Source organism: Amblyomma americanum, chromosome 5 (assembly GCF_052857255.1).
Source record: "Amblyomma americanum isolate KBUSLIRL-KWMA chromosome 5, ASM5285725v1, whole genome shotgun sequence".
NCBI lineage: Eukaryota > Metazoa > Arthropoda > Arachnida > Ixodida > Ixodidae > Amblyomma > Amblyomma americanum.
Window position 1 is genome coordinate 163022448 of NC_135501.1, and position 126579 is coordinate 163149026.

The window sequence follows — 126579 nt, forward strand, 5'->3', positions numbered from 1 at the left end:
AATGCACGAAATATAATGCCCCTGTCGCACGGGCATTTCGAAGGCCCACGAACCGATAGACTAAAGACTTAAGGGCCATTAAGCGCTGCCACACGTGCAGTTTCAATGGTGATCGAGTCAACTGTGCATCGCATAACTCTATTGAGATTTCAAGGGCCTTCGAGCCTTGCCCAAGTTTGCTAGTGCTGCTTCGCGCGGCGCCAACGGGCAATTTCATGCGCTATGCGTTCAAGGTACAAGACATGGACAAACATTATTCGTCTAAAGTTTCATGCAAGCAGTAAAGTATTAGTCTGTGCAATAATTTAAATATTTTATTGGTCTGGTTTAAAGCGAATTAATTCAATACTTCCACAGCAGAAGACTGAAACGCCAGCGATATCAGTGTTGCCAGAGCTTTACAAAACTGCGAGAGCAAATCGTACAAAAGGCAGTGTCCTTCAAAACGACGCAACTGGCCATTAATCATAACAAAAAACCTCCTAACTCCGAAACAGTGTATTTCAACATTTAGTTTATAGTAATAAAAATATTTTTCTTATTTGCGCAAAATCAAGACTAGCGATTGTGGCGCCGCGGCGCCGCACAAGTTTGGCGTAAAACACGGGAACCACTTCAATGGCCATTGGGATTTGCCGTGTATCAGCGACGCAACTCCTTCGAGTTCGATGGCGACTGAGCATCTCGCCGCAAGTTCTGGAATCGATGGCCATTGAAACTGGCCGTGTGACAGGGGTATAAGTCGTTGGTTTCGAGTGAAACAATGGAACCTGGATCGCTGCTTGCTGGATGAGGATGGGCGCTGGACAATTTGTGCCGACGAGGAGGACTTCATGTGGAATATTTATGAATTACATATACAGATGCATACAGAAATATAGCACGCTAACGTTCGTACGCGTAGCGCCTTGTCGACCGTCCAAAGATCTCGTAGCGTGACTCCGTATCCCGAGCCACGGAGCCTGGCTCCATGTCGTACCGCAGGTCTTACCACACACCACGAACCAAGGTAGGTACTGCAACGGGTATGATCAAGAAACAATACCTATCGGAGGGTCCCTGAGTCTGTCTACGGCATTCTTGAACTCGAGCGTCTTCTCGCCATTCCTGGTCTGCAGCACATCATAAGCCTGCTGACGAGGAGTGGTACTGCAGGACACAGAAGGAAGGAAGGAAGGAAGGAAGGAAGGAAGGAAGGAAGGAAGGAAGGAAGGAAGGAAGGAAGGAAGGAAGGAAGGAAGGAAGGAAGGAAGGAAGGAAGGAAGGAAGGAAGGAAGGAAGGAAGGAAGGAAGGAAGGAAGGAAGGAAGGAAGGAAGGAAGGAAGGAAGGAAGGAAGGAAGGAAGGAAGGAAGGAAGGAAGGAAGGAAGGAAGGAAGGAAGGAAGGAAGGAAGACCTCAGACGTTTCTGGCACATACCCACTACGGGGGAGTGGCCAAGACACAGGCGGCTAATTACTGGATACAGGAAAGTTTTGACGGGAAAAGGAGTGGTAATAGTATGTAGTCTGAGAGATTGGAAGAGGGAAGGAAAGGGGTCCAGTTATCTTGGAGATCAAAGACGGGACAATTGCTTAATGTGCATAATAGTACACAATGCCTGTAATGTTGCAATGTCGTACTGATTGAGGGCGGGAAAAAGAAATTAGAATGGGAGGACACAGAACTATGTGTCAATAAAGCGCTTTACCTCTGTATCTTTTTCTTTCTCTCGCAGGGGGTTCAGCAGAGACGATGTGAATGGAACAAGCCCCACATAATGAACCCCACTGTATATTCAACTTCGCTTCTGCTTCCTGCCTTCGTCAATTTTTCCGCACTTGTGTGTGCATAGGTAGTGTAGACGAACAGCATTAAAAAGTTTGAACGTTTCAGATTGTACTTGCTTTCTGTACCAGGCACAATGCCTTAATAAGTTAAATTTGATAAATACGAACTGTGTCCTCACAGAACATCGCACAAACACGACCCTGGTCCTGCACTAATAACGTTCATCTGCCAAGAAAACTGTTTAATTGAAGTCGGCCGCCTAAATTCTCCACTGTAGGTGAAGGCGTCTCAAACGCCGCACGCCTTCGCGCTGACCTTGCAATTTACAGAACACGGTGACGTAATTGACACCTGCGTCTTGGCCCCATAAATGTTCAAAATGCCTGCTACGAACCCAAAATAGAGCCCGGAGATATTTAGCGTATCATCAAAGATGCCATCATTTTCTGAAAAAAAAAAAATGAAGCACGAGGCTTCGGAAAGGTTGCATTTTTGGTGGTTACCCCATATCGCCATATAAAGTGCAGGCAGCTTTATGTAATAGATTAACCTGCAAAATCTCAAAATATTAGTACAAGCGATGGGCACCGACTACGCTGCTTGCAAGTGCTGAATAGTAAGCCCAAGGACCCATATTGCACTTTTAAAAAGAGAAAACATAAGTGCGCCGTTGCAATTTCTTCGTTTGTTGATTTTGCCAGATGCTTTATTTTTTGGTTGGCAGGTTGTTCGGTCGGTCGGTTGGCGACTGCCGCGGCAGGGATAGAACACGCGCCTTTCGGATCAGCAGTCGAGCACCGTAACCACCGAGCCACTGCGGCAGATAGATTATTTTATTGCCAGTCAGGAATATGTTCTCAAAGATGAGCTGTGGCGTTTCTAGCGCTTGGTAAGAGCACACGGTATAGTGATTCGATGGGCTAGCGCTACATGCGCACAGGGCCGTGAACCGTATTGGTCGCCTGGCTCGTGCAGCCCAGAGCGTGAAGAGATCACTGCATTCCAATCCCAATGTATTCTTTTCTAGAGGTGCGCAGTTTCAGAAATCTGTGCATCGCCACTTTTGAGGGGTACGGAGATCTGCACGTCTTTAACAGGGTTATGCTGTACCTTGCATTTCACCGTCGGAAAAACAATCTACAGGTTTATTTTATTTATGACATACTGCAGGCCGTGAGGCCCAAGGAGGAGTGAATTACAGAAAAAGATCACAAATTGAGCAAAAATACCAAAATGCAAACAGAACACGAGCAGCGGGAAATGGCATGAAAAGTCAAAAACCAAGCTAACACAACAAGCAAAAAAAAACTAACAATATTCACTTATCAGGTCAAGAGACCGTTCACACGAAGCTGGTAAGCTGTTCCAATCACTGATGGTTTGAGGGAAGAGTGCTGAAATAAGTTAGTCTTTGCAAAGTACGGGTTTTTTTTACGCTGTAATGTTCAGTTTTGCGACCAATTTTGTATGATTAGTCAGCAGCGTTGGAACTTTCATTTTACTGCCAGTTGTGAGTAACTTATTCCCTACTTTTCATGTATTACTGTCCGCGATGGCTAACGTATCCACCATGCTAAGATATCTCCCAGCCGCTGTGCGGAAGGAATACTTCATACCACCGCAAGGTGCCACTACCCGGGCTCGGCGGCAGCGTTTGCGTTTCCTGTCCCCCGTGGCACGCCTCGCTCTCTCTTCGGCGTTCGCGGGGCATGGAGATGAGTTGTCCTGCACTGTCAGGAGCCGGACACCTCGAGGAAGATGGCTCTTGTTTTCACCGGGGGTGATTGTAAAGAGGAATATTAATATCCAGTTCAGCGGCGTTTATATTACCGCGTTTGTATGTGCTCGACCTGTCTGACATCGGACTGTTTTCAAACGCTGCTCCCATCTTCCCGGCTCCTTTAAATCACACTCGTCTTAAAGTCCCAAAATATCCCACCGGGAGATCTCGGATCTCCCCAAGAAGTTCTATATTTCTCGCATACATGCCAGAAATGTCCCCACAACGCGATACGTCGAAAACGTTTTCTTGCGTTATTTTTTCTTGTGTGACATGAGGTAATCGTGTCGATTGTGTGTGCAATATTTCATATTGCACAAACAGCCGCACCGTTACCTCTTTGCTGTTAAGGCGGCGGTACCGCCCTGGCGGACACAAGTCGCCATTTCGGCATTGTTTAGGCAATCGTTGTGGCCCTCCTGCTTCCACTAAAAAAAATGAATTACCTTAGTGTAGGGGTTCACCCGCCGCGGTGGCTCAGTGGTTACGGCGCTCGGTTACTGATCCGGAGTACCCGGGTTCGAACCCGACCGCGGCGGCTGCGTTTTTATGGAGGAAAAACGCTTAGGCGCCCGTGTGCTGTGCGATGTCAGTGCACGTTAAAGATCCCCAGGTGGTCGAAATTATTCCGGAGCCCTCCACTACGGCACCTCTTTCTTCCTTTCTTCTTTCACTCCCTCCTTTATCCCTTCCCTTACGGCGCAGTTCAGGTGTCCAAAGATATATGAGACAGATACGGCGCCATTTCCTTTCCCCGAAAACCAATTATTATTATTATTATTATTATTATTATTATTATTATTATTATTATTATTATTATTATTATTATTGTTATTATTATTATTATTATTATTATTAGTGTAGGGAGCAATGCATTTATGTTTTTATGTTATGCGTTTCTAATACCCACGTAAAAATAAAACGGGCTCTACTTAATAATAATTGGTTTTTTGGGAAAGGAAATGGCGCAGTATCTGTCTCATATATCGTTGGACACTTGATCCGCGCTGTAAGGGAAGGGATAAAGGAGGGAGTGACAGAAGAAAGGAAGAAAGAGGTGCCGTAGTGGAGGGGCTCCGGAATAATTTCGACCACCTGGGGATCTTTAACGTGCACTGACATCGCACAGCACACGGGCGCCTTAGCGTTTTTCCTCCATAAAAACGCAGCCGCCGCGTCGGGTTCGAACCCGGGAACTCCGGATCAGTGAATGATTTTACATTTTCTTGTTTACAGAGAACTTTGAAAAAACGAAAGCTAAAGAGCCCTAAAATTGGAGCTCAGACAAAATTTGCGCACTCAACAAATAGTGCACAGCTTACAAATGTGCGAAATACGCGTTTTTTTTTTCATTTGAACCAGAAGCTAGGAGCTCTAAATGCATCATTTTTGTTCTTTTTTGAAGCGTCGGTTCTCAATAAGTAAGCATTGGAGCCAAAAACCGCTCCGAATATCACGAGATAAGGACCTCCTTAAGTCTGGATAAAGTAGCTCTGTTTTTGGCATGGCAGGTTTTTTTTTTAACTGCGCACGGGCAACCTGGTTCATGTAAAATGCTGTTTTATGCAATTTTTACTTTTCCCACTCCACTCGTACCGATCTTGATTCAATTCAATTTATTCAATTCATCGACCAGGTATTTCTGGATGGTATCCTGGATGAAAGCTGCTAACGTAAATGGACTAGATCTAAGAAACCAAAGCGAAAGCATAACGTGCAGAATACCATTTAGAAACCATCAGTGACTGCAAAGCATATGAAACGTAAGAAATGGTTAAATACAAGGCATAGAAACATAGTGAACGAAAAAATGCAAATGTCGGGAAATCCCTAACTACACAGATAAAGTAAACAGGAAAGCAAAAATGCATTGCATTGAAACAACGAGAAGAACACAGTTAATAACGACGCCGAGGTAAACAACAAAGCAAATAGCAGTAATAAGAATGCCATTAACACTTCATAAGTATTCGTATTTATGCAAAAGAACTCCGTACATCTTTATTTCGTGTGTGCAGCAAAGCCTAGCGTGACAGAGTTGATAGGTGACGAAATTCATATAGGTTACCTTTGCGGATGATGAAATATGTTTGGGAAAGCGGTCACTATTGGACTCCATCTTCCAATATTTGCTACATAACGAACAATTCTTTTTTGTATTATGAACAATTTATTCATTCTGATCCTTGTAGTTTTATTTGATACCTGAAAGGCCCCTGGTATGGGGCATTACATTAGTTACATGTAGCCCACATTAAACCAGAAGAGTTTAAATGTGATTGGAACAATGCATAATAAATTTCGATTTTACATTTTAGTGGAAAAGTGTCATGGCATCTTGACAGAGAACCTGCAACTGAAGAAAGTTTTCTGCAGAGGTAGTCATTGCGGACATCCCAAGTCATGTTAGACGAAAAATATACTCCTAATGTTTCATGCTCACTAACAATATTAATGATTTCTCCATCAAAGCTTAGCACATATTTCTGGTGTACAGCTTTATTCTTAGCACGAAATCTTTTTCTGCATTTAACTGAAGTCGGTTTGAGAGTCACCAGGCTGATAATTTTTCTGGGGAGATCTAACGCTTCGCTATGAGATACTATGAGGGCCAGCGACACGCAGAGTAATGTCATCGGCCTATATAGTAAACTGGATCGTTCTTACTATGTTAATAATATTATTAACGAATACATTAAACAGTACGGAGCCCAGTACACTTGTTTGCGGTAGGCCAAGAAAGATTGGCAGTAAGTCAGAAGTTTCATCATGGATAGATAACGACTGAGTTCTGCTACAAAGTTAGCTTTCAATTCGTATTCAAACTACGCATACTGTCGGAAAGTAGATACATTGATGTTTAAAATGAAATAAAACTTGTTTTTCTAGCGCAGGTTGGAGGACCACAGCGAGAGGACAAATTCATTGTCAGCGACGACCAGCGGCCACCTCCGGGGCGGGCCCTGCACCCTATACTGAATGTTGTGCACGGGGGTGCTGACAGACAGCAAATGCATGCGTGTGTGCCATTTATTGCTCAGTACAGCGCTGGGCCTTGTAATGTAACCAAAAGTATGTCTGCAGTGTGATTCAGTGATCAAGTGCCCAGTGTGATCGTTCCGGACTCTGTCTTTTCTTGTCCCCCAACATCAATCTGTAGCATCCTCATTATTTAAACTTGCATTTTTTACATGCTGACCTTGTAGGTAAATGGCGTAGGTTTCATACGGCTTTACTGGACTCACTATGGTTCTATGAGATTCGTCCGTCAGCTCAAAGAGGATCTAATGTCACAATTGCAGGACACATTTTTCTCTCAACCTGTACATATCATGAACTTCGTCTTGTAATGAGCGTCAGCACACAGTGAAGCTTTTTTGCTCGTCTCCTGTCGCTCACCACGCCGAACGTCACAAGAGCGTACAGGGAATGCAAGCAGAGACATTTCAACTTATTATTTCACAATCCTATCATTTAAGTCAGTAGCGCATGATATTTCAAGTAGAGCCCACAAATAGATACCCATTTCAAGCGCATATGATCGAGCCTGTACACCGGGCCAATTCTTTAAGTGTATCGCGCGACCATCGACCCTTCGGCTTGTCAGCGCCTCGCCACGACGCGGATTGATGAAAGAAGCGAGAATAAGCGCACCTAGCTGTTGCCATGTGTTGTGCATGTGGCCCACATGTGTTAGGCACGTGTTACACATGCGCTTGTACTCGCTTTTTTTCTCAGCTCCGCGTTGTGATAAAGCGCTGACAAGCTGACGGGTCTCTGGTCGTGCGATACAGTTAAAGAAATGCTAGAGTTTAAACAAGCAGTCGACACCAGTGATCATCATTTCTATACGGTGGATTCTGGGAAGTTTCACAGAGCATGCAAGCGCATGTCGAGAACACTGACGCTGCTACCGGGTTCGAACCCGACCGCGGCGGCTGCGTTTCGAAGGAGGCGAATCGCAAAGGCGCCCGTGTGCTGTGTGATGTCAGGGCACGTTAAATATCCCCAGGTGGTCGAAATTATTCCGGATCCCTCCAGTTGTGGCACCTCTTTCTGCCTTTCTTCTTTCACTCCCTCCTTTATCCCTTCCCTTACGGCGCGGTTCAGGTGTCGGCCGAGATGTGAGACAGATACTGCTAATTTTCCTTTCCCCAAAAGCCAATTTGCAGTTTCATTTGCACGCCTCTGTTCAAGAAGCCGCGGACAAAAGTCACTGCCTTCAAGAGCCCACTCTTACACATCGCCAGCGTAGCAGTAAAAACCACCAACTGAGATCCACCACACTGCCTCGGCTCACTCGAGCCCTCATCTCCGTAGGCCCAGACAGCCGTCAACAGCACAGCCACCTCTGCCGTACAGCTTCCAGGCATAATTTCCAAAATCCTGAGTTCGCTTAGGGATACTGAGGACCTTTTCCGCCCACCTCGAACAGGCCGTCTTTCCCCACCAACCCGCATGCCCATACCCACCCCGAAAACGTAAACCACACGCTGTTCCCTCACCCAGACTACCCATACTCACCTGCAGTCCCTTCATCTGGGGTAGACAACATATAAATCCCCACTACACATCGCCCAGTGGAACTGCCGCAGTCCACGCGCAAGCGCCACTGTTTACAATGTATCCAAATGTTTTCCACCTGATGTCCTGCTCGTCTCCGTACAAGACACACAGAGCTCAGCCAACCCAGCATTCTACACACGAATAAGCACTCGCTACCGTACATGCCACCCTTGTTGTCACCTGCATAGTAAAAAAAAAAAAACTACATGCGCTTTCGAGAGCCTTGCAGGCAAAGCAACTCCTCCGGTGCACGCAACTCATCGGGATAGCCACAATTTGCTGGGCCACAGCGCCGAGAGTAACTGAGTCATCGTTATTATAAAAACTTGATATCGATATTACATTCGCAGGCCTACACCCCTCTCAATAAATAAGGAAACTCGCAGTAATAATTAAAGAGTTAACTACCCAATATAAGTTAACCAGCTTACTAGTTCGCACATCTTAACTGTGTTCTGATGTGCCACACCGCTGACTATGCTATGCCGAAAAAAAAAACGACCTTCTAACTGAAAAAGCATATATTTTTAAAAACTCCAGAACATCTCTAGCGAAACACCCAGTATTGTTTCATACCTAATAATTGTGAACAAAAGCAATTTTGCGCGGGAAACCAATTATGAACAATTTTTTTTTCATATAATGTAAAATTTCGCTATAGCAATCAATATATCCGCAGATCACCCTTCGGCAGTCTCGTATTTTTTTCTAATAAACGTTTTTTGCAACTGTCAAGAGCGTTCCCCATTGGTGTTCTATGGCAGTCTTAACTGCCCTATACGATCGATGGAAACACTTTAAAAGAAAGATTTTGTTGCATATCAGAATTATGGACCATTACCTTCAATATTTCGATAACAGTGTCCTACAATTTTCCAATTCTGAAAATTCTTGTCGGACCCGCCGCGGTGACTCAGTGGTTAGGGCGCTCGACTACTGATCCGGAGTTCCCGGGTTCGAACCCGACCGCGGCGGCTGCGTTTTTATGGAGGAAAAACGCTAAGGCGCCCGTGTGCTGTGCGATGTCTGTGCACGTTAAAGATCCCCAGGTGGTCGAAATTATTCCGGAGCCCTCCACTATGGCACCACTCTCTTCCTTTCTTCTTTCACTCCCTCCTTTATCCCTTCCCTTACGGCGCGGTTCAGGTGTCCAACGATATATGAGACAGATACTGCGCCATTTCCTTTCCCCAAAAACCAATTATTAAAATTCTTGTCCGATAAAGTTGTACATGCTAGAATGGACGCGCAGTACATGTCCGATCCGGGCGGCCGTGGTGCGATTATGGTGACGAGTTTCACGAAGTTGACGCCACAGTGCGGCAGCGCCTCGAACTATTCGATGGGTGATCAGTGCGTAGAGTCGCATCGCTTGCTTCGTTTTAACTGTGGTTGTTAGGCACATTAATATGCTGCCCTCACAGTTTCGTGTTAACGGCATTTTTTTTGTACTCAGTTCATATCACGTTGGACAGCTTCTAAAGTATCCCTGCTGCTGCTGAGACCAATTAAGTTGCAAGTATCATCACAACTACCTCCACAAGCATGGTTTCGTTGACTGCCGATCAAAAGCCTCTCCCATAAATTTCCAGTTATCTCTGTTCTCCTCAAGGCGGAGCCACCGTATCCCAACGGCGTCTCTTCCCTACCCCCGCCACTTTATCTCCCCACACTGCCTTCTTCGACACCCGGGTATTAGGGTGAAAACACTACTCCGAAGGATCAGCCCCGAGCAAGATCTTGCGAGCCAAGTGAAATAAATAAAAATGAATGAAACAAAAATCCGCGACTGGGATTCAAACCCGCGGCAGCGCGTGTTCGAGTAGGAAGTGGTCGGCTCTTCTGCTCATGGCTATAAATCCGAATAACACGATCTGAAGATGACTCGTAGTGATAATTGCTGATCTGAATGTGCAGTGTGTTGTAACGCAAAGTAAAAAGTTCACTCCTCCTTGGAGAAATCGCGCAGCTTTTTCCCTTTGCGTCTCACTTCTTCGTCCAAACAGACTTTAAACGATTCGAAATCCTTTAACTTAGATGCATTGCTCAGAACTTCTGTTTTCAGGTTAAAATTAAAAAATGTAACTATTATTGGCTGATGGCTATCAGGACAGCGCTGGTCTAAGCGGTGCACTCTTTCAATGTCGCCAGCTCGAATACCAAGATGAGTGCTTAAAAATTTCTTAACAATGCGCTCAGATTCATGGTCAATTTCAGGAAGTCTGTTATCTTAGACAACATAAATTATTTCAATGTTTGTTCTGCGGATGTTCACCTTACATTCGTGCACAGTTGCGGTCGCGGCGTCAAAGCCGTTGTTGAGCCCCAATTCTCTCTCTAGGCTTTCTTCAGTGGCGCGCATACGGAATCCATGCCATTGATTTGCTTATTCATTTCCTTCAAGCCCTATAAAGGGCACATACTTTTCGGAAATAGTACAAAAATTGTCATTTGGTACCCGTGCTGCCATCTGTCGGCAAGAATTTCAAAACATTGTGTGGACGAGCTCCACTCGCATTAAACTGGAGACAGAGTGATAGTGCACACAACAACCTGGACTCGTCATGAGCCAGAAATGACAGCGAGCTAATGACGAGCCTGCCTCGTCCAAGTCCTCTAGGCGGTTAAAGACGTTGTTTCAGCGGTGCAGTTTTAGCAGCGTCAGCACGTCGTCGATCTTACGGCCAGGATTTGCTTTCAAGTCGCCCACGCAAAGTAAGAGGATATTTAAGCAAACGGACAGCAAAAGTAAGGAAGGTCTACGACATATATCCCGTTGAAGGCCAGATTCTCTGAAATGGTCCTCAGGGGAGCAGTGAAATATTTAGCATGCCAATAAAAAAATCACGGAGGAAACCTAAGATTACGTATATGGTTTCAAGGCGAAATCATTAGGCTTTAAATTTATTTTTGTTTTCTTTCTTTTTACTGACACACCTACTTATTAGCACACGGTCATAAGGCAATGCATGCACTAGGTTCACCTTCATTCGCTAAGAAGCAACACGGTCCTGTGGCCTATGTGCTCGCCTCGCCTTCTGGATATCCTTGGTTAAACTCCTCGCACCTTCGGAAGAAATTTTCTTCGTTCCTAATGACGTCATTGGGAGTTTTCTGGGCCACTTTTCTTGGCCACCGACGCCGAGTTTCGTTGCTAATGGGCCATACAAGGCCTTAAAAGAACCGATGCGTGCACGGTACGTGCACACGTCAATATCCATCTCAACAACGGTACAATAGTCAATTACGGCATAGTTGTGAGAGTCGTGTCACTACTTAATAGGTGAGAAATAATTTTTGTCGACTGCATTACGCACAGTAACCACAGACGACCGGTCGCCAGCTGCGCGCGCACATTCCTAAATACCGGAGTATCGTCTCACTATATAAGCGGCTGGAAACCCGCCCTTTTGCGGGGTGATCCTGTGGTAGAAGTTGCCATGCGCCTCCTCGTTGTCATTATCGGTGCACAATCGCTGGTAGCCTTGCCACTTGCTGGTACGTACATCGCCTTGTATTTCTGCTTCAGCGAACAGCTTTCACCTTAGGAAACACAATAATGGCACGCGCTGAAATTGTACGGGATAAACGCCAAGAAGTGACACTTGTTTCGAGGCTAGTTGGTGCATAGTTCTATGTACAATTGTTAGCGCAAAAATAAGAGGCAATCACAAGAAAGGTGGACAAGACAAGCGCGTTGTCTTGTCCGCCTTTCTTGTGATTGTCTCTTATTTTTGCGCTCACATTTGTCAAGAAGTACTTTGGTTTGGACTAGTTGGCTCACAGCTGTAGTTGATGTCAGGACGGCGCGAAAGGGACAAGGACAAGATAGGCACAAGAACACAGCAGGAAAGATGCCTACTTACAATTCAGGTTTATCCGCCCACACCCTTACATTTTATGAGGCAACCCGAGCCGTATCACAGTATAGCCTAGCAGAAAAAGAAACAATGCGAAGAATAAGAAATTGTCAACAACAGTCATAATTCAGAACGTAGGCGCTACTTCTAAGAGACAGGCAGAAACAATTCAGCACTGCACATCTATAATAGCAGACTTGGTGAACTTAGTCGCAAGATCATCTGAGCGCAAAGCCAAATAGGAAGGAATTCATCCTCAAAACAGAGACGCACACTTGGCCAAGGCGAAAAAGGGCGCAATCTCAAAATTTCTGCGTTAACAATCCGGTGAAAGCAGGAATGTTGAGATTGCGCCTCGCATCTGTCTCGCATCTGTCTCGCTTCTTGATGGACACCTGAACCGCGCCGCAAGGGAAGGAAATTTCGAAATATGGTCGAAATTGTTCGCGAGCCCTTAACTACGGCCCCTCTGTCTTCCTTTCGTTTCTTGGTCGCTCCTTTATGTCTTCCCTTACGGCGCGGTTAGATCTCCGCCGACATGTGAGACAGATACTGCGCCATTTCCTTTCCCCAACGACCAATTTTCATTTTCAAGCAGCATTCCTAGTTGACGATCAAACGCTTCATCTGTCATACCGCGAGAAGTCGCCGACCTCAGGCGCATTGCATGGTGTATAGACGCAGAGACGCCAGATTCGATACGCTCGACGCCAAACGCCGGTAGACTATTAAGAACGCTCATAAGTGTTTCGGCCTGGATATGCTACCGTGAACCACGAGGACGAACAAACATTTAGTATTTGTCATATGACAAAGAGGGTAGGGGTTAGGGATGAGGCTTAGACAGGTGCGTGGGCCCTTGCGACGGCGCTAGGTGGCTTGAAGACCATGTTTCTTGGCGACCTCCAGGGCCTAACCCACTATCCGGAGTTGTACCTCCGGGTGAGGGCTGAGCAACGTAGTCTCCCACTGACTTTGGTTTGAGACCTGGAAGCTCGGAGGTGGTGGGCCTTCTGGGCACTCGAATAGAAAGTGATTGAGATTTGTTTTAGAATGAGTGCAGAGTGTGCAGCGGGAGTTGTATCCCGTTAGACACATCAAGGAGTATATAAGTATTTAGGAATGCCCCCGTCTGAATCTGCAGCCAGGAAACCTGCTCTGCTTTGGTGAGATATTTGTGCGGGGATGGGCATCTGAGTCGATTGTTTCGATAGTGGACGGTTATTTCATGGGAGGTTACCAGGCGCTGCCTCCTGAACCAGGGGCACTTGTCGCTCTGTGCTCGGTTGACGAATCCTCAGGCACATTCATGAGCTGCCGTGTTCCTTGGGTGGGAGGTATGTGCTAGAACCCATATGAGCTGGAGCCGTTCGGTTGATAATCCGCCTTTTTCATTTTCCTGTGCTGCCACCTCGCGTACAGCGCTGGAAGCACATTGGAAGGGTACGGTGCGCCCAACCCGGCCGGATTGAGTGCCGCTGCAGAGCACGTTTTGTAGGAATCTGTCAACGATTGCGTGTCCTGGGCAGCACCTGATGCCTGGAGGACTTCTAGGATTGACTGGTGGCTGTGTGCGAAGTCCGAGGCAAGCTGCTAAGCCTACCGAAGAGCAAATTCTTCAGTATCTCCGATCATGCGGCATGCGATGCGATCGCCAGCTGAGCAAGGGCTGCCGCTTCCGAGATGAAGGCTACATTCGGAACATAATGTTCAATGAAATATCCCCGATCAGTGAGAATGGCATTTTCCGCTGTATATGTCTGCCATCCATGAAAGTTGGCTACTACATCGTGCACGCCGTAGCACAGAAAACGACTGGGGACAACAGTTTTCACAATCCCGCCGCGGTGGCTGAGTGGTTATGGCGCTCGGCTGCTGACCCGAAAGACGCGGGTTCGATCCCGGCCGCGCCGGCAGAATTTCGATGGAGGCAAAATTCTAGAGGCCCGTGTACTGTGCGATGTCAGTGCACGTTGAAGAACCCCAGGTGGTCGAAATTTCCGGAGCCCTTTACTACGGCGTCCCTCATAGTCTGAGTCGCTTTGGGACGTTAAACCCCACTAAACCAAACCAAGTTTTCACAAGCAATCGTTGTGCTCAAGCGCTTCCGAATAGCTACACAAAGATAAAACCACAAGCGTACTCGCAACATGGCAGCTCTGCTAGCATTTTACTTTATTTTCCCACAGCACACCGCTGCATAGGTTAAACAAGCATGCGCGTCCATAAAGACGTGCGCGAGAAGCGCACATTGAGCCATTCCGACGAAACCACGCAAAACTTTTCATCGTGGATATGATTCGAACACACGCATAACGCACCTTCTTCTTCTTCTGCCTCTTAATACATGGGCACATACCCACATGGAGGTATTGGCCAAGACGTAGTGGCATAAACAAGGAAATTTCCTTAGGAGATTACGACAAAATTGTAGCACTATGCGTGAATGCTCTTGTAGCTTCTTTTTCGTTGCCCGCTCCACTGCGCGTTGAAAGCGGCTCACAGCACTTGCCCATTTGGCCTTCTTGCTTGAGAATGCAAAAAGCATCGGAATGAAGTCTGGGTGCCGCGGTGACATTCGAGGCCTTCCTGCCCATCAATAAAACATTTCGTGATGGACTGCACACGCATTTAACCACAGTACCTCGTCCGCACCTGTCACAAAGTGATTCTCGCACAGTCTTGACGGTGCCCAATGGCGGCCACGATCGTCGAGCCGGCGAACGGCTTTTATCCACGCTTCGCGTTGAAGGCGGTCCCGGGAAGCGTTCGGAAAGCGAAAAAAATACGAGTGTGCTTCCCTTTACATATTGGGCAATGCAGCCGTATGCAACACATGTCGTAGGCATTGCCAAATGCGTCGCACTGAACGCTCGACGGCTGCAGCAACGCACCCCGCGTTGGAAGCCGGTTTGTTTACACTTCCACGGCCGGTCTCGAGTGGCGCACGACCCTTCCAATATGTTTCGCGACACCGCCGCCAGGGGATGGGCGCATGCGCAGTCGCGTCGTGAAAAAGGCAGATTTGGCTCTTGCCAGGATGGAGAGAGCTGGGGTATGAAGCCTTCTCTTAAGTTCCTGATTCCTGACTTCTAATCACTGAGGATGTATCCGGCCTTGGTGCCGGCTATGGCACGCGCTATGACCGCCTCCTCAGCCTATGTCGATAGTCGGGCGTTGAGGGAGATGGCCGTCACTACGGATTGTACGTGGTTGCCTACGACCGCGAGTGCAAATGCTTCCTTGTCGGGGTATTCGGCTGCGTCCACGTGAACCGTTTCCGGCAAGTGGGAGTAGGTTGTGTGCAGCGCATTGGCTCTTGCGGCGCGTCGGCCTTGCTCATGCACTGGGTGCATGTTTTTGGGAAGGGGAGGAATGAACATACGGCTGATAATTTCGTCAGGAAGCGAAAGTTCGGGGCTAGCCGTGGTGGTGTACCCAATTTTAAGTTTTCTAACAATAGCCCATTCCTATGGTCGTGTGGTAGAGGCGTTCGTAGAGAGCTGCAAGATGCGCCTCAGCCAGTTCATCGACCGTGTTACATGTACCCCTAGCTAGAGCAGTTTTTCGGTGAGGGTATTTGATAGGTGGAGAGCTGTTTTATATGCCCCGCGAATTATTCTCTCTGAAGACTTTCTCAGCTCGGGAGAGATCAACGCAAGGGTAGTACAGGTTACACGGCTGAGGACGAAGACCTTCAACAGTCGCCGTGCGTCCGCACCTCCCTCATTCCTCTGTGTTAGTAATTCTGCGGATGAGGAGAGACTTACTGTTGGCACTTGCTTTGAGTTGGCCAATTAGCGCATAGACTGCTGTTTTGCGCACTAAACGCGGCCAGATCTCAGTTCAAATACTGCCGCCAGAGCCCACGTCATTGTTTCTGCCCTGTCACATTCGCAACATCTTTGAACGCGGCTACGTTCACGAGTGCCACGATTTAGAGCGCTGTGGTCGCTGCGTGCGAGCGGAGTCTCTCGTGGCATTTTTTCATATGCTTACGGTCTTCCTTCTAAACGCGGGAAAAACTAATGTAAAGTACATATTCCCACACTGATCACATTCTGCGAGCTTATAGAAGGCTTGAACGAACCTCCGATAACAGGCGAAAAGCCCCAGAAAACGCCGCAAGCTTCGTTTATCTGTTGGCTGAGGAAATACAGCAACGGCGGCCGTCCTTACTGGGTCGGGGCTAACGCCCTGAGCGCTCAAAATATGGCCAAAAAACTTGAGCTCCCTAAATGCGAAGCGGCACTTTTCAGGCTTGAGAGACAGACCCGCGGAACGAATTGCCTCGAAAACAGCACGCAAACATTTCAGGTGCTCATTATGAAAAAACCTGGCGCTAACAAACGACGACACAGAGGGGACACAGCGCTACTCGCAACTACAAGAAATTTTATTCAGAGGCTTCTATATATACAACAAAAACCAAAACAACCCAAAGTAATCGCACGGCACTTGCCAACCGATGTACAGGAAGAGATTAACACACGGATTTCAATCGCTCTTTCAAATAACTTATCTCTCCTTCAGACAATCCAACTGAAGGGTCACTGACACATGTATGCCCCGTTTCCGCGATATGATAGGCTTCAACAATCTCCCGCGTTACACGATCTCGGTGACGAAAAAGAACACACGTTTTGGAAAAAATGGGAGAACATTTCTTCTTGCGCTTGCTGCAGTCACGACAATGGATAACCATACTATTTGAAGTGTCACCTCTTTCCAAAGCTCCAGCATGCTCCATCAGCCGCACATTCAAACATCGACCACTCTGGCCTATATACACCTTTCCGCACGACAAAGGGACTTTGTACACTGTGCCCACTTTGCAAGCGACGTATGGTGATAAATGTTTGACAGCACATCCTCCTTTTCTTTTCTTTGCACTCTGCTCCATCCTAGCTGCAATCGCAGGGCATAACGTTGAAAGTTTTTTGGGAGCCTAAAACATGACAGGGATTCCATACCTGCTGGCAACTTTGTTAATCCCGTGTGAAAGGCGATGAACGTACGGTACTACAACGGGTTTGCTGTGCTCTTCTTTTGTGTCGTTCTTTCCCTGGCCTTTCACCCAGCGAATAACTTTCTCGCTGGCTCTGCCGATCACGTGACCTGGATAACCACTATCACTCAGTCTTTCCACCTGATACTCGATGCTTTCCTTGATGCGATGGTGACAAGACTTTGATGCAGCCGACTTTAAACACGAGACCGTGATCCCATCCATTTCAGGTGCTCCTCGAACGTGTCGGAGAAAATCACGACGTCGTCGAGATACACAAGGCAGTACTCCCACTTCAGGTCAGCTAGTACGGTGTCCATCATACGTTGGAACGTTGCAGGGGCTGAACACAAGCCGAAAGGAAGCGCCTTAAATTCGTAAAATCCGTCAGCAGTAAGGAAGGCGGTTTTTTCTCGGTCACGTTCGTCGACCTCGATTTGCCAATAACCGCTACGCAAGTCGAGTGACGAAAAGTAGGTAGCATGGCGTAGGCGGTCTAATGAGTCATCAATGCGCGGCAGTGGATATACATCATTTTGGTAACGTTGTTGAGACGTCTATAATCTACGCTGGACAGTAGGCTACCGTCTTTCGTTGCGACGAGAACAACAGGTGATGCCCAGGGGCTCGTCGATGGTTGTATGACGTCGTCGCGAAGCATTTCGGCAACTTGGCGCGAATGGCCTCACGTTCCTTCGACGAAACACGATCAGGACGCTGACATAGCGGTCTCTGGTCACTATCGACGATAATTCGATGCTTAGTTATTGGCGTCTGACGAACCTTGGAGGTTGACGCAAAACAGTCGCGGAAAGAGTCAATAAGGCTTTCCACGCGGCGTTTACGATTGGTCAGAAGGTCAGGGTTCACGTAGGGCTTAGTGGCTGTTGCCATGTCCTGTTCCGCTGTTCCTGGCTCCGTTGTGGATAAGGCATATTGGCCGGCATGCTCGCCAAGTTCTTCAAAATGGGCAATCACTGCAGTGTTTTTCGTCAAATGTTGGGGTTCGCAACTAAAGTTGGTCACTAAGAGCTCGGTACGCGCATGAACAAGGTCGACAAGGGCGCGAGCAATGCAAACTTGCCGAGACAATAGCAGCGACATGTTCGCTTCGGCAATGCCCCGAGTAACGAAGCTGGTATCACACTGGACTGTGACAAACTTGCTTGCTCTTGGCGGTATCGTTGTGTGGCCGTCAGATATGCGAAGTGCAATCCTTTGCGGCTCGGGGTCGGTATCAACGGCTCGCTGTGTCGAAAATGATACCAACTGCTCATGCAGGTTGATTACCACCCCACACTCTTTAAGGAAGTCCATGTCGAGAATCAGTTCTCTGTAACACTCTCGTAGCACGGCGAAGGAGCCAATGAAAGTTGCACCGCGGATCTTTATACGGCAGGTGCAGACGCCAACCGGCGTTACCACATGGAAACCAGCTGTGCGTATCTGCGGCTCATGCCAAGGTGTTAGAACCTTTCTCATGGTCGTGGCTAGGTGGCTGCTCATGACAGAAAAGTCAGCTCCGGTATCCACGAGTGCTGACACGTCATAGCCATCGGCGACAACAAGAATTTCCGCGGCGGAAACAATTCTTTGACAACTCGTCGGTGAGGTCTTTGGTGCCGTCGTCGATGGGATCGTCGCTGAGGTCGTCGGCGTGTCGTCGACGCGGTCGTCGATGGGATTGTCTTTGAGGTCGGCGGTGAGATCGTCTTTGAGGTCGGCGGGTGGGGTCGTCGGCGTTCGGGTCGTCGCATAAAGTCGTCGGATGGAGGCTGTTCACTCTCTGCGGCAGCGGCGGTCCTACCCACGGAGGACGCCGTCTTCAATTTCCCGGGCGGGGGGACATGCCTCTGAATTGGCCAGAGGATGATGCGTGACTGGGTGAAGGAGCCCGTCTTGGAGACGGCGGCCTAGACTGACGTCGTGGAGGCGTTGAGGGCAGCACATGATCGGCCAGGTCTGTTCAATGTCCTGTACAAGGTACTCTATAATTCGGGTCAGGAACATAGCAATGCAGAATGTCTCTTCCGAGCTCCTCTTCCGTGCCCACCAGATGAGTCCGACGACGATTCTGCTTTCCTCGGCGCTGTCATCACGTCCGACCTTGCCCGCCACCAGAGGGCCGACTGCGAACTGCTGCCTCTAATCGAGTACCTCGAAGGAACTGCTCCGTCTCCGCCCAGACTCTTCTCGCGCGGACTTTCGTCGTTTTGCTTAATAGATGGAGTCCTCTACAGCAAAAAATACGGCCCGACTGAAACTGCGCATCTCCTCGTTGTGCCAACCGCGCTTCGTCAGGAGGTTCTCGCTGCATGCCACGACGACCTTTCTTCTGGCCACCTCGGTTTTTCCAGAACATTGGGACGCCTCCGCCATAAGTACTACTGGTCTCGGCTTGCTGCGGTCGTCCAACGCTACGTTAGAAGCTGTCGTGAGTGTCAACGACGGAAGATACCGCCGACAACACCGGCCGGCCTTCAGAAGCCAACTGATCCACCGCGAATCCCATTTCAGCAGGTCGGCATGGACTTACTGGGCCCATTCCCAGTGTCCTCCATGGGTAACCGGTATATTGTTATTGCCACGGACTACTTAAGCCGCTACTGTGAAACCAAGGCTCTTCCCCGTGGCATCACGGCTGAAATTGCACAGTTCTTTCTTCACCACATTGCGCTTCGCCACGGCGCCACCGCGGTTGTAATAACTGACCTGGTAACCGCGTTTACGTCGGCTCTTACACATGATGTCCTGCGCCTCAGTGCCACCAGTCATAGAAAAACGACTGCTTACCATCCTCAAACGAGTGGCCTGACTGAGAGGCTGAACAAGACCATTGCAGATATGATGTCTATGTATGTCGACGCTGACAATCGCAACTGGGACGAAATGCTCCCTTACATAACGTTTGCGTATAACACCGCCCACCAAGAAACTAAGCGCTTCACTCCCTTCCGTTTGGTGTATGGCAAGGACGCCCTGACCATACTGGACGCCATGCTGCTCCCGGGATTGTACCCCCTCGTCTGTCACAGGCGCTGACCAACTCGTTCGTGATGCAGAAGCCGCTCGCCGCCTTGCTAGACAACGGATTCGCTACCAGCAGACAACTGACGCATGGTGTTGCAACCTCCGCCGCAGGGAGGTGATTTACAAACCCGGCGAGCACGTTTGGGTATGGAGCTTTATACGTTTGCATGGGCGCTCTGAAAAGCATCTGCGCCGCTACTTCGGCCCCTACGAGGTGCTACGTCAACTCAGCGATGTGAACTATGAAGTGTACCCGCAAGGAGTTGTCCGCTCTTCTCGACCGCCCAAGTCTGAATTCGCCCACGTGTCCCGCATGAAACCGTATTACGCCCGTTAGCCATTTCCGGGGTTCACACTCAGTGCCGACGCCACACGCGCCTTCGCACTTTCGGTGCCTCCATACTGTTTTTCCCCCTTGCCGGAGGCATACAGGCGATGCCTCTTGAAAGGAGGGGGGCAATTCTGCGAGCGCCGCCATGCGGCCGAGCGGCATGGGCATGACTAGGCTCGTGTGGGAGCGAGGAAGAAGACATTTCCGCTCGGACTCGCGCTGCTGGTCGTCTTGGTCATCCGATTAAAAGCCCCTTTTGTGTCGCCCTACGTTTGTCGGTGACAATATATAAAGAAATTCATGAATTAGACGCTTCTCTTGGGACGCTCGATTACTTGGCACTGAAATTTTTGCCCGAAACACAATAGCTAAAGAACTATTGTGTTTCATTTAAGTACTCAGTTGAATAAAATACAAAATTACTCTAAATATATTAAATGGTCGACGGTTAATTGGTTTGCTCATACAAGGTAGTGGCCAAGTACTACACCAGGGTGGCCAAATCCTGGACATCAAGGAATTAAAAAAAGACCAATCAGCTTACTGTCCGTTTCCTGTAAGTTATTTACGAAGGTGATCGCTAATAGACTCAGGGCAACGTTAAAATTGAATCAACCAAACAATCAGGCAGACTTTCGTAAAGGGTACTCGACAATATACCGTATTCACACTCTCACTCAGGCAACAGAGAAATGTGAAGAGTATAATTAACCTCTAAATATATATCATTTATAGATTACGAGAACTCATTTGACTCAATCGAAATTTCGGCAATTTATTTATTTTTGATTTGTACATACTGCAGCCCCTAGATGGGCTATATCGCAGGAGTGGGCATATTCATTCAAAAACTAAACACATTCTAGCAAAAATTAAAACATCAAAGTTGAATTCCTTTATCTCTTCCCCTACGTCGCGGTTCAGGTATCTGCCGATATGTGAGGCATATTGTGCTATTTCATTCCCGAAAAACCAATTTTCATTTAATTTCATTTCAAAGTTGAATGTATAGGGAACATTACACAAATTGGGAGCATGGGTGCAGTAAATAGATTACGAATCAGTTACGGACTGTATAAAATAGTCTATAGGGAAAGAACACACTGACGCGGGCCATGTATTCCAGTGTTCGATGGTGTGCGGAAAGAAACTATTTAAACAAATTAGTGCGAGCAAAGTATGGTGAAAAATTAGGATTATGATAACTTCTTGTTGACGATGGTATGGCACTCGTGATGTACCTGTCGCTTGAGAGTAGAAAGTGCGAATTAACGACACAGTGCAGAAACTTTCACGATTCTAGTTGCCGGCGAGTGGTGAGGGTAGTTATTTGTAACGATTTCATGGCAGAAGTGGGTGAAAAATCACTGCGACGTTTATTACATATGAAGCGAACTGATTTCCTTTGGATGGCTTCAATTTTCTTAATCTCTGTTACCTTGTAAGGATTCCACACGAAACAAGCATAGTCAAGAACTGGACGGTTTAGGGATTTATACAATAGTAACCTGGTTTCTTTCGGAGCCTGAGCTAATGTTCGTCTAAGATACCTTAATTTTTAGGGCTCTATTACAAATTAAGTCAATATGTCGGACTTATAATAAGTGGGAAGTAAAAATGATTCGTACATGCTTGTACTCAGACAACCTTTGAAGGGGTACATTATGAAAAGAGTAATCAAAAACCGATGGAGAGGAACTATTACTGAATGTCATGACAACCGTTTTATGAAAGTTAATATTCATCTGCCAACTTTCACACTGCCTACAGAAGCTAAAAAATTATTCATTAATGCGGGAATGATCATCTGAAAAGTGAATGATGTCATATGAAACGCAGTCCTCAGCGTACATGCGGATGTTCGAGGTGATGTTACAAGGCAGGTCATTTATATACAGTATAAACAATAAAGGTGCTAAGACAGAACCTTGTGGTACACCATATAATACGGGGGCGACGAAATACTGGGCTGAGCTGTAGTTTACAAACTGTAAGCGCTCATAGAGGAAATTAGAGATCCAGGTCACTGAAGCTGAATTCTTCAATATAAGATTTAATTTGAACATTAACTTAGAATGAATTACAATGTCAAAAGCTTTACGTAAAGATACTGGAAAATATCTATAGCGAGTGTACGACTACCATAGTCTTACATACAGTCAGCAATAAAATTCCAAAAAGAAAGGTGTCAGGCAGGGAGACACGATCTAGCCAAGGCAGTTCACCACCTGTTCACATGAGGTATTCTGAGGCTTGGGTTGGCAACAGTTCGGGACCAGAGTCAATGAAGAATACCTTAGTAATTTGCGATTCGCTGATGACATTGCCTTGTTAAATCGCTAAGGCGATGAGCTGGAAAGCATGATAAATGAGTTAAACAGGCAGAGCAGAACGGTGGGCCCAACAATTAACACGCAAAACACCAAAGTAATGTTCAACAGTTTCGCAAGAGAACAGCAGTTCACAGTTGGTAGCGAGGTGCTAGAAGTGGTAAAGGAATACGTCTACTTATAGACAGGCAGTGACCGCTGATCCGGATCATGAGGGGGAAATAACTAGAAGAATAAGAATGGGGTGGAGCGCATATGGCAGGTTCTCTCAGATCATGAATAGCAGGTTACCAACATCCCTCAAGAGAAAAGTGTACAACAGCTGTATCTTACCGGTACTCACCTACGGGGCAGAAACGTGGAGGCTAACGAAGATAGTTCAGCTTAAGTTAAGGACAACGCAGCGAGCTATGGAAAGAGAAATGATAGGTGTAACGTTAAGAGATCGGAGAGGGAAGTATCGGTGAGAGAAAAAACACGGGTTAATGACACCCTAGTCGAAATCAAGAGCAAGAAATGGGCTTGGGCAGATCATGTAATGCGAAGGCAAGATAGCCGCTGGTCCTTAAGGGTAACGGAGTGGATTTCAAGAGAAGGCAAGCGTAGCAGAAGGCGGCAGAAGGTTCGGTGGGCGGATGAGATTAAGAATTTTGCAGGCAAAGGGTGGATGCAGCTGGCAAAGGACAGGATTAATTGGAAAGACAAGGGATAGGCATTTGCCCTGCAGTGGGCGTAGTCAGGCTGATAATGATGATGCTATAAAATGGTGAATAACATTGTTGAAGTTGCGTCCATCCACCTGTTGTGCCCCGGTATATTTTTAAACCTTGGCCGAGTTAGCTGAGACACTTGGTAGAACAGCAGAAATACGAGATAACCAGACACCTGATGCGACATCTCTGCGAAAGCAGTTGGAATTACCCTCGGTTAATACATTAATACTTTTATACTTTTCCACCAAGCAGAGGCTTCAAACATGCGGTAAATTTATTCAAAAGGGGCGAAAGTGAGAGCAGGTGGGTGGTGGTTGTGGAGTTGAGAGGAGTGTGGAAGGTGGCGGTGGGTGACGGAGCAGCCCCCAAACAAAGGCGCATGGGGAAGTGGCCGGTGGGCGCTGCTTCTGGAGGGCAGCTGGTTTCCCCACTGCGTCTTTCAATGCGATTTAGACATCGCTTTCGCTCCCCTCCTGTGTGGGCTTCAACTGGGTGGAGTCCGTGTGAAGAGTCAAGACAGGTGGCTTGGCGGTGGGCTGTGATTCTGAAGGCTACATTTGGACGAGCGGTTTACGGATGGCGCCTCGAGGGTGACATGGGTGAAAGTGTGGTGTGGAGGTGGGTTGAGGGTGCCGGTTCAGCCTCCCAGCCAATCGAGTGCGGTAGGGATGTGGCTGGTAGTTTGTACTTCTCGAAGGTGGGGCCGGGGCTTCACTGCATGTGCGAGGCTACAGACACGCACATGCCACCATTTTCGCACTATGACACTAGTACTGCTTTCGCAATACAACACAGGGTGGTTGGCGATGAGCTTGGGGAAGCGCAATAGCCACGAATCTTTAAACATTTTTACTCTTTGGTGAGTGCTCTAATTTTGAGCACAGCCTATATACGAAACGAGATTCAATTGCAGTCTTCCGCAATCTTTTTTTTACCAGTGTTACCAGGTGACAATGGTGATGGAGAAAACTGTACGTGCGCAACACCAGCACTGGCCGAATACGATGACTACGATATCAGCTTTCTGTACTTTTACGACAATGAGTCGAAAATATGCAGACCAGACTTTGTAAAAAGAGAAAGCAAAAACACATTCCCTACCTTCTACGACTGCGTGACTACATGCAACACAGGTATGTACAGCAAATAAAAACGCTTCTTAAACGATCTACCTACGCACGAATAGATCATGCTAAGTAAATTTTTGCATCCGTCTAAATGCAGTGCCAACAGGTGACAATCTCTCACGTCGTGTAGAGTATAGTTTTGTTTGGTTTGTGCAGTTTACTGTCCGAAATCGACTCGGGCTATTAGGGACGCCGTAACGGAGAGCCCTGGATAATTTCGGCAGCCTGAGGTTCCTTGTACTGCACCGCACAGTACACGGGCCTCAAGCATTTCGCCTCCATCAAAATGCAACCGCCGCGGCTGTGATCGAAGCCCCGTCAGCTGCCGAACACATTATTCAGTGAGCCACTGCGGCGACCTAGAGTAGACGTAAGCATGAAATGCGTCGCAATAAAGGCGCAGTACATTCCAGGGTGTGTCATATATAATGGTCGCTACACTAGAAAATTGTATTTTCAGGAAATGAAAGGCGGAGGGCGCTGTCGTATACGAGCATGTCAATTGCGCCCTGAGGGAAAGAAAAAAGAAGGGAGTGAAGCAAGAAAGAGAGAAAGGGGTGCTGTAGTGGAGGGCTGCGGGATAATTTCGACCATGATGTCAAGTATAGCGCAAAGGAAACACGAGAGATGGACAGGATGACGCAGCCAAGCGCTTTCAACCACCTCAGGATCTCCTGGGAGGCATAACTTTTTCAGCATTGTTAGCGATTTTTTTAGCTGAGAAATTCCGAAAGCCAATAAACGTTCTTTGCATCCACGTTCCTAAACTTTGTTTCGTTCTGCGAAGATCCCAACGCGATCTTGAGAAGCAGCAAAGTAATAATTGCCACTTCTTATGATATATGATTTTGCCAAAAAAAAACTAGACCGTTTCTTCAAAAAATATTTTCAATTCTTTAGTATCGACACATTGTCCGATCATAAGGTGTTAGTAGATTTGGGTAATTAGGCCAAATGCGGATATGTGCGCTAGCTTGATTTGTTTCGGTGCTGCGCTGTTCTGCTAGGTTAAGCTGGTTGTTGGTGTGTGCTCTCTTTTATGCAAAATTGGAAGGTGGACATGTTAACACCTGCCATAGCACCTGTCTTGGGCTACTACTAACCTGCCCACTGGCAACACCTTGGCAAGTAAGCCACCCGGTGGGCATGGTGGGCTGTGGCGCAGTGGCACAAGGCAGCTGCTAAGTAAGGTGCTGCCATCAGTGGGACTTCGGTTGTTTGGATTGGGTTGCGACCCAGGTTGCTCTCCTCGAGCAGCCTCTCACGAGTCACGACTAAATGGGCTGCTGCCTGACACGGTGGGCAAGTAGCCCACCACCCGGTGGGCAGGTGAGCAGCCCGCAGGCCACAAAACTGGCTTCAGAGAAACACACAACGCCCAAATGCGGGGAATGGCCACTATAAGTGCTAGCGCACTACAAATGTCATTGACAAGAAAAAAGCCACAGGACTTCAATTACCATCCTCATGTGAACACACCCCCTCCCTTACTGTGTCTGTTTTTCTTCTTGCATGCTTACCTTTCGGTGGCTCGTTCAGGTCAAAGTGCTGTACGCTGCGCTGGATCCTTCAACTACTCCTGCGAGTGCCCAGACAGATGTTCTGACGCTTATTACTACAACATGACATCACAGCAATGCGTGAAGTCCACTGCACTCTATGAAATAACCTTTTCCTACGAGGAGAACGCCTTCTTGACACGATCGGCCTGCGAGTTCGAGTGCATGTGAGTGTCCTCACTACACAATCACAGGCACTTATGAAAGTCGACTCTCATGAATTCAGCTTGTTTGGCACCTGAAGAATGAGTTTGAATTATGTGAAGCTTGCATAAAGTTAAAATGAGGTATTTACATGTAATTCAGATGTTTCTTCTTAAATGCATCTAATAATAGCGGCCTTTTGCGCCTGCTCGGAAGGTATGGGTTTTGGAAAGAAATTTGCAATGCTTACATGAACTGTAAAGCATCACTGGCGTTGCCTTTGTGCGTGGAGAGTTTTGCCTTTAAAATGGGAGATTTTGCATTGTACGTGGTTTTGGTCACGGCTCTGCAACAGCTCGTAAGCATCGTCACCGCGGCTGTTTTCACTAAAACCTTGAAGCCTTTAGGAGAGAGGGAGAGAGCAAGGGGCGCTATTTGAAAAAAGAAAGTAGCAGGAAGGTTGCCTTGATCTTTTCCTGGTCTGCTACTGTGCTCTGGACGAGGGTGAGTGGAGATTAGGAGCAGCGTGACTGTTGTAGATGTGGGTTGAAGACAAGGGCGAGTTTGCGCGATGTTCAAAACTAGACTTTCAGAGTTCTTTAAGTCGCACCATGAGCAGTGCACCAAAAGTGTTCTCGCAGGCAGGCGGCTGCGTTTCGATGGAGGCGAAACGCTAAGGCGCCCGTGTGCTGTGCGATGTCAGCGCACGTTAAAGATCCCCAGGTGGCCGAAATTATTCCGGAGCCCTCCACTACGGCACCTCTTTCTTCTTTCCCTCCCTCCTTTATCTCGTCCCTCACGGCGTGGTTCAGGTGTCCACCGATATGCGACACAGGTACTGCGCCATTTCCTTTCCCAAAAAACCAATTTACCACGCAGACTCTGCTCCCAGACGGGCACACATTGGGCGAATAATTGTTGCCGCCCGTCTCATTGATAACTAAAATCGATAATCGAACTGTTTACTCACCGCAGTTAGCTTTGATTTTTATACTGAAATACTAAAGGTGGCCGTATACCTAGACTATCCCATTAGGTCAAATTCTACCAGCCCATCCGTGTGCCGAAATATTCGCTTCAAAATTTGCAGCTTAATTCACGGAAATACGCATCCAACGCATCGAAAATCAGTGCAGGACTCCTGCCGGTCTCGCGTCGCTTTTGTATGCGACGTTTCGTCAAGTATTATCGAAGATTTACTACAACATTATCCTCGGAACCTTTGTCCGCCTGGTCACATAACTTGCGTGGAAACTTGCTTTCACGTCCTATTCATCGAATCGTTTGAAAAAAAAATGATTTTAATTTTTAGCATTGCGTAAACAAGCACCTCATTACTGCGCTCAATCACAAGCACTAGTATAAACTCACTCTACGTAAAGAGCCAAGGATGTCCGAACCGCGTTGAGATCTTTCCAAGCCTATATGTGGAACACCAACCACGACGTGCACTATACAGCCAGGAAAGTGAAGCCCAGTCAACCGCGCCGCAAACACAGCCCACTGGTTATCCCGGCAACGATCGTCCATTCTGGCACTGCATACACACATAATTGGTTTTGGGGGAAAGGAAATGACGCAGTATCTGTCTCTCATATATCGTTGGACACCTGAACCGCGCCGTAAGGGAAGGGATAAAGGAGGGAGTGAGAGAAGAGGTGCCGCAGTGGAGGGCTCCGGAATAATTTCGACCACCTGGGGATCTTTAACGTGCACTGACATCGCACAGCACATGGGCGCTTAAGCGTTTTGCCTCCATAAAATTCGGTTTTCCATAATAATAATTGGTTTTTTGGGGAAAGTAATTGGCGCAGTATCTGTCTCATATATCGTTGGACACCTGAATAATAACTGGTTTTTGGTGGAATGGAAATGGCGCAGTATATGTCTCATATATCGTTGGACACCTGAGCCGCGCCGCAAGGGAAGGGATAAAGGAGGGAGTGAAAGAAGATAGGAACGAATAGGTCCGTAGTGGAGGGCTCCGGAATAATTTCGACCACCTGGGGATCTTTAACGTGCACTGACATCGCACAGCACACGGGCGCCTTAGCGTTTTTCCTCCATAAAAACGCAGCCGCCGCGGTCGGGTTCGAACCCGGGAACTCCGGATCAGTAGTCGAGCGCCCTGATCCGGAGTTCCCGGGTTCGAACCCGACCGCGGCGGCTGCGTTTTTATGGAGGAAAAACGCTAAGGCGCCCGTGTGCTGTGCGATGTCAGTGCACGTTAAAGATCCCCAGGTGGTCGAAATTATTCCGGAGCCCTCCACTACGGCACCTAATTCTTCCTTTCTTCTTTCATTCCCTCTCTTATCTCTTCCCTTACGGCGCGGTTCAGGTGTCCAACGATATATGAGACAGATACTGCGCCAATTCATTTCCCCAAAAAACCAATTATTATTATGGAAAACCGAATTTTATGGAGGCAAAACGTTTAAGCGCCCATGTGCTGTGCGATGTCAGTGCACGTTAAAGATCCCCAGGTGGTCGATCGAATTCGGTTTTCTAGTAAGGACACGTCTCTCTCTCTCTCTCTCTCTCTCTCTCTCTCTCTCTCTCTCTCTCTGGCCAAGCGCCCAGTACTGTCTCCTTTCGAAACAGGCCAAGGAAGCCGTCATCTTTTGTGCGTCTATTGCGTGTATACAAGGAGAAATCTGTGTCTGTTACTGCCAGGAAGAAGGAAAGGAAAGTGCACAGGCCTGCTCACTGGCTCAAGCCAAGCCACAATCCCTACCACGTGCAGATAGAAGGAGAGTTGAAAGATGGGATAGAAAGACAGGATAGTAAAGACGCGCTAAAGACAATTAAGGCCGATCCCGGAGGTAGAGCAATACCGGGCCAACCGGTGGCGGGAGTGAAGCATCCTTCAAACTCTCCGCCACATTTCCAAAAAAAGTCCAACTTGGACCCGTAACAGATACTCTACGGGTCCGGACCTCTCTCCACTCTCGTACAAGGAGAAAATCGTGGTTACGCAGTTATATATTAGTCTCAGGAACGTGAAAAGAACCCGTGCCTCACGAGGTCGCATGTCCGAGTAGTCAAGCCCCTTTCCTCCACGTGAAAGCCATGTTTAGCTTCGTGCAAGCTAGACACTGCGCCAATGAAGCAGGCAAGGGCCGAACTCAAAAAATTTGTGATGTAATCGTTGCTTTAAGTAGTATTCCCTTCCAGACAGTACACATATCGATCAAATATGTTGGTTGACAATACTATAGGTGCACTCTGCGAGAGTAATGAAATGCAACCCAGCCAAGCACTATGCACACGCGGGCAAGCAAAGACAGGTGCGTACTTCAAACCAGGCAGGCGCAATGTGTAGCTATATAGCCCAACGCATGCGCACTCATACCCAACATACAAAGCAGGACCCCGTCGTGGTCACTAAGAAACAAAGGATATTATGAAGGATAACGAACTGTCAAGTTGCAGATGAATAATTTCATTATACAGTTCAGGTACAACTAACAATAATAATAATTGGTTTTTTGGGAAAGGAAATGGCGCAGTATCTCTCTCATATATCGTTGGACATCTGAACCGCGCCGTAAGGGAAGGGATAAAGGAGGGAGTGAAAGAAGAAAGGGGCTGTAGTGGAGGGCTCCGGAATAATTTCGACCACCTGGGGATCATTAACGTGCACTGACATCGCACAGCACACGGGCGCCTTAGCGTTTTGCCTCCATAAAAATGCAGCCGCCGCGGTCGGGTTCGAACCCGGGAACTCTGGATCAGTAGCCGAGCGCCCTAACCACTGAGCCACCGCGGCGGGGCCAAGTACAACTACGTCCTGTAATCATTTAGCGCTAATAGTTTCAGGCACCAGAAACGTGTAAAAAAATGCTTGTAGTGACGCGGCAAAGCTTCCTTATTCTGTGTTTACAAAGCGTGCATTATGCGCCGCTGACGCATTTCGCCACAAGTGAAAGCGTTGCCAGTATTTTCTCTCTCTCCTTATTTCGAGCTTTATGATTGCAGGGGGTTTACTGCTGAAGATGTGAATGGAAAGAACACGACAAGCAGCATAACTGAAGTAGCAGCAGAAGAAGAAGAATGCCTTCGATAAAGCAACTATGGTGGCAAAATGTAGGAAGGTAAGATTGTGCGAATAGGACAGGAGAGTAGAAACATGAATCCCAGTGTTACCAGTCGACGACAAAGTGACTATCGATGCTCTTGACGACGACGACGACAACTGTGGAGAGGGGATGCATGAGTGTTGAAGCTTCAAGCCTCAGGACGTTCAGTTCCTCCCAGCGCCATAGTTATTTGTAGAAGCATCTGCGTAACAATTCTTTCGGCTTTGTTTCAGCTTTGAGCCTTTACGGACATTTCCGGATTTTGGTCTTCACATATGTAGAGTGCATAAGAATAAGAGTATGTCGTTTTTTCTGTGCCTGGTGCTGCGTGTTAGTGGCAGCGATGCGTGAAAAGTCGGCACCAAACAGTTTCAGGTCATCTCCCGAAGAACCGCCCAAACCGGAGGTCGGCCAGGGAGCGCATGGTCACGTATCACGACATAACTATGCACTACCGTAATAATAGACTTAAATACCCACCCCCGATAAGTCTTTGATCAAACCCCAGCAGGTGCCCTGGATGCAACACCAGACAAACACTTTCCCCAATCGTTATAAAAACTCCATTATGTATCCGGGAGTACTCTCGCCCCAGTGTAAGCTATGTGGTCAAGATAGGGCCGACTTGGCTCATATACTGCATGAATGTCCACGGGACACGCCGCCGATAGACCTGCAGCTCTCGAGCCGCGAAGACTGGGAGGTTGCGGTGCTCAGCTCCGACCCGAAGACCCAATTCCGGGCCGTGAGCCGAGCTTTGGAAGTCGCCGAGCGCCAAGGGCTCCTGGCCACATCACGCGACCAGCAGTGAAGCAGGGAAAGAAGAGCGCAATGGAGACCCCCTCGATCTACGAAAGAGCACCTTTGAATGAATCTTGACGAAAATAAAGTTTTTACCACTACCACTTTGAGAAGTGTGGTCCAAATTTGGCGCCAAGATGGTCCCCCTTCAAGACAACTATTGCGGATTTCAATTACCTAGACGGGCACCTCACTTCGTCGTTCTTAATCGTTCTTAATTGTGTTTTGAAATCACAATATTCGTTTTGAGTCGATATTACAGCCGCTGCCTGAAGTTAAGCAACACAGATATGGACTGTTAAGAAAATATGGCGAATTCAGATAATTAAAGCCTTATTATTAAATAAAATGCGTAACAGGGAGGGGGGGGGGCTAGCAGAAAATAAAAATATATATAAGGAGAGTATTTTGCTCTCACTTTATTCTGTACCCATCTAATCTTTCATCGCATGCATACAATGAAGTCCAGTACTGTGTGGCTCTACTTGCTCATGTGCATTTCACTGGTCTGGTTGGCTGTCTACATCGCGGCTGAGCTGCTCTGTTTTCTTTTCTAGTTTCGCAAGCTATAACTGATTCAGCAGGCATTCCAAATCTCGTTCTTGTTTCTATGTGGGCGCACTGCAGCGGTGACAGAAAAAACTGCAAAGCTTGCAGCAAGAATGAGGTTACGTATAGTATTCTACGTTATTTACTGCTTTATCATTACCAGATAGCGGTGTCATGCATTTGTCATTCACCTCGGCTGCCCCGCATTTCAAAGCTATTGTTTCCAAGTCATGCTTCCCAAGAAGAGAAATAGTTGGTTGAGCAAGAAAAAGATTAGGGCTAGAAATCTTGGAAGCATTTCTGATTTCAGCTACAGGTGCAGGAATGTTGGTCAGTAATCCATTGTTACATTCACAAAAAGGGGAGATTCGCATGATACTGGTTTCGCGGCGAGGAAAACAATCATGAATAAAAAAACGATGCTAAACAATGCAAAACACGTGTCTAAGCCTAACCTAGCTTTAAACCACGCCATAACCAAACACAATAATAGCTTTCGCTCGCATAACCATGTGCACGCTTAGCTGAGCGAAACTGCAACCATTTTTGAAGTTTATAATTAGTTCGTCAAGGAGATGCAACAAACAGTTATGAGTGCGCGCTTGAGCTTTCTGTCGTCTTTTATTTTTATTTTATTTTTAGCGATGGATTCTGGCGACAGCTATCAGAGCACTGGGTATGTTCCTATGGTCAGTAGTAAAAAGAATGGGACAGAAAAATAACACAATAGCAGCATGACGTGAGTCGCTTACAGTACGAAGTCTGGGAATCTAACAAATTTCAAAGACTTGACAGGATGCGCAAGCTGCGTGACATCACTGCTGAGTCGGTCCGACGAGCTTCGGTCTTGCCACAAGGATACATCCAGCTGCCGTGGTACAGCTATGGCCTCTTATAGTTCTTGAACATGTGAAAATTACCAGTACTCCCGTTGTTTTCTCATAGCCATCAAAGATCGCAGTTAGGCCAGCGTAAGAATTATTTCGCATTCTGCTCCAGGAATTTTCGCTATAGCCATCGCTCATCTCAGGTGGTAGACGACCAAGGGTGATGGCGTTTAGTACGAGATCTAACCGGCTCACCGAGTTTGTCTGACGTTAGACATTGATGGCGACCTTGGCCAAACCATAAATAAATAAAATAGTGCTGCGAGTGGGATTTCGAACCCGCGGCGGCGCGAACAGACCAGCTTCGTTGGCCTCAGGACGAGAGCACTATATATGCTATCGCCGCAGGCGTGATGGTAAACTGCGGCACACTCTCGCGATGTGCCTTGAACATCGTCGTCTTCACCAACTAACACTACTATCGAACTAATATACACACACTCGCGCTGGGCACTGCACATCGTCCTCTTCAACAACTAATATTGCTATCGGACTAACATCGCCGCCAGAGGTGCCGACTACCCAGCAAAGCAAAACCATGAACCAGCCAGGTAAACGCATGCTTTCGCACTACTACGCAGTCGAACTACGTTAAACCCCTACCGCTTTTTGCTTGCACTCCAGAAGACTAGTTGAAAGTAACGAATAAGCAAGGATAAGGAGACTACATGATTTGAATGAGCAGCCACCTCCGTGTATAATACGAAAATAAATTACTTCAAATTCTCTTTTATCTCTTCCGTTAGGGCACAACTCGGGTGCCGACCGAGATGTGAGACATCTACTGCGCCATTTCCTTTCCTCAAAAACCAATTTTCAATGCCGTGGAGAACTCGACTGCTTCGCACCAGTATGCAGCATCACGTGCTGCACTGTGTGCGGCTTAGGTTTCTGTCGTCAGCTACGCAGCGAACTCAACCTTCTTGGAAACAATCAATGGCTTTAAAGCTATTCATCATGCAGTTGCTGCTACGTACACTCTTATATATAATAAACTCACATGTCGGTCCATGCCGGTCTTGCTTCACCCGTTTTATAGTCATCACTCACGTTCCCCTCTTTTTTACACATTCCTGTCTCCCTGCGGCTGCAAGGGGTTCCGACTTACATTAACTAGATGTTCATCTGACATTACCAAGAATTTTTCATTTGTCGAACACGTGTGCCGAGCATGCCTGTTACATATGTCTCCTGTCGTAGACGAGATTACCGATTGCTCCAAGCGGCATTATTTCGCCAAAACGCGTTCCTTATAACAAAATGCCTTCATTTGCCCTCACATTTTAAATATTTGCCACGAAATGCTCTCGTGGCAGGCTTGTTACATGTCATTTCATTCCTTGATAGCCCTTATGTAGGCCTAGAGACTGGAACTGAGAGCTTTACACGCACACTAAGCCTAAATCATGCCTAACAGATGCCCAGATGGGCATTCCCTCTCATTTTCTCGCGGGAAGACTTTATGCCGTCAAAACGGAGAATATAATTTTTGCCCGTACAGGGAGGTTTTTTCCGGGTGGAATGGTAATACTTATTTCCTTCGAGGAATTGGTGCGGGGTAATAATAATTGGTTTTGGGGGAAAGAAATGGCGCCGTATCTGTCTCATATATCGTTGGACACCTGAACCGCGCTGTAAGAGAAGGGATAGAGGAGGGAGTGAAAGAAGGAAGAGAGGTGCCGTAGTGGAGGGCTCCGGAATAATTTCGACCACCTGGGAATCTTTAACGTGCACTGACATCGCACAGCACACGGGTGCCTTAGCGTTTTGCCTCCATAAAAACGCAGCCGCCGCGGTCGGGTTCGAACCCGGGAACTCCGGATCAGTAGCCGAGCGCCCTAATCAGGAGTTCCCGTGTTCGAACCCGACCGAGGGAATCCTCTGCGCGCACTCGGGAAGGTTTTAAAGTAGCCTTTGGGTATTAATTTTACTGCTTCTTAGGTAGTAATGAGGAAATTAGGGGATTTTATTTTTACTTAGGAAGGTATATTTTGGATCTGCTCTCTGAGCTTTTCTTGAACCTGCTGCTCTCTGGAAGCCTTTGAGCAAGAGCCAAGATGTAAAAATTTTCTTACAGTGCACATGATGCATTGTACAACGACTACAGCACGCAATACAGTAACAAAGTACAGTAACGCGCTCACGGAGATGGGGATTAAAAAAAACCCTATGCTCTATTGCGGTCACTGCTAGCATAGACGCTGCCGTTCCGTTGGGGGCTCCTTCGTAGTCAAGCTCTCCAAGTCGGCAAACGATCTTGTATGGGCCGAAGTAGCGGTGCAAAGGCTTTTCACTCAATCGGCGGCGGTGGAACAGCTTGCTAACAGCTGCGTGCGTGCGCACTTGGCATAGTACTAAATTATAGCAGAAATTGGCAGGGCCCATATTGCTAGAATCAATCAAAATACTGCGGCTGCCTGTTCATCATTTCGACAAATAATAAAAACTTCAACCCTGAGATCATGGTACACTTGGAACGATCTTGTCACATATCCACAGAATCGAGCATTGTGCTACCGACGCGAACAGGGATTTATAACTATAATTTGACAGAAAATTGCACGAAATAAGCTGAGCAACGCAAAAGCTGTGGCGAAAGTTCGCTGCTGCCATTGTTTCTACACCATGTGACCACAAATGGGTAACAGTACTCGAAGTTCTAGAGGCCCGTGTACCGTGCGATGTCAGTGCACGTTAAAAAATCCCGGGCGGTCGAAATTTCCGACCTTCACTACAGCGCCCCTCATAGGCTGAGTCGCTTTGGGATGCTAAACCCCCATAAACCAAACCAAACCTGTACTTGGTGAACCAATGGATGCGGATGCTATTGCTATCGATCAACAGGGCATTGAGACATTATTACACCGTCTCGATAAGTCCAAAGCCACTGCAGCCATGGCCCCGACGGTTTGCAGACTGACTTGCTTTCTCTTTGCGCTGATTCTTTTATTGCAATAGCTCTACTCTTATCATGACCCCTCCGGCAGGAGTCAGCGTATGACCTCTGGTTATAATAATAATTGGGTTTGGGAGAAAGGAAATGGCGCAGTATCTGTCTCATACATCGGCGGACACCTGAACCGCGCAGTAAAGGAAGGAATAAAGGAGGGCGTGATAGAAGGAAGAGATGCCGTAGTGGAGGGCTCCGGACTAATTTCGACCACCTGGGGATCTTTAACGTGCTCTGACATCCGCCGCGGTGGCTCAGTGGTTAGGGCGCTCGACTACTGATCCGGAGTTCCCGGGTTCGAACCCGACCGCGGCGGCTGCGTTTTTATGGAGGAAAAACGCTAAGGCGCCCGTGTGCTGTGCGATGTCAGTGCACGTTAAAGATCCCCAGGTGGTCGAAATTATTCCGGAGCCCTCCACTACGGCACCTAATTCTTCCTTTCTTCTTTCACTCCCTCCTTTATCCCTTCCCTTACGGCGCGGTTCAGGTGTCCAACGATATATGAGACAGATACTGCGCCATTTCCTTTCCCCAAAAAAACAATTATTATTTCTGAAAAAAGGCAATGGCGCAGTAGCTCATATCTCGATGGACACCCGAACCTCGCCGTAAGGGAAAGGTGGGAGGGAAAGAAGTGCCGTAGTTGAGGGCTCTGGGATAATTTCGACCACCTGGGGATCTTTAACATGCACTGACATCGCACAGCACACGGGCGCCTTTTGTTTCGCCTCCATCGGAAAGCGGCCGCAGCGGTCGGGTTCGAACCCAGGTATTGCATTGAACACCAGTGCACTTTGATGCATTCAACGGAACGCTGGTTATGTTCGATGCAACGCCAGCCGCGGAGAGCTCCAGCAGATGTGCTCTCTGTCGCCGTCGCTGCATTGCGGAGAGGAGGCATCCCAGGTACACTGCGTACTCCCTCCGTGACGTCACACACCTTGACCGAACAGTAACGAACTGTCCGCCTGGCGGCTGAAACCACAAATAACCAATGTATCTTCGCCAGCCTTTAATCGCGGATGTTCCAACCCCGTCCCCTTGGTGTGTGTGCCAGGGGCGGGGAGTAGGGGTCCTCCTACATCGGTGGAAATAAAATTTTAATCACCAGAGTGGAACAGGTAAGCGTGTGGCGCAGGGCATGAAAGTGGGTTCTGCAAAGAACGCTGGAGCGCTTTGATGCGTTAAACGGAACAGAATGGGAACGCTGTTTGTTTAATGCAACGCCTGGTCGGCCACAGTCAAAGCTGCTGCCCAGGCCAGGTAATAATAAAACTGAAACCAGCGTTGGGTCACCCCTCTTTTTTTTTCCAAATACTTGCACATTATTGGTTGTAAATCACTGCAAGAGAGCGATTTGCCTCTAGATTAGAAAGTTGCCAATGTTGCACCAGTACATAAATCAGGACCTCGCAATATTGTTAGCAATTATACTCACCAGTCTCTTTGACAAGTGTCGCTTGTAAAGTTCTCGAGCACGTGTTTTACACTAACATCATGCAACAGTTGAATACTCGTTACTCAATCCTCAACAATTCAGTTATTGTAGCGGTTTTCTTGTATTACCAACTGACAGAATTAACCCACAATATAGCAGGCGTTTGGGATCAAGGGATTGCTGTTGACCGTGCGTTCTTGGACTTGAAAAAACCTTTTGATGTTGTCTCCCATTCGCTGTTGATCGAAAAGCTGTCATGGTAAAACATAAATGCATCAGCTGTTAAATGGATAAAAGAGTATTTTAATTTAAGAAGCCAACAGGTGATTATAAATGAACAGTTGAATGGTGTAGGTGTGACTTCAGCTGCACCGCAAGGGCTCATTCTTTGCCCACTATTGTTTATTTATATTCGTGACGGTATTTTCTCTTGTATACGACTATTTGCGGATGACTGTGCGTTGTACAGGCCAACTAGTAACTTGAATGAGTGCATGCAATTACAGGAAAACACCAACAGGGTTGCCGCATGGTGCGATACATGGGGCATGCGAATTAACATAAACAAAACAGTACACATATGCTTCACTACAAAGAAGACATCTCGTGAATATGGCCATAATATTAATGGAATGAACTTGAAATCCTTGAGCCCGAATATCTCGGCGTTTACATGAGCGCCAATCTCACATGGAATCGACGTAATGATTTTACTGCAGCTAAAGCCTGCAGAGCTTTAGGGTTCACTCGTAGAAAAACGAGATGGTTTCATACTGAAAGAAAAGCGTTATGATACAAGACTTCTTTGAGTTCTGTACATGAATATGGGTGCACAGTGTGGGATCACTGGGCAATGAGTAATATTCGTAAATTAGAAAGGGTACAGAATATGGCAACTTTTGTTATTATAGCCACACAAAGAATTTTCAGTGTGCCAACTGCAGAAGACAGTCTTGGCTTGGATACGCTTGAACAAGGAGGAAAATCGTTCGTTCTGAAATTTTTCCACAATATCTTCATTCCAAAACGGTATAAAAACCGGTTGGTACATGCAGAGTCCCAATTACATTCTGTCACTTAAGGATCATGTAAAACAAAGTGAAAGAAATATATAGTAGAACAGATCTTTTTGTAGATCTTTTTGCCACTGTAATGCCGTATTAGCGCTGTGGGTCTTCCACACTGTTTAATGGACAGTACTTTATTCTGTGTTCGAAATATTTCATTTTTTATTAAATGCGTCTCTCAGTGTAAAAAGGAATAGGCTTGAAAGTGGCGGTCTGTTAGAATCAAGTCAGTGCTTCCAACCAGCATTCAAGTCCAAATTTTTCATTGGAAGATCACATAGTCACACCTTATTTTAATAAAGATAACTTCTAGAAATTCAACGTGCAAATAACACCCCCCCCCCCTTCCTTAAACACATCATAGCCTGTAATTTCCATTCTTGCATTCTCATTGCGTCCCTTTCCTGAATGTGACCGTTCCTGATTTTGTGTGCTGTTGTGCACTGTCCCCTTGTACTTTTTTGCAGTTTCCCGTTCTGTGTGTTCATTTCGTGTCCGAGTTGCTGCGTGTTTGCACTGTACTCTCCGCATTATCTTGACTGGTCCCTTCTTATACCGCACTCTCCATTGTTTCTAGTTTTGTATTTCTGCTAGCTCATTGTTCTCAATAGCATACTGCCATCTGTTTCTCTTCCAGTCTAGTTCAGTGTCTATGGACAATTCAACATTGCCAGTTACAGCACCCCACCGCAACCTTCGGTGCCAGCAACTGCACTGAGTGGCCATGTTTCCTGCCCACAGGTGCTCAACCATTCTTTGGGCTAAGTAGAATACTCTCAATAAAGCTGTATTCTATTGTACTGTTAAAGCCACTAGCACTCATCAAACGAGAATTCTCGATTGAACGTAGTTCTACACGTGTTTATACCTAACCAGACTACAAGATATTGCTGAGGCGATGACAGATCGAATTGTTTAGGAACTCTTCTGTTAGTGCAGGCCTTCATAAAAGCTGTCGCACATACTCCTTGCCATGACTGAAAACGAAGGTTCATAGTACCTAATTACGTCCTCTTTACATGCCTTTCAGTCTGTTCAGTTTCAGCACCTCTCAGCATGTCAATGCAACAAGAAAGCGTAAAGCACACAATGTCTCCTATCCAAAACTAACACAGACAGGCGCTGAATAGCAGCTCTTATCACACCATATCGATGTCCGCATGGACCACAGTTGGTCCAATATTTTGCAGGCACGGCTGATCAGAATGTGAAGTCTATTCCAGGTTTCTTGTTCACCTTGACAGTACTATCACGAGCACCGAGCAATCTGCGTCTCATACTGATCTTCTTTGTTGCTGCATCCTGGTTCCAACAGTGGGGGCACAGAGCATCCAATTATTCTAACAGACGTTAACCACAACTAAAAATTGTAATTATTGTACTTTATTATCTGGAAATATATCAGTTCAATTAGAATTATTAGAAAAAAATGTGAGTGGCACATTTTTGGATGCCAGGTTAACCACCAGGCACACCTGTCCTGCAATCATTAAAATGGCTTGCTCTCTCTTAGGCATGAAATGCTTTTAGTTTTCATTCTCGACAAACTTGGGAGAACATTTCTCGGGAACCGCGTCGAAACAGAGGAAGAGCATGATGCGAATTAGATGAGCACACCTAAGAATCCAAATCGAAACTATCGAAATCTTGTGCCCGATTCGTATGTTTGAGACTGGGACATGGTGGTGAGGATTTCCATGTACAAAGGCACAATCTAGTGCACCACTTCAACAGTACTGCTGTTCTGTTTTGCTTGCCATTTCATGTTCAAAGCAAAGAAAGTCAATAGTACATTTCTGAGATACTAAGGTACAGCTTACTCTAAATCTTAAAGCAGTGTTAGTTGCATTTCAGGAACTCTTACAAAACTGCCACTGCATCTGACAGAGTATACAAAAAGTCAGATGACCAGTTACGGTGATTGACACACGACTAGTCCTCATTGCTCAAATGTCTGCTGTCCTGAAACCATGTAGAAAAAGCAGGATCCTAACAATTCTTCTAATCATGCAACGAATATTGATTTTAGTTTAATAAATTTATGAATAATCAGAGTCAGTACAACACACTATTACATTTCCACATTTTCCAAGTCAGAAGGGCCACAAAGAAACTTTATTCGAATGCCAATTATCTAACAAAGTGAGAAACAGCAGTGTGCACATAGGGCACAGCTTAAAACAGCTGCTTTTTGCCACAGAACTTTCAGGAACTTTTTGACATATTATGAGAACAATAATCTGTCTGTTCAAGGTTGGGTAACCACAACCACCTTAAAAAGTGTTTAAAAATGAGTGCAGGTACATGAATTTATAGAAAAGGTACATTTTCATATTCACATACAAGTGCACATCAACATTTACATTTATAAATTCACATTTACCGTGGAAAACAAATGCATTCTTCTATGCTATATTAAAGTGGTCAATCTTTTCAAGCAACAAATGCTCCACAGTAAAATTTCAAATAAATATCAAATCATGAGCCCTTGAATGACATATATAAATACAACCTAAGACATAAAAAATGAAGGATTATAAACGTAAGAAGTGATGGCCATCTTGACACCACATTCAGTTTTTGTGCCACTTCGTCTTTCATTGTACTGTTGACATATGTATGATTTTGGTCAGGTGCACAACTGATGAAAAATACATCAACATCAACTCATCGGCCAATGTTCTCTTGAAGTCCACAGCATTCAATGCCATCAAAAAGGAAAAAGTTTTTCAAAGGTGGGTCTTTGCATGAGGCCACCTAAAAAAGGCAAAAAAAAAGGTGTTCAAGCTTGTAAACAGCTCAGCTTCACAGCATGGCATATGCATTAACACAATAAGAATCAAGGAATATCTTGGAAAAGCGAGAATTTTTGTTCCAATATATTCGCATAAAATTTATGCTAAGTCCAACAAATACTAACTCTGAAAAATAATAGTGACACAATTTGTGAAATTTTTCCAGGCACCTTGATCAACTCGCTACCAGCTGACACAACTGGACGTGTATTGCAAAGGCCAAGGTGATCAAGAAAGGCAATACGCAGCTCTCAAGTGGACATGCATCAACATGCAAGCATACAATTATGATCATCAGACAAGTAGTCTTTTTCCCCTAGTACAGTATTTACTCGAATGTAACGCGACCACGAATGTAACGCGAGGAGTGACTTTACATGCTGCCCAGCGGGAAAAAATAAAACCACGAATGTAACGCGAAGCTTCAGGACGCAAAACAAAGTACCTTTAATAGACATCGTGGCCAACATGTTTATTCATCTTCCTCGCGTTAGGAGGCCGAGTTCTTGGAAACGGAGTCGTTTTAACTATCGAAGTCTCCCGGTAACTTCTGCCGCATCGATGTTGTTTGCTGCAGAGAGAATCCATTTCTCTTCACGAAAGTTTGGGCCCACCCACGAGATGCTCTGAACTTCCTATCTCCTGAGCAATGTCTAACTTTCCAATGGATCAGCTCGACACTGACCCTCATGAGACGATTGTGCTGCTCGATAATTAAGTCCGCCACTTTTTTCTGCAGCTCCACATGATGGCCGTGGCGAGGCCCTCGAAATCCTTTGTGGTCGGGCGCACAATTAAAAAGCCCCTCCCGCTGCAGCCGCCATCCGCGGATGGTTGACTCGTTGAGGTCAAGTCTTCGAGCTGCCGTAAGCACTGTACTATCCCGGCAGCTCTTGAAGCAGTTTGCAGCAGGGCTATCTAAATTTCTGTAGAATAATCGAACATGGAAGCACACTTTGAACACCCCCCCAAAAAAATACAAGCACTGTACTGCAGCTCTTTCACTCAATGCGATCAGCTTAATTTTGAAGCAGATAGACACCATACTTAAAATGCCTAATGAATGCAAATTTTTCAAATAGGCACTGCAAGTTTTTTCACAGTGGTAACAGTCATAAAAAGTATATAGGCTGCAACAATGGATCTGAAATTTCCAAATGTTTTGAAATTTGGAATCGAACTCGGCACACCGACACTCATGACGGGCGAAAATGCTCCCAAACGTGCAGTCCGAACGATGCGGTAACATAATCTGATTCACCGCATACCCAGACAGCCGCAATCGACCACGGGGTTGTAAACGTAAAACTGTTCCAATCTATCTTTATTCTAAATCTGCCATGGCCTCAGAATCAACATGGCTCAGCGCCCTATTAGCACAGAGTTTGCTCGCAGTGCCCTCAGCCTCCCTTTCAATGGTTTGTGCGTGAAACACCGCGAACTTGGCCGCACTGCTCGGCCCAATCAACCCCATTCAGTTCCTTGGAGTCAGCAGCAGCGACAACCAAGTGGCCGCGCGTGCACCACCACTTGCTGGAATGCCTAAAAGAGCGTGGAAATTATTAGAAACTGAGCGGGAGGCGCCCACCGCGCAGAATATGAACGGCTGCATTTTCTTTTCGAAAAATAAATGATCGCACTGTTTGCGACCGCTGCCGGAGCACAGATGTTGAAGTCGTTCTGGCCGTTCCGGCGCAAAGTGCCACAATTCTCTCTTCTCTGTGGTTGACACAGTTTGGCGCAAGAAGTTGCATTTGTATCAAAATGGCGCAACTGTAGCAGGAGTTCCACCCATGAGATGGTCCTTCAGCACCTTGAATGCGTTCATCTATGCAGCACCAAAACATAGCCTTCAAATCTTGCACACATGAAAAGCACCGCCTGTGCATAGCTGCATGTGCCCAGCACATCTGCTCCCGTAACTCCTTCCCATTCACCATGTTTCAGCACAGCACAGAGCCTTAGCCATAACGATCACCAGGAGTAGTCCCCCACCCATTGCCAATTTGCACAAAGAGCCTCAAGTGTTGCGCAGTTGTAATTATAAAAATAGAACAATGAACCAGCATTTCATCTCAAGATGTGCAAACTGCTTCATTCAAATTCATCATTCACTTTGCCAGTCACTTTGCCATGAGCTGGCTATGAGCCTGCACTTCTCTGCACCTTGGTGCAAATGGTGCAGAGATCCCAACACTGCAGCCTGCTGAGTAACCACAAAACCAACCTTGATGATGTCTTGAGCCAGGACACCACCAACAACAGCACAGGTGGCACACATTTCCTTGGCAACAGTGCTGAAATGCAAAACAAGACAGAAGACATATAGCTACTCGTAAGCACAGAAGGATCACTACCTAGCTGCTCCTTGCTTCTATCATAAAGTACCTTACTGACGTTCACAAAGGCTTACAAGCACTATAAACAATTTGCACAGCTGCCCAAACTACTATCCCCTTCTACCTCAAATGACCTGAATCTGAAGCTTGAAGCGTTCTCGAATGTTACAAGCATCCAGTAATATTTCATGACAAAAAGAGTGCACATTTCACACGGTCGTAAATCAATCATCAAAGACCAATGAGTGAAAAAAGGTAAATTGTAAATTGTGGGGTTTAACGCTCCAAAAAGATACACGGCTATGAGGGACGCCACACTGGAGGGCTCTGGATACTGGGGGTTAACACACGCTGACATCACACAGCATATGGGCGCATTTTGCCTCTGTCGAGACACATCGACTGCAACCAGGATAGAACCTGGGTACTCTGGGGCTCAGTAGCCAAGCACCCTAACCATTGAGCCACAGCAGCGGATAGGGAAGGAGGGCTATACAAGACTGGTGGCAGGTGGTGCTATGGTAATTAGCTTGGGCCCCAAAATCTGGATGCTTCCTGCTTAGAGGAAAGAGAACTTGCAAGAATGTAGTACATGACTCGAATGCTCCACTCACAAGTTTCACCTTGTGAAAGGCTTTTGTTCATTAAAATCGTGCAAGAATATATAGAGTAAAACCTCTTTAATTCAACCACCGTTAACTTGAAAATTCAGACAATTTGGGCCTTTCCCAGAGTCGTGCCAAACGCCCTAGGGCTGACATTAGCCATTTCGGATGAGCTCCCGAAGTGGCGCCGTGTCAAGGTATGACCTACTCCACAAGTCATCATCCCAATGGCCGCTCTCAGGCGTGAACTCCCCATTACAATGTTTCCCTCACCCCTCTGATGTTCGTGCAATGGCAAGAAGATTGAGGATCAGCAGGCTTCCATCCATAAATCAACAGAGTCTGGCCATTTAGTTTCGTTTGCGGAGCTTCACGGCCAGACAGAGGCGACAGCGGATATCCACCATGCATATCGGCAAATTTTTTTTGTGTGCTAGCACTAGATGTCTCTCTACCAAAGAAAGCTGTCCTGTCTGGGGATGAAACACCCCCTTGCCGGCTGCCACCTGCAGTTGGCAGGAAAATTTTGCCAGAAAAAAATAGCAGATGGCTTAGCGTGACTTAGCATAGCTAAGCAGTAGCACTAGTTACGGTGGACACTTAAGCACCTTACGTGCTAAAGGCATTTGGCCTAAAGGCCCTGAAGACATTTACCTTGAAGGCCTTTACCCATGCCTTCACCCCAGGTGAAAGCCCACCAGGGCATACACACCTGGCAGGTTGCCCACAACCGAGTGGATAGTTAGACCGCCTGCCACAAAGCAGGGTTCAGGGACGTACGTCCACCGTCAAAAGTAAATGGAAGGCGATTATTTCGAAAAAATTTAATTTCTCTGAATCCAAAACATAGCGGTCAAGATTTATTGGTGCACTGTGTAATTCACACAATCACAATTTGGCTGAATATATTTATTCATTCATGCATAAAATAAGGCCGACGAAATTAAATTTTTTGGCTAAGATTGCCTTCCAGTTACTCTTGATGGCTTTAGAAGAGAAGACTGATGCACCAAACTTTATAATCATTTCAGTGCGCATGCTTCATGACAGCTAGATAAGTTTTCCGAGCTACAAATTTAGGAAAATCTGCTTCATGTACAGAAGCACTGTGTGGTGAGAAACCCTCTTCCATCACACCAGCACAATTACTATTTACCCTCAAGCATCTTATTTCCACCAAGTGTCTGTACAATGAAAACATGATACAATAAAACACCGTTTAGATGACGCAGCAGAGAGCTCGCTGCCCTGGGACAAACCTGCGGTATGGAATGCAAGCTTCCTGCAGTTGGCAGTTTACAAAAACAAACAACGAAATAACCTCTCATCAAACCAAAAAATGTTGGCTGCCACCAACAGGCAGCTCAAACTTTAAAAATAAAGAAGCCTCGAACACTGCTGCACTGGTTCACTGTAATGAACAATCTGATGGGCAATTCATGGTATTGCCTCTCACTCAGTGCAGAACTTATGTGGTCAGGAGAGTTGTGAACAAGGAGAGAACTTACTTGAAGAAATGGTCAGGCAAGCGTTCCTCGTCGACAGCCAGGTCTGATGTGACCTGGTCTCTCAGCTTCAGCAGCTCCTCACGGTCGGACTCACAAGCGTCAACATGGTGCTTATCAAAAAAGCGCAGCAACACTGTGGGAAAGGGTAGAATCAGGAGACACAGCATGCGAGAGACAATGATAACTGCAGAGTGATCACATGAAAACGAAGCAAGAAAGCCTATGTTTACTAAATTTTAGCTCCATATGCATGAAGAATGCATGTCTCCAAAAGGAGCAAAAATGTATGGTGAAGCATAGGTGTTGCTAAACTTTGCATGGTGTGTTTCGTGCATTCAAAGAAGGCTCACCGTGAACCATAAAAAAGAGGGGCGATGTCTTCTTGTCTAGGCCAGTGCCTGCTTTTCCAGCCTTTACTTGGAGTGCTCTCACGAGTGGTACACCAGTCATCATCTGTAACAAAGGCGAAAAGTTGCAGCAGATGTATTGCGCTTCACTGATCAGGCACTTCTGAACCTCTCAGGTCAGTTACCAGGACCCAATCACTGAGAGGACCTAAACAACGTATATACTCGTGTAAGGGCCGCACCCCCCAACATTGGAGCCGAAATTTTGAAGAAAAAAAATGTATAAATATTTTCTTAGCCAAGCATAAAAATTTGTGCACCAGCAACAATTAAATTTCATAAGTCGCTACTAGATGGCACTAGCTGCTTTCAACCCCCTATCATCATCAGTGCTTTGAGATCACGTGGGGACGCGATCTTGTTTTTGCAACCGTTTCGCCCCGGAAGCCATTTTTTCTTTGTGTGGTGCTGTGGTCATGGGCAGTGTGTTGGTGCGTTGTGATTACTGTGCGCAGTGTTGTTCAGTGGATTGCGGCCTATGGTTACCTCTTGGTGACGATGGGCAGAGATTTGAATTCGTACACTGCGGCCTTCCAAGCTGAAAGTCGTCGCTTACACCAACGAGCACGGAAAGCGGGCGGCTGGACGCAACTTCGACATCAATGAGAAGCGTGTGCGTCGGCAGAGCAACCAGAAAGATCAGCTCGCTGGTAAGAACTGAAACGGGAAAGCATTCCGTGGGAAGACGTGCAAGTTTTCGGAGCTTGAAAAGGAACCTGTGGAGTACGTCACGACAACAAGAAAAAACAGCTATGCAGTGTCGACGGAAATGATCCGTGTGAAAGCCGTTGCCATCGCTCGCCACATGGGCATTCCGCTTCCGAATTTTAAAGCAAGTAGCAATGGCTTCAACGCTTGATGAACCGGAACGCGCTCGCCATTCGGCGCAGACTGGAATTTAAACCAAGGTGACTGGAATAGTGCACCAAATTGACTGGAATATCAAACCAGATGGACGGCACCGAAGACTACTACCTCTGGAAAACCGTCCATGGAAGGAGCTCTTCAAGTAGCTGCCAGAGCGAAAGTGACGAGGCATTTCCTTGAATAAAGTATGCGTGGTAATTTAGCAGTGTTTACATTATATTTTAGAACAGTCACAGAAACAATGCGACGTTTCTGCAGGTAGATATAGGCCTGACTCGTGTAAGAGCCACACCCTGTCGGAATCTCGGGAAAAAGCTGCGGCCCTTACGCGAGTATGTACGGTATGAGACGCAAAAAAGAGTGTTGCAGAATACAGTTATGAACATGTCATGGGGACCTTTCAGTGACCCCTGGTACAGGAAAATGGATGCACACATACACCACTGCAAGATTAAGAAACCTTTTATGAGCTCTGGTTTGAGTAACATGAAGAATGTAAACAGTAGCTTACTTTTTGGACCACAGCACTTGTATGGTCTTCCATCTTAGGTCTCTTGGCAACGCTGGGCCCTGCTTTGCCACCTCTGGCACCAGGAAGGGTTGGCAGCTCTCTGACACACACCAGGAAAAAAGCAAGCATATATGAGTGCAAGCAAGTGCAAACTGAGTGTAAGAACTGAAAGTCATGTACATTCTTGCATGTAGCACATCCGGCCATTTTTGCTGCCGAGTTGCGGCATAGAGTGGCTGCCTGACTGAAACACCGAAACGGGCAGTTCAGTTATATCACGGCACAGAAGAATTCTGCTGCACACAAAGCGTTCCACAAAAAAAAAAGCGGACAGTGACGCATTTAACAATGTGCTAAGATGTTACGGATCACTAACAGTAACGCCAGGTCCGTCATAGCGTACTTGGCACTACACAAGCTGGTGTGAAACGACCAGCACCACTGCACGCTAGCCGCGACGATGCTCACACCGTCTGGTAGCGTGGCCTCAGTGAATACCTCTTTTAATATACAATGCAGACCTCAAAACAATCCCTCTGTGAAACTGGAGGGATCAAGCAAAAGCAGCAAAACATGAACAAATATCAGAAGGTGCTGAAATGAAAATATGCAACACCTTCTATAATAAACCTGTAGTGAGAGTTGGTACTCTACCTTAAGTTAACATTAGGTCCGTTCGATTCGCCTGCACTCCCTGCACCGCAGCGGTGCCGCGAGCGTGCAGCGCCAGTTCCAGCAGTTCAAGTGCTGCTTACTTCCAAAACAAATGGTCGAGTAGCCTTGGCGTCGCCACCAAATTGCAGCCAGCAGCGTGGGGCCCAAATCAACGGCCGCCAACATCCCGAACCGCGTGAAGAATTTTCAAACAGCACATCGCAGCGAAGTGTTGCCATGAATCAGTCTCGATGCAACCTTGCGGCAGCTAAGCGAAACGCACGTGTGTTCTTTTACTGAACACGACTGAGGTGCGCGCGCGCCGACTTGCATGCTAAGCGGTTGTTGCAACAACGTGCATCATGCGCTGCATACACGTGTTTACTTTTAAGTTAACATAACCGGCTTCGAGTACTAATATAACTTTATTAGTAGAAAGGATTGATAGACGCCGGTTACGGGTCCGTCGAGAGCACAATGGTCGAGAGAAGCAAGGTGCCAGCGAGGGCCGCCGTCCCCACCTCCGTCATCGCCTTGTCGGGTGGCCACTCACGTTCCATGAGAGTCGGCAGGCCCGTGTGAGGCACTGTTGTCATCGACAAGTGGAATAATTTGAGTATCTCCGCCGTTTATCGCAAAGCGCAAGCCATCGTCGCGAAAGCCGTCGTCTGCTTCCATGGCGGCTACAGCTGCACCATTTAGGCATCGACCATTGAGGAGGTGCACAGTTTTCCTGCACTTTCCTGAACTAGACGTGCACAACGTTTGCACTTTTTTGAAACGAATGGCGTCGTGCAGATGGCGCCATCCTGTACCGCTGAAACGAATGGCGAAGTGCAGCACTGCGAGAACCAGTTCACGAAGTGCAGGCGAATCGAACGACCTATTGCTGCTTTCATATCAGACAAGAAACATGCTGTGGCATGGCTAAGCCTTGAAAACATTTAGTGTGGTCTCGTGTAAAATATTCAAATGTTTCCTAGATTACCTGAAATTTTCTGGTCAGTTATTCACTAAAAAAAACTACAATTTTTCTCCTGCAGAGCCCAATGTGTCAAGCCAAAGTTTCTCTTTAGAATCCCGCAATGTTGTACAAGAGTCAATTGCTCAAAACAATGAATACATTGATACCTGAAAACAGTAAGCCACAAATAGCAAACACACTCTTTTAAATAAGCCCAGCGCGTATTAATGGGTGCCAAAAAGCACAACTCACTGTGTGTAGGCATGTTGAATGAGATCGCTGAAGAAATAGCCGAAAAGACCCCACACATGGCCGCAGTAGAACTTGACGCCAAGGCTTCGGCACTGGTTGTTGACCTTGGTGAGGGCTTCTGTGGAAAGGCTGGCAGTGCAGCACACTATGTCAAACTTGCGGAAGTACTCGTCGTCTTTGTTCAGCAGCTCGCCATCTTCAGACTCCACTTCCACCATCGGGTTCAAGTTCTTCGTGTACGCCTTTGAGCTGTGCGCCCTCTGTAACAGTGCAAGCATGTACAGCAAAGCCAGGTGACAAGACTACCACGCTGTCATTCAGGTTTGCCTTGGTCCACAAGCCACAACAATCAGCTCAGGTCTAAAATAAAAAACAGTCAAGTGTCAGAAAATGCATTTCAATGCACCTAACAGTCTTCAGACGCGCTACTGCCGCCTCTCGAACAGCGACCGCACGCAAAGCGTCCAAAGTTCAGGAAACGCGCGTAATTTAGGCTCATGCAGAACACATAGACACAAAGAGGCCTGCAGTAGCACTTACGTTTTTGCCAACGTCGCTTCTCGCAATCATAAATTGAGATGAGAAGTCGTCATCCGAGACCTGGAAAACACGGTGCGTGCTCTTTTATTTACGAGGCAGATCTTCGCTGACACGAAAGCAGCGGCAAACTCACGTACATTTCTGTGGTCCAGCAGCGTTATAGACTTGATGCCCGCCAAGACAAGGTTTTTCGCCACCTCGGCTCCCAGACCGTTCAAGCCGGCCAAGAGGACCCTCACAGCTCGCAACCTGCCATTGAAAACGCACTTAATACACCACAGTACTCGAACTTTCCTAAACAATACACACGCCCCAAACCACCGAGCATCTATGAAAGCCCGCAGCCGGCGGCGCGAACAGGGCACGAGTTCAAGTAGTTATTTACCGCTTCTGTGACTCCAGTCCCCACAGACGTATTTGTCGGTCGTAGAGGTTAGCTTCCTCTTCTGACAACTCAGGAGCAGCAACCCTTACTTCACCCATAACTTATGTGTCTTGCTAAGATAGCTAGCGTACTAGCGTCAAATGCACGCGCTTGCGACAAACACCGGAATGTTTGGCGCCTTCGGCTTGCCTTTGGTGTTTGGTGGCTGCGGTCGACGCAAGACACACGGGACAACACAAAATTACAACCAATTACAGTTCCCGAGATTACAACATCTGACTTAGATTTTAAATTTTAATAAAACAAGTAATAAAAATGTTTCACTTTAAAAATGATGTCTTAAATTTATTGTAATGATCGTAAATATATATACTGCTGTCTGATCACTTGACAAGCCATGACAATCCGCTTTCTTTTTCGGTTCATGCGTGGACCCGTGCGTGTCTGGCACTTGTAGCGGCATGGTTTTACTCGAAAATGAATCGGTAAATGCCCTTTTTGCAATCTGGAAAGTGAGAAACTGTGAAAGCACGCGTTCGCGTTAACGTAAACCTAAAAAATGTATTGCCAAAGTGTCAAACGGACTGCACAAAGTATGGGCATTCGCACCAACTTGGTGCGTCTTGTTTTTCAGTGTCGCTCCGTTACTGATTTGCCGCTGTTTTATGTCTGCAGTTCCTTAGCGAACTCACCAAGTTGTTCCAAAAGTATCGGACCTCTGGATCTGTCTACATCACCATGAAACGATGTAAGTTGGTCCACGGCCAATCGGCTTTTTCACGCGGCCTTATGCTGGAAACAGTAGTACAGCATTTCTTCAGCGTTTTTTTTTTTCTTTTAATTGTAAACGAGTGTCATTGAACTGTTGGGACTTCGCAGTAAAGAACTAGCATCCTGGCGTTGTCTTTGCTGCAGTTTCTCTTATTTTTTTAATTTTTATCGGAGACGAGACGAGCCATGCACTTAGTTTCCGAGCTCATCCAGTGTAATAACGATGTATATATGTTCGTTCTGCACGTTAGAGGATTCATAGGTGATTTGACCGTATTAACGACGGAGCCTGCGTGTCAAAACGCTATGGCGTAACCTGTTGCTAGTTCATCTGCGCTTGATATGTACGACAACGTTCACCGATTTTTTTTATTAATCTTTTTTTTGTGTATTCGCTACAGTCAATTGGAGGATATCAGGTGCATTCAGTCAACGTTTTGTGGTAGCAGTGCTTCAATTGATCATACTGCTTTGTTTATTTTTTATATTGTGACAGCAGATGTCTTGTGACCAAGTTAACCTGCACAGCCTCAAAACATAGCTACATAGCGATGTGTTCGCAATTATTCCACCTGTGCGAGTGACTGTCTCGCTGTTACTCAGATGACGGCAAGACCAAGCCAAAGCCAAGGCCGGAGAAGCTTGCGGCGAACCCCATCCAGCCGCCGGCCGAGTACAAGTGTCTACTCAGAGCACATGCTGGAAATAACAAGATTAGCACTGTGGTGAGGTCCCGAGCTGGCAGCAACAGAGGCACTAGCTGCACAGCACTCGATATTTTTTTACAAGGCTTTTTCTTTCTCTTTCAGATCAATGCCAAGGACGTCAACAGGTTCCAACTGGTAAGCTCTCGAATACTTGCCAGTAGTCATTAACGTGCTACATACTGCCATGCTGCTGTATGCTGCGTAGTGTAGAAAAACTCAACATCTGTTTGCAATACGATTTTGGTCACTCGTTAGATGCATCGGTGTTCATAGCTACAGTCAGATACAACTCTGGAACGAAGCGGCAAACGTCCCTCAAAGGAAGTCCTCCAGCCAAGGGGCACTCACCTGCTGTCATGGCTTCGCAGTCAACGAACTTGAACCTGCTAGCCTGACATGGCAGGCGACATCAAGGGGGAGACAGCCATGACGTAATAGGTTTACGCTTTTGGCTGGAAGGCCTTGTTAGAGAGGTACTTGCCAGTTCATTGTTGAGTTGCATCATACCCTAGTGGCTGTTATTACTACATTTTCCACGAGTTTGTCTTCTTTACCCTTTTAGATCAACCTTCATCTGTTAACCCTTCGCATGCCACACCTGAGCACGTTACGCACGAGTTTACTCGGGTTCGAAAAAAAAGTGACTAGTCCCTCCATCTACTGAGCATTTGTTAAAACTCAAAGTTGACATGTAATTTCATAGAGGTGCTGCTGTTGTATTTGCTGCAGTGGTTCACAGCATGCAGCCTTTGCTGTTTTTGCTAATAACGAAAACGATGACGCAACCTAGCACTCGGGGAGCAGGTCCTTCTAGAATACCTGGCACTCAAAGGCTTAAGTAAACATTATTCATCGCCACAGTAGTTGAAAAGAACCCGTATATTCTGCACTGTTTATTTTAAGCACGCCACATCCTGACAGTAGTTGGCATACTAGAGGAGGGGGAAAAAAAAAGTGTCCACAGCGGGCTTCCCATATATGCTTGGGGCATTCTCGTGCAGGCATATGCCAACCTCCTCAAAGGAAACATTGATGGACTCAAGAAAAAGGACAAGAAGAAGAGCACTGCGAAAGCCACTCAATAAAGCTATTTATTTTTGGTACAGCCACCACAGAGGGAGAATGCCGGTTTGTTCATTTTCCTTGTTCTATTGGCAAGCATATTTCTCGAAACGTGCAGCATCTCGGCTGTGGCCTACCCGATTACCCTTAAGGCACGCACACACACACACAAACCACGTAAGCATGTCAACTCATTTTGGAATTTATTCACATCTCGCTTATATCTTACAATGTATATGGCATATAGGACAGCAAGGATCAACTAAGCTATGCCTGGTATGCTCAGTGGCGGAGATGGGGGGGCGGGGTGGGGTTAAATTTTCAATCTGGCTGGTTGCCAGTACATTCGTATTCAAAACTTCAAGTATTATCATATAGCAGCTGTTCCGCTCGTTGCATTTCACGCAATATTTTACAAACTCCACAGGCCTAACCCAATGGATCAGCAGAGTAAGCTAAATTCATAATGTGAAAGAAAAAAGAATTGCAAAGTTTTCACCGAGAAACCGTCTATAGTCTGATACAAATCAATAAAAAAACAGCTTTTTCCTGTCAGAAGACCCCTCTCCACCAATGTCGTCGGCAGATTCTGAACCTGCTAGTGTGGTGATGCAGGGAGTGGCAGATGAGGGCTAGTCCTCTCCCTGCATTGTCGGGATAGTCGCTGGCCTACTTTTTCACACCACTCCCTGCATAGTCGCACTTGAGTTCATGAGATCGGCTGACGCCACTGGCTGGAAGGGGGTCCTTCGAAGGGGAAAGCCAGACTAATATCAGACTATGGGTCTTGCACAGCAGACATCTGCACCACTATGGCGAGTATTGTGTCCCTATTCAAAAACCCAGACTAAGAGCAACTCCGAAAACATATCTTGTCTGCATTGCATCAAAAAAACTTATTGGGCCGCAGTTCACAGCATGACAGGAATGAGAAAAAAAAGGGCCATGCATACACCATAAACACATTCTAAACTGGTGCAGCATTTTTTCTTTCTGGTGACATTGCTGCAACAATTTATTTGAGGCTTATCACAGAAAACTTTATGAGCAGCAGCAACTGCAGCCCGGAAGGCTGGGCTCTACTTGCCTTCCAAGATTACAATCTCCAGTGCTGCAATTACTGCTGTGACAAACAGCCAACTTGCCCAAGCTTGCAGGAGCCATAAGTAAACTGATGGTGCAAAGTTAACTTCTCTGAAACGTGGCACAATAGGAATGTGGAGGTGCCGTACATACACAGCCTTCCACAGAAATGCACAAAAAGTGCACAGTTCCCGAATTCCACAATGCCAAACACAGAACTTTGATCTTAAAACTGTGCTGCGCTGATGTCCGATGCCATATAAGGGTCGCATTTTTCAGCAGCCACCAATAGCCTGCACCTGATTATCGATATTGGGCCTACGAAATGATGCACTGTGCCACTTTCTCGACCACTGGGCATACAAAATGTTTGCACTGGTATGACAGCTGAGCTAGAATGTAAACCTTGTTAGCACAAATTATCTTGCCAAATGCAAGGCATTAGACGGACTTGGTATGCAAGCCATGACAACAGCGATGCCATAGACATGGGACACATCCAGTCCCAATTCACGCATCTAGAGTGACGTGAATGTTCAAACTTTAGACATTCACATTTTGCTCAGTCATGGGCAAAAAACCAGGTACAGGGAATGCAGTACGCACTTTTTTCAAATGTATACCTCTGCTTCAATGTAACATGCCAAGGTTGGCGTCCCTTTGCATTAAGCTCATGCTTTTTTTCATTCTCACGAATGCTCAAAGCAAGGCGCTGCAACAACTGCTGCAGTTCTGGGCACACTTCCACGGGTATCAGTCCACTTCACATGTGCAGTTTCGCCTGTTATATCAAAGCACAGTGCTTCCAGGTGTTCACGTGGACCAAAAATGCGCCGCAACATGCGCCAACAATACACGCTGTACTCTGAACCCTGTCTAAGTTGGAACGCCAGTTGTAAACTTTAATGAGCTGCAAGTGAAAATATGTGGGAAGTCGTGTGTAAACCTGCAGCAGCAATTGGTGCAAAAAAGCATGTCCACATACTCGTTAATGCAAAGTTGGACACCGTGGAAGAGGGGAAGAAGTTAATCCTCAGCCACGGTTCTCGACGCGCCACTCGATTGCTGTCAACCAAAAGAGCTCAGACATCAGTATCTGTGTTCTTTTAGATGTCATGTATGAACAGCAGAGTGTTGCGCATGCATAAAATAAGCAGACTTGGTGGGGGGGAGAAAGGTGCAAGAAGCGCACAAGTTCAAGCTCAAGCTACAGACACCTAAAAATATCCTTATAACCCTTAGCAATAAGGACACAGCTTGCAGTCTCGTGCACAAAATGACGTTTGCCGGCCACGACAAAAACGCTGCCACTATGTTGCCGACAATTCTGAGCATGGCAGGCAGTAAGGCGGTGGTCGTCAGCAGCTACTTATGCAGCACTAGATAATGCTTGCTTTTTACACAATGAGTATGTCATGGCTCATTCCTATGCCTGCTGACTCTGCTTTTTTTAGATTTGTTGTGCGACCTGCACACAGCATTTTATCCAAGCCCATTACTAATGCAATCGTGTTCCAATCAATCAGCAATGGAGGGCATAACAGTCTCTTGAAGCCATAAACACAGACAGTGCTTCTACCAAGTCTGCTCATTTCATCTGCGTGCTTGGACACCTTTTATTTCATGTGGCGTGAGACGAGTTTCTTGTCCACTCTCAGCATGTCAAGAACCAAAAAGGCACCTATTATCCTGATTGAAGAGTTTCTGAGCCAAGGATATCTTGAATGCCTTCTCCACACACCTTTTAAGCTTGTCGACACGGGAGGGGGGAAAGCGCTCCGCTCTGCCCGAGTCGCTTCTCTTAGCCGGGGACCAGCGAAGTGTGGAAAGAAAAGCAATAATAATAAAGCGGCTGAAAAAGTTCAGTAGAACACTTTAGTTTGCACTGCCCGAGGTTATGCTTTGCATAAGGGCTCGGCAATGGCTACCGTCTTTAGAAGGGGGTAAAGTAGCACGGCGGGGTGTGCTCATCGGGTGTAGTAGACCCGGTAGTAGAGGGTCTTTGAGCGCCACAGGGAGTAGGAGTTGTCGAACTTGAGGAGGTAGACGCCCTGGCCGGGGTACAGGTGGCTGCCGGCGTACACCTCCTCGTGGCAGTCCCGACGAAAGACCGGGATCACCATGCTCATCGAAGACTGGTTTCCCGAGCCACGCGGTTCGCCGTGCGAGCCTTTCTCCACGTCTCCGCTCTCGGCCGACCGGTCCTCTGTGCATAGCAGAGAGATGGAGAAATTGCGGTTGGTACTGGGCACTTGATCGTGCGGATGAGCACTTGAACTTCGATTAGTTGTAGTGCACATTACAGACTTGCTGAGTAGCTGTGCACAAAGATATAACCGAAAGCAATATGCGAGTAGGAATGGATAAGCCACAACTGCATCATCCGTCTGCCACAAGTACGGTGGCTGGCCACAATGGCACAGAGGTTTGCGCAAACTGTGAGGAGGGGCCACACTGGTCAGCATTGCTGGGCAAGTGAGGTGCACCATTTACTTTCTCAATCTGCTTGTAGTAGTGTACTGAAAATCATAAACACGGAGCTACTTTTGTTAGCAAATGCTGATTTCTATTTATTCTCCTTTTTATGACCTCAGCAGTACATAACCATCGTTAATGTGCGCAACAATCGCCTGAAAAAAAAAAAAAAAAGGTGCCACAGGGGCGGTAAAAAATAGCTGCTGCCGTCTCTTCAAGGACTCTATGCCCTATGTCCACCAGCCATGCAGCCAAGGCTCTTTCTGCCAGCCATGCCCTCACCTTCCTCATCGTCGTCGTCCTCTTCACTCTCGCTAACGTGCACAGACATCTGGTTGCCTGGCTCTGTGGTCCACTCGAAATACATGCCGAAGCCCAGATCGTAGTTGTCAGTCGCAAACTCCCAGAAGAGGCAGTTGCCATTGGGATGTGTCGGCACTCGCACAGTAACCACCTCACCATGCCCAACCTGCATGAAGACATTCGGTATGAGTGACATTTCATGTCTAAGCTAGATCATGGTGGCAGAAAGCGTGTTTTAGCTTCTCTTCATCTGCTCGATGAGCATGCAAGTCACAATTTAGTCAAAGGTTGCACATTTGAACCTCCCGGGAAAACAAAAGAAATGTCCAACCATGAGAGGGTGTAATTCTCAAAATACCAGTATACCTGCCAGCCACACTCGTTTTACTGAACATTTATTTAGGGTAGAGGCACTGGATTTTAGTTTGCTTTTTTTGCATGTAATAACACTTCGAAATGTCCTTGCATGAGCCTTACCTGCTGCACAAACTGACTTAATCTCGAGTGTGTTGAAGAAGACACCCAAAATTTTCCTACTTTTCAAGGTCAGAGGACTGACAGTGACACTCATCAATAAGCGTGGCACCTCTGCACGATGACGCGCAAACAAGGAGCACAATGTTCCGCTATCACTTCAAAGCTTCCACAAACTGGCACTTCTGATGGTCCCATTGATGGCAGCAAGCATGCAAGAATACTGGTCCCTTTTACATGCCACAAAAACAATGAACAATGAGGTATGCTATAGTGGAGAGCTGCTCCGGATTAATTTTCACCGCCCGGCATTCTTCAAAGTGCACGGGAAATCACAGTACACGGCCATTTTTGCATTCCACCTCCACTGAATGCAGCTGCTGCTGCTGCAAAATACTGTTCCAGCCTTCTGATCTCTTCTTAACCCAGGCTACCCTTGCTGATGCTGCGTTGCGCCCGATACCAGCTCTAGCACGACCCAGTACTGCCTTGCATACCGATGCCAGCTTTAGCACACCCCAGTATTGTTCTGCACACTGACACTAGACCAAGCAGACCACAGTGCTGCCTTGCACGTTGACACTCCAATAAGCAGAACAAAGAGACCAGTGTGACATGACTGCTCTGAGTGAAGTATCAGTCCCCAGAGTGAAATTACATTCTTCCATTGAACCAGAACAAGAGGAACAGCATTACCAAGTTTCGTTTCATGCCTCTGCCCGGAGACAGCGCAGATGCCAAGTTCACAAAAATATTGCGGAAAAAAAATTTCAGCAGACACACTTAAGACTGCTTACATGCGGGAATGCGAAAACTTTACTGTCCTTGGGTCCAACGACAACCACCCGCACACACATACACACACTCACATATGACACCAGCCGGATCACTGTATGACAAACGGTCGCGTCACAGTTTTGTTATGAATATTGTCGGGAAAACTGGCCCCACATTGAGGTTGGCCAGAGGGGAGTATTTATAGACGAACGACATGTCTGACTGTCTGAATTGGTGATGCTCGGCTTGCTGTGTGCGTCATGCATACGGCCACTAGATGACGTCGCGCTATTTTTCTTGCCATAGCTGGGTTTTTCTGCACCATCTGTGAATACACATTCTAAAACATGCCACCAGCCTTTCTCGTAATGGAACCAGTAATGATTTTGCATTAAAGGCACAGATTCTACCTGGAAGGCGAGACCGAGGGAGTAAATCAGCACTGTGGGCACAGATTGCCACATGAAACAAGTGTGGCAATGACAAGTGTTTGTCTCCTCTGTGAAAATCGCACCAAATGACATACTGCACAAATGTGCCCAAGTTACCGACTTAATCGATACCCCTCTTTACTGCTGCGCACTATCAGTAAAAATAAACGAACTGCCAAACAGAGCTCTCCTCAAACCAATGCTCTCGCACATTCTGGTGAAAGTGAAAGCACAGATTTGTGCTGTGTAATTTACCAAAATAATAAATTGAAACTTTTAATTGATAAAAACGCTCAGTACTGCTTCAGTGGAATGACAGCCAGTACCTTAGTACAAGCAGTGCACACTGTAAGCACTGGAGAGATGAGGCTACTTGCCTTCAGGATCCCATTGCTGCCTTCCTTGCGGATTCCCTCCTTGAACTCCTTGATGTCTTTGCGAGTCCACATGGATGCTGTGGCCATGGCCGGCAATGCTGCAACAGCAGGAATACTGCTCAATCAACAATGGGTTCAACTTTCATTCAACAAATTTTTACATGGCAAAAACAGCATGCAACAGTGCAATGTGGTCAACTTGGTCACTGTCATGATGTAATGCTAATACAACAGAGCCTCGTCAATACATTTTTCAAGAGACAACAGGGAGAGGAGAAATCCAAATATAGTACTAAACGTTACTATCAAGTTGCTGTAAATTTAAGCATGAAAATATATCAGCACCTAGAACTGATCAAAAATTCAGAATAGGTCAAGAATTGTCTTCAAAACTTTTCCGAGGAACAGAATCAACTTCCTCTCTTTTTTTTTTTTTGCTTGTATGACCTGATAATGCATATCACAGTCATTCGAACTGTACGCCATGATCACCCTGGTCGTAAGCTGCACAGTAAGCTCTGCTAAGAAAGAGCACTATAGCTTCTGCAGCACCAAGCCACAGCTGAACCGGCTGACAGCCACTTCAGATAACGCCCGAAATAATGCACCTGTCCATGCTGTCTCAAGTCTGTGCTTATCAGAAGTGTCGTGCAGAGTTTGCGGGAGACAGGACGCCAGTCAGCAACAGTGCAGAATCTCGAGTAGGTTAGCTTAGGGCTATGGAAACGCAGTGAATTCAGTTCTGCACTCTTAGAATATGTTCTTTTTTTCTAAAGCCACTTTGTACAGTTACATTCTTGCACATGTTCAACCAGTGAAATTCAAAGGTCAGTTCCAACATTACCACGACATCAAACTTTTGTGCAGTTCAAGAACACAGGGCATCAAGAAACACTGCCAACTTAACCACTACAGTGGGTTCGTCGACCACCACCTAAACAACATGTTCGACCTCACCCCAATCTCACCCATCAATCTTAGCTGAGCTGAAGCACTATTGAGAGCTCAACAGCAAATGGCACTGCCGTGTAACACTACTCAACTAACATTCAGGTCAGTTGCCGTTGAAAATGCTCATGTAATCTGTCACACAAGCAGTTTGAAAGCCCACTGAGTCAACAGTCATCGAACTAAACTGGGATCAGCTGGTGACATATGGCGACATTCACTGACAACTGAACTCAACGGAGATCGACTGAATAGAGGTTAGCGAATAGCTATCGGAATTTCGAGTGCCCTTGAGAACAGCCCCGCACTCATCATACATTGCAAAAGCAAGATATAAACTTGAAATAGACAAAGAAAACTGCTTTAACTATGAAATTAAAAACTATGTTAACTGTTAACCAAATAATTTTTAGTCAGTAGCCAAAACTATAGCTCCGCTGACTTTCCGATGTGAACAAGCAGATACTGCTTACGTTGCATGCCATGTCCTTGCGTTTTGCCTGTTTTTGCCTTTTAGTGCTTTGCGACAACACAGAACAAGTGCCCCACAAGTGTTGCAATGACAGCTATGAACGTGACCAAAACGGTCACTGATCTATGGCAGCCTTGCCGGCGAAAAGTGAATGCTTCTAAAACAGAAGTGCGCATCATTGCCCACCATTAGCCAATCATCGCTGTCTACGATTTGTGCCGAACTATGAATTTAATAGCTTTTTTTGAACAAACTTTCAATTAAAAATAGCACGCACTTCAATATAAGGCTCGTTTTATTGCTGCTTCACTTCCGTGTTTTCACTCAGTGGTGTTATCCCTAGCGCCATCTGTCAGACTACAAGCTCACTACTCAATGATCATCGAGGTTGGCCATGTGGCGGCAGTGTAGCTGGATGGGCATAAAATTTAAATGGCCATTAAAAGAGTATAGATACCTAACTTCTGGGTGCATGTTTTCTTCTCTTCAATGACGAGATATAATTGCTGCTTCCCCATTTTAATTCACTACAATGCTAAAGCCAGCCTGCCTCAAGAGCCGAAATGACAATGAATATAAAAGCAGCGATTGTATTGCAGTTTTTTCATGCCTCACGTGACCTATAACCACACTTTGACGTCGCAGTCATCGTTTGGCTGTAGAAACCGAAATCAAAACATCACGACAGAAAATCTGATTATAAATTATTTAGCGGTCACAGGCAAATACCATGTGGTGATTCAAGCATAGTAGTGTCCTCCGTGCCGTTGCAGAGAAGAAAACATGCCACCAAAACTAGGTGTCTATACTCCTTTAACTCAATGAACACTGAGATTGCCCGTGTGACAGAAATATACATAGGTGTCACTCCATCAATAGACACGCCCACTGCACACACCCTGTCCGCACTCTTCCGTGGACTCGTCGTCGCCCGAGCTCTCCTCCTTGCTGCCCTTGTCGGCCATATCTCCATCTCCGTTGGCCGTTGGCTGTTCGGGCTCTGGCAGCGTCCCCTCGGCCGCGTCACCACCATCGGCCATGCCCTGAGCCTTCTGTTGTTGCTGCTGCTGTTGTTGGCTGAGCACCTGTTGCATGTACTGGTGGTAGTGCTGTTCCTGAAGCTGCCGGATCAGCACACCTTGCTGCAAACATGGGCAGCGCAGTGGGCGTTACTGGCCTCTGAATCACCACACACCAAATCTTAAGTGGTACGAGCAGTAGGGCATCAAAGGTCATAGCACCATCGCTCATACCACTTAGCTTTCCTGAATTACGCTAAAAGGCTGTGCGTTGTTTTTTCGCTCAGATAATCAATGCCATCTGTCTGATCAGGGCAAAGTGCAAAGTAAGCGCCAAAAGGACGGGCAAAATGTTTTGAAGGAATATGGTGTCAGAGCAGTTCAGCTGAAATGCGGTGCTCCCGAGGCCGTCGGAAGCATTCTAGAATTATGCGGCTGCCGCATGCGTATAAGCGCTCGCTGTAGCGACTGCGAAGAGCGAAAGTTTCAATCGTGTCAGAGAAGTGCACCTGAAATTCAGCGCTCCCGAGTCCGTCGGAAGCGTTCTAGAATTATGCAACGCCTGCTGGATACGTATGCGCACTAGCTATAGCGACCACGAAGAGCAAAAGTTTCAGTCGTGTCAGAGCAGTGCAGCTGAAATGCAGTGCCCCCGAAGCCGTCGGAAGCGTGCTAGAATTATCCAACACCTGCCGGATACGTATCCGCGCCGGCTATAGTGACCGCGAAGAGCGAAAGTTTCAATCGTGTCAGAGCAATGCAGCTGAAATTCGGCGCTCCCGAGGCAAGTCATTATAAAAATATGAAGCGTCAGTACCAAGCTAACCTCATTTTTATGATTTATATTTCGAAGAAGCCGATAAGTACTACTTTTTTCTTGTTGACATTTAAGCATTTACGTGACATTTGAGCATACTGCAAGCAGCTCAGACGGAACAAGCATTAATGAATGCAAATGTGTTTCAAGAGGGCTGAAAGGGATTGCTCATTTTAAAAATGTAGCCACAGACTACAGTTTAATTTTTCAGTATGGCCAACTGCTGCAGTTCATGCCAAGATGTAATGTGAGGTACTCCATATGGCGTGGTTGGTGCATTAACTGACGTAAGAGCAATTAGTGCAGAGACAGGACACAGGAAAGACAAAAAAATCATTGGTACAAAACAAATGTTTTCTTGTTATCACATATTTGCTTAATTACGTGCACAATAAACATTCTTTTTTACTATGGGCTCCTTTCTTTTTTTTTTTGCTTCAAACTAGGGCATATGTAGTTATACCTTGACAAAGTAGGCAGCCAACTTCAGGATGCCGAGGCAACAAAAATAATAACGTGTGGAGCTCTTGATAAGCATACTAAATTTGGCACTAATGCTGCAAAGGTGCACAAAAAACCCACTGGAACTGACAAGGCGTTTGCTCTTTTGGACTCGGCTTTGGTCAGAAATGCGTCAACATCATCATAATAATAAGCCTGACTATACCCACTGCAGGGCAAAGGCCTCTCCCATGTCTCTCCAATTAACCCTGTCCTTTGCCAGTTGCACCCACTGTATGCCCGCAAACTTCTAAATCTCATCAGCCAACTTAATTTTCTGCCACCCCCTGCTACGCTTGCCTTCTCTAATAATCCACTGCGTTACCCTTAAGGACCAGTGGTTATCTTGCCTTCGCATTACATGCCCTGCCCAAGCCCATTTCTTCCTCTTGATTTCTACTAGGATGTCATTAACCCGTGTTTGTTCCCTCACCCACTCTGCCCGATTGCGGTCTCTTAACGTTACAGCTATCATTTTCCTTTCCATAGCTTGCTGTGCTGTCCTTAACTTAAGCTGAGCCCTTTTCGTTAGCCTCCATGTTTCTGCCCCGTAGGTCGAGTAACGGTAATATACAGCTGTTGTACACTTTTCTCTTGAGGGATATTGGTAACCTGCTATTCGTGATCTGAGAGAACTTGCCATATGCGCTCCACCATATATTCTTATCCATCTAGTTACTTCCCTCTCATGATCCGGATCAGCTGTCACTACCTGCCCTAAGTAGACGCATTTCTTTACCACTTCCAGCACCTAGCTGCCGATTGTGAACTGCTGTTCCCTTGCTAGACTGTTGAACATTACTTTGGTTTTTTGCATGTTAATTTTTAGACCCACCATTCTGCTCTGTCTGTCCAACTCATTGATCATGATTTGCAGTTCACTTCCTCAGCAAGGCAATGTCATCACGCACACTTGTGTATTTGCCACTATGCAGGTATATTCCAACAGTGACAGATAAGCAATTTAACAGTGAGATCACCACAAGTCATTGCAAGTAGCTCAACTAGGCAGCTTAGCTGAAATACGAAGCACACACCACTGACCTGCTCAGTGTTACCGGGAAACTGTTGTTCAGCATAAGCCTTGAACTGGTGGTAGGTCTGCCGGTTGAGGGCCTCCTGTATTAGCCGCCTTCGAAGAGACAACAACAACCAAGCTTAATACAGAGGAACACAAGCTCTGAGGGCTTTTGGGCAAAACATGCAGTCGAACTTTGAACCGATGATATCTGAACCTCCAATGATAAGGTAGGCCATGACTACAAAGTTCAATTGCACATCACAGCCATCGTTCAGTTGATGAAACCACAACAGCAAGACAGAAGGAATTGAATTATAAATTATTTAGCGAGAGAAGGCGAATACAACGCGGTGATCCATGTATTCTAATGTGAAACACATCACTTTAAGGAAGAAAACATGCAAGAAAAACAGGTGTCCTTTAATGAACAGTGCTTTGCCAACAAATTCTTAATTCAAATAAACAGTTAGTATATGTTGGTCCCCAGCAAAACAGCTATTGAATTTAGAAACCAGACAACAGTTCAACCTATATCAGCAGCAGAAATAGTGGTATTTGTGAAAACGCCGAAATAAGCTCCTAACGCGCGAATAAAAGGCACGCAGCACATATTGAAAAATTACTTCAAAGACGCCTGCGCGGTCTTCTTCCCCACTTTAACAAACTTGACTCTGCAAAATGGGACCAACAAATTGCGCTCCCGCGCTGCCTTAAGCGAAAGATCGGCGGCGCGTTGACAACAGCACCGTCCAGAGAGGCCACTCGCCAAGCGCGGATATATGTCAAGTGAGCATGCATGCAGTGGACAAAAAAAAAAAAGCGTGCCACAACATAAAAGCCTCGTGGAAGTCAATAACGCGCGCCGGCGGACGCAAGACATTCCAGCCGGATCGATACGGCCGAGCACTGTACCACGCCGTACCTGACTTCTCCAGCCTAGGAACACCTACGGAGACATAAGACGCTGGGCCGCGCGCGTAAAAACAAACTGAGCATATCCTTCGCACTACCCTGCTCAGCTCACACTAAACCTAACCGTATCCACTACCAGCACGATCTGCTAAAGCGCGGCGCTTTCCCGTGGCTGGTAACGCGGCAGACGCGGTCAGCAAAGGCAAAAAAAAAAACATACAACCTCGCTTCGCAGCTCGTGAACGGTGCGTTTCACCGCACACACCAACGTATGGTGGCAAAGCCTACCCTCTGCGCGCATCGCTTGGTACTTGCAAAAAGGTCTCGCTAACTAGTCGTACCGTGGATGCCCGACAGGTTGCGACCAATCGATGCGGCCCAGACAAGTTAAGCAGCCGATAACCTCCCCCGGGGAGGTTGCTATGCCTACTGCAGGTGATGAGAAACGCACCTGTAGGAGGGACAACAAACCCCAACGTTGGCAGCCTCCGTGCGCTCGGCGCAGAACCGGCGAGACTAGAAGCAAGGCGACCACAACCCTAAGGTGACGGGAGTTTGGCTTGCTAAGGTTTCCCGATCGGGTTTCGACGTTTCGCGGTAAACTCAGCCGAAACACACGCCGCGGCGCACAGGCTAGAGGAAGCCCATGGACGGACGAGACTGCGCGCGAGCGACAAAGCAGGCGGCGGCGGCTCTACAGCTAGTCGCGACACCCCGGTAGGCGCAACGGCTAAAAATCCAGGAAGAAGGTTGGTCCCCAATTTGGGACTTAACAGAATGTCGTGCCACTTGTGGCGGCCAAATGAACTACTCAGCGTTGCCTTCAACACGGAGGAAGAACTGCAGGGAGTCGTTTTTAAGTTACCATGAAAATTCATAGGTGGCGCCTCCGTCTGCTGACCTCCGTGAAGGTGGCCACGGTACTCGCACAGATTAAACCGGGTTCCCGCAACAAATGCGTTTGTTGAGCTTTGTCCGAAATCTACGCGGCGCACGAAGCGTCGAGCGCCTGCGCGCAAACTGGGAACGGTCATCTAAGTTTTCATTCTCAAGAGCAGCCAAGTACGGTAATAACTCCTCGCGCGCGGGGAAAAAAAAAAAATCCCTGAAGTGAAACTAATGTTGTAAAGCATTGCTCTGGGCACTACATAAGGTGTGGATCTCAAAAATTAGACAAACATTTTCTGTTGCTATTGTTGCTTTTGCTATACTAAAACATACAAAACCGAATGAGGTGTATTTTTTTACTAACTACATAAGCAAAGGTGTACATCGCTAAGTTAATGAGCAAAATTCCTCTAAAAAAGTTTCAATTGAAGTTAGTGCTTACTGCACCAGATATTTGTGATTTAATTAGTCTTTCATTCCAAAATAACATGTGGTCAATAGTGCTCCTCCATTTCTCTTTTAAGACAAGGGTTCGATCCCAGCAGCTGCGGTCACATTTAGATGGAGGCAAAATGCTAGAGGCCCATGTGCTGTGCGATGTCAGTGCACGTTAACCTCAGGTGGTCGAAATCATCTGGAGCCCTCCACTATGGCGTCCCTCATAGTCTGAGTCACTTGGGGACATTACATAAAACCCCATAAACCATTTCTCTTCATATGGGTCGAAATTAATTCACAAAGCTAACCAGCAATGTTGTTAGCTTTATTCTCTAACTCACCCTCTTAACTTACAGTAGAAGCACAGCACAACAGCACGCAAGCTCTGATGTCACACAGTAACCAACATGGAGTGCTCTCAAGTGAACAGCTCCACAACCTCGCCTCTTGTGCCACAGCATGGCACAACCAAAGATAGAACGATACGTATCAATATGCAGCAAAATTTTTACAGGATGCAGCTGTGCGGAAAAATTATTTTGGCACTGTTAAGCTAGCCAATCACCTAATATTCCTGCAAGTACGAATGGACTTGCATGCACCATCAGCTGGTGTAAATGCCAGGCAACTGGGCTGCAAAGTGGCACTGCTATAAGCCTATTTTTTGAAGCACGCTTCCCATAAACTTTTACTGCTGACTGCACATAGCGTTTAACATCCTAAAGTTGCACGCGGTCTACGATAGACGCCATAATGAAGGGTTTCCAGATTCATTTATCCAGCAAAGGTCCTTTAACATGCATCAAAATCCCACAGCATGGAGGCACACCCTAAGTGCACACTTAGCCATAGTGGCGAAGCAGCATCCAGCCCCATACAAAATGCTCATGCCACACGCTGACTCCTCTGGACACACACTCACTTTTGCTCGAGCTGTTTGAGCCGCTCTTGTTCCTGCCGACAAACTTCTTCCTGTAGCCTTTGCCTTTCCCTTTCTTCTTCCTCCTCTCTTCTCCTTTCTTCCTCCTCTAACCTCCTGAAATAGCAATATTCAAAATTAGGTGCAAGGCCATTAATCAGGAAATAGCAATGCACACATTCAACAAGGCTCCATTTTTTAAAAACCACATAGAGCACATACAATTGCCAAGACAATATTGCTTCATTTGCCTCATCAATTTCATGGTTTCTTAAAATACTTTCCTCAACACATTCCCGGATAACCTTTGTAATATTGTTAAGTGTTTTCCTTCTGGGCAGCAACAGCACGTGACGGAAATTGCAAACAATGTTCAGTTAAGGCAACCAAGTTTGCAGGCAAAGTTTATTTTGTTATGTTTTGCAAGACAATACACATGCAGTGAAACGCTAAAACTCAAAGATGTCACTTTGATATTTATGTTACGGCCGTTGTTTACTGAAATGCCAACAGCACAGCTGTATATCTGATGACAGGTTCACCTTTTCCGTTCCTTCTCCTCCATATCAGCCTTGTGTGCCTCAACGAATGGTCGAAAAAGCGGGCATTTGAGGTTGAGCAACTCTATGAATTTCTTCATGGCCGCCTCGCGATCGGTGTCTCCTAATGAAATCCACGCTTGCCTGCGAGGGAACAAACAGTGACGTGTCAGCTACAGCTCACAAGCTTTCCACCATGCAAAGACGAACCTCCTATCCCTTCCGACGACGTCGAGGTAGCCAACGGGTCGGGATTTTTCTGCGTTGTACTTTCCATGCGTAACTTGCATTGTGTAGGCGACGAGGTTCACCTTGTCTTCGTAGGAGATGTGAAAGGCTTTTCCTTCGTGTTCTGCGGGTGTTCGCGCGTGAAAGAAATAATGACCACTGGTAATTAGGTATTGTAGTGTATCTGTAACACTGGTGTCAAACATCTTAGCGAACACGTCGGCGCAAACACGCTGGACCTAGTGGCGTGCGTCATTCTCAAAGTCCCGTCCCAATTCGCACGTCAACAGTAAACAAACGAAGCATCACCGATGAAATTTAAGGGGAGATATCGAGAAGATATCCAGGGCTGTCATGACAGCGCGCTGTCTTCATATCCGCCGGTGCAGTGACGTGTTTCGAACAATGTGCAGCGCTGCATGCTCATTTAACACGTAGTATATGTAATGGTCATACCTATCATGTTTCCTTTCGGTAGTCATTCCAATAACCACAAAGTATCACGCCTACTAACAAGGGTCAGAACGTTCTCACATACGACTTTAATTTCGTCGCTTACACCACATTTTTTTTCTTTTTCTTCGTTTACATGCGAAGTGCACTTGCAGTCGCAACTCGCGAGTTCGAACTTGTCAACACACTGTCAACTCAGAGAGGGCTTAACTCTAGGGCGGACACTGCAGAAGAGTGTTGCTAAAAGTGAAATTTATTCACACATTACATAAAATGTTAGCAGCGCTTGCCGGCGAGCAAAACATGAGAAGGATGTGTCGAGCTAGGTTTCGGAAGGGTCTCAGTGGTAGACTTCTATGAGGTGGCTCGGTTCAATGAGGGCACGCTTACCTTTGAAAAACGCCGTAGCCATTTTGTACAGCTGATCCAGCGTGAATCCCCATGTGACTGCACACGAATCCTGCTCAGTGGTAACTTCTGATTGTGGAAGACGGTTGATTTTGGTCTCCGTATCTTCACTGCCCGGTCCCTGGACCGGCCCATTGGCGGTGCTCGCCATTGCTGCAACGCTGGCAGCGGGTACCGCAGCGCCATAAGCGGAAACGCTAAGAAGCCGGCAAACGGAGAAAAAGAAACCTGGCGTGGAAACCGAAAGCGAAACTACCATGTTGGAAATTGATGAAATCCTGAGTAAACAGTCGTGCAACAAGTTCGACATGTTACAATGAGCCCACATTTTCAAATTCTGCGGGTACAGTCAAATCAAACAGCCGCGCTCGATATGACAATTAGAAGTGAAGTACGCTTGCTGCCAGACAAAGCCAGAAAAATACAATACAGCAGAGTTCGTAGTTCGCCGTTTTAATAATCTTAAAAATGGTGCACATAAAAATCAGGCTCTGGAATGATCTTCCCGACAACGTAATCTCCTGTACTGATCCTATAGAGTTTAAAACGACCCTATGTACGCATTTATCTCTTTAGTATTGTTTCAAATGCTTTTTCTAGTTTCAGTCGCTTTTATATTGTTCACTGATGTACCACTGTTTTTGTTTGCACCCCACTACTACCTCTTCGCATATTCGCGTTTCGCAGTTTTTTCGTATTTTCTATTGTTTTGTTCATAAGTTATTTTTGCTCCGTTTTAAATAATCTGTGTTCGTTTTTTTTTTTTGTCTTGCACCGCGTCCATTGTACCGTTATTGTTGTTTATTATTTCTGTATATTCCTTTTCCTTGATGCCACCCTCACTCAATGCTCTTCGGGGCCTGTGAGGCATCAATAAATAATATCTTGAATGATTCACGACCAGTATTCACCACATTTGCAAAGCTCTTGATGGCTTTGGCTATCACGAAATTTAATGAACAATTGAAATTCTCTTGCCGTTTTTTCCAGCTGGTTTCCAAGGTGCCTTACAAGGTTTTTCCCAAGGTGCCTTGAAATTGACAGTTGCATCCTTCCTACCTTTGCTCAACCACATCAAAAACTTGTATGCTGCCAATTAGTTTATAGCATTACCTCCAGCATTACACATTAGGCTTTTGTTCAATAATCCTATTGCACTTCACCAAACAGTTCCCCACCTTTACTTTTGCCTTTTTAACTTTAATACGAAAATGCATGTTTCTAACCTGTTCCATTTCCACTCCTCACATTCTTGTGACCGAGTACCCCAACTATGCAAAAATAAGACAGCTGACAAAAGTGTACCTGGAGTACAAAATGATTGCTACTTTTTTACAGTAATTGAATAGCTGTGCTCAAAGAAAACAAAACATGAAAAAGGCCTGAGAGGTCCAAATGCATTAACAGCACAGGAAACGAAAACAGACTAAGAGACATAATGCTGATGAAGGTGAAAGGCAAGCAATGGGAAACGATACAAGAACAGAAAGTCTATGCACCGTAAAGGCTGAACGAGACTGGCACTGGCATGTGCAGTAATCATAATTTATTGTCTCAACCATATTCGTCGTCATCCACATAATTACAACACTCATCCTTTGCCAATGGTTTCGGAAATGGCAAGTACCTACTCCACGTGCCTGGCCATACATTCAATGTGAATACAACAAACCCAGCAAGGGCGTAGTCAAAGAGGTTCAATGTCGTACACTGTTATATTATGCTGTGCCGTCGACCGATTGCATATTAGAAAAAATCGCTCATTCCATGATTATAACTAAATGCAAGATAAGTACCAAGAACACTACATAGCGAGATAAGCAATGCATGCTACACGCATGCCACCATAGACTGCTTTCAGATAAACTGCTTGCGCTTCTCCCTAGCAAAGAGACTTCAAACTGCATAAAGACCCGTAATAACAAAACTGAAAATATCTTAAAACATCCTTATTTTAAACTTCCATTATAAACAGCTAAACATCGCTGAACACAACAAGGTACATAAATGATATAACGTGTAGCAGATGCGTATGCAAGAGTAAAAGACTTGACCTCCCAACTCAAACTGCTTATGTGCCGTAAAAGGCAAAGCTGCTGCATTTATACATCACTTGGCAAGTTGGCAAGCTGTTGGGGAAGCGAACCAGCAGAAACATCAGTTTGTGCGGACATGCAGTTAGAGATGGAGAAACGACCTTTCACTTTCGTTAAAGAGTACACATATTAACCACTTTCAGCATTCCATAAGCTAGGTTGCAGCTGGCACATAAAAACAGCAAAAAAACTAATGCTGTGCTAACACTTTTGCTTTAGTAAAAAAAACATAATTTAAATGCACCTTTTTTTAACAAAAAAGGGCATCAATGACAGAAGAATAAATGAGATTCTACAACCCTTACCTTAACTAATTTACACAGTCCTACCACTAGTTTAAGCTGTTTCTCCGAGGAATCTCCAATATGCTTATAAATGCTTCACATCCACAAAAATGCACTCCGTGCTGCGGAAGCATTAGTTTGCACATCACTGCTTCACCGAGTCAACACACAAGGTGGTCAGAGTGACTCCAAATAGAGCCGATTGAGCAAACAAGCAACAATAACAAGTAAAACCCAAATAAAAACAGACAACATAAATAACAATCTCATAAAAGCTAACCATGTAAATAACATTAGTGCACAGAAGTGCCCTGTGAAGTTCAATGAATGCCGATGAGTGCAGCAAGCAGCATGCTATGTGAACAGCGTTGCTAGAAACTAAAGTTTCAAAAATAAAAAAAGCACCTCCGCACTTCACAAAGTCTTAACGATTTGATTAGGAATACGTGCACAACATCCACTTCTAGTGAAAGACAAGCAACTACGAAAGTTAATAGCAGCTTTTGACATATCCTCTTGCTTATAGGTTTCATAAAAGCAGATCTACACAGTGAAACACAAATGGAAAAATATGTCACGAGTGTCAGCGGCAAGAAACGAAAACGACGTACAGGAAAAAAGTCGCTCTTCTTTTCTCACCACCGTCCCTTGTGATAAAATTATAACACAGCTAATCCAGATATCTCCACTCAAAGCAAGCACAGTACGCTATGTTGTCTCTAAAATAAAGAAAGCAAAGCAATGCACAAAAAAAAATGCAAAAGAGCATGCTGCTACTTTCGAACTTGAAATAAAACCTCAGCAAGACCCACCAGCCGTCAATGTTCCAAGAGGTAGCGGGAAATGGGAGATCCCACAGTATGTGCAAAACTAAAACACCGCTTCCCTGAAGTGCACACCAAGCTACCAATGAAAGTGTTGTCCCACGTATTCAACTACGCTCGTCACGGTATGCAAACTCAAGGAATGACCGGGTACGGGCGTGTCCCCAGCAATGAGCTGTTTCTAGAGGCACTGTTCTCAGAGTAGCTTGACCAGCAGGACAGTGAGGAAGCCTCCGATGGTGAGGCCCGTCATGATTGCAGAGCACATGAGAAATCCTGCCCTTTCCTGGAGGTAGCTCTCCACTTTCCTGAAAAAGTGAAACACAAACATGAGTTAGTTCCAATAAATAAAGGTGTTCTGTCACCAAATCCTTTTAGAATAGGCAACTCCCTTTAAATCTATGTCCCAACAAGAAAATAAATATTCCAACTGTGATTTGATGAGTATATAAAACACAGCAAAAAAAAAAAAGAATAGCATGTGGCAGAGGCAGATTTATGAGTCATTCGGTGAGGACAGTCCCATCTGAACCCTGCAATGCCTGGACTTTATATTTTTTGTTGGAAAAATAGAGTTCAGTGTGGTTTTCCTACTGAAAATTTCCCGCCTAGGGGCAGGGGTTGACTTCACCTCTTTAAAAGGGCTCTAATAAAGTTGCGGTAGGCTTAAGATGTTAAAGCATGCCGCTTTACAAATATTGCCCAGGAAGAATTTTTTTAATGCGCTTTGTCGAAGCTGAGTTATCTGTAGTCAAAATTTGAATTTCAGCATCTTCACGCCTTTCCCTCTCCTCTCGTCACTTTTTTCACACTGGAAGGTCGGCACACGCTCCGCCGGCTCCACTGCCAAGGGCAGAGCTTTCTGACCCGCCGGAGGTGCGCAGCTTATTGGCCGTGGTCATGGTAGCTGCGTGACGTCTGAAAGAATCTAACCAATAGCCATCTCTCAATTTGTATACGCAGGAGCGAGCAACAGAGGAGGGTGCGAGCATGAAAATGTCGCCGGGAAGGGGTCACCAACTTTCGCGCGTGATTGTGGGTTCTCTGCTGCGTGTAGAAGTGTATTATTTGGCTCAGGTGTTCATGACAGCACATTAAAATGATTGAGCGAGTGGATGTGCTCTCCTCGTAAGGTGTTCCAGAACCCCTTTAAATCTGCCTCTGGGCTATACCGAAAAAAATGCAGGTAGTTGAGAACTGTGGGGACTAAAACTGCAAGAAATATTGCGACACATGAACCAGTGTCCTTCAGTGACGAAAGATATACAGCCAGTTAGTATGATGGAAGGCGCATGAACAGTTTGCAAAGATAAAAGCATGTCTTTTACGTCAAACGTTCCAAACAACTACTGAACGGTGCTGTTGTCCCTGAAGCAAGAAATAGTCATACGACAGCTCTGATAACTTTTCCTTTTCAATTTTTTTGGACACGGCATTATGCTGAGCGTACTCCCCCATTCTTGGACCCATGTCTGAGTGCATTTCGACACACAGGCGCTCATTACAATGTGCTTCGTAATTTGCCTGCTTTCCTCAAAGCTGTGGATTTTGGAACTACTAGTTGCCACCTCAAGCGACAAGGGTGCATTGTCCAATTTCAGATGACACGAACATTTTTCCGTGAGCCCATTACGTTTATATCATTAAGATTCAACTGTAATCCACTATAGCACCAGTTTCCAGTACACTTTTTATGGCTGCATCATCAGCATGTCAAACATGCAACACCCATTACAAATGACACTATGCATGCAACTTCTAAGTTTGCAGCCAGAACTGCATGCATATCAGCAGCATAATTCAATTGTCACTAGGAAAAGGAGTAACAGCAAGAAAAAGGCAGACATTACTCTTCACACCGACTCACCTGGAGACCTGCAGCATGGATGCGCAGAGCAGGTATCCATTGGAGAAGGAAAATGTGGCCATCAGCAGCACAAAAGCAACGTCAGAGTCAAAAATGACAGGCAGGTAGTGTCGAGGATGCGCATTGCAGAGCATGAACAGGGGGATGAAAACGGTGCGTGCCAGCGAGAGGAACAAAACCACCTTCTCGTGCCTTTCATCCTGAAATGCAAAACAATGCGCCCATTTTCAAATTCCTGACAGTCTACAGCCCAATGACGGCCTGACAGTTCAGGAGTAATGAGGCAAGATGAAAACACATCTGCACCGGACTAGGCACAGGGCTGGGCGTACAGCCAGCAACCCACTTCCGAAGACTAAGTCACACGACTGCTTGAAACACCGCATAAAATTCATCACTCCCAATGGCCACATACAAGCTGTAACTGAAGGGGAGATCGAATTCCACCCTAGCCACGGGGACCTTCTTTGAAGGATTAGTTGTCATTTTTTTTATTGAGTCAAGTTTGAAAAAGAAAAAAGATGTCCTTACTAGTGGTAAATAGGAGCAAGCGATCCTCCCACATAGATCGCCAGTGTTGAACAGCAAGTAGCAGCAAACAGGCAGAAAAAACCTCCCTGAAAGAGTCAAGAGCAGTGTTACAACAAAGAGCTCATTTATTCACTTTGGTCTGCTCGTAAATACCACAGACAAAAGCCTGGCTGTTAAGCCTAAGTTTCATTCCATGAGCGCAATATGGACGCACAGACGCCAAGTTTCCTGGCAGTGGCAATGGCAAAGACACTTATGTTGGCAGACTAGGTGAATAGAATTCATAGATTTTTTTTTATCTCACACAATTCCTTCTTTTCTTTATCGTCTAGATAACAGCAACATCCCCTCCACTGGGCATACAAGGATGGTCCTGCAAATTGTTTAGGAACACGAATGCAGAATAACAAAGAGAAAAGAAAAAGAAAAGGGATCAACAGCACATTTTCAAAAAGTCAAGCAACAATATTTGCCAAAATGAAAGTTAATCGTTTTCCTGCACTCAGAGCACCCAAGGCAGCTCGACTCCTAATCAGACTAACAGCCTTAACGTGCACGTCCTGGTCAGGTATTTTCTGCTGTAGGCAGCCATGAGACAGCCAACAACAGAACCTGCAGGGAGCTCGAGAAAGCTAGAAAATATAAATGTCGCAAGAGCTGACCAAATCAGTGCAGACTGGTCAGACTAAGCAAGTACATCAAAAAAGCCTGAATGCACTCCTTTCTTGAGAACATCTGTGTCGTAGGCTCTGCAGTGTGTTCCTGGGCTCGAAGAACCTACGCATCATTCTGAACACTAGTTATCTGACGCATATCCAAAACAGTGTTCCCCAAAATCATGGAAGACTAGTTTCCCCGTGGAGCTCAGTACTTGGGCTCAGATGAAGAGAGGAGAAAAAGGCGGGAAAAGGAAGATTTGTGAAAAGTAGAGGAGATGGCTCAACAGCACAGGGGCATGCAGAGGAAACGCTGCAACAAGGCTTGCAATGCATAAAGCACCGCAGCAATATGCACGTTGCTCCAGGTGGCCCCATCACCCGCCAAACTGAAAGCTGCCAGCCCAACCTACCAGTCCACAAGGAGCCAGACCCGACGTTTGATGAAACAATGAGTACTGTGATGGCTGGGAAGACTGCCTGGGTGACGCACAAGGCGTACAGAGCAGATAGAGCCTGGGGCCAAACCTGCATGCGCAAACAGCACTGCTTGTAACGAGAACACTATATATGAAGATATGGTAGAATGAACACACAGAAAATAAATACGCAAAGCAAGACTACAATTTCAAACAATTCTATGACAGCCGCTCCAGATGCCATGCCACTTCACATTGCCACGTGCTATCTCTGTAAAAATATGCCGCCTCAAATGGCACGCACAGCAGAGTAAACCTTTTTCCTGCATTTTTACAACAATTTTTACAACACATATCTAAGTAAACTACTCAAGAGGGACAGGTGTAAAATCGAAAAAAAAAAATATGTTTCTGAAAATGCAAGTATCCACTCATAGGACTCTTTTTCTTTGCAGTCTCAAAGTTTCACTGTTAACAATAACTGTTTCATTAACTGCGATGGTGCTTCAAAAAGCCGAAAAATAGGCATTCTTTGAGCCCAGGTGCTTTAGTGACACCATGACAGCGCAGTGTTGTCTGTGGCTAGGAAGATAGCTTGTTTCTTCATCTTCAAAACTGGCACCTCAGCTCGATTCAACGCGCAGAAGCAAACACACAAAAAGCAAAGGCTTCAACGTCTCCGCACATGACCGCCCACATCAGCATCGGTCTTCTCAGTGGATACCCCTAGCAATCCATAGAGTTTTGAATGGTACAGCATCTGCTCTCGCACTCACAGCTAGCTATGCTTGCTCGTCTCGTGTTACACTGCTTGCAGTTTGGACTTCAGCAACATTCTGGACTTCAGCGACCGACACCCCCATTAAAAAAGAGGTACTGAATGGCACAGTGTTATGACAGCCGCAGGCGAAAGCCACCAACAACCAAGAATGGTAAGGAGACCTCTCTGCGGGCTTCTGCGAGTGCATTTATTGTGGAGGGCATCGTAGACATGTATCCAAGCACTTCAAGCTCCGCTGAAAGCAAGTCTGATGAAAGTGCCTCGATCAGCGATGAAAACTGCGTCGTAGATATGATGGAAGCGCAGCTCAGCTTTTTGGGTGCCACTGTTTGGACGTGCAATTATTTATCACAAGCCACTGAAAACGATGCCACGTGGAGAACAGAATCGTCAAAACCATTTCAGGCAAAAAGCCAGATAGCTAAGCAATGCGGCATTCAAAATGGCACCAAGGGCTACAACCCTGGCGCCCTCTAGAAAAGTAAACATGGTGCTCATCTCTGAATGCCCTGTTCTCACAACTGCCCCCCTAGGCTATTGCTCACCTTGTGGAGCTGGGAGCAGATTTTTTTTCATGACTGTGTGCTTTATTTTGACTACATTTGTTTTGTTGCACTCCCTGAATCACACCAAATGAATGACAATATTATTTTTTGAGGCTGATGAATAGTGAATTCTTGGTATGATACTTTGCTCACAGTCTACACATGACTGCGTAACTACATCATAAAAATGACAACAAAAAATTTCGTGTTACGTCACGACGCGTAGCATACATTCAGAAACCCAGCGAAGATTAAAGCAGTTGCATAGCACATTTTTGTCCGACCTGCACGCTTTCCACAAGGTGCAGAAAAAAAAAAAGTTTTTCAGATATAATGCTGAAATTTTTGCACATAGGTTTGGAAGCAATACCAACATGAAAAAAAATCTTTTACCAAAATCCATTATAAAATAAGAAAGGCTGTGTTGAAAGCTGCATCCCACCTTGAGCCAAGAATGTGCAAATAGGGTCAGGCACTGTTAATACAACCCCTATTAATATGGACAACTCTAATTATGGACTATTTTTTCCGGGGACCAAACTTCTTAAATGTATTAATGACTTTTTAGTATGAAAACTCGCTGTCGAGACAATGCTCAAGGTGAAAATACCCAATGCACATTGGGGCCTATGTATTTCTGCCAGGTTGATACGGCCAGCAATGAGAACAAAATCTCAACTGCTCCAACCCTATTTTTCCTTTCTAGTATTTCGAGCGTAGGATCGCACCAGTGAAGACCGCGGGAAAGTGCAAATGCTTGAGTGATGCCCCTCCCACCACACTTTTCGTGGTTTCATGCTTTAAGTGCCAAGGTACTTGACCAGGACAAATTATATTTCCTGCACTGAATGAATGGCTACATAGAAAACTTTCTAAAGCTTGCGCTATGTCGAAAACCATATTCAGCTGCTGTTAGCTGATGAAGTATAGATATCTACAAGCAGTTTGTGAAATGGGCGCAGTCATAGTAGGAGATATGTTATCGCACTGTGAAATGCCATCACGTGCCTCAGGGATCACTAGGTGCTTCAAACTGCACAACATTACTTTAAAGATAATGGCAGCCAGTATAATGCACTTGAATAACTATAAGGTGCATTTTTTACAGTTTTCTCCTTCACGATTTGTTATTAGAAATGTCTGGTTTTATGGACAGCTTTGCTCATGAAACAATGTATCCACATTAATGAGGCATGACACTAATGCAGTTCGTCTGAAAAAACATGTCGCGCTTTCATACACAATAAGTTAAAATTAATTTTTTTCCTCAAATATAAAAAAATTTGAAGTGCATGGAAACGGTGATGTCTACTGATGCCTTCAAACTCAAGCTGCTAAACTTTGGGCCAACTTAGAACTGAAAGGTGACATATACAGCACTCAAATAGAAGCCGACTAATTAACAGCTTGCACTGAGTACACTTAGTCACCTAGCTGCAACATTGTTGGAGTCTAATAAGCAAAGAAAAGAAGACACTTGCCTTTCTTAATACCAAGAGAGGCGAGACTGTAATCTCAAGGTCACTTAATGAAACCAAGTTCTGAATGCTCGCTGAAAAGAAAAAAAAGAAGAAAAGGTAGTTAAGCAGCGAACACCATGAAATTGTGATCCACAAAACGGAAGTGAAAAAATTCACAGGGGCACTTAATTACATTGTATGTTGGTGACAACATTAGGAGCTGTTGATGCCTTTCCCGGAAGTGACGCCACGTTTGGTCTGACGTTACTTGCCTTCAGCCAATCAGAGAATTTGATGACCGACAGACATTTTTTTTTTTCCCCAATGGGGCCTCCAATGCGATCACATTAAAAGCTTGTGTTGTACACAGCTCCCACAGACTTCAAAGGCAGGGGTGCCTCATAGTGATTATTCTCAGTTAAAGGGGGGAGGTGAACAACGTTGAACACATTGTTCACGCTCTCAGTACACTTTTTAACCACAGTAGGCTAAAACACAAATGAGTAAGGGAATGAAAACACAACAGCAAACAGGATGGCACTAAGCTTAGCAGCATGTGCTATATATGTCAAGACTGCTTTGCAAAGAACCACCACATATACCGTATAATCTTGTGGAAAGGCCGCTCTCATGTATGGGCTGCATTGCCTGTTTTAACTAGATAATTAAAATATACAATTGAATGTTCTTTTAATTCATGCATGAACTGCACCTTCAAAATTCACACCCGAATTAAAAAAACAAAGTGCGTCCCATACACGAGTTTATACGGCATGTTATATGGTTTATACGGTTACGGTATGTAGCCTGTGTGCATGCACACAGTATGTGCACAGCTTTAAAACATATCAACACACCATTTTAGAGCAGTAAGGCTACACATCATCATGTATTGGCTCCCAAAAGCCAGCAGAATGTTAAAACGAGTCACCTATTGATAAGTTCAGTGACAAGTAAGAGACCCAACAGTGAACACTGTGCAGAAGGCAGTGTTCACAGTAGTTTTAGTAATTTGCCATGAAATAATGTACCATAACCCACAACCCTTTACACGCACGCACGCACACACACACACACACACATGCATGCATGCATGCACACACAAAAGCAACACAATGAATGTGAACGCAAAGTATACAGCACAGCACTAGTACACAGTTTTCTAGCTTTGCTTTTATGTTTTGGTTTCCATAAAGAAAGCATTTTTATTCTCCATTTCATGGGAGCGATATCCATTATATTACATTATACCACAGCGGAAAAAACAGTGCCTTGACATGCTAGCTATGTGGAGGTATCAGATATGGACTGCACTCCAATGTTATCACTTTCTCCACAGGTGGGCCAAACAAATGCTGTCACCAGATGCCTGTAGCATCAGACAAAGAGGGCTACAAGTCAGTAAAGCACCTGATCCATTTCGACTCACCTTCAGGATGCTTCATGAAGTGAATGAAGAAGTCCTGCAGATGTAAAGAGAAAAAGACGGGGAACAAGTGGGTTCTTGATCAAGTAACGCAGTTCAACAGCAGGGACCATCTGAGCACACTTAAGGGTGTACCTTTCACTTTACACATACCTTAGCAGAATTAGGTTACACACCCACTCATCCTCACCCATCTATTTTCCCTTTTCCTTCCTTCCAACTAAGCACTCGCTTGCTCTCACACCGAAATTTCGCATGCTCAGCAGTGTTCATTTATATATTCACACTTCCACATATTCTGAACCCCACTCACAGGCACTCAATCACATTGACGCTCACATCTGCACATACACACTGTCCCTAACACCAACACCAATTAATTAGCATGAGTGTGGGATCATAAGAGAAGAGGTGCAAACAACACTCACCGTTGAGAGCATGGCTACGAAGCAGGCCAGCGTCACTACGAAGACAAAGATTGCGCATATAAAATAGGCCAGGCCTGCTGCTGTGGGGTCCGTGTGACCCGTAAGGCAGATGATTTGCAAGATGGATGCGAACAGGCCCCCAACAGCCTGGAATCCAAGGAAAGGGAAGTCAAAAGTGAACAGTTATCATTTACTACTTCCTATGCAGTTCTGAGAGTCACACTGTTCACAGACACATATTTTGGCTTTAAAAAAAACAGGCTCCAGGTAATACAGCTAGCGCCGATTTGTGAAGAAACATGCATAAACTCAATGAGCACTTGGCCAGTATCCACGTACCATTCCAATGACTAGATTGTGCATGTAATCCGAAGGCAAGAGTGCGGCTAGGCCCATGACTCCTCCTTGAAGCCATGACACAAATGCTAAAGAGAAAAGAAATTAATGAAATTCTTCCATCAGAAAACAACACATGTTTTGGTAAAAACAAACTGACGGCAGGCTTGCATGACCAAAGAAACAAGAAAGCCAGGATGGAATATCCTTCTCTCAAAATGAAACTGGGGATTGGCCCACAGTTTTACGCACTTCGCCTGCAGTTAAGAGCAAGCCCCAAATCAGAGAACACGTTAAGACTATAACAATAGGTGCATGTAACGAGAATAGGACAACTGCAACAGCAAAAGAGCACTAGGAACTTCGTATTTGTTAAATGGACACTGAGGGCGATGCTACCCAATTATCGTTCTCAGTAAAAATTGAGTCCTTCACTCTTTCTGGGTATGCTGGTATCTGAGAAGTAGCAAAAGACGCATTTACGGCTGAGATAATTGAATTTTAAATTTTTCTGCTACTCCACTCAAGCTCGTGACATATACACCACAATGGCCTTGTTGTCACCATTTGTTTTTATTATTCTTGTGGCATAAATTATTATTTAAATCTATAGATACATGCCGAATTCCCAAAGGAAGTCAATCAAGATCCAGTGGACCAGTCCAAATATCGAGACATCTCTGAAGTACTATCTGCCAATGTAACATAGCCTCCGAGATCCGTGCAAAAAATTAGGTGTCAATACATGCATTTTACTTACAAAATCAACCAGTGATGTCAACACCCATGTTTCATTTTTTCGATCTTTTCTTGGTTATAAATATTATAGGTTTGTTTTCGGTGCAAGTGGTCTCTTTGTGATTAGAATGCAGTACCCTATAGATAAGGCCTGGACGAATATTCAATATCTGATACGGCCTGAATGCTTAGTATTCAAAATCTTGAACTATCCACTTCAAGTGAAGAGCATTTCTAAAATGCACACTTCTGGTTTAGATTCAGTGCACCCCCTCCGCGACTGCACCACGGCGTACACTCAGCCAAAGCCTCGACTTCATGGACACGTCCTAGGCGTAAATGCCGCATGCTGGCATGCCCATGCAAGTGCCAAAGCTGGTCTGTACATGCGCGCATGTGCATCACAACCTCTATCATTCGTTCAGAAGTACTTTTTGACATCCAAAACGAAACAGGGAGGTTTAGACGCTGACGGAAACAGAACATTAACATAAGGCCTAGACATTCTTTTTTCTTAGAGGCAAGAAATAGCCAATATAAACATCTTAAAATGCCTTTCAGATATATCTTTACAATGAAAACAACACAATGTTCCGAGAACTACACATTCCGTAGCAGGCAAACAAGTAAACAATAGTATCACCTTGTACATAAGAAAACATGAATCATAAAATCAGTGCAATGACCTTTCGCCCATTTAAATGCTCCAATACCGAACACTTCTTGAAAGCCAGAGTCTATGTGTCCCCAAATTTGGGCAGTGTCACTGACCACATAAGATATAATCTGACTCAGTCTGCCCAGCCCACACAGGAGATAGCAGTTATCTCGCGCACTTGCAACACACCACTTGCAACACACGCAACAGCAACATGTGTTAAAACACCCGCAGCCAACCATCAACCAACAATGGTGATAACAGAAGTACATTTTTTTTCTTTCAATTTGAAAGAACACAGATACGCTTCACTGTTTGCACATGCAGTGTGACTTTTGCATGCAATTTTCGTTTTTTCAAACAACACATTTCCCAAACATGTGCACGAAGTTGCTCCATTTGCAATTCAGGTAAAAGGAAACTGAGGACAACTCAATCCAATTACTGCTTTTAGTAAAAACTAATTCTCCGGCCCTTACTGGGTATGTGAGCATTCGTACAGCAGAAAAAAGAATGAACTTGATTTTTAAATTTTCCCGCCGCCCAATTGAAAACACATAGTGTAGCATGGCCTCTGGGATCCGCACCATAAATGCGGAGTAGGCGCCCATAGTTTGCTTCCAAAATCTGCCGGTGGTGGCGCCACCTGTATTTCGTTTTTTGGACTTTCCTGGCTAATGAAAACTCCGTTTTTGACGGGAGTGGTCTGTTTGTGGTTAGAACGGTAAACAGTATCGATACAGGCCAACTACAATTTGTTCCCAGTGTCTTTTCAAGGCATGGGCAGAAAGTAAGAGCACACTCACCATTAAGTAGGGCTACGAGGACTACTGCAACAATGAAGAACTCAACCTGCCCTGGGAGCAAGAGAACAAGATGCACTACATAAGCATTACTTATGCGTACACAGAGCACGGGCATTAATTGAAACAATGTAGAAACTCAGGGGGAATTCTTTTTTAACAAAATGCAAGCAAGACGAAAGAAACCTGATAGAGAATTCAAGACCTGCGCTAGCTATACAATAAAATTCAGACCATCGTAAATCACTGATAGCGCGACTGTTGAAAAGCACAGATGGGATTATTCGGAGAAAAATAAGAAGACGGCGGATGTTGCTATGAATGGAATAAGACTTCGTAAAGATTGCTACGCTTAGTTCCACAGGTCTTAAGGATAGTGAAAGATGAAATGCTTTACGTATTATTATCACAATTATTACCACCAGCCCAGCGAGGCCATCCATCTTTTGTTGCTGCCTTGGCTCTCAGTTTGTGTGGGTATAATGTGACATTTTAGACTTCATTCTTGTCTTTTTCTTTTTGCAAATGTTGGCAGATAATGAAAGCAAATTTAGCAAATTACCACACACTTTTCGTCTCAGTTGAGCATATTTTGAAGAAATTATGCCAACGTGATTAAAAAAAGGCCATTATAATGATTACCAAAAATCAAACTGCATTTTAATTTTTTATTTATGTACACAATACCTACAGCAACCCACTGGAGCATTATTGTAGGGGGGAATATCGCGGAAAAAAAGCACACATAAAACACTTCAGATGATGCAATGTCACAAGCACTAAAGAAACCCAAGCACTAAGCAAACAAAAGGACAAGCAGAAAAACACTTGCACAAAACAATTGCAGAATAAGACACCAGCCAAAGAAGAATCCTGAAGGCACCGGATGGCGCAAGCGTACAGTCTATGAATGCATGTAGCACAAACCCACAAGATCAAAATGAAAGGAGGACCAATGTGTAGTCTTTCGGCTCTTCCACTGTCCCTGTAGCTTTGTACTGTGCTCCTTTCAGAACAAGACAGCATGAAACCCAGGCTTTCACCCAGGTTAATCTCACAACAACAAAATATCCACGAGATGTCGAAGTTCTTACAATTGTCAGTGTTGACTTTCACAAAGGCTGTGAGTATTGCGAAGAAGGCTATGCACAGGCTGAATCCCAGAATGTTTCGAGTCTCCTGCCTGATCCTAAAAGAAAGGAAAAACAAGAAGACAACATGAGGTAAGTGATGCAAAAGGTAAGTCCAAGTAGGACTTGGCAGGCACCTTCCTTGACTCGCACATGGTCCACCAAAAATAAGACTTGTCAATAAGACCTGTCACGTGTCCCAATAGCCACACTGGTTACGCAGATTATACTCTCTCTGAAAGTTATAGTGGACTACGCTACAAGATCTAGCATACCTATCCATGCTGTCTACATTTCCAGCCAAGGAACAGTTTGCTATCAGTGCAAAGCAGAGAATTCAAAAGTAACTGGATCTGAGGGAACAATAACTTATTTTCTGTCCAACCTGTCATGGAAAGTATAAGTTGTGATACTAAGCATATTCTGCGATATGAGACACCAGGAGTTTCATTTTTCATGTCACCATGTTTTCACCCTATCTCTTATTGAAGCCTTGAGAAGTAGGAGCGATTTGCATGCTTTCATATGTGCACTAGTTTGCGCACCTTCCATTTCATCCACGGATCTTGTGACAGTAATCTATTTCACTCTTCACATACAACGCTATGGACGGCTTCAGCAGAAGCTAGAAGGTGCATAAGACAAGTAGTAGTAGCAAGGTACTGGAAGCAGGCAGTGATATGTGAATGGAGAAGAATCACTGGGCATAATCCTCTGGTGAAAGAAACATCAACACTGCAATCTGTCACAAAAGCCCTAGCTACACAATACGAAAAGCATGGTACTTTGCAATGACCCTGCCAAATCTATCCTGCATGCAGGGTTTCACAAAGCAACTGAACGGTTTATATACTGCAATCTATAAGCAAAACTAAATAAGCCAGCCCCGATACACAACCCAACAAGTAATGCCTCCTACTATTTCTTAAGGAAACTGAACTGGACTTCACATGATGACAGTGGCAGTTCGGCTCTTGTGGATGTTTGTGCGCTTGAATAGGTCACAGTGCTGTGCCACAAACTCTTATCCAATTATTTTTTAAAGTGTCGCAATGGAGGAGCAATTTCCAGCAGATTTAATGGAAGGCTAATCCCACCTGCAGCCAACAACCTCAAATGCTTGACAAATTGACAGCAACAAGTACACCCAAGCAAAAGCAATTTAGGAACCTACTTGTGGTTGAAGAGTGTCCCCAGGTAGACAGCTATAAGTGATGGAAACGTGCTGGCCACAGAGAAGGCGCCAAATACGTGGGCCTGGAGTGGCGTCTTGTGTGTGTAGCTGTAGTCGTACGGCACAGAGACATTTCTGAACTTGTACATCCAGAACTGTTCAGAGCGAAAGAAGAACAAGACCCGCAATTACACCACTGGGACCAGCCTACACTTTGAAATGAAGAAGCGTTCATGTCTTTTACAAGTTTACTGAAGATGGTCTTAAGCCAGAGCATTTCATCTTCTTAAAAAAAAAAATGAGAGAGAGAATTCTCGCAATTACCTCCTTTCTGGTACGCCATGGAGAGCTGTCTCCCCAAGCAAGGAATTTGCACCTTAATGAATTAATTTCTACTTAGCACAACAGTTTTCGAAGCCAGGATAACAAGCTTGATGTCATGAATCTGCATGTCATGGCTGGACCAGATGAGCATGACAATGCAACTGTGAACTTCTGTTGAGTTGCTTTTATGCCCCTTGTACAACTAATTTACTGCCGAGCACATCGCTCCAGAAGCAGAAGTTGTCAGCCACAAAGTATGTTCATATCACCATGCTCTGGGAGTTTTAATTTCTAGCAAACAATTTTAAAAACATAGCCAATGAACCTGGCTTGCTGCAATATCATCGCTACGGAGTTTTGAAAAGAGTTTGGTGAACTTCCACCCTTACTTGACATTTTCTCCATTTCCTTTCTAGAGAAAGGTCTGTTTTCGTCGAAATGGCATTTCCGGTCCAAACTTACTTGGTATCCTGTTTTATCATTCCTTTAAACACATACTATGTTACTGCTATAACATGAGCCGCCACCAACTTCACTGCTTGGATGTCGCCAAGCTACACACTTAACAGCGATTTTCTGGCATCCCTCTGTTGTCTCAGGAATAACCCACGTGAAAGAATAAAGCAATAATGGGAACAAAAACTTACATCACTAGCATTTGTAATGAAGTTCCAAGGGAGAATGACAACCACTCCAAGCAGCAGGAACACATTCCTCACAAAGTAATACCTAGAAAAAGAGAAAATAATGGAAATAATAGTTGCCAAGGTATGAAGTTCATGGCAAAAAGTTAGCAAGCTAGAACTATAAAAGCAGCGTAAAAAAACCTTTACGAATGCATATTACAAACATAATACATAGCGGTGCCATCTAGTGACACAAGCGAAAAGCACATGGCCGACAATGCAAAGGAAGCATTGGTTTTCATCGAAGGGCACATTGAAGACAGCATAAACAATAATAAAATATGACAAACACCCCTGAAAAAAAAAAAACGTGTACTTAAAGCAATAATGGCAACTTTCATTGCAAGGTGGCTTTATATGCTACTTTCAATGCCAAATTAAAGATATAAATCCTTGTTTCTTCGGTACTGCAGTGTTAAATTCTTACAAAATGAGGCAGGATCTTTTCATTTCTGCCATATTCTCATGAAACATTTTGTTCAGTGGTCAGTCCCTTTGAGAAAAATAAACCAGTGCATTTTGATCACAGGCTTTCAGCAACAACAAGAAAACTAGTCAAGGCCCAAAGCTTTGCACAAAAGACAGAGCACAAAAAGCTAGTAATCTGAGCACTTAAACCAAAACCAATCACAACTCCCTGACTGTTAAACAAGGGACCGCACAACATAAACATGGACGCGAAGAGCACAAGGACAGGACAGGTCATTGTGCTTTTCAGATCCACATTTGTGCTGCGCAGTCACCTGCCTAACAACGTATGACCGACCTGCCCAACAGCGTGCACTCCTGTACTCACTGATGCATGAATAAACAGACCGCAGCAGAAATGTGCGATCTATTATGCAGCTCTCAGTCTATGGTAGTTATTGTAAAAGATCTACTATTCTCAGTATTCCTGTGCCCAAAACGTACACGCCCAAGTGTTATGTGCGTGACCAAGTGCCATGTTGATAACAACGGTCGCATAGCATTCTCAGATGATAAATCAGCAATAAACAGTCCTAAAGATAAAACCATATGGAACTTCGTACCACGAAGATGAACAAATGGCTCTCTGTACTGGGAGACCAAAAATTTCACTTGGTGACATCGACAAATTTCAAATAAGAGCACTGACAAAAAAGTGAACTTGTATGTGGTGGGTGAATCTATGACTACACATTTAGACGGTTTAAGAAATTTCAAAATCCCTCGGAATTTTTCACATTTGTTTTACATCGGGAGTGTGATTCCTGCTGCACCCAACTCAACATGTGCTGTTAAAAATGATGAGCACAGAGTGTTCGTGCTTTTGTGCATGTATCTTGGTCAACTAGTGACGCAGTACCGGTTGCGTTACACTCCAAGCTTGTCAGCAAGTAGTGGTGAGTTATCCAAGCCTTCATGCATAGATCATGATGCAATTTGATGGACCAATCATGAATCTAAGATTCTTCTTCCGTGCACCGAATTATGTGTACAAAAGCATTGACAAAGAGTGTTTGCAAAAAAAAACAATGCATCAGCTGCAATCTTGTACTGAGTGAATAGGGCCTTCCCGCTTTCTTCTTCTTGATCCTTAGATGTGCTCACAGCACAGCCTTGGAGGTAATAACTGTAGACGACGTATTCCACCTCCACAGACGCGACCAACACTCACCGCCGACATGGATATTCGGCTATATGCTGCCCTTATGTGAGAGTTGAACTTTGCTCCGGGGCACACAGTCTTTGCACACCATAAACGGAGTGTCGCTTCAGGACATTAAACCCAGCATACTCTTCCATAAGCGGAACAAACCATTTTCATGCCCCTTACTCACTGTGCACACAAGAGAATAAGGAGTGCTGATTTCAAGAGTTGTGGCAATCACCACAGAAAGCATATATTTATAAATACCATTACCGCTGAAGTTGCAACATGGCACTCAAAGCGCAATATGCTGCAGACAATGCATGTACTGTCACCACCTGTCAGAGGTGACAGTAAGCCAGTTTTTGAGCTATTCAATTTCAGCTAAGTCGTCACTAAAACTTCTGCTGTGAGAACTGACTTTAGCTGAAGGTTTGTGTCACGTGTCTGCATGACATTTACAAAAGAAACAATAACACTTCTGCCGCTTCTTTTGAGCCGATTCTGGCTAACCTCCTAAAAGCAGCACATACTGTTGTAACAAAACCGAATTAAGTGCAGCATGTTGTTACTTGCACAATAGGCACTGTCGCATTATTCTCCGGCACAACATGAGTGACTTACTGGCCGTTTCATATGCTGCCAACAACAGCTAACAACCAAGTCCGAAAAATGCAAGCACTCAGTCACAACAATTCAGAAATAGCAAGCGATACACGAGATGACTGGGTGCATGCATCTCATGCTGAATTTTCACCCTGACTGCCATGTGGACACCACCAAAACACTATCAAATTTTTGTATGTGAGGCACTATGTTCACACATGTGGACGCAATAAAAATGTGCTGAAATCTGAAAAAATCCTGCATAGAACCATCTCAAGCTAGGCATCAAAAAAGAATGCAAATGTTGGTTTTAAAACAGACGCCTGCACATTTTACGGTAGCTCTAGTATGGCTCCGGAGAGTGAATGTTTTCGTTTGCTTGTTCTGCAAGCATCAGGTATTCAAAATGCCTGACATTCAAGAAATTGTTTACATAACTTCTTATGACGAATGAGCCAAAAGCAGCGTTTGCTCACTATGCATAATTAACCTTCTGGAAGGGTGGAATTTTTCCAGTTCAATACCGGCATGGTACCTCCAAAAACATACCAATGATTTACAACTTAACACAGGAGCGCATTTGTAATACTTTATTTTTGTAATGAGGACACTGTTCTGATCAACTTTTATTTAATTGTATTTACCCATTAAACCATTAAAACTTGCTCCTTAGAGATGGTATATTACACTGTGGCGATCAAAATTTTCAAGTACCAATTAGGAGTTTTAAAAGTGAAGCAAGATAGTTCCATAATCAGAGCACTGAAACAAAATACTGAATTATTCAAATATGAGTTAGATTTCGAAGACTGCTTTTAAACAAATCTAGGACCCTTTCAGGAGTAGACATAATAAAGGGCAAGTGCATAAGAGCAATACAATGGCAGCGCTCCCAAACAGCTGCTAGTTAGCTCGGATATGCTGCAGCTGTGAGACACAGTTCTGCCTTTTTCCCATTAGCAACTGCACACTCTGACTCAGCTGACTGGATTACTAAAGCAAGAGTCATAACAGGAAACCTCAAAGCTGAAGTGCACCTGTTTCTAACAACCTCTGATAGCTTTAATCGACAGCATGATTCCAGAGTCTTGATCCTACAAACAGAAACGAGGCCTCTAAACCGACTATTCTTACAGCGGTCTAGATATGAAGCTATAATATTACATGGCTAATATGGTAGCAAGGCTATATAAAACTTACGTTATATATATATATATATACACACACACACACACACAAAGCTGGGCTGAATACTCAACAAAAGTCTGGTTTAGATGACAACTGTTCACGCATTTCAAGATGCAATCCTTATCAGGGATCAAATCGGGCCCCGGCAAGGATCCTGCCATTTTTCACTCACTTCGAGTAGAATTTAATTGGAACTTCGAAATGTTTCCTTCCTTTTGTTTAAGTGTGCGTGTGTGTGTGCGTGAGGAGGGGGGGGGGGGGGGTCTTCGCGCTCGTCAAAATGATCACTGGCACGACCGCAGAGATCTGTCAGCGCGCAAACTCTCTCGCAATCAATTAAAAGCATCGCAGGGAAGCCCACGAATACCGTTACGCTCCAACACCGATGCTCACCTATCGACGGGGAGCGCGAACGGCGGAGGAGATCCCGGTACAAGCAACGGATCGTCCGCACTGCTGTCAACGTCGTCAGCTGCCCGTAGCGTCACACTTCGAGACACCTCTGGTCCGCCGGTGGTTTCTGAAGCGGCGGCTCCACGAATTAGCGGTGCCTTGTCGCCTTCAAGCGCTAAAGTGGTGCGGAAATTGCGTCTGTAAGTAGGCACGTCACCATCCATGACTGCGATCAGCACCTTGCGAACTGGTTCACAAGTTTAGTTAGACAAAACAGCTGTGGCAAGCGCACTGACACAAGGCACGCTGGTCAGGCGAACCATTGAGCTTTCACGGGCCTCTGCGCTAACTGAGCACTGACGGAGGACACAGCACTGCACACACATGCTCACGATGTTGAAGTTCCATGGTAAAGCTTTCACAAGCGATCACCGCTGTCACACATACCACCAGCCGACTACTGCGCCCATTCAACCGAGGTGATTCAACCATGCGTGCTGCTTATATACAAAAGCATCACGTGACAATGATGTTTATGCAGCTGTGCCTTTCACAAGCTACACACAGAGAAACGCATGTTTCTCTATGCTACACAGGTGTTTAGAAATGCGCCATATGCCGAGCTGGTAACGCAGATTTATAAAAAAAATGTGGAATTTGTGACGTCACGTGGGTTAGATGGCGTAAGACTGCAACGTCATGTCCGTCTTTGGAGACATGCATTTCCATGGTTTCTTTCACGTTGTCGCTGAATTTTCCATCGGAGAGGTTCAAGAACACGGTCGTGCCTAGTGTAGTTACCGCAATCTGGTACACTATAGTTACCGCACCAAATTCATTGGCCCCTGCCATTGCCCGCACGTTTGAGTCCTCCGCTGCGAGAACTTGACTGGCTGTGCTAACTCCAACGGGAAATCTTCAGTGCAGTGAAGGGCGCTGGAGGCGTTTGCGCCGAAACAAAATGCACGCTTTGGCGGCCCAAGTGAAACCAAGTAATTTCACGTGGCTACCGCCGACCACGATACTGCGGAAGTATGGCGTAACTTCAGCAAGTAGTCTCCTCGATTTGGCTGCACTTTCCGCACTAGTTCACAAAAGTGCCGTGTCAGTGTAGTGCCAGTTCTTGCGGCGCGAGTGTAGCCCGACACTAGTGCTGTCGGTGCAGCGGCCAAATCGAGTGCAAAAGTGCAGAAACTTTCGTCTGCTGCGGCCATGTACGTGTTGGTGTTTGTCGCGTGTTTTCACATATGCGCGAGATTGTGCTAGCTGCATTGCACGCTGTGTATTTGCTCCAAGAGGCACATCTCGTGGAGCGGCTATGAACTTTGTTAATTCCAAAAGTGGTGAAGAATTTGACACCGTTCATTCCGTTGCGTTGTTTAAAGGGGCGCAGGCCGGTCGACCGTCACTGATTCAACGGTTACTTCGAAGAGGCAACAATTAACTAGACAGGTTATTCAGACTACCGCTCGAGACGATCTTTTACAGTCCATACGCGTGATTCAGGCTGCTTCCGTCCTATCGAAAAGTGACTGCGGTTGTCCGCCAAGAGTTGCCTGATCTATATTTGAACTCAATCGCGTTCACTTTCGGCGGACGGTGACGGCGACGTGACTGTCAGAGGCTAAGTGGCAGGCGAAGGTGTGGGCTGACGGCGACCTCAAGCCCAGTTGCTGTCGTAAGTGGAGGTACTGATGTCGCAGCGAGCCACAAACGTTGCGATCGCCCACGTACTATAAAACATCTCACAATCTGCCTCTTATGGAAGCGCTCCATCGTGCTGCGTCTATAATAATAATTGCACACAAAAGAGAAATGGTGTAAGCAACGTGCGAGGCTGGACGGAAAGATGCGAACCCATACGCCATGCCAGCCAGTCGCTTATGCGCGTACACAGACACGCGCACACGCGCGCGCATACACACACGTATACGCGCACTGTCATTTCAGCTGTTTGGTGAGGGCCCGGCGCAGATGCCGCGTCTTTCACGGGTACGCGGCCGTCTCAAACATGGTCTAAACGCCGCTCACAAAACAAGCGGCCGCGGAGCCGTCTGCTACGGAGCGCGCCAAGCACCTTGCACTACTTGCACGAGAAGAGAACTCGCCGGGAGGCTAGTGCAGCAGTGCAGAAGAACTCGTGCAGCACGAGGCCAAATCGAGTGCCGAAGTGCAGGTGGCACTAGCTGCACTGTCAAATCGAGTGCGAGAGTGCCGCACTTCTTGAACTGGTGCAGAAAGTGCAGCCAAATCGAGGAGACCTAAGCATGAGTACCAACAAGCACGAAAGAAGCACCAAAGGAGCACGAAGCACGCTGAATGACGAAAAACACGTCACTGAAGAGTACACCTTTCGACCAATCCGCGTTCTCAGCCAGTCAGCTTTTATAAACAACTTATTTAAATTAAGACATCACTGCCATTATGTCCTTGTAATAATTTGTGCAGAAATTATAACGTAAAAATATTGATAAAATAAAGACAAGCCATCTTTGTACGCAAAAAAAAAAAATTGAGCCTGTCGATTGTTGGGTGCGAGAGTACGCGAGATTGAGAGTATCTAATCCGACGCATGCGCAATGCCTTTTTTAGGTTCACGTGTAACGAAAACATGGCGGCTCTCGCGGGTCACGTCTCCGTCAGTAGCAATGGCCAGTATTTAGCACATTCAAGCGCTGATGGGCGCTTAAAGCTATGGGATACATCTGCCAGCACGCTGAAGCAAGAGTATACGCCAAGCGCGCATCTCTCCGCCAAGTGCACATGCCTATCGTGGGGACCTGTACGGCACAACTTCGTAAGTGCGGCCCGTCGGTGCGTCACATTGAAAACGTGCTTGCTCTGCAAGTAACGCCGGTATGGTCACCGCTGCACTGAATGTCATTTTCAACCGAGGGTTGCATTCAGTGGACAGAGGCGATCGCGGATGCATGCGCCCAGAGATCTACGTATTTGCGCAACAGCGGGTCGATTGTCACCGAAGCCATGTGCTGTCGGCACGAGCACTGCGCCGCACGTATCGAATGCCGATTGCGCATGCTTGTGCTGAACACCCGACCGCCTGTGCACTACGTCACTCTAATTGGTGGTAAAACGGGGCCTCTGAATTCTGAGGTCGTGCTTTTCTTTCAGTGTCGCGTGCATTCCGCATTCCCGTGCAAGCCCGGATGTTTCCAAACATCGCCATGCGGCGCTTAGCTGGCATTGTCGGTGTTACTGAATTCGGCTGTCATCTTTGATTGTTTCGCAGGCGACACCCAAGAAGAAAAAGCGGCAGAAAACTGGTGATGGTGCTCCGGATGCTATATCGGAGGCCGGCCTGCTCGCGATGGGCACGGCGGAGGGAACAATCTTGTTGTACAGCGCAGCCAAAGGAGACCTGCACAGCGAGCTTGTAAGTCTGCTTCTTTGATTGTGCCAATTTTGTGACTTCAAGGGTACATGTGTATCGGTTCAGTGCTTAGAGAAATGATTAACGTATACATAACTACCTGCACTGTGACGCTGTAGCATGCAAGATTTCTTTTCCGGATTGTGTAAATAGAGGCTGCTTGTGTACATCGTAAATTGTTTTGTGAATCACTGTGGAATTACGTGCAGTGCATTGCCGAATTGTGCACGGCTGTGTCAGCCATTTCAAACTGCATTTAACAGCTGTTTGCTTTGCTAGTTTGCATTAGTCGCCTCTGTGCTGACTGGATCCATTTTTCTGCAAAATCATTTGTATGCTTTTATGTGACTCGCGAATTTTTGTGGTTCCTTTGTGTCTAATCAAAAATGGCCTCTCTTCAGTTTCTGTTGATCACTGTCCAAAAGTGCAGATTAGTCTCTTGTACCATGTAGTGTGCTTTGTTCAAGCTTTCGTGGTTATATATTTCAGACTGGTGGGCACACAGCAACCGTCAATGGTGTCTCCTGGCATGCAGATTCAGACTCGCTGTTCAGTGTTTCTGATGACCAACACCTTGTCCACTGGAGCGTTTCCTCATGTAAAGTCAAAAGGTATGCTGATTGTGGCATTCTGTGTTGACGTGCATGTCGGTGCAGTGCATGCTGTGTGATGTGTGGACTTACACTCCGTGAAAGGGTACACTGCACTCACCCTTGTTTTTGAAAATCTCGATTTGTAGTTGACGTAAAAAATGTGCTGTCATTTGTGGGGAATGTAAGAAGTGTGTGCAACCTTTTTCTACAGTAGGTAGCTCAAATGCCTGTTTATTTGTAGATTCCGTTAATGTGTGCATTCGTGCAGTGTTTGCAGCCTTTGACGAATTTGTTAGGAACGTTAAATGATACGTGTATAAGAATGAAGGAAAATATACAGGACAGCATATGTAAGGTTGTAGACACAAATGCCATTTGTCACTGTCAGGTTTGCAGACTGGCATTGAACCAGAGAGAGCCTTTTATTTTTTGCATCGATTGTAATTCAACCCAGAATTGCAGTTTTTTTCCCCCTCTTTAAGAAAAAAAAATGCACTCGTCTTCTAGGAAATGTTTTATTCGTGCATTATTGAAGTCTAAGAAAGGCTCTTGCATGGCCTGTTTTCATCTCCGAGGGCATTTGATCGGAACCAAACTTGTCGCTCAAGCAATTTGTTCTTGTTCAAAATATTGTATCGTCACTGACAAAAAAATGGCAGTTGATGTGCATAGTTGGGCCAAATCCGAATTAGGTGCACTAACGCTGTGTGGCCATTGTTTTGCTTTGTTTGTCGGGCATGTGCCACCTAGGTCGCGCAACCTTTTGATGTCATCACAACCTGTTGTGTGTGCGTGCATGTATGTAAACACATCTGGGCAAGCTGCCCAGAACCCGATGGGACAGCCTGGCACAGAGTAGGCTTCAGACAAATAAGCAAACACACATGGACTAAAGGGAAGGAATGGCCACTATTAAGTGGTAGTTCACTGAAAAAGAGGGAATGCTCTTCCTTGGCAGGCAGTCATTCTTGACTGCACTGGAGGTGGACAAGGAAACAACCTTGCCCTCACCTTACAACACATTTGTGCTGAGGAAGCATATGCAAGAGTGTAGATCCGAGCAAGAGTGGCATGACCATAGGATTTGTTGAGCAGGACCTGCTCTTGTTCCTTCAACCCATTTTTCCTCCGTCACACATAGAGGCTCAGCATTCTTACTTTGCATACTTCCTGTGGCACATTGTCGGGCTGTACAGCTTGGTGAAGGTATTATAGTTGGGTTAGGCAAACAGCAGGCAGAGTTGACTATGTAATGAAATTCTTTAGTTTGCACAATAAGGTTTTGTCATGTATATATCTGTGCTTGCTTATTTTTTTATACTCCAGCTTAATACTCCGGAGATTGTTCTGAATGCGTTTAGACTCATGGTTGCGCTTGGAATCTTGCAGCAAATGGAAGGCCGACCGTCACAGCGTCTACGCCGTTGCCGCCGTCGATGCCAACACAGTGCTGTCAGCCAGCAGCAGCATAAAGTGGTGGAATGTAGAAACAAAAACTGTTGTTATGGTAGGTGCAGCCTTTCATATGCACAGTTCAGTGGCATTGCTGCATGCAGTAGTTTGGCATGCGCTGTCAGGTGCCAGAGGTGTTCATTTCAGAGGCCTACTGCTGCTATGTTAATCATTGACAAGTGCTACTAGCAATTACCACTAATTAGGCCTTGGAAATGCATGCTATTTCTTTGTGCCAAGTTTTTGTGTGTGAGTGTGTTTGGGATCTCATTGTGAACAGACTGGTTTCCCCAAACATGGCCTAAAGTGCACGTGCATAGGCGAGATGAAAAGGCACATGATAGATGTTGTAGCTTGCGGTTGCAGGGAGAAACTGCTTTAGTTCTTGATACTAAATGTGGCGCTATACTGAACATGGCATTCCCTGTAAGAATTGTACAGGAAGACGTTAAGATTGGAGTTGTTTCTGAAAGAAGTGACCTCCAGAAGTGGGCCACGAACTACGCTTCTGATGCGGTGTTCTCTCTTGGTGTGCAGAAGTTCACAGGCCATGTGACAGAAGTGCAGCAACTTTTGCCTGTCTTCGTGCCAGGCAAGACCGGTGACGAGAGGACCTACTTTCTGTCGTGTGCAGTCAACGATCGGCAAGTTAGTGCATGGTAAGTGCACTGTCCGCATGGCATGGCCGCACACGTTTTCAAATCCTTGCTTGTGCAGAGAGTTTGTGCTCACACTGTGTCTTACAACAAAAGTATGCCTCAGCCATCAAAAAACCCCCAAAAGGAGCTTAAGCTGACATATCTCGGTGGACACCCAAACTGCACTGTAAGGGAAGGTGGAAGTGAAAGAGGTGCCATAGGGGAGGGCTTTAGGGCTTTGGAATAATTTAGACTCAAGGGTTGGGCGCCCGTCTCGGCTGCGGGAGGTGGTTGGTTCGAAACCCACCGCCGGGCACCCACCGGTAAAAATGGGTACAAGCGGCCCCCGGCCAGGCACCAAGCTTTCCTTAGGGGTGTTTGCTTGGGAGAAGCTCCGTAAACCCCGCTGCACCCCTCGCGGGCGAATCCCCAGTGTCGGACAACCTCTCAGCCTGCTAAAGGTGGTGCCCCTTCGGCCAACGTGGCTCGAACCTTGATCATCTGCAGCAGCAGTCATAACCCAACCCAACTCGCTTCATTGCAGTTTTTTGGCTTCATTTTTAGTGTTCCGTGTGTGCCACTGAGTGGCTGATGGTATTGGACATTTGCAGGCACCTCGAGAAAGGAGCCAGCACCTCCTCGCTAGCAAACTTCATGCTGTCCGACGAAGCCGTGCACTTAGGGGTCTCGGATGCATCCGGGAATGGAAAGGTATGTGGATGTCCTCGTTCCCGCATTTGTCTGCCGCGATGCATCGCTCTTGGTGTTTTCATGTGAGGCAGGTGGCACGTGGCGGCCGTGCAGGTGGCATGGCTGGCTTGGTAGAATGCCTCAACGACGAAGGATCCGGTTGAGGAATGTGGCGAAAACTGTGGAGCTGCTGCCACCAGCCGTGAGCGCATTTAACTGCAGTCACCTTCATGAGGCCGTACCTGCAGCTGCAGCACAGCCCAAAGTAATGAGATCCAAACGGGGCTCTGAGCAGCAAAAATCTGCAGCCGTTTGCTCTGTGTTTGAGAAGGAATCTTAAATTTCCAATTTTTATTTCTCCGCATGAATTTTTGTGATGTCTTTGACGTTTTTCTGGGACGCAGTTATTACAGCCGTTCCTGATGAGGGAGTAATTACCGTATTTACACGATTGTAAGTCGACCCCCCCAAATCACATTTCCTAAAAAGAAAAACTTTATAAGCTCGGCCTTGAATAGCTGAACGCGATAGCATTATCCAGCGGCCGCCATTTATCGCCAGCCGCTATCGGCTGCCACGCTCGGGCATGCCCGTGGGCACATTCCAAAACGAAAATGTATTAGTCACTGGACTACTCGTCCACACTTGCGCCATTGTCTTCAGTAGCGCTGCCGTCGTGATCGCTGCTGCGGTCCCACAGCACATTGTTCTAACATCGTCGTTCAGCAAAATCCTGCACTTTGCAAACAGCCACATCACGTGGAGCAGCTGAAAATTTTTCTCGCTGCAGCTGCCACACCTGTATCACCACCCATTGCGAATGTCGAACTTGCGGCCCGGCGCGCAGCTGTTCGTTTCTTCGGCGTAAAGAATGGCAGCCATCTTGAATGTAGCCGTGGACGAGCGCCAGTCCTTTGCCAGACCTTGGAGCACGAGTGACGACGGATGAAGCACTATATAAAAAACTTGTGGAACGCTGCCAGGAGTAGTCAAATGCATCAGAGCCAGAGAGAAACTACGCATGAGCGGCGTCGGCCCTTTCGTCGGCTACCGACACTCCCCGGCACCTCTGCCGTTCCAAGTGGGGATGCCGCCTCGATTATAACAGCGGCTGCCATGGCCCTTCCATTAACTATTAGTGCTCCCTTGAGCGCCGAGCACATTTGAAAGTAAAAAAAGAAAACTTGTTGGACGCTTGAGCTTCCCGTAGAGCGTGACTGCGTTATCGGGCCGCCACCGCCGCTTATCAGCAACCGCAGTCTGCAGCCACGTGTGGGGTGCCAGTTTGCTGCTTATCGATAGCCGCCATCGGCCGCCGCCCGCTCATTTGAAAGTTAACAGAAAACTTGTTGGACGCTTGAGCTTCCCATAGAATGCAACTGCGTTATCGGGCCGCCGCCGCCGCTTATCAGCAACTGCAGTCTACAGCCACGTGTGGGGTGCCAGTTTGCTGCTTATCGATAGCCGTCATCGGCCGCTGCCCGCTCATTTGGAAGTTAACAGAAAACTTGTTGGACGCTTGAGATTCCCATAGAACATGACTGCATTATCGGGCCGGCGCCGCTTATCAACAATCACAGTCTGCAGCCACGTGTGGGGTGCCAGTTTGCTGCTTAGCGATAGCCGCTACCCGCGCAGGGAGGGGATGCAAGTTCTGCGCGTTGACATAGCACCTGTTCAAGGCCAGCACCAAGATCAATGCGACGAAGCCGCGCAGAAAAAATGCAACCGCGCTGTAGCATGCCCGATATCTCGTTTGTCTCACCTTTACTTATAGTGCCATGTTTTCGTTTCGATTGTAAGTCAACCCCCCAATACAAATTTTCAAATTTTGAAAAATAGGTCGACTTACAATCGTGTAAATACGGCACTCATTGGTATCCACCCAAGCGCAGCCATACGGCTACAAAGGAAAACTATAGAGCTTTCTCAGAAACCTCACTGTTAAAGAAAAATTCTTCCTTGTCAGGGGTTCGAACCAGGGACTACCACTTCACTGGAGCAGTCGGTCTACCGTTTGAAACCCGGACCAGTATGAATTTTTCTTTAACTGCAAGGTTTTTGAGAAAGCTGTATAGCTTTCCTTTGTAGCCGCATGGCTGCGCTCGGGTGGATGCCAATGGGTAATTACTTACTTATTGCAAATCTACTTCACCTTGAGGGATTCCCCTAAGCATTTGACCAAAGATTCGTGATGCACTTCACCCTTTATGCATGACAAGCATGACACCAAGCTTTATTTGTGAGTTGACTATGCTATATAACCCTAAGGTCCGGCACCAATAGGTGTGTTTTCGACTTTCTAATTTTCCTGCTGTCCAAAAGCATTCATAGTCTACATAAGTCCACCTGCGAAAGGCCCATAACACACTTTTATAAAATGTACCTGCACTCGCATGGCAGATGTGCACTAGTGCAAACATGCAGTTCCGAGGGCTGTGCCGTACATGCACAAAAAAAAAAAAAAAGATTTCTGGTTGCTAACACGAGGGGCAGTCCGTATCTGTAGAGTGGCGCAGATCAATTGTACATGTTAAAACCACTCCAAGATCTCTCATTTCCTGGAGTGAGGGAAGGACAGGGACAATTCTCGCCGCAAGAGAACAGACGATTCGACCTATGCGGACCATACAAATGTTACCAGCCACAGCTACCACATTGTTATGACTGACATGCCATCCCTTTATGCTGGGACACTGATGAGTAGGCAGGGTTTCTTCTTACTGAGTTGCTTCTGTCTTGCTGTTCTAAATGTTTTGCCATCGTCTTTTTGCAGATGATGTACCTCTCCGCATTGACAAAGTCCGGCACACTGCACATATTTGAGCTGCAGCTAAATGGGTAAGCTGCAGTGAGCTCCTTTGCAACAAACCAGAGGCAGGCATGGCTTTACGTTACCCGGGGAACTTGCATGGGGCATTTCAGACCCCTGTCGGAAACTCCACACTTGTGTAGCGCTGTGTAATGTCAACAGTGGAACATTTTAAGGGGGGAAGAGGGTCTTAGAAAAAAATTTTTATTAATGAAGTCACAATTATGAAATCTTCGGGGAACATGTATTTTTGCGTGCTGATTCCAAATATGGAATTTAATTTCATGTGCTACAATTTCTTGAGCACTAATGCAATATGTTATGTAACTTTTTGTGGAGAGCTTTCAAGAAATCCTGCTGCAGGGAACTTCCTAGATTGCATGCCATTGGTTTCTCTGGACATTAAGCTATGCAATAAAGCTAAAATTATCATCCTACCTGTCATAGAAGTTGAGTTATAGAATTTTGAAGTTGTCACTCCAAAAACAGGAAGACAAATTTTTCTTCCCGTTTGTGAAGTACGAAGTTCAAAACCCTGTAACTCAACTTTTGCGATAGGCAGGGTAATAATTGTACCCTTATTGCATAGCTTGCAGTCAAGACAAGCGGACGGCATACATTCTAGCAAGTTCCCTGCAGCAAAATTTTGTTAAAGCTCTCCACAAAAAGTTACATAACATATTGCTTCACGTCCAGAAGGACTTGTTGTACATTAAATTAAATTCCATATTTGGAATCAGCATGCAAAAATACATGTTCCCTGAAGATTTCATAATTGTGACTTCGTTAATAAAAATTTTTTTACAAGACCAGCTTCCTCCCTTAACTGCATTTGAATGAGTTGTGGAGCACGAAAATGTGCTTCAAGGTATGTTCTTCAGTAGGAAAGCAACGCAGTGTTAGTTACTGATAACCTGAAGTGCGTGTTAGCAGGTGCTCCGCGAGAACGTTGCCTGTTCCACAAATGTTGAGGCTGTTTGACTGAACCAAATGGGAGGCAGAATCAGGTTTCGTTGCAGTGCACACATCAAACGTGGCCCCCTTCTCTTTTATACTTTTTTTCCACACAGAAGGTGTAAGACGCCCCTGCAGCCTAAATTCACTGTCCAAGTCGTCACGGAAAGCCAGAATGGGCGGGCGCCCAAACCGCAGCCCATACCCATCCTGGCGGCCGCTTTCTGCCACGACGATTACCTCCTGCTCTGCTACAACAGCTTCCTCAGGCCCAGCTTCGAGCGCCTGGTCAGTGGCAACCTGTGGTGCTTTTGGCTCCTTGTTCCAGTGCTGACAAAAGCTGCATGCCTGTTCCTGTCCCATCCTTTGTGTGTGTGTTGTGTTTTACTAAAGTGGGCAAAAATTGCTATGTGCACGAAAAAAGATCTCGTTGGCGGTGCTGCATCTGCTACACCAGCAATATTATGCAGCATATTTCTTATGCTGTTGAATATTCGTGTTTTGTGAAGCTTGAAAAATAAATGATAATAGGGCTACATGCTGGACAGTGGGCTTTTATGTGGCAATATATGGTAATCACAAAATTTGTCCAGTGAAGGTAGTGCATTCGCAGAGCAAAATGTTTTACCTAGGTTCATTTTTCTTGCTGTGGTCGGTTAATTCGAATATTTTTCGCAGTCCCAATGACATATAATTAACGAGGTTTTACTGTACGATGATTTGATTTACAGTGATCACTCTCAGAACTGACTGATGATGGACTGCTTTGTTGCTTCTCTTTCGATTCACTGTTTTTGTATTTCACTATTTTTGCTATCGGTGTCAAATATTTGACACCGATAGCACGAAGAACAGGACAGTCTATTTCCTTGGAATGGTCTGTAAATATCAGTGAAGAATTATCAGGTTTATACAATTTAACATCCCCAAACCGACTCAGGCTATGAGGGACGCCGTAGTGAAGGGCTCTGGAAATTTCGACCACCTGGGGTTCTTTAATATGCACTGACATCTCACAGTACATGGGCCTCTAGATTTCGCCTCCATCGAAATGCAACTGCCACGGCCGGTATGGAACCCACGTCTTTCGGGTTAGCAGCCGAGCACCATAACCACTGAGCCACCGCGGCGGCTAAAGGATGATCAATACACTATGCCCTTGCTTCAGTATTTACAGAGCCTTCTTCTTCAGTTTCCGTGCTGACTGCTGCTTTCTTTTGGTAGAGTTGAAACCGAGACAAGCACATCGAAAAACCCGTTTGTCATTGCAGAACATTGCATCGGAACTCCTGGAGCAGACATGGCTGGTGCGGCAGGTCCAGCCTCCGGTCTCCTCCACTGTGGAAGACGGCGTCTCTTTGGTGAGTGCTGTTACTTGGCGTGAAATTGTCAATTGGAAGTGAAGCCTGTACCTGCCTAGTGGTCACTCATGCAGGACAGCCTTGGCTCAATTTCAGTTTCGAGTCTTTCTTCGTAATTCTGTCAAGTGTCTTTAAAATTTTTTTTTTCTGGTGCCAGCATTCAAACCTTGATGTGGGAATGATTGTAGGAGGGCTATTCTTCATGCAACGTTAAAGTTCATTGAGGTCGTTTAATTTTGCATCGCATTGGTGTACTGTACAGTCCTGGGTTGGCAGACATGGTGTACCTTGAACAAGTCTTGACCCGTTGCACTTTCTAAATGCATGGTGCACATTGTCTTCCCCAGGTCAAGCAGCCAGTGCAGCCCTCGAGGGAGGTGACAACGTTGGCGCCTGGTCATTTTGCTCCCAGCATACGAGGGCGCAAGAAGGATGCCGGCTCCGTCGACCAGGTGCGCACCACTTGATGCTTCACACATTCTTGCTCTTTGTGGTGAGAGGCAGCACTATAACCTGTTTGCTGCTGAAGCTGGCAAATCCCGGATATTTGGTGGTCTAGTTTCAATTTCTTTTTGAGGAGATACCTTATTTACTCGCGCATAACCCACACCAAAATTTGAAAAAAACGCATGTTAAAAGTCTGGGTGCAGGTTATCTGCGAATTTTTTCTTTGGGGTGGGGGAGGGGGGGGGGGGGGGGGGGTCGGCAATGCGCGGCAGCCTCCCCCGTGTAGTCTGCAATCCCCATCGTCATCGACGCTTGTCAAGCCAATGAGGGGCCAATGAAAGGCATAGCCAAATCCACATTCATAGTCTGTTTATTCTTCCCCACGCCATTGGCCGCGTTTTCTTCCGCCAGAGCTGTTGAGCCTAGTGTTAGGCGCTGTTTCGTGTGCTGCACTTCAGTTTGCACTGTTTGCCTGCTTTGTTTTGGCGTCATGAGTGCGACTCTGCGGCAGTGTTTCACAGCGAAACAGAAGCTAAAGATTATAGCCGCTGGCGAAGAAATCGGCAGCAGAGCTGATGCGAGACAGCATGGCGTTGACAAGTTGTGCATTCACGACTGGAGGAAAAAAAAAGAGAGTCTTGAAACAATGAACCGGAACAGACGAGTGTGGTCCGAAGACTGGTGCGTACCCCCACCTCGAGACGCAGCTTGCCAAGTTCATTGAGGAGCCGAGAAGTCGGCCACGGTGTTTTGACTGAGATGGTGTAATAACCAGGGACGTGGTGGTGGTCATTTGAATAAATGTTATGAAAACGAAATGATCACCGAGTGCAGTTGTATCTTTCTAGCACTCTTTTTATTTATTTATTTTTCCGTGGAGTTCAAAGTTAGGGGTTCAGGTTATACGCGAGTAAATACAGTATTGCGCGTACAATCGGCGTCAAGTGAAACACAGGCTAACTGAAATGTAAGTGCAAGTACACAGAAATATTAGGTCCCGCAGAATAAATACAGGCTCAGGCTGGATTCTTAAAGCTCTCAACAGACACCTTTTTGGGTTTTTTTTTTTTTTTCGAAAAGGGTACCAAAATGGTCATTTAGTATCGTGCTGCCACCTCTTGGCAAACGAAAAAAATGCTTTGGATGAGGCCCACTTGCCGACAGTCTGCTTATGATGAGCCTGGCTCGTCCAAGTCCGTTAGGTGGTTAAAACTTCCACACAGTGGTCTTTGCACCGTAGAGGTGAATGAAAATTAAGTACACTAGTGTTCATCCTCCTTCACCTAAAGTCACTTTTGCAGTTTCCGTTTTCATTGTCTTGTTCGTATCTAATTTGAACGCTGGCATTACATCTCATGCCTAAGATAGAGCTCTTCACTTGTTCAGAGTGGGAGAAATTAAAACATCCTTCATTCACCTGGTATCATCTGCACCAAATGATGACGTGCTGCCCTATCTTTTTTTTTTTTAACGTGCACATTCCCTAGGCACTAGCATCATGCTGCCTTTTGCTAACAGATAGAGAGGGTTGCTTGCAAAGATATTGCTAAACCTGCACACGGTCTGTTGCATTGAGCTCGCTAGGCCATGTGGAGACTGTGGAAGCTCCTGAAAAAGGGCTGCTGGTGCGAGAGGAGTTGGAAAAAGAGTCAAGGGGCGTGGGAAGAAGATAACTTACTGGTGAGGATGATGCTGAGTGTTGGTATTGGATTCAGCTCCAAATTTGCTGTAGGACAGCGTAGTAGTTAGCTCAGAGAATCAGCTGTGATGTGACAGTGCAGAGGAGCTTACCTGCAAGTTTTTCTGAGGATTGATTTTGAAACTTGGAAAATACACCTTGGCGCAAATAAATTCACACATACAAAAGAGACAACGGACAGGCACCTTGTGTGTTTTGTCTGTGTGAATTTATTTGCGCCAAGGTGTATTTTCCAAGTTTCAAAATGCTAAACCAACTAGCCCAGCAACATGCCTTACTGATCTAAAGATGTGAGTCGCATCGCGGTGGTGGTATTAGCGGAAAAGGAATGGCCTACTCTGACAAACTTCTTTTCACGTCTTAGTGAGATCAGTTCATCGTCATATTTTCTGTCCCTCTGCAGAGTTGCACTTTTTGTGCATGTTCTGTGTAATTCGCTGCAGCAGGACTCAAATCAGCAGTTGTATGCAACCAGCTTGGCGTTTTTTTCTGTGAGGAATTGCTTATGTGGAGTGGCTGAATCGGGATGTGGCTGGTGATGTAGGCGCATGGTAAATGGGCATGTGCTGCTCTTCCTCCCGCCACCAGCTCCCCATGGAGGAGCGCCTGCAGGCCATCGACACGGCAGCCATCACGCGAGCAACGGGTGACCGGAGGGAGCCTCCGCGGGTTGACAACCTGTCCCAGCTGCTGCTTCAGGGCCTGCAGAGCAACGACGCCAAGCTGCTGAACGTGAGTGCCCCAAACATCTTCTTGGCCTGGGAAAGAAGGTGGAGTAAGTTGGGGGGAGGGAGGGCAAGTTACAGCACTCACTGAATCCTAATTTTTGCTTGTTCAACCATTCAGAGTTGTTTTTCAACCGGGCATGGTGGGTGGTTCAATCACAAGAAAAGCATGCGTGTTGTCTCATTATGCTATTTGTCATTGGAAATTGCAGGCTGCTGACTTTAGGATGAAAGCGGCCTCTGTTGATATAGTAGACATGGAGCTACCAGTGTGCTTTTATGGGCAGGATTATCGTCACCATTACAGTAGGAGTTAGCAGCCAGGAAATTGGGTCTTTGTCATGCTTGGTGGAGTGACGTGCTCTAGTTCGTAGCAACAGAAGAGAGCCTTGTTAAATTGATGCATGTTGTCATCAATTCGTTAAGCACGTTTGCGTGGTCCTGCGAGGTGTGCAGTGCTCACTAGTAGACCAGAGGTTCGAGCTCTTCCTTGCATCTTACAGTGTGTTTTGCTGGCACTGCCTTTTGCAGAGTGTGCTTCAGCGGACCGATGAGACGCTACTGAGGAACACGGTGCAGCGGCTACCGGTCTCCAGCATCCTGTCACTGCTAAAGGAGCTGCACAAGCGGATGCACAGTAGAGGATCAGGGTCAGTGTTGTCTGTACAGATAGTGGGGCAAACTTGTTTATGTAAATGGCTTTGACACCAGGCAATATTTTCAGCACAGCAAGCACGTTCCTCTTGTTTGTTGATTGGCGGTGCAGTTGAGCCCTACTAGTGGTAACAAACTCTGACGGTCATGCGGATTTGTTTGTTGTATCTTAAAGTTTGTGGTGGGTGGACTTCCCATATTACGGCCAGAAATACGAAGGCAATAATAATAATAATTGGTTTTTGGGGAAAGGAAATGGCGCAGTATCTGTCTCAAATATCGTTGGACACCTGAAACAGGGTAAGGGAAGGGACAAGGGAAGAAGGAGGTGCCATAGTGGAGGGCTCCGGAATAATTTCGACCACCTGGGGATCTTTAACGTGCACTGACATCGCACAGCACACGGGCGCCTTAGCGTTTTTCCTCCATAAAAACGCAGCCGCTGCGGTCGGGTTTGGCAAAACCGGCTTTTATTCCAAGAGGCCTGTTATGTACGTCTTCCTAGTAGACTCTTATCACAGCGCTTTATATCATCATCATCGTCATCATCAGCCTGACTACACCCACTGCAGGGCAAAGGCCTCTCCAATGTTTCTCCAATTAACCCGGTCCTTTGTCAGCTGCATCCACCCTTTGCCTGCAAACTTAATCTCATCCGCCCACCTAACTTTCTGCCGCCCCCTGCTACGCTTACTTTCTCTTGGAATCCACTCCGTTACCCTTATGGGGGGACACGGGTCTTGCGGGCCAAAAATTCGCGAAAAAATCAAATTTTCGAAATCGGCGGCTGTCTATCTACCTATCTGCCAAGTTTCTCACCTCTAAGATCAGTATTTTAGTCATAATATAAATTTACATAATCTACGTCCTCCGAATTTGCGCTGAAATCGGCTCCGAAACAGCTGTGTTCCGCGCCGCATAGCTCCCGTTTCATGCGCGGCACCGCAGCCATCTTGTTCTCGTTTGAAAGAGCCGTCTTTCGTCTTCAATTTCCCGCCACTGCTGCTTCCTTTCGTCCATTGGTTGCCTGGCAAATAACAAAAAAGAAAAGGTGCCTTTCGCGAGCCTGTTGGCTGCCTGGGCGCACGTGACAGCAGGTCGCCTTCCGATTGGTGGAGCTGGCTGGCATCGTCTGCTCTGCGCGGCCAAGCCGCAGTGAGACGCGGCGCTTTCTTTGTATCGAGCCGAGGCGAGAACGCACTGCGATGCCTGGATCAGCGTGCAAGAAGAGGAAAAAGTCCTTAATTAATAACCTCAAGACACCCCCTGCTCCAGCTGTCTGCGCTGAGAACGACGGAAGTTCTGCGCCGAACGATTGAGTCGACGACAGTACCGAGGTCGAAGTAGGCCTAACGCGTTCCTCGGCCCAAGAGACAGCTACTGCCTGCGGCTGCATATGCCACGATACTGTGATGCTGCGGCCCTCAGATGTGCAGCGAGACGTCATCAGAACCGAGAAAAAACTGCGAGAACTCGCGTCAATCGGAAGTCGGACTGTTTTCGCGATGACAGCAGCGCGGCGGACCGTCCGCTTGATGAGGTGTGCCTCACGATCGTTAGCCTGGCGTCGCTGAACGATCTGCTGAGGCTCGCTAAGTGCAGAACGTGCGGCGGTGATATCAGCGTCAAAAAAGGTGAGCGGGAATATGGGCTCGCCGTTAAACTTGTTCTCAAGTGCGTGAACTGCGGGGACACTTCCTCTTCTTGGAGCTCACCGCGGGTGTGTGCCGATAGAAAGGTGAACCCCTTCGTAGTGAATGTGCTTGCTGCCCGTGCAATGCAGAGCACTGGGAACCAGCAAACGGCCCTGAAAGATATTTTCTTAACAATGAATATTTCTCATCGAGGCCTTCATACGAAAACATGGCAAGATTGCGTAAAAAAAAAGTTGACGCCCGCTGCAACTCGCGCAGCCCAAGAAATGACCGCTGATTGTGCACGGTCGGTTCGAGAGCTTTACAGTGAATTGCGGTTCGGAAACCCCGGCAACATCGCTGTTTCTTATGACGGCACATGGATGACACGGGGCCACACATCTCACATAGGTGTGGGCACAGTCGTAGAACTGTTCACCGGACTTGTACTCGACTATGTAGTGCTCTGCAATTTTTGTGCCGGCTGCGAACAAGGCCCGAAACCTGATGAACCATCCTACCAAGCCTGGAGGGCTGGCCACCTCTGCCAAAAAAACAGAAAAAAAAAGCGGGGGAAATGGAGGTCGAAGCAGCCCTTATACTTTTTGAGAGGTCTCTCAAAAAGAATGGCCTTCGCTACACCACTATGCTGTCGGATGGTGACAGCCATGCTTTTCTTGCACTGCAAGAAGCAGATGTATATGGCTATGTCAAAGTGGAAAAGGAGGACTGCATAAATCACGTCAAGAAGCGCATGGGGACAGCCCTGCGAAATTTGATTGCCAAGCAGAAAGGGACAGAAAACCTTGGAGGCAAGGGTAAACTAACCGGAAACATGATCACTAAGTTGAGCTCCTATTATGCTTGGGCACTCAAGTCTCATAAAGGGGACATGGACTCAATGCACAAAGCTGTGATGGCGACATACCGTCATATTACCTCCAACGATGAGGCGTCGGATCACAGTTTGTGCCCATCAAGGCCAAACTCCTGGTGCCAGCACAATGCAGCGGCAGCCTGAGGGGAGCCTGCACCAAAGCACCGCCACAACCTTCCACCTCATGTGTGCAAGGCATTGCTTCCCGTTTACGTGCGGTTATCAGAAAGGAAGCTCCTTGAGCGCTGCCACAGGGACAAGATGCAGAATAGCAACGAGAGTCTGCACTCTCTGATATGGGCCCTGGCACCCAAGGAGCGCCACGCATCTTTGTACACTGTACAAGCTGCCGTGGCCGAGGCAGTAATGCGCTTCAATGCAGGCAGCGAGAGAACATCTAAAATAATTTTGAGAGAACTTGGTCTCAATACTAGTGCAAGAGCCAGTAAAAGGATGACGGAAAAAGATGAGCGTTGGGAACACAAGTCTGCCCGGAAACATGCTGCGGCCGAAAATGTCCAAGGTGCTTTCTAGAAGCGGCGCTTGGACAATGGAAAGCAAAGGGACTACATCCCTGGGGGGCTTCTAGCCATTCTGTGTTTGTAAATATGTGTGTTGCACTTGTAAATATTGATTAAATTGTTCTCTGTTTGTTTTTTGCACTTTTCTCAAAACATAATTTGTTGACTACTAGCAGTTTTGCGGCCTCGATATCTTTGCACCTGAAGCATGTAGAGCCGAAATTCTTTTTGCAATAGGAAGCTGAATGTATGCTCTGTGAATTGTTGAGAGCAGATTTTTTGTTTTTGGGTTCAAAATTTAATTATTTTCATTAGTTTACTTCCACCTGACACACACACACTTTGTATACTGAAATTCATAATGCTGTAAAATGAGTAATAATTAACATATCAAAAACTGCTCCCAACACTTCATTCTTTACTCTTCTAGCTATGTAACTATGCCTTAAAATTCAGTTTTTACTTACTCATTGTTTTACCATTTGGGCCTCCAACAATGGAAGTTGATTATTAATTATCTTGCAAACTAACTGGCCTACAAGAAAACCAATGGCATATTTGAAATCAGCATTAAAAAATTAGTCAGGCTGTACATGTTTATTAAAATTGGTCAAAAAACAACACAAACAGCCTCAGAACCAGTGTCCCCCCTTAAGGACCAGCAGTTATCTTGCCTTCGCATTGTGTGCCCTGCATGATATCTATAGCAACTGCACAGCTACCATATTCCTCCATAAAGTCAGCAATAAAATTCGAATAAGGAAGGGCGTCAGGCAAGGAGACAAGATCTTGCCAATGCTATTCACCGCCTGTTTACAGGAGGTATTCAGAGGCCTGAATTGGGAACAGTTGGGGATAAGAGTTAATGGAGAATACCTTAGTAATCTGCGATTCACTGATGACATTGCCTTGCTGAGTCACTCAGGAGATGAATTGCAAATCATGATCGATGAGTTAGACAGAGCAGTGCGATGGGTCTAAAAATTAACATGCAGGAAACCAAGGTAATGTTCGACAGTCTAGCAAGGGAACAGCAGTTCACAATTGGAAGCGAGGTGCTGGAAGTGGTAAAAGAATACGTCTACATAAGGCAGGTAATGACAGCTGATCCGGATCATGAGAGGGAAATAACTAGAAGGATAAGAATGGGGTGGAGTGCATATGGCAAGTTCTCTCTGATCATGAATGGCAGTTTACCAATATCCCTCAAGAGAAAAGCATACAACAGCTGTATCTTGCCGGCACTCAACTACGGGGCACAAACGTGGAGGCTAACGAAAAGGGTTCAGCTTAAGTTAAGGACAAGACAGCGAGCCATGGAAAGGAAAATGATAGGTGTAACGTTGAGATACCGCAATCGGGCAGAGTGGGTGAGGGAACAAACGCGGGTTAATGACATCCTAGTCGAAATCAAGAGGAAGAAATGGGCTTGGGCAGGGCATGTGATGCGAAGCGCTTTATATATTCTCCAGTAAATTTGTTTTAATTGTATTTTGTAACTTTCTTTTTTTTTTGCAAGCACTGAAGTGGAGTGCTTCTGCAAGCTCAGCTGACTGCTTTTCCCATTCCGTTAATTGAATTATTCTGTTGTTCTGTCATTCCTACTGATGTCCATAACAATTTATCAAAAATGCAATTTTGGCTGCCAATCTAAAATTCAGCGAAAAATGCTTAAATCAGCGATTTCTCGCAGAATCGTGGGCAACTAGGTGCTTTAGGCATGTTCAGAAACAGAAAAATGTTTTCTGTATTTTCTATAAAATCGTCAACCGTAGCGCCGATGATTTTGTCACCACAGACGGCAATCTCGCTACCTGTGGTCCGCGCACACTGTAAGACATTATGGAGAAAGTGTCATTGCAGCCTGGAATTTCAAGCAGTGATGAAAAAGATGATTACCAAAGTAGTGATGACCAACTGCCGACGGCAGCCGAAACAGTGCACACCCTTGATATTCTGCGGCTTGCCGTGGCATCCGAGTCTGTGTGAGAGAACATGTCAGCCCAATTCTTGAGCTTTGAAAATCCTCAACTGGCCTACCTCGCGAAAAAAAAAAACACCCAGAAGGACCATACGTGGCTTTTTTTCCACTAAAATAAATGTTTCGTTCGTGTCTCATGGTTTGAAAATGGATTTTGCTTGTTTTTTGGTGATACAGAATTTCAGTGATAGGAATATTTCACCTTACCTTGGTAATCTTATCACCGAGATCCTGCTGTACTCCAGCGCAATCGCCGCTCTACATGGCATACTCAACAGTCTCTGGAGCTTTCGCTTTTGTGCCTTCACGACAAGTGGCGCTGCATGAATATATGCTGAAGAGCACTAGCAAGGAAGGCATGGAGGATCATCGCGCACCTACCGCCACCACTCAGTTGCCGCACGGTTCCGATGCTGACAGCAGATACACGATTGGAGTAGGGATACAGTCGAGCTTGCTTATAACGAAAATGAACGTCACGCGGCGTCCGTTCGTTATATCCCGAAGTTAGTAGTAAGTGGACCACAGCTTTAAAGACAGTTGCTTGTCAAAACACACAATTTTTTTTTTTTTGCGAAAAAATCCGTGATGGATGTCTGTTTTTGCAGCGCAGATCCAATGAGGGAGGTTTCCAGTTTATTTTAAACAGAAGCATGCTCTTCGCCAAGGCCCTTGGCATAGACAAGTTGTTTGAGGCTCTCTATGTAGCCCATTGCTACAGGCGCGCCTACGCGTGCTGGCTCCTAAGTTTCATCCTCATCTGATTCCTCCGCGTCACTTTTGTCCCGCATTCAGAAACGATGCCCTCGTTCGTGCACGGTTCCACGGTGTCGGCATTGCCAGCGACAGAAATAAAATCATTACAACCAATGTCATGACCCCCATGTCGGAGCCGATGATGCGCTGCCATAAATCGCCGCCGGGCTGGTCATCTTCCGAAGCATCAGGCTCGGCATCAGACACCGTGTCGATGAAGCCGGTCTTGCAGAAGCAGTTCCGCGCGCCAGTGGCCGTCACCTCTGCCCTGGCCACTTTCATCACCTCTATTGCTGATTACAATGAAAATGAGCACGGTGTTCCCGTCCGCCATCCCGAATTACAACCAGGGCCCGAGATTTGAACGAAGCCAACGAAACGCCTGCACTCCAACATGATAAACAACAAGATTGACAAAAGCGCTCGGCGGGGTATGCAACGTGCACAGGCAACAATCAAGCTAAAGATACAGACGCACAGCGCCAGCGGAGCGACCAATGAGGGGCGTCCGTGAGCATCAGTGCAGCCACCTCTTGGCTCCCATGGAAAGCCTGCTTCACGGAGCGTGGCCTCCGCGATCGGCACCGGCAGCGGTGCGGTTGATCGCGGAGGCCACGCGCGGATTTGCAAGACAATGAGGAGAGGGGAGGGGCGGGGAAAGCGCTTCGGCGCGGAAAGGGTAGCTAGCTTAAGAGCGGTACGAAACGGGACGGGCAGTTTGCCTGGGATGAGGTTCAAGAAAACATGCCGCGCGCTGGGCACACAATGGGGTCGGAGGCAGGTTATCTCCCATCGTGGCACCGGGTTTGCGCCGTCAGTTCGCTGTAACCGATCAGCAGGGCTTAATGACGTTCGTTATACGTGTGATTTTGTGCCATTGAAACAATATATTTTGACGGTTCGTGCAGGTCTCATTCTTTATAAGCGAAAGTTCGTCTTAAGTGGGGTTGTTATATGTGGGCTTGACTGTAGCTCAGAGTGCAAGTGGTGCAAAGTGAAGACAAGAGTCCATATCCAGCTGCAGCTGGGTGGACCGAAACGGGGAACACGTGGGAAAAGGCAGATGCTTCAAACTTTCTGGATTATGATCTGGGCACTTTTGTGCTGATGGTTGCTTGAAATGCTTGCACAGGTTTCAGTGAGTCATCTTGGCCACGCTTTTGCTCGTTATTAACTAGTGCAACATTCTTGAAGCAGCAGAGACTTTGTCCTGTTTGCATAGCCAGCATTTGCTGTTCATTGTCATTTTTGAAACTTTCCATGATTATTGTGGCTGTTACCATCATCAACATAGCGTTACCAAAAAGCAGCCAACTTAGGGGCCGAAGTTGAAAATTGGTGACGTGCTGATACTATTTGAAAAACGCGTGTAGCCATGTTGTAAGAAGTCCGTCTTGCACCAACTGACTTGGACCACCTTCTGTTTGCAGAGTGTACCCCTACATGAAGTGGACCAAGGCCCTGATCTCGGCACACACAAGCTACCTGATGACGGTGAGCAGGTCACTAGTGTGATAAAGATAGGACTGCATGGCTTAAATAGGGGCTCAAAACTGTTGCACCAAAAGTGGTTAAATGAAACGTGAATTGAGGCACCAGAATGGAAGCTTGTCACCTCAGTTAAAGCAGCTATGTTGGTGTTGGCAGAGAGCATTAACCTGTCTACTGTTTGGTCCTGTGTAGCTCCTGAGCATTCAGAATGGCTAGTACAGCAACCACAGTTTTGCTAAGCCTTTGCAGCATTTTGAATTTGCTCTTATGTGAGCCCTTGTGTTCTTTGAGGAGTCAAGGATCGTTGATTAGTGACATGCATACATGAAGCTGCAGAAAGCTGATTCCACTGTTTTACTGCTATGCTTCATGAGCCAGCAAAACTGTCGTAATCAGGTGCTTCAGGTTAACTGTTACAGATGAAAAACTGTAGGTACATAGAGTTGAAGTTTTTGAGGGATTTACCCATGTACTTGTCGCATCCATACTAGTAATAATTTCTCAGAAATTTGTTTCTGCTCTGCAGCTTTGTGCTGCAGTTTAATTGGGTGTTAAATGATAGTTTGTTGCCTGTTCCTCTTTTTCTCCACTGTGTGTGTGCATGCAAGACTTATTAGGGTGTCTCCTCACCCTTTCAGTGCCAGGAGGCCAGCACGCTGCTTCTCCCACTGCTAGAACTGCTGGAAGCGCGGACAGAGGTTTTTGAGAAAGTCTGCAAGCTAAGAGGCAGAGTGGACCTCATCATGACACAGGTATGCTGCACTCTACTTTCTCAGTGACTTCTTGGCAGGGAGAGTGCCACCGGTGCAGTTGATGCCAGTGTAGCAAACCGACTCTGTGGGCTAACCGTCAGGTGGAAAAAGTGTTTTCTGCTTAAGACCTTTTGTCTCTCTTATTTTATATGCATTCAAAATCTGATGCAGTTCAGGTGGCCAAGAATGGTTGGTGGGCCACGGAGAGCGCAGTACCTGCCAGGATTTTTCATATTTTCATTGTTTGCATTGTGTACTTGGTGAGTAGACCGGGAGGTGCACACTAGGAAGCACTTTGGTTGTGCAGTTTTCGTAGTTTACATGCATTAATTCAGTGGGGACAGATTATAGCACACTGAAAGCATATGGAATAGAGAGCACATGCTCAATGGTTGTGTGGCAAGGGACGAATAATCCTTTAGTTCTGCTGGTTGTGTATTCATGCGTATAACTGTGCCCGTGCAATGTGAAATCTTGCAAGGCTTCCTTGTGTCATGTCACATAGAGTAAATGTTGATTCACGAAGCAAGCATGTTCACGCAGAATTTTCATTTCGTTACTCTCTCGCTCTTCTTGACAAGACGGAACATGTTCTGTGTCTACTTTGACCTGCAGGTTGCAGCAAGGCATCGAGAGACAGAATTGCCTTCTGAACCACTCTGCGTTGTTCAAGACGGTAGGTTTTTCTTTTGTTGCATCTAACCTTGTAGCAGTAATAAAGAATGCCAACAAATTCTTCAGTAATAAGAGGGTAGCATTTGCTGCATAAACAGAAATACGAGAAGAAAATTGAATACGCTATAATGTACGTTTGCAATAAGGGCTGCCTGGGCGTCACCATATTGCTGAACTATTGTATGCAGCAGGTGGTAGCATGGTGGAAGCGGCAGCAGAACAGGTCTACAACCGTCCAAAAAAGAGGTGTCTCAACATCTGGCTCCCCTTAGAGAAATGTCTATTGGCCTGTGAACAAACATTGAGCCAAGATGAGATGGTCAGGCAATTCTACTATCAGTGGTACATCAGATTAGCTCTAACAAAAAACTCCCATGCTGTTGATCTGGGGGAAATGTCATTTCATTTTATAGACCGGAAGGGTGTATGAGATCGGCATAATAAATCTACCTGAACAGCAGATAGCTCGCAGTAAAATCAGGGAGGTCTGGGTTTTCAGAAGGGGTGCTCTTGTTATGAAGTGCATGCATAGCCGTTGACCAGGTTATGGAGGCCAGCCAAATACAATCGATTGCCAATTCTTGAAGGGGCTGATAATTGGTTCAAATCATGCTGTGTTCTAATTAAGGGGAGTACTTTTAAATACATTTCACATTGATGAGAGGTCGAGCTAGTGAGGGTAAACGTGTGCTACAGTCACCTATACACAGTGAACCTCATTGATTCATGATCCCTTGTTTGTCCTTGGTTTGCAGAGTCGTCTGATGACGAAGACATGGATGTCGATCAGGAAAGCTCAGAAGGCGAAGAGGTTTGTTTAATTTCATTTCTTTTTGTGCACATTTCCTGTATGTGTCCTTTCGAAGTGAGGCCAGTAGTAGGACCAACCCATTGAAAAAAAATGTAATCGAACTCAAATCATCAATGGTTATTGGTCGTCTGCTTCCGAGTGGAAATTGAGCTGCACCAAGGATTTTTCACATTTAAATCACACTTAACTGCATTTACACTGTCAGGAATGTGAACAAAACTCCATTCCAAAATGCCAAGGGCTTCTGCGACGTCTTTGCTGGTGAGATGCAATAGCTGTTGCCCACCTATCAGCTTGCGTGGGCAACAGTGTACCATGCAAATCGGGCTTCAGAAAAGATATTTCAACAATCGCTTGCCTTGCCGGTCATACCTCGACACAGCTCTATTTCAGAAGTATGGGACGCTAGATAATTCTGATTTTTCGCCAACTTCTTAAGTCAAAATTACCGTATAAACGTGTGTAAGGGCTGCACTCGTGTATGGGCCGCACTCTGTTTTCCAGAAGGAAATATTAGAAAAAAATAATATCCCCGTAAGGGCCGCACCCTAACTTTCCACACGACCCATGCGGTAATAGCCTTTGAAATGCACGCGCCGTGGCCTCCGCAATCAGCTCCAGGTGCCACTTACGGATGGCGCCAGAGGCCGTAGCTCATGATCATCGTCAACGTTTTCCTCTGCTGCGAGCTCCCGCTATCCATATCGGCATCACCAGCTCCAGCATTTTGTGGCTGTCAAAGGCACAGGAGTTGTGGTTCACTGTAGTTGTAGCTTTCGTGTGCTGCCGCCGAGTTTTGTAGTTTTAGCAGTTTTAGCACGATGGGCAAGCACCCGAATAGCTACACGGCTGGGAGTTTGCTGTCGAACACGGCAAGCGTGCTGCGTGCAGGAAATTTGACGTGGCTGAGAAGTGCGTCCGGCGATGGTGAAACCAAAAGGATGCATTAAGGAACACGAGCTGCAAAAAGCGCGCTTTCCGAAGCAAGCCTTGCAAGTTTCCCAAACTGGAAGAAGAAGCTCTGCTAAGTGATGGAAGCGCGGAACAACGGCTACGCATTGACAGCGGATGTGCTGTGCGACTTGTGGGATGAGCGTGCAACGGAGCACATTATCAGCTCTGATTGGGAATACACCGCGAGTGGCTATTGAGTATAGAATAAATGCCGCTGGTTTTCTGGTTGGTGTTATTTTACTTTTAAAAAAGTTTTTTTTTTTTCGCAAATCCGTACCCCGAAAATTGGCCCTCAAATCTGGGGAGGGGAAAGTGCGGCCGTTACGTGCATTTCTACGGTAATGACGTTTCGCTTTGCATTCTCGTTCAGAACAAGGGGCAGTGTTCCACAGTGCTCGTGATGTTGCTTGTTGCTGCTTTTTTTTTTTTTCATGTTGCATTCATCAACTTAATTCTTCGGTTCTGTGTTTATAGCTTTAGCTAACAGCTATGAGTTTTATGTAATTTTCTCTCTTGCTTTTTTTTCTTCAATTTGTAAAATGCTTGGCTGACATTGTTCCTTTATTGGTAATTTCTTCTATTTAACTGAGTCAAATGACTGACTACCGCTATCTGCATAGCTTGTTCTCATTCATCTCCAAGATGGATTCTGGCTCAGACCTTGCTATGGCAATAGGTTGCGAAGTTCATAAAATGAATCATTGTTTTTCAGAAAAACATCTGGGAGTTGTCTGAGGAAGAAGCGAGCCGAAGTGAAACGGGCGAGCATTCGGGTGCAGAAGACGAAGATGACGACGACGACGATGGGGGGGATTCGGCCATAGAGAACAGTGAAGACGAATTGGACGATTCGGACTCTGCATAACAGTTGCACTTAACGTGCCATGTGGGCGAAGGGAGATCAGCCGTTCGTGTGCGTCCTGCAGTTTTCACACCCTCTCTCAGATGGGAAGCACTCTCCACAGGTTGCCGGGCTGCTATACGAAACCATGCATATAGTCCAGCCCCCCGGAGGCAACGTCAGAAGTTTTTACTTGCGGAACGATGTAAAGCACAGTGCAGGTGCATGTGCTGAAGGCGAGTGGACTTTCACAGGTGGCTGCTTCAGTAGCTGGTGCTTGAGGCTCTGTCACCGTCTGTCTTTTGGTGGCAACCAAAAGTTTTGTAGAAGCCAGTTTCTGCATACTGGTTGACTCCTTTTCTGTTATTTTTTTTAATGCTTGGAGCTGCCTTGGGTCTTTTGGCATTGCCTTAATTATGCAAGCTTTGCTGTACATTGTGGAAGCTGCGTGCAGCCTCCGGCCTGCTCGCCATCTTTTTCCCTGTTGAGAGGAAAAGAAAAAACAATGGGAAACTCCTATACCCGGTAGCAAAACTTGACGGGCCGGAACGATATTGAAATATGCCCTCGTGTAGTCCTTGATGGAACAGTGCCTGGCACTGAGTTGGTGTTTGCACATGCACCTGTGCTGTGTCATCAGGGAGTGCACGGAGCATTGTGTCGTTTGTTCATTCGGCCCATTTAGTTTTGCACGCAGGTGCTCAAAACTGGCACGAGGACATTGGGGGTACTTTAATGTTTTGCGGCCACCCAGGTGGAATGATGCTTGCTATTGCGGCACTTTCCTTTGCCTGATCAAAAGAAGAGCAAGTGAAGCGCTGTTTGTCAAGCATTGATGAGGAGTGTGGGTGTGCTATGTACAGAGCAAATCCTGTATAAAAATGTTGATTGAAGACATGAATCATGAAGGTCTTTGTGCACATTAAAGACAACTTTCATTGCCACTTGATTTTGTTTTCTTTTAATTCACTGCCATTGTTTCTAGTTTACGTTGTTGCACTTATTTGTTGCAGCAACAAATTGTCCATCTGTATGACGACGCACATTGCCATTCTAGGAAATTAAAGTAGATTGTTTTTTTTTTTTCCCGCTCGACCTCTAAGCTGTCAGTGTTGGCTTGCCTGCGAGACTAATGTACTGAAGTGTCGGGAATCTGCAGATGCACTTTGAAAAGTGCCTGGTGTAATGGAAATGCAACAAAAGCAGATTTCTTCGACCAGTTGGTTGTACACACTGACGCACTACAGGGCCAAACAATGGACTCGAGAAAGGGACAGATGCATTTCTTGCATTAAAAAAAAAATCGAGCTGGTGGTTTAGCATTGCCAAGCATGAAATATTGTGTGCAAACAGGTTCTTGCAGGTGGACGCCTCTGCCATGTACCTCAAAACGCGATTGAGCTGTCTACTGACCCAGGGAGCCAGTTATGTGCCTTTCCTCAGTAAACGCCAATGCCGGCGGCCTATTGCTCCAGTGTCGCGTTTCTGCCAAAATGTCAATGCAAGCAGCGCACATCTATCGGTCACTGCCGCCATGTAGCTCAAAGCGAGATTGAGGTGTCCACTGACTCGGGTAGCTAGTCGTGCACGTTTCCTTTGCACACAGATGGAAGGATGACGACGTGCAATGCACAGCTGCAATGTGCGCATGGCAGTGGCCAGCGAAGCTGATCTGTTAGCGCCGTCGCGGATTCGAAACCCAGATGGGACAATATTTGTTTTGTTTTTTCTGCGGGTATCTGAAAGGCTGCAAACAAACCCCGCATTTTTCAGAGAAGCAAGCATAAAAAAGTGTCTGTGGCCCAACTTGGCTGAGCCAGGACATACAGACCGAGAGCTCTGTTAAGCATGGTTAGATACGGTTTACCTTTATTAATGCGAAAGAATTTCTAGGCTATGTCGGCGGGGTCGTGTCACCAGAACGCGTCCGCATCGATTGTGACGTTCTCAGAAGAGATAGCATCAAACGAATGGTTGTGATCGATAAAGAACCATGTGAGGATGATGCGCAAAAAACTTATGGCAATAGGATTAGTTAATTAAATAAAGCCAGTAATCTTAAAAAACGTCGAAATAGCATGGGCGTCGATGTAGTGAGTGTAGGGGAAAACAGCTGTGTATGGAAAATAGGCAAAAAAGTGAAGAAAATGTTTGAAATGTGATCGATGAGCGATAATTAATCGATCAAGTAGTTTGACTGACATAGAATAATTATTGAATTAGAAACAAAAGTCAATAGACCGTTGAATAGGCTGGACGGGAAAGCAACCATGGCGCCAAATATGAGAGGCGACGAGTGTCGAGGAGGCGTCAACGCTTCCGCATTCCTCCAATGCTGGTAGCCGTAGTGATCCCTAATTTTTTGTTTCAAGATCTCGGCAAGAGCAAATCACGTACCAAAAGTGCAAGAGCCAGCGTCCAGAACGGCGGTCGGCGCAGCGGTGGACGCGACTGCCAAGCGCAAGAGCGAATCACGTGACACAACTGAGGACATGGTTATAGTGTTCTAGAAGGGGGTAGTGGGTTCAGGGAGAGCCCGCGGGTGCGCCATCTCACGTCGATAGCGCGAGAAGGCGCCACCGGAGCACCGGCTGTAAAGAACCCGCGACATACCCACGATACGCGCTGCATTCGCAGCGCCGAGAAACCTGTGTAACACCGAAAATCGGACGTCTGCAGTTCGAATGAATTTTTCTTAAAACCTACCTCTCAAGGCAAAGAGCCCGGAAAAGGTGGAAAGGCGGACATGCCATAAGTTTGTGCGAAGATAAAGCCGGCCCGACGAGTGCAGAGACAAAGCCGCCGTACGACGATCCGGTTGCATTTCTGAACGCAGACCTCAAAAACAGGGCAGAAGTAAAATTGTGGTTGAGCAAATCGCTTAATTTTCTATCAAAATTTTCGATGCACGTCCAGACGCAATCACATTCACTGTTAAAGTTAGCTAAACAATTGCGGCATGCGTACTTATAAGCATCCTGAACAGAGAGATACCGAATCGATGAGGCTTTATTTCATCAAGTTCAGCTTTTATTTTCCAAAGTACACATTCACTGAAATCTAGAGAGATAATTCCTGCTACGGTGATGCCATTAATAGGCGGTCACAGCGGTTCCTACAATGCGCGAAATTTTGTAATAAACATGTAAAAAATAAAGTAGTGGAGCTAATGGTAGTAGCAAACAAGTTTATTGGTACAATAAACGGGCAGCCACCTCTTTTTCAAGGCACTGCTTACGGCTGCTACGAGAGAGGCACTATAGACAACGCTTATCTTCGTGAACAATTTCTTTTTCCGCCATTCCTGTTGCGATTGGTTCAGCCCTTTTAATAATTACATAAAAACATAAAAGTGCAGCCTTGTCAGCACATAGAACTTCGTCAAACCTGTTGTGAGCGCATCTGCCTGCTGGCTGCAACCTAAGGCATAACGAAAATTTGCCTTCACAAGCAGCATTAAATCTACTGTGCTGTCACTGCAGAGTTATTGCGACTGAAGAAAACAGGGAATATGTTCTCTAACTTCTTCACTGCCCGGAAAAGTTCTTGCGAAGGATACAACAACTCTCCCTTGTCACATATCACTGTGAAGTCAGAATTTCTGCCTTCCTTACTGGAGCTTTCCAACAGAAAGGTTTTGCAGTGCTTGCAGTCATAACGTTTAAGAAACTTTCGGGCAACATACCCTGCCATATGATGTCTAAGCCGGTCGTCGCTCTTCTGCTCTACATACTCTCTGTGCTCAGCAGAAATACTCTGAAGCATGCGCTCGGATGAAGCTAGGTTGCCTTTCTCGATCAGCTGGTCGATTGCAGCAACCCTGTCTTCTTTAGCAGGAGCATCGCACGCACACTGGAGATAACTTATTTCTCCACTACCTCTATTAGGGTCAGCATTTCCTGAGCGCACTGTCTTGGCAAGATTGTAAAACGACAAGCTGTTGACGACAATTAGAAACTGTGTGGGGGTTGGGTGGTCGTTGGACCCGCAGGATTGCGCCTGATTATGCCAAATAAATTTTCCAGTGTATCCTGGCTCAATCTGGATGTCATGATGTACTTAAATCCCTGGCTGGAAAATTCGGCGTCTTTCCTCATCTTTCGGTACGGTAAACAACAACGGCTGCTTTCCTTTAGTCCACTTGTAGCCGGTTTGACACTCGGGAGCAAAGCAGTGTCGTTGCTGTTGACGGTTCGGCATTTTCACGTTTCACGAATGAAGAAGGCAGCCGGCGAAACAAACTAAAATGATGCGCTGAAAAAACGGAGCACAGCCAAAGCCGCAAAACTTGCGTAAACAAACGTGAGAGAGGCAGCACATAGGCACCACCAACAGCCAGCCCACGCGACTACAGCGCCGCCGCTAACATCCGGGTCCCGTCCGCACTCGCGGCCTCGCCGCAATGCATGGGGCGCGCCGGCTGCTGAACCCACTACCCTCTTCTAGAACACTATAACATGGTGGAAGGAAAGAACTGATGAGGGTCGGGCCCCGCCGCGGTGGCTCAGTGGTTAGGGCGCTCGACTACTGATCCGGAGTTCCCGGGTTCGAACCCGACCGCGGCGGCTGCGTTTTTATGGAGGAAAAACGCTAAGGCGCCCGTGTGCTGTGCGATGTCAGTGCACGTTAAAGATCCCCAGGTGGTCGAAATTATTCCGGAGCCCTCCACTACGGACCTATTTGTTCCTCTCTTCTTTCACTCCCTCCTTTATCCCTTCCCTTACGGCGCGGTTCAGGTGTCCAACGATATATGAGACAGATACTGCGCCATTTCCTTTCCACCAAAAACCAATTATTATTATTATTATGAGGGTCGGTTACGTCACATTTCTTGAAGCCCTCTGCTTGGTCGCCGTCTCGGCGCGCTTGCGCATGCCCAGCAGACGGCGCCGCTGTGCCCAGCGCACGGAGCAAGACTATACAGGAGGTGAAACTCCCGTCTGCGCGAGCGAGCGCAGGCGAGCGCAGGGACAGAGGCCAGGTATGCGCGTTTTCTTCGCTTTTGAAGCTTCCGCTCCATCGGCTTCGGCACAGCTGCGGCCATGGTGACGTCACGTGGTTGTCCTTCAATCAGGGCCATAAAAAACACGAAGAACAAGCCACGGAAGACAGTAGTTAAGCATTCTATTTAAAAGGAAATGTCACTCCTCGCTTGCATTGAAGATTGGTTTTGACGACCGGGTGTCACAATTTTGTATGCGCCGACGAAGGCGCATGCAGTGGCGGCGCCTTGCGGCGCCTCGTAGAAGCAGAAGGAAAAAAATAAAAAAATTCAGCGCCCGGGCTGGCGGCTCCGGCGCTCAAAGCAGACGACACGGGTGTTTGCTTCAGCGGGCACGCCGTGACGTTCTATTTCAGTAGTTTCTTTCCAGTCCGCCAGCAGGATAGTGGCGCCGCGGGCTTGTGACCTTTTGTGGTCGCCGCAGACGGGGAAGTTTCCACTCCTTATAGTCTACCTCCGTGGCCCAGCGTTACTATTGGCCGTCTCAGCGCGCTTGCGCATGCCCAGCAGACGGCGCCGCTGTGCCCAGCGCGAGCGAGCGCAGGTGACCAGATTGTATGCGCCGACGGGATCGCATGCAGTGGCGGCTCCATGCGACGCCTCGTAGAAGCAGCAGGGAAAAAAAAAATGCAGCGCCCGGGCAGGCGGCTCCGGCGCTCAAAGCAGACGACACGGGTGTTTGCTTCAGCGGGCACGCCGTGACGTTCTATTTCAGTAGTTTCTTTCCAGTCCGCCAGCAGGATAGTGGCGCCGCGGGCTTGTGACCTTTTGTGGTCGCCGCAGACGGGGAAGTTTCCACTCCTTATAGTCTTCCTCCGTGGCCCAGCGTTACTATTGGCCGTCTCAGCGCGCTTGCGCATGCCCAGCAGACGGCGCCGCTGTGCCCAGCGCGAGCGAGCGCAGGTGACCAGATTGTATGCGCCAACGGGATCGCATGGAGTGGCGGCGCCATGCGACGCCTCGTAGAAGCAGCAGGAAAAAAAAAATAAAAAATGCAGCGCCCGGGCAGGCGGCTCCGGCGCTCAAAGCAGACGACACGGGTGTTTGCTTCAGCGGGCACGCCGTGACGTTCTATTTCAGTAGTTTCTTTCCAGGCCGCCAGCAGGATAGTGGCGCCGCGGGCTTGTGACCTTTTGTGGTCGCCGCAGACGGGGAAGTTTCCACTCCTTATAGCCTTCCTCCGTGGCCCAGCGTTACTATTGGCTGCGTCGGCGGCCAAAGACTCCCAGTAGTCCTTTCGAATGTGCGTGACTTCCGTCAGCCGAGCAGCAGCGGACGTGACTGCCAAACGCGCAGCTATGGCGTCGATGAAGATCGCGAGGCACATGCGGCGCGCTTCCCGCTAGAGGTCAAATCTAAGAGCCAGTTGACCTTCAGCCGTCAATAAACCCTCTTCAGGCTCAGCATGAGAGTAGAGCTTTTCGCTCTAAAAGGGTGTTGGCTCCCTTCTCGTGTGTGTCTTTTCGCTGCGTGGCTTCTCGTCAATGTCGTTACGTGGCAGAATACGAAGGAAGTAGTATTTCAGGACAGCGCTCGTGCCTGGCCATTAAATCATTTCATCGCCATCTGTCGTGTCCTATTCTTCCGGCTTGCCGGCGTCGTGCGTCGTTTGGACTCATGGTACAGTGTGTTCTTTCGGCCGGTGGAGGTCCACGGAGGCGGATGTAAAATTGTTTTTTGGAAGCTTGGCATAACAGTAGCGGTGTATACTTATTCGGAAGATACTAAACGTGATGCACCGCGTTCCTCGCTTTTGTCAGGAGCTCGAAAGTGTTGAGCTGTCCGGCAAGGAAACAATTTTCCTGCCGATAGAACATCTTGAGATTGTTTGCCGCGCCCCAGGGAAGAAAATATCAAAATCGCAATGAGGTGGAAAGGAAGAGGGGGAAGTTTGCGCTCGTCCCGCATGCTGTCTTGTGTGTGTGTGCTTGCGTGTGTGTGTGTGTGTGGTTTATGGGGGTTTAACGTCCCAAAGCGAGTCAGGCTATGAGAGACGCCGTAGTGAAGGGCTCCGGAGATTTCGACCACCTGGGGTTCTTTAACGTGCACTGACCTCGCACAGTACACGGGCCCCTAGAATTTCGCCTCCATCGAAATTCGACCTCCTCGGCCGGGATCTAACCCTCGTCTTTCGGGCCAGCAGCCGAGCGGCATAACCACTCAGCCACCGCGGCGGTTATATATATATATATATATATATATATATATATATATATATATATATATATATATATATATATATATATATATATATGTGTGTGTGTGTGTGTGTGTGTGTGTGTGTGTGTGTGTGTGTGTGTGTGTGTGTGTGTGTGTGTGTGTGTGTGTGTTTCGCACAAGTATACTATGTCTGAAGAGGGGCTTTCTTGGTTTGCGATAATGACCTCTTGCACCAAAAAATTCCCCAGACGCTTACTCATGTAATGCGATTTTGAGAGATGCTATGCTCGCTTGCATCTGCGTCTGACTCGCTTATCACGGCAAAAGGCCGGATATATGTGTTACGTTTATGCCAGATTATGCAAGGTGTTTCACCTAGGACTTTCTGAAATTTTTAAAAACAGGCTTTTTTAGTTAGTTTTTCGGCATAGCGTTGTCAGCAGTGTAGTGCATCAGAATAAGAGCAGGCTGGTTAACTCTCATGGAATAGTTAAATTTTTAATTATTACTGCTAGGCGCCTAATTTATTTAGAGGCGTTTAGACCGCCGTTAACAATATCCATATCACTGTTTATAATTTCGGAAACATGATTACCTTCGCCGCTGTGGCTCGCACCATTGAAAATCGCGCGCCTGCGGAGAGCGACGCTCATCAAACGCGTCACTCCGTGGCCAATTTTCAGAGGAGGGCCGGGCCAATTTTTTTCATTGGTTCGGGCAAATTTGCAGGTCGCCATCGTGTTCGGGTACGGGCAATTATAGTTGGACATCGATTTTGGTTCAAATCGGCCAAGGTCAAACTTCGGAGAGAGAGAGAAAAACTTTATTGTCAGTAAGATGATGGTGATCTTCTTGGGTTTCTTCAGCTGCTCCTGCCGTGGTCCTGGACTGAACGTCCGGGCTGGCGAGAATTAAAAGCTTCCCATTTTTCAAGCGTGGGAGATGTGACTAGATCTGCCGGAGGGGGATGTTTCGTGCAGTCCCAGATTATGGGGTCTAACGTGGCAGGCTCGCCGCACAGCTGACAGTACGGATTTACAAAATCGGGAAAGATATTGGAATACTTCCACGGGTTTGGCTGCGCCCCGCGTTTGCAGCCACCTTCACGTGGTAGCCTTTACGCGGCTGAGCGAAACGTGCGGAGGAGGCAGGCTCGCTCTAAGCTTCCTGTAATAGTTGGTTATGGACTGATATGTAATTAGCGTCACACCCCTTGGGACATATGGGTCTGAGAGACCCCCTCACCGGCTCGGCCGACAAAAAACCTCGAACATACTGTGTGGGGGTTCCTACCACGCCTCATTCCCTAAAACACCCGCGTGGGCCGGGACCCACACCAGATCCACTTCCTATCTTTTGGCATCGTACGAAGGATTTTTGTATGCATTTGCACATCTCTTTCGGTAAATTTCGGGGGTGGCCCGGGCCAAATTGTTGCCGCCTGGCGTCACGGTTGGTATGGCAACGAGCGATGCACAAGAAAATATGCAAGATGCACAAGCCAGATTTTTTCTTGGCTCTGCTACAGTGACCTAGAAACACTTCTAGTTCACTGCAGCTCTGCCGATCGTATGCGTGCTTTCGCACAAAAATATGAAAGCTGGCATGCCTGAGGCCGCTGCTGGCCTGCGCATGTCGTGTGCATTCACTCAGTCATCACGTCATCAAGCGCGCCGTATGACGCACACAGCAAACCGAGCACCCCCACCTCGGGCGATCCTGTACATATGGCTCGTCTACATGTACCCGACATCCATATGCATGGCGCCATTCATGTGACATGCGTACCAAAATTAATGAGCAACCGTTTGTTGCACAGCGTTTCGTGACGTGTCATACGATTTCTCGTTGCATATATACTTACATGTGATAGCCAAGTTGTAGGCTAGCTTGCAACAGGGATTCGAACCGACGACATATGCACATTCAATTGCATGCCTTCGCAGACTTTCGTATCAAAATTGTGATGCAACGGCGTGGTTGAGGTGTCCAGCGAGAAGTGAGACAGTTACTGCGCCATTTATTTTCCTCAGAAAACCGCTAGTTCGTAGTACAGCGTGCGCGCGCGTGTGTGTGGGTGGTGTCATACTTAGAAAAAGAAAAAAGCCTCTTCGCTTGAAATAATTAGCTCAGTTCGCAAGCCGCAACCAAACGTCTACGTCTTGCGTCCATGACATGGTTTCGCATTCCCACACGTCAGTGTCTCTGCCAAATTTTTTAATCATTTATGAGCAGGGATATGACGACTATCAGGTGTATTCTCGCTAATGAGATGTATGAAACTTGCGCGCACGGTGCGCGCGATGATCATTTCTGCCGCTACTCGTATACAAAGCTCCCACGAGGTAATACATATCGGTGTGCCAGAAGGTATCCTGTATTCGTAGCGGAATTTATGGCGCCCTCTTGCGCAGTTAGGCGCATATACATCACCCTGACACCCGAAACGCATTCCTGCGTGCAGTTTCAAAATAAGGTCAGGGGGCTCTTCGTTTACTACGGAGCAGCCGCGTACGGAACCTTGCATGTCATGCAGCAGGCCCGTTTAGTTGGTTTAATACGATAGTAAGCTGAATAAAGACAATCCTAATTGAACAAAATCTGTCGAACGGCAAGGGACCCGGAAATGTTGTCTAGCCCATTTTCTGCGTGCACAACACACCACTTGAAAGCTCGCGCTCCGTTTACCCAAATATCGCATCTCGCTTGTGTATACTGTATATATATATATATATATATATATATATATATATATATATATATATATATATATATATATATATATATATATATATATATATATATATATATATATATATATATATATATGTTCGGGAAAATGGCGTAGGCGCATGGTGTCCCAACCAGAAGCGATCCAGTTGATCTGAATTCGGAGACAATGCTGTCCACAATGTCCAACTCTGGTTATGTAGTCCTACTGGAGAGGGACGAGGAATGGGATGTAGATTTCCCACGTCACCAGTTTGCTCTGGCGGAGGAGGAAAACACGGGGACGCCTAATTCCGGCCGTTATGCGTTGGCGATGCGAAAGCTTTCGAAGCTGTGATGCCTATGCCGGGAGTGAGTAGGGGGGGCTTGTGAGACCTCGGTTGCCCTTCCAGAGTTCTTCCCGTACACCACCTGCCACGGTTTACAGGTGGAGGCTTCACACAGACGAGCCTGGCCTGGTGATGTCACTTCACTCCGGCCAATGCGCATTCTCCGGGCTGGTGACGTCAGGTTCCTCCAACCAATTAGATTCCTCCGCTCTGGTGACAGCACTGTCCGCCAGCCAATCAGGATTTTTCTGGTCAACACCGGACGGTCGCCGCCAGCTTTCTGCTCCGGTCAAGCTTCTATGCTATCCCATGAACAAGTTCACTTCCCCAGTGCATGAAATCATGGTAAAACTACAAGGCTGACTCTGGTTCGTCCTTGGACTGGAGCAGGGGATGGAGGAGTGTGTAGTTACCGCAGTCACTCCTTTTCTTGAAGGAGAAAGAAAAGTCTGGTGTATCGCTTAGGTCGAATACCTTATCAGCACTTGACCTGGCTAGAATGTCTTCCACACAAATACACCGTGACACAGCCTATTCCGACGTGAGTGAGTAGTGCTTAGGAAGTACTGCCTGAACATCTTTTGCCAGTCAGGGAGCAAATATTTCTACCTCATTAAGCACATAATCGCACTGGAAGTTTCCGCCTCTCTATGCATGCACGGTTCCCGCAATTAACTGCCCTGTTTCCTTTTACGAAGGAAGTTCCATCCGTTAACGACCCGCAATATGTCATTCACAATGCCGGAACCTCACCGCACCTCCTTAAGCCCCCAACAAATTCCCCAGAAGGGCACGTTAAGCTAGAGAATGCAACAAAAGAATCTATATGGAAGCTGGTAACGCATCC

At 46.3% G+C, this 126579-nt stretch overlaps 6 protein-coding genes across 9 annotated transcripts; 3 read left to right on the top strand and 3 right to left on the bottom strand.

Moving 5' to 3' along the window:
* The first annotated feature begins 11504 nt into the window (after positions 1–11504).
* Positions 11505–41035, top strand: LOC144132889 (penthalaris-like). Of its 2 annotated transcripts, XM_077665605.1 has the most exons (5): positions 11505–11612; positions 24325–24519; positions 26053–26239; positions 30195–30310; positions 40949–41035. In XM_077665605.1, exons 1-4 carry the CDS (start codon positions 11555–11557, stop codon positions 30280–30282), a joined length of 528 nt encoding a protein of 175 aa, XP_077521731.1. In that variant the 5' UTR covers positions 11505–11554; the 3' UTR covers positions 30283–30310; positions 40949–41035. The 2 variants fall into 2 exon arrangements, with proteins under 2 accessions (XP_077521731.1, XP_077521730.1); XM_077665604.1 differs by lacking the exon at positions 40949–41035 and having other exon boundaries at positions 30195–30376.
* Aos1 (SUMO1 activating enzyme subunit 1) lies at positions 40081–50003 on the bottom strand. Its single transcript, XM_077665603.1, has 9 exons — positions 49815–50003; positions 49567–49678; positions 49430–49489; positions 48890–49149; positions 47020–47119; positions 45585–45687; positions 45235–45367; positions 43010–43079; positions 40081–40744 (listed from the first exon to the last, which is right to left on the bottom strand). The coding sequence occupies exons 1-9, from the start codon at positions 49910–49912 to the stop codon at positions 40655–40657; spliced, it is 1026 nt and encodes a 341-aa protein (XP_077521729.1). The 5' UTR covers positions 49913–50003; the 3' UTR covers positions 40081–40654.
* Positions 50004–50201: 198 nt separating this feature from the next.
* Srp14 (signal recognition particle 14) lies at positions 50202–52415 on the top strand. Its single transcript, XM_077665606.1, has 5 exons — positions 50202–50299; positions 50490–50562; positions 51189–51310; positions 51395–51427; positions 52294–52415. Exons 1-5 carry the CDS (start codon positions 50276–50278, stop codon positions 52375–52377), a joined length of 336 nt encoding a protein of 111 aa, XP_077521732.1. The 5' UTR covers positions 50202–50275; the 3' UTR covers positions 52378–52415.
* Positions 52416–52532: 117 nt separating this feature from the next.
* LOC144132887 (Golgi resident protein GCP60) lies at positions 52533–68024 on the bottom strand. Its single transcript, XM_077665602.1, has 9 exons — positions 67820–68024; positions 66959–67100; positions 66752–66892; positions 66213–66326; positions 63076–63163; positions 60593–60836; positions 58275–58372; positions 56195–56381; positions 52533–55643 (listed from the first exon to the last, which is right to left on the bottom strand). Exons 1-9 carry the CDS (start codon positions 67986–67988, stop codon positions 55405–55407), a joined length of 1422 nt encoding a protein of 473 aa, XP_077521728.1. The 5' UTR covers positions 67989–68024; the 3' UTR covers positions 52533–55404.
* A 1342-nt stretch (positions 68025–69366) lies between these two features.
* Positions 69367–89504, bottom strand: LOC144132893 (equilibrative nucleoside transporter 3-like). 2 transcript variants are annotated; one of them, XM_077665610.1, is made up of 13 exons: positions 88803–89504; positions 84965–85046; positions 83994–84148; positions 82784–82878; positions 81693–81743; positions 79494–79579; positions 79155–79301; positions 78730–78763; positions 77322–77392; positions 74509–74623; positions 73440–73525; positions 72909–73108; positions 69367–71349 (listed from the first exon to the last, which is right to left on the bottom strand). In XM_077665610.1, exons 1-13 carry the CDS (start codon positions 89024–89026, stop codon positions 71238–71240), a joined length of 1458 nt encoding a protein of 485 aa, XP_077521736.1. In that variant the 5' UTR covers positions 89027–89504; the 3' UTR covers positions 69367–71237. The 2 variants fall into 2 exon arrangements, with proteins under 2 accessions (XP_077521736.1, XP_077521737.1); XM_077665611.1 differs by having other exon boundaries at positions 73440–73521; positions 74505–74623; positions 88803–89443.
* On the top strand, positions 89494–116455 carry LOC144132892 (WD repeat-containing protein 43). 2 transcript variants are annotated; one of them, XM_077665609.1, is made up of 18 exons: positions 89494–89854; positions 91069–91599; positions 92053–92196; positions 92683–92804; positions 94176–94293; positions 94776–94897; positions 95488–95587; positions 98343–98407; positions 99449–99620; positions 100604–100693; positions 101041–101145; positions 103428–103571; positions 104096–104214; positions 111418–111481; positions 112117–112230; positions 112846–112906; positions 113661–113716; positions 115383–116455. In XM_077665609.1, exons 2-18 carry the CDS (start codon positions 91375–91377, stop codon positions 115533–115535), a joined length of 1974 nt encoding a protein of 657 aa, XP_077521735.1. In that variant the 5' UTR covers positions 89494–89854; positions 91069–91374; the 3' UTR covers positions 115536–116455. The 2 variants fall into 2 exon arrangements, with proteins under 2 accessions (XP_077521735.1, XP_077521733.1); XM_077665607.1 differs by lacking the exon at positions 89494–89854 and having other exon boundaries at positions 91372–91599; positions 99452–99620.
* Positions 116456–126579: the final 10124 nt, after the last annotated feature.

Coding starts and splice junctions, on each gene's coding strand:
- Aos1 (XM_077665603.1), bottom strand. CDS start 49,912: ATGGGTGAAGTAAGGGTTGCTGCTCCTGAGTTGTCAGAAGAGGAAGCT. Junction 49,150..49,429: donor GAAGCGACGTTGGCAAAAAC/GTAAGTGCTACT, acceptor GCACTGTTACAG/AGGGCGCACAGCTCAAAGGC. Junction 40,745..43,009: donor TGGCTCAAGACATCATCAAG/GTTGGTTTTGTG, acceptor TGCCTTTTTTAG/GTGGCCTCATGCAAAGACCC.
- LOC144132892 (XM_077665609.1), top strand. CDS start 91,375: ATGCGCAATGCCTTTTTTAGGTTCACGTGTAACGAAAACATGGCGGCT. Junction 92,197..92,682: donor GAGACCTGCACAGCGAGCTT/GTAAGTCTGCTT, acceptor TATATATTTCAG/ACTGGTGGGCACACAGCAAC. Junction 101,146..103,427: donor ATGCCGGCTCCGTCGACCAG/GTGCGCACCACT, acceptor TCCCGCCACCAG/CTCCCCATGGAGGAGCGCCT.
- LOC144132889 (XM_077665605.1), top strand. CDS start 11,555: ATGCGCCTCCTCGTTGTCATTATCGGTGCACAATCGCTGGTAGCCTTG. Junction 24,520..26,052: donor CGTGACTACATGCAACACAG/GTATGTACAGCA, acceptor TGGCTCGTTCAG/GTCAAAGTGCTGTACGCTGC. Junction 26,240..30,194: donor GCCTGCGAGTTCGAGTGCAT/GTGAGTGTCCTC, acceptor TTATGATTGCAG/GGGGTTTACTGCTGAAGATG.
- LOC144132887 (XM_077665602.1), bottom strand. CDS start 67,988: ATGGCGAGCACCGCCAATGGGCCGGTCCAGGGACCGGGCAGTGAAGAT. Junction 63,164..66,212: donor CTCAAACAGCTCGAGCAAAA/GTGAGTGTGTGT, acceptor GTCTCTTCGAAG/GCGGCTAATACAGGAGGCCC. Junction 55,644..56,194: donor GGACGACGACGATGAGGAAG/GTGAGGGCATGG, acceptor TGCTATGCACAG/AGGACCGGTCGGCCGAGAGC.
- Srp14 (XM_077665606.1), top strand. CDS start 50,276: ATGGTTTTACTCGAAAATGAATCG. Junction 50,563..51,188: donor CTACATCACCATGAAACGAT/GTAAGTTGGTCC, acceptor GCTGTTACTCAG/ATGACGGCAAGACCAAGCCA. Junction 51,428..52,293: donor ACGTCAACAGGTTCCAACTG/GTAAGCTCTCGA, acceptor ATTCTCGTGCAG/GCATATGCCAACCTCCTCAA.
- LOC144132893 (XM_077665610.1), bottom strand. CDS start 89,026: ATGGATGGTGACGTGCCTACTTACAGACGCAATTTCCGCACCACTTTA. Junction 79,302..79,493: donor ACAATCTAGTCATTGGAATG/GTACGTGGATAC, acceptor CTTGGATTCCAG/GCTGTTGGGGGCCTGTTCGC. Junction 78,764..79,154: donor TCGTAGCCATGCTCTCAACG/GTGAGTGTTGTT, acceptor TTACATCTGCAG/GACTTCTTCATTCACTTCAT.